This window comes from Pempheris klunzingeri, chromosome 13 (genome assembly GCF_042242105.1).
Source record: "Pempheris klunzingeri isolate RE-2024b chromosome 13, fPemKlu1.hap1, whole genome shotgun sequence".
Classification (NCBI taxonomy): domain Eukaryota; kingdom Metazoa; phylum Chordata; class Actinopteri; order Acropomatiformes; family Pempheridae; genus Pempheris; species Pempheris klunzingeri.
The window spans coordinates 22,854,637-22,998,815 of record NC_092024.1 but is presented as its reverse complement, the minus strand read 5'-3'; the positions used below and the strand labels follow the sequence as shown (position 1 = coordinate 22,998,815).

The window sequence follows — 144,179 nt, the reverse complement described above, 5'->3', positions numbered from 1 at the left end:
CGTGAAATTTATCCCTTTATGGAAATTCTTGTTTTGCTTGCAACCACTTTGAAAAGGACAGCAGAGGTCAGGATGAGCTGCAGACCAGCAACATGGAGGCTGGTGAACTATTTCTCATACCAACATGTCAAGTAAATTCTATATTTACATCTACTTGAGCAAAAACGGTGAAATTTAACTAGCTTTCATTCAAACCCTGAGAGTCCCTGACCAAACCAAACCAAACCGGCTCAGGGACCAATAAGCATGAAAGTCACATATCACATTATAACATCTGGCTTACAGTCTCCTGGTTGTAGCTTCTAATCTAAAAGATGAATCGAGTGCTATCGATCTTCTTTTCTTACTCTTGACAAGAAAGAGAATACGTTTATTTTCCAAACTGTTGAACTTTTCCTTTAAACTTCATAATGTGAGAATACATTTTGTTTTCACAGATTAAAATACTTTATTTATTTGGTTTCCTGAGATCCACATTTTGGTTTCATGTTTCCAGTAAACACAAAAATCAAGCTTCTGGTCTGCTGGCTGTATTTTTTAAGTGTATTTGACCAAACTTAAGTGTGATTCTTCCACATCTCCAGTGTAACCAGGCCACATACTTGGTGCCTTATCTTCGGCGTGAGGCTATCTGAGCAGAGAAACTAGCCTGACCACCTTAAAAATAAAGAACGTTAAAGTGCATACATGTGTGCAGGGCTGTGACTATTCTTTTCATTATCAATCAATTAATCAGTGTTTTTTTTTTTTAGCCGCACTGAACTGTTAATAATTATAACTCAGTTTGTCTCACTTCTCTATGCTGCATCTGATTATACAGTTCAGGACTCTTAAGTATTCCCTGAGGAACCCACAGAGCTACATGGTCAGAAGTATGATTCACTGGGTATAATTACATTATATATAATTATTATGATCATTTCCCAATCAAAAAGAAAAAACATTTACAACAATAACTGTAGTAGAAAAACTAAACAGAAGATGTTGATACAAAGCGAGTGCAGTGAAATCATTGTGTTTCCCAAATCAGAAGGATGGAAATGGTGATAAATAATCACATTCAGACATAATAATTGGGATTATTACTTTGGCCGTGCTGGTATCTAATTAAAAAGTGTCCTTTAATCAGCCATAATTAAAATGTCCTCTCACAGCCTTCAGCCCACAAGTCAGAAACGCAACTCAGAAGAAACGAAATGCCGCCGGATCTGAAAGCGTCACAGCAGCTTGAAAAGCAACATGCCTGAAATCAGTGACAGCCTGCGATCCCCCCGCTGTGTGAAAACAGTGTGTGTGTGTGTGTGTGTGAGAGAGAGAAACTGAGACAAAGGGCCAGAAATAAAGAGCCAAAGGTAGAAACAGATAAAGCAGAAGAGTGACGGGGAGTTCACTGTGATGTGTGGTGTTTTTCATGGGTGGGCTTCTGTGTGTGTGTGTGTGTGTGTGTAAATGGTCCTCACAACTTCAAAGGGCCGTTGGTTTTAAGTATAAAGGACATTCAGAACAATACTAAAGCATTAAAACAACTGTTTGCAGTGTGAAGGCAGAGCAGTGATGGTGTCGTGTTGAAATCAAAGCTTCTCTGTGCTTCCCTCTCGTCATCAGGACAGTCCCGTGTGCATATTAGCGCATTTGAGCGAACCTGTAGCACCGCGAAACCGAGCCGGAGCTTGCGATGTCTGTATTTGGGCGTCCCACTCAACTCCAAACTAGCTCATCTCGTTATTATTGCTGCTAAATCCATTATATTCATTTTGCTCCGACACATCAGGGCCTGTGTTCAAACCTCATATTACAAAATCAGAGTTTTCAAAAAGACCCGAGGAGGCTGTAAAGATTATTAGACTCCAGAAAACAAAACCATCTAATAAGGCATTTTCTATTCTTAGATCTGGACCAACAGCGGGCTAAACATGTAAAGCACGACCTCAGGCTGGTGCCAAAGGAAAAGACATTATGTTGTCTAAAATAAAAGCATTTATCTCCGACCATCTTAGACTTGTTCCTCTTTTCCTCATCCACTCATCCACCACTCCCTGAAAAATGAGCAGTCAATAGTTTTGCCCCGTAGTGAGCAGTGCTCAGGTATCTGTGTACGTGCTATGAATACTGGCTGTGTGGATGCATTGTGGGGATGAAGACAAAGAGCATACATCGTATTTTATACTCAAATAAAATGGTGAGGGGTCAATATTGTGCAATAGGTAGCAAAAAGAGTCAATAAGTTCCCTAACCAGAGAGGGAAAGTGAGAGTGCAAAGAATTGTGGGCCAGTTTTGAAGGCATATTGGTTTAGTTCTCAGATTTCTACCTTTATAGATCCTAATTTTGCATCCTTAAAACATAAACACTGTTTATCGCACAGCTCTGGACCTGAGTGGGGATCAAACACGTGACCCTGAAGGCCCACGGACCTCATTAACGCTCATTAACCAGCACCTCTCTCTGCTCCGTACCTTCTTTAGCATAGGCGGCATAAACTCCTCTCAGCTTGGGTCTGCAGGACTGAAGCTCTGCGTCTATTTCGTCCTGGTAGCTTTGAATTTCATCTGTTGGAAGACGAGCAGAAGAAAAACATCAGAGTGAATCCTGGATCAAAAACTTTTATTTTGCTCCTAAAATTATTGTGTAGGATTCATGCGTGTTCATAATCTATAGTTAATTACACGTTGTGCTGAAACTATATCGTGCAAAAACAAAAAATAGGGAGTAGTTCCCTCTCGTTTTGGTTTTTTAGTGCTTTAACCACATCCAACACTGAGCTGAATGATCAAGGTCAGCCAAACTGCAAACACATCGAACAGAACTGGTGCAGCCAATCTTTGTCTCCGTCATTGTTATGAGAGCATAACCACACTGAGAAGCTAATAAAGTTCATTTTGCAAAACTAAAAAGAAAACCTGCGAGTGGAGATGTAACATTCACACCTTCAACGTCACCCATCTGCTTCTTCAGCTCGATCTCCAGCTAGAGGAAGGAAGACAAAAGGAGGGAAATTAAATGAAGGAATAAAAGCCTTTCCCCCCCCCACCCCAGTCCAACAGTGACCACGGGGTGAAACGCTTACAGAGTAAGACATCTCCGAATAAAAGATCATCACACAAGGACTGTGGGTGGTTGACAGCTGCTGCCTTTTCTTTCACTAGAACATTTCCACCATAGAAAGTAAATAAAGCCAAGCAAGTAGAGTACACAGTGAGTAACACCCAGAGTCACAGCTCAGTCAGAGCTTCCATTCTGCACTGGAAAACTGAAAACCATTACTCTTCTGCTCCTCTGCCTTCATATCTTTTAGAGACTAGAACATCCCTCAGCAAGAAATATCACCTCACAGTTTTAAACACCTCCACCGTCTACACCCACACCTGTCCAGAGCACAGAGTCAGTGTGCGACTCTGCTCCTGAGTTATGGCGTTTAATAACGAGCAGGAGGAAGTCAGAGTGGAGCCGACTTGGATGTAGAATTTGGATGAATCATTTCATCCAATTAGACATTTGTGTGAAAAGTTATATCATCATAATTAGCGTATGAATTCTTAAATTATGGCCAGAAGCATTTTTTTGTGAAGCTTTAACAGCCAAAACCAAATCCACTCATCCTCGAGTCCGAGTAGACAATTCTCTGAGATGTCTCGGCCATGAGGACGGACGACTCCAACACACAATGCTTGTGGCCACAGGTGTCGGGGGCATAATAAACCCAAGTGAAGGTTGGAAGAAGAAGAATTATAATACTCAACATGAGGTCCAACTTACTCGCTTTTTCCAAAACTTTCAACACATCTAATGGACTTTCATCCGCAGATGGTGCTTGTCTCCATCAGTAATACAACTAAACCATCTGCCAAGAAACGCTTATGTTGGGCCTTGAGTTGGGACTTTTTTTTTTTAGCCATAAAGGTGCACATTAAGTCAAAGCTTTCTTCATCAAATCACAGCTCTGATGTGGATAAAAGCCAAAATCTGCATGATTTAAATGATTTAGTTTGTTTTTTGCTTAAATTTGTAAACTTCAAAACATTTTTTTACCTGAAATCTGGGAAATAAAAAGTCCCAAAGTGCAAAAACTCATGTTCTACTGGCTCATTTCATAACAAGCACTAATGCTAACTGGCTAAAGGCTTTAAGGAATAGTTTCATTTTGATTTATATATTATTATATTATTCACTTTCTAGCTGAGAGTTAGATGGGAATCTTGATACCACGCTACAGGCCTTAGTTAGCTTAGCTTAGCATTAACACTGGACACAGCTTAAACAGCTGGACTGGCTCTGTCTAAACTAACTAAATCACCCAGCAGCACCTCTAAAGCTCTCCAGTGTCCCGTTCCTTTAATCCGTCTCATGAGGGGTTAAGTGTCTTTCCGAGCAGGGGTGCCGCTGCCTCTCTGAAGTATGCGGACGGACAGGAGAGTGATCTTTGACAGTTTTATTTGAGAGATTAATACCCTTCATTAATTATTGGAAGAAGCCTCAGGCCTGGCTGTTAATGATCAAGAAAATATAAGATGAAATTTTAATATTCCCTCAGGGGGAAATTAGTAAATTCATAAGTAATGGATTTATCAAAATTGCTAAAAATGCGGAAGATAAATTGAGGATGTGGATTTTCCTGATTAGACGTGTTAGTTAATTAAACCTCAGGTGAATTTAAAGGCTCCTTGAACCGACTAGCTTATTCTTCCTGATAAATCCATACCTGACGGACTTTCTTCTTCCTCAGCCCAGCTGTGAAGCAGGGAGGGTCACACTCCTGGTCCAGATCCACCTTCATGAACTCTTCGATGGTCAGCTCACTGGTGGGCGTGTCCTCAAACTCGATCAGTCTGATGTCACAGAGACAACAAGGAACGTTGAAAGAAACATAAACTAAGATTAAAGACAAAACGGGGTCATCGGGACAGATCATTTAGGACTTTTCACTAATGCACCCAAGTTCACTTTTAGCCAAAAAAGTCCGGAGTTAGAACTTCAGTACTTTTACTGTCTGCAGCTATCGAACTCAGCTTGGTTCTCTGGCTTCATGAATCACTGCTGCCGCCACTTTTTACTAATATTAGTTGTATTATTATTCATATATTAACTACTAATGTTTCCATATTGCTAATTATTAGTCATATTCTTATTCTCTCTGTCTCTCGTCAGAAAGCTGCTCAGTTCTGTTCGAGGTTTCTTCCCGTTAAAGGGGAGTTTCTCCTGTTTAAAGGGGAGTTTCTCCTGTTTAAAGGGGAGTTTCACCTGTTCAAAGGGGAGTTCTTCCTGCCACTGTTGCCTAATATAATACCTGATGTTTGCTCATGTTAATGATGAATTCCTGAATCGCTGGATCTTAATTAAAGCGTTCGGTCTGGACCTGCTCTTTATGGAAAGAGTCTTGAGATAACGCGGTTATGAAACGGGCCGCTGTATAAATAAAGAGTGATTGACTGATTAAATGAGACGTGTCCAAGTCAAACACACCAACCAGTTCTTCCACACACCTTTTCCTCAGAGTGCTTTCACACACTTTCACAACGCTGATGATTTCTTTGATGGTGCGGCGAAAGTCGTACATCCGAGCGGCAACGAGAAGAGCTGAGAAGAGGAAAAAACAAAACATTTTACCGGCAGGTTCAAGTAACGTACAACCCTGTAACTCCTGTTTTGTCTCCACACATTATTTATCACTCAACCTGTGAGTTCACACAAACAAAACCCCACACAGAACATAGAGGGGTAGATTTTCTTTATGTTTTACACCCAAGTTTCCTTTTGCTCCGTGTTTTGGAGATAAAACATTGATACACACACACCGATAAGACACACGTTCACGCAGGCAGAGATGCAACCGAGCACTCAGACATTCTGTTTGTGTGCGTGTGCACCTTAGAGGCTGGAGGACAGAGCAGACAGGACAGGAGCACCTCAGCTCGCTGAGCCAACAGTCCGCCTCCACACAAAAACACAGCTCTAAAAAAGGAGTAACAACAACACTAATATTATGCAATGAATTGCAGCGCGAGCCTTGAAGGGGAACAGTTATATAACCGTCATTAGAGTTGCCTCGCTCAAGAGCCTGTTAAAAGATAGATGCATGCTTCTACTTCTACATGCACACTTCTAACAGCCTTTAGGACCGAAGTGGTGGCTTTTAGCTCCGCTGACGACTTTCTCAGACATTTCACTGCTGCTACCTTGAAACCACGTAACTTCAGAAGTTTCTCGTATTCCTTTTCCTAATGCAGAGTTAACTCTGGCCCTGAACTCATTAAGAGAAGTCCATGATGCAATTTCAAGATTCTTCTACCCTGAAGAACTTTTTGCAGAAACGCGCTTCTGGTTCGTCAACAGCGATATTTGCATCATATTTGGGAACAAACTTTTCCTTCTTCCATCTGAGTGTATCCTTCTCAATGATTTATGATGAGCAATTAATTATTCAAGTAATGCAGCAGAGGAAGGGAGAAAGATGAAAATTGAAGCCATAAGAGTAAACATGGAGGGGAGCAGGGAAAGCCGGTGATTCGATTTCAGGACGTCTTTGCTGGTAACACATCAAAGCCGAGTGGATTCAGGTGGACGCCGCCACAGACGAGTGCTTTGAGCTCAGCTGTTTGGCTTGAACCGGGCGGCAGAGCTCGCACAAAGACAATGAGGGAGAGGGTGGTAAATTAACACTGTGGTGAGTTTAGGCAGGTGCTGGCAGGTCTGCCCCCCCCCACACAGTCAAAGGCCTTGACACATTTGGTAACTCTAGCTGGCAGCGAAGGCTAACTGGGGCGGTTGGTGGACACACCCTCCCTCTTCACACCGTTTCAAACTGTGCACAGCAGCGTGTTAATGTGCATGTGTTACATTATTGGTCCGTATAAGGAGATTCTCATTTCACTCGCCTCCTACAGGAAGAGGTCAGAGGTCAGGCTGAGCTGTAGAGTGATGGGATCGGAGCTCCTCAGGATCCATGAAGCGTTTCTTTTTTATGTTATCTGCATATTTGCAATCACAATAAATATAATTATAGTTATCCAACTGAGGGGGCACTTGTAAATTAACACCTACTTATTTCAAAAGCGTTAAAGAGTTCTTAAAAAAGCAATTATTGTAGAAAAAAGGTTTATGTAATCCTCTCAAAAGCTGAAATGAAAGGAGCTGTTGACCTATCAGAAGTAGGTCTGTGTGATTAGTTAAAGGGCCTCAGTAAACTTCAGAATCTATACTTTCAGACATTTAAGATTTTTCCAGGATATTATTTTCCTGTTGCCCACATTTCAGTGTCCTTGAAGAGTTTCCTGTTTACAACGGAGGATGACGGGGGCAGAAAACTCATTGTCACAAGGTCACTGCAGCTTCTGCAAGGACATTTTCAGTCTTCAGAAATGGAACAACTTGCTGGAAACCAGTGAAAAGAAAGTTTGGAGGTGAATGTGTTTTGCAGTACTCCTCATGTTGATGGACATCTGTAGAACATAGGAAATCCAGTGCTAATAGCAAACAGGCAGCACAGAAGCCTCCTCATGCTGGATATTAATTAGTAACATAGCTAGATACATTATGAACTCCCTGTTTACCATCTAAATATGCCAGAGTCCAATTATACAGTGTGCCAACATGTTGGAGCACAAACTGCAACTGTCTGCAGTGTGTTCAGATTAAAACTCACTCGTGACAAACTGGGGATGAAGAACAAAGACTCTGCACTACAGGGCAGGATGAACCTTTGCACTATTCATTAACAAACATGCAGCCCAAAGTGCTGCGCGGAGCAAGATTAAGACGGGCAGACAGAAAAAACAGAAACAAACAATAAACATTAGAATTACAACAGCAGGAGGCAGGAGGCGCCACACGGGGGACGGTGGAGCACAGAAACATGGTTTAGCCCCCTTCAAAACTAAATAAATAAATAAAATAAGATCAATATTAGATTAAGTGCACGCTACATATAGAATATTCTACCTCTTTGGCAGCAGATATAGCCCTTCCTGATGGAACAGAAGCTGCTCTCGTCCTACTGCCACCAGACTCCACTGATAAAAACAGTCATTTTACCTCACAGGCCTCCGGTGCGGCGGGTCAACCCCTGCCCTGATCGGTACTGCGCTTGTGTTTTTGTCTGACTTTTGGGTTTCAAATGGTTAATTCAGATCTGAATGTTATGTCATACATTTAGATGTCTTTTTTAGGTGCAACATCTGTGCAAGAGCTCCTGTCCGCTTCTCCAAACTGGGGGCACACCGACCGCCATCCACTGCAGGTAACACACCAGCTATGGTAAGTACCTACTACAACCCCACTTCAAAATATCTGAACTACCCCTGTAAGAGATTTGAAAACTAATAACAGAATCTTCAAATCAATTCTAAAACCAATAGACCCCCACGGCAGTGACCTTAGAATAAGGTCTACATCAGCACACAGCTTTTTTTAAAAAAGGACCTTAACCCTCTCATGCATGAATTATGAGAATCTCAGTCAGGAAGTGTTTTTATTCATCTTTAGGCTTGAAATCTAGCTACTGATGCATGATGTACACTTCAGTGGACATGTGATTAATCATAATTTCCTCCCAATATAAAATCAATACTTGGAAAATGTAGCAATTGCATGACTCCTTAGATGTTACTTGATGTCTCTATATTTTTCTTACCTGCAAGGGTCTCTTTTTATAGAAGGTTTGACCAGAAAGAAATGAGCAACTTGGTGTTTCTGGGTGTCTGTCGGCCATCTTGGCTTCACTCTGAGTGTATGAGATGATGCAGTAGCTTCACTGTAGTGGCTGATGTGCAGCTACGCCATCAAAACTCATGCATATACAAGAAAACAGCTTTTGAAGAGCTGCATACTGCAGTGACCTCTATGCATGAAAGGGTTAAAAGCACTTTTAAGCACTCTGAGCTAACAGGGAGGTTTGCATGTTGGGATATTGAATATTTGCCTTGAATTTCTTTTGCAATTCACGCAGTCTCACAAAAACAACAACAGCTCGTGTCGATGTCCCCGAGCTCCCTCTCACTCTGGTTTGTAGTATTCCCCCAAGAAACCCGACGAAAGGAAGAGAAGAAAAGGAGCTAATGGCGAGTGCATTTTTATGTTCATGGCATATTTTAACGTTGTTTATTTAGGCAAACCGCTTCTCTCACACTGACAGTCATCAGTTGCCAAGTACAACATGGCAGTAAACTTGCCAGCGTTATGAAATCGCGTGAGAGTGAGAGACGTGAGAGACGTGAGAGACGCATGATCCTGTTGTACAGTAAGTCTCAAGAGTATCTAAGGTTGAATTACCTTGATGTTCAATGCCAACAGGGCAGAGAGTGTTAATCACTTTCTCTATTTTGACTGAAACCAGGAATCCTCCAACGAAAGACCTTCTGCTCAAGGCTGCTGCCGGCACCGCTCACCCGAAATAAAGAAAAATCCTCCACAGGAGAGACGGTAGATATCCACAGCCACCTGGTGTCATGGTTACCTGCTCCACAGAGTCCTGATGGCCTTCGTCCCGTGTGCATCCAGTCCCTCTTCATCCTCTGCACCAGCCTCATCGCCGTCATGGAGACCTCGTGGTTCTTCTCCCCAAATTCCAGCAGCTGGGCGAAACGGGGAATGTAAAGGCACGGGTCTGGTGGAGAAAGGAGAGTGTAGTAAATCCAAAGGAAGGTTTGCCAAGTACATCTGACCTTGTAAGTGCATGTTTATGCTACAGCGCGCATTTTCAGATTCAGCCCTTCCTTCAAGACCTGAAATATTTGTTCCATTAGGTTTCCCTGGTAAAGGGGGTTATGGTTTTACACCTGTTTGTTTGTGTGTTACTTGGCAGGATATCTCAGACTCCTTTAAATTATTTTAATGCAAATGGGTGGAGAAATGGCGGTGGTCCAGAGGAAAAGTGTCAGGTTGTTGGAACAGATCTGGATGTGGATGCATTAGAGGATTTTGAAAGATATGGCAATTTTGTCCATTTGCAGTACTGTCTCATAAACTTCTGTAGGAAGTTGTACTAAAATAAACCAAACACTGCTTTGATGTCGATCTAGATCCAGATGCAAATAAAGAAAAAGGAACATTTCCTGCTGTCAAAATACCAAATCTGAGGGATTTTGCAACCTTGCCAGAGAAATTCCTTCTGAGTGCTTCCTCATTTCATCTCACATCAAGTGAATCTGTGTCTGACGTCTGAGTGTGTTAATGGATCCGCTACATACACACCTCAAAATCCACAACTAAACAAAATGTGTAAGTGTCTATTGAGTATATGACGTGTAAGCAGCGATGGAAGAAGCACTTAAAACACAATATTAATACCAGAGTGTAAAAACATCTCAAGGTTCTGCATTCCACTCTTACTTAAGTACAAAAGTACTGGCATCAACTAGAAGTTTAAGTAAACATTATACAGAACGGCCCTCTTCTGAATCTATATTATTGGATTATAATTACTGAAGTATTTACGACTTTTATCACTTTAATCTTGCAGATATAAGCGACAAGGCTGATTTCATCTCACTACTGACTATCTTACAGTAATCTACAATAACATCATAACTCAAATATAGAGGATAAAGCAGAATACTTTGCTCTGAGATGTAGTGGAGTGGAAGTAGAGAGTAACAGAAAATGGAAATACTCAAGTAAAGAGCAAACTTATATCTAAGTACAGAATTGGAGTAAATGTACTTAGTTACATTCCACCACTGTATCCAGGGAGAACTGAAAGCATGAATGACGCAGCCTAGGTGTCAATCTGTTTTCAGGAAAAGTGCTGGATGTAATCTGAAGCGACTACAGGACGCTCCACAGTTTACGGGTGCAGGTATCCTGTAATGATCGCAGTCTCACGTGTGATTAACTGGAGAGGGTAAATCATGACAAAGAGAGCACACACACGTCCGTCATGATCCAGTTTCAGGGGCTGATATCAGACCCGTCTGGCTCTCTCAGGGTTGCACTTTATTGCAGAGAGGTTTGGTTAAATTTCGCCGGCATCCGAGCAGTAAACACACCAAAGAAGCCAGTTGTTTCACTCAGGTTTCTGACCAAAGCCCCACTTCCAGTTGATGTAGATTTTTAACTCAGCAGCACCTGTGAGCTTCCCAGTAAAACCAGTCTCCTACTGCTGGCAGCTAATTAGCTCCACTGGAGAACTTGAGGATTAACATTTGCGCCTCGACGCAGCTCCGTTTCTCATTCAGCGTCTCTCTCCCAGATTTTCACAGCCGGCGAACGGATCTGTACGGGCATCCCTCCAGTCACAAGCTCACTTCTCAAACCTTTTTGCTTCTCAAATGTCTCTGAGAAATTTGTACAGTGTAGCGTATCATAAAGTTTATGGAAAATTCTTTGGATTCGGCCGGAGAGAAGAAAACTATCAGAACCACCTGCTTTTGCCATGAAGCAGCCTGGCGGGTGGGCAGTTTGCCTTTAGACTTTAATCTAAAAAAGTGGTTTTACCTTCCTTAGAAATCTAATTTAAGAGTAAAATTAGGAATCCTCTTTCCACTGTGGCCGGGAGACAAAAAGAAGAGTTTCATGCCCCGGCTATGACAGTGGAGTCAAATCTATTTGAAGTCAGTGGCTGCGTTTAAAGAGCAGTCCAGTGGAAAGCTGGTAGAGCCAGGCGGTAATAAGATCCAGGCTGATCCCCCCCCACCACCACCACCCCTCCTCCTCTCCTCTGCACCATGTAATGATACGTCTGCAGAGCTCGCCATCGCTGCTGCAAGTTTTACTGTCTGCGAACGCTGGGCCAGGCAAGATCTCCATAGTAAAAAGAGGCTGTTTAAGGAAAAACAAAGTCCACTTCAAATCCTCTCTCACTGTTGAATATAACCAATCTGTGAGCAGGAGTCATTCTGAGAGTTTACTTTCTTCGTGTTCCCGCTTTCCCCTCGACCTGCTTCACCTCCTTCAGCTTCTATCCCCCAAAATTACTTCGACCACCCCCCAGAGATGCGCCGTGAACTCGCCCCTTTCAATCAAATGTGGGAGCAGGGGTGCATGAATAGCATTAAAGCTAAAGTTATCATTCAGTTGCAGGGAAGCAGAGCCCTTCCCTCAAAAAAAAAGGAAAAACCCCAAACTGACTTGGAGCTGCAGTGCATTCTGGGCTATGAAATCAGCCTCACCAGCTTCCTTTTCTCTGATGGACTTCTGTATGTGAGGCCGTCCAACGCTGTAGCAGGAAGTCCTCACTCATCAACCTGACTGAATACTGATCAGGTTTCACGTTATGAATGAAAGCTTTTAGGGTTTTAAATGGCGGTAAAACAGAAGAAATGTAATGATTTCTGGTGATGTTTGTGTGTTTATGTGCGCTGGTTGTTGTTTTTTCTGTAGAGATAACAGGGTTGTGTTTATCCACCCATATATTCACCAGTAAATAGTTTTTTTACTGTTCTAGTGAGGTGACAATTCAATGTTCTGGTCATTTTAGAGGATATATTTGGACTGTTGAACAGACTAAACCAATAAATCTCAGAAAAATTTAATTCTCAAGTCGCTGTGAGACATGTTTGACAAAACGTACAGCTATTATCCAGCAAAAAATGCTTTTGGATGTTATTTAATGGCATTAAAAGGGTTCAGGATTTGTAGGAACGTGAATACTAAAGCACAAGCTGACAGCTTGTTGCTCACACTCCAGGTGATCCTCACTAACTGACCAAAGTAGCCACAACAGCAGCAAACTGATCAGACCGCGGAGCCTCCGTGAGCCGCTCGGCTTTATGGCAGCTCTGTTTTGTTTTCTGCCAAAGACACATGGATTTACTCTGGAGTTTGTCTGTTGAACTAAATATTAAAGCTGTGTGCTTTCTAACATCCTTTAAACATGTCTGAAATTCTATATTTGCATTTCAGGTAGAACAATTTATTAACTTGTGCCTCTAATTGATTCTCTTTTCCTACATGATACCTATTCTGCTCCATAAAGTTAAGTGAGGATGCAGTTTTCTCCCTTTTAATTCTCATACAGAACTACCTCTAGCTGGAGCATTCTGCACTATTTACTTTTGGCACTATATTTTCTATGTAATAACTCATAATATAATAATCAGAATAGTAATATTTTGAATGAGCCGCTCAGATTTATGGCAGCTCTGTTTTGATTTCGAACAAGGAAACAATTTAATTTGCACCTCTAATTGTTTTTTCCTACATGACACCTATTCTGCTCCATAAAGTTAAGAGAGGTAGTTAATTAGGAGAATAAAAAGGGAGAAAACTGCATCCTCATTCTGCACAATTTACTTTTGGCACTATGTTTTGATGAATAATTCTCATAATATAATAATCATAATAGTAATATTTTGAATGCAGGGCTTTCAGTTTTTAATGCTACAGCTATTTTCCACCACAGCGGAAGGTCTGAGTGGTTCCTACCCCCCTGCGGGGCTGGAGGGTCATATTTATCCGACCTTGTTTTTAATTTTATTTTTATCCCATCAGCGGGCTCATCAGCGGGACGGGGGGCGGGGCGCTCGGCCCGGTGACGCACTCTGCGGAGCTGCTGAGGGAGGCGCTTCCGCACTCCCTACGTCACGGCGATGCGTGGATCTGATTGGTCCTCGGCGAGCCCTGGGCGTTCGAGGAGATCACGACGGGAAAAAAGAGGCAGAAAAAATGAAGCAGACCATAAAAACTCCCGACAAATGACTGTTTACCTCGGATGCACACGGCCACAGCGGAACATAGCAGCTGGCTTCGTGTCGATCGACAGTCGGCTCGGAGAACGAGGGAGAAATAACCGGGAGGATTAACGCAGAGGCGGGGTGGACCAGAAATAGGAAGGACTTGAATACCAGGTGCGACTCTCCGGATTACCCACTCGCTGAAAAAGGGAAAACAAGCGACGCTTCGCGGACGTTTCTCCGGCCGGAGAGGATGAGGTGACCGCCAGGAAACGGAGCGAAAGTGTCCGTGGTCCAAGTTGGGGAAACGGACTCCACCGGGCCTGGACGGATTTGTACATGTTGTCGTGTAAACTTCGCTGTCGATGCCGTTTTAGAGCGATGTTGTAGGAGCCGAACTCCATTCAGAAAAGGCTGAATTTTACGCTCGGCAACCCCCCGTACAGTTAGTTCATTTCGAGCCCGGTTCACTCGGATATTAACGCCAAGAAGATCGGTTTCTTGTGCCGATGCCAACGGCAGACTGCAGGTTGCTAAATCATGGCCGGATCATGAGGTGTTTGACTTATCTACTCCTACTTCCAGAAACACTGAAAAAGTCCAAGAGGGTCGGCAAGCTCCCGGGCAAGCTGCCGGTATGTTATGAGATCCTGACTCTGTCCCTGACGAGCAAGAAGAAGCAGCAGCAGCAGCAGCAGGAGGAGGAGAAGATGGCTGCGGAGTTGTACCCCGCCGCCAACACCAACAACACCAACCTGTCCAACGGCACTACGGTAGCGGACACCGAGAAGACCAAGGAGGTGCAGGTGAGCCAGGCCAGCAGCAGCAGCGCGGCGACCACCCCGACCACCCAGCAGAACATCAACAACAACAACGTAGATCCACCCAGCTGGCAGTGCAGCCACCCCACACTGAGAGAGAGGTAACCCCGGCACACTCTGCGCACCATCACCTGCAGCCATCTGCTAGAAAACCGCAGGAAATATTGCAAGTGCACGAGCTGAAATGACCATAAAGTGCATTAAAAGGTCGTCATGAAGTAACGACAGGACATCACAGCCACTCTAGCTCCCTGTATTTATGGGACAGTAATAAAAAAAACAGGGAGATAATAGCTCTGAGAGTGTAGTAAGGTCACTAGTTAACTGTTAGTGGGGTTTTATTTTGGAGAAAACTATGACTGCTTAGTTGCAATATCCTTAATATTTAACATCTGCATGAGAGGATCCATCTCATGTTGTCTTCTGTGCATATGCAACTATTTGGATCATAGATTAATCATTTATGGGAGTTTTTAAGCAAAAATAGCCAAGACTTACTCCTCATCTGTGAATATTTTCTAGTTTTTTTAGTCTTTTATGAGAGTAAATGAAGTATTTTTAGGTTTATGTTTGACTGGAGGAAAAAAAAACCATTTAAAATGTCGTTGAGGAAACTTGAGTGTTTTTTTTCTCACGATCTGCAGATGATTGAATCCTGAAAGATTAACCGATAATGTAAATAATTAGTTGCAGTCATGCTCCTGTTGCATCATCCCCAAACCTATGAAAATAACCAGTGTCTCTAGGCAAAAAGAGTGTGGGAGGACTTGATGTTATACAATACTTGAGGCTTACTCGTGAATCCTGCTCTGCTTTTAGGAATGCCTTGATGTTTAACAATGAGCTGATGGCTGATGTCCACTTCATTGTTGGCCCCTTGGGGTGTTCGCAGAAGGTTCCAGCACACAAGGTAAAGACATTTCACCTCTTGGAAATACTCATAAACATTTGGTTTCTTATTGTGAGAAAATAAAAGCAGAACAGAGAGATGTTCATGTTTGTGTGTTCAATCTAAATGAAGTTGGGTCTGTCTCTGCAGCAGTGCTACTGAAAAGAACTACTGCTGCTGCTTTATTGAACTTGGTGAAGAAGAGTGATTGTGGATGTGTGTGTGTGTCTCTGACGCATCTGTCTGCTCCTCCCTCCCTCTCCCTCTCTCTCCCTCCCTCCCTCCCTCCCCCTCAGTATGTGCTGGCCGTGGGAAGCTCGGTCTTCTGTGCCATGTTTTACGGCGATCTGGCGGAGGAGGAGTCTGAGATCCATATCCCAGATGTGGAACCTGCTGCTTTTCTAATTCTGCTGAAGTAAGCCACTCGCCATCCCTCACACAGCCAACCAGAAGGAGAGATGACAAGCGCAGTCAGTGTCACTTCAAAGCATATTATTACTCATCCAAAGCTAAGCAGAGGCGAATGCCAAAATGCTGGGAGCGCCAGTGAGCAGTGGCAGCAGCACAGTGCTCTGTAATTGCTGGTTTTCTCTCTCTGCTCTTTGTTCATCTAGAAACATTTTTTCCCTTTTCCTCATCCTCAGCCTGACAATTTTCTTAGAGGGGAATATATGCAGACTAGTAGTTATAAATAACCAGCCTTTGTTGCTCTTTGAGTAGCATTTGCTAAGCCAGCACCACAGACTGTGAGGCCTTTTGAGAAAGGGCTCTGACATGTTAAGTCATCATACAGTCCCTCTTTGGGAGGAAAAAAAAGATGGATTATTATTTTCCATTTTGTCATTTCGTGGGACTTTAGACTAGAAAAAAGAAAAAATGAGCACTTCCAAGAGCTCTTCAAGGACCCAAAGTCCTAACAATCCCCATACCGTGTCTCATTATGTGGCATAATACTAAAGAAATATTTCATCCGCCTCTCCAGCACTGCCAGTGAGTTACATTTCTCTAAATGTGCAGTGATTAAAAGGTTCCTTTTTTCCCCTCTCAGGTACTTGTACAGTGATGAGATCGACCTGGAGGCAGACACGGTGCTGGCCACCTTGTATGCTGCCAAGAAGTACATCGTTCCTGCACTGGCCAAGGCCTGCGTCACCTTCCTGGAAACGAGCCTGGAGGCCAAGAACGCCTGCGTGCTGCTCTCCCAGAGTCGGCTGTTCGAGGAGCCCGAGCTGACGCAGCGCTGCTGGGAGGTGATCGACGCTCAGGCCGAGCTCTCGCTGCGCTCGGAGGGCTTCTGTGAGATCGACCTGCAGACGCTGGATATCATCCTGCGGAGGGAGACGCTCAACACCAAGGAGGTGGTGGTGTTTGAGGCGGTCATGAACTGGGCCACAGCGGAGTGCAAGAGACAAGGTTTGGTGCCCACAACCCGCAACAAAAGAGAAGTCCTTGGCAAGGCGCTGTTCTTAGTGCGCATCCCCACCATGAGCCTGGAGGAGTTTGCCAACGGGGCGGCGCAATGCGATATCCTGACACTGGAGGAGACGCACAATGTGTTCCTGTGGTACACTGCAGCTAAAAAGCCCAAACTGGACTTCCCTCTGACTGCGAGGAAGGGTTTGGCGCCTCAGAGGTGCCACCGCTTCCAGTCCTCAGCCTATCGGAGCAATCAGTGGCGCTACCGCGGCCGGTGCGACAGCATCCAGTTTGCGGTGGACAAGAGGATCTTTATCGCTGGTCTGGGCCTGTACGGGTCGAGTGGCGGCAAGGCCGAGTACAGTGTCAAAATTGAACTGAAGAGACAAGGGGTGACCCTGGCGCAGAACCTCACAAAGTTTATATCGGATGGGTCGAGCAGCACGTTTCCGGTGTGGTTCGAGCATCCTGTTCAGGTGGAGCAGGACGCCTTCTACACGGTGAGCGCCGTGCTGGACGGGAACGAGCTGAGCTATTTTGGCCAGGAGGGCATGACGGAGGTGCAGTGTGGGAAGGTGACTTTTCAATTCCAGTGCTCCTCCGACAGCACAAACGGGACTGGAGTGCAGGGAGGACAGATCCCCGAGCTTGTGTTCTATGCATAAGCTGCTCTGGACTGCTGATGGAAAATTGGGTTCATCCTCGCCTCCCAGCCTTCAAAGTAATGTAGCATTGAAGACACTTGAGTAATGTCACACTAAATGGCCTGGTTAGTTCTTTGAGAGACTATTTTAAAAGCCAAGGAGCTGTTGTTTTATCTTATTTAATTTAATGTTATTTTTTTATTTAAATACTGGGTTAATGTTATTTGCTCTGACGCCTGTGTTAAAGGGCTGCGGCTGCTGTAGGAACAACATTAATACGGTGATCTGTGGTTATGTAATCAAGCTGAGCTCCACAACTGGAACAAGTAGGGACTGCTTCAAATTGTGAGATTGCAAGTCTATATACGATGTTGTTACTATAGTCTAAGCAGCAATATTACACGAGGAGCAGCGTTTATGTAACGTTATGATTCTAAATGCAAAAAAAAGTAGAAATCTTGTCAAAAACAGTTGTTTTGCACTTCAGAGGATGGCCTCAGAAACGTCGTGTCTTTTGTAAAATACAATTTAACTGTTAGCAGCTTGACGCTGTTAAAGATGACCAGATGTGTTCTGTACAAGAATGCCTATACACCTGATGATAAAACATAAAGGTTCTAATGTGATTGAAGCCGCAGATGTCACATCATTACGGAGGGAGTGGGGATTCAACGGGCTGCAGCGCCCTCTGGCTACTACGGCGTGAACCACACCTTGGTTTTATGAAAACATGATGATTAGTCAGAGCACCTCCAGTACAGTAAAGTACAAAGGCCCAAGGAGTCATGAGGGCCCCTGAGCAGGAGCCTCTTTCACAGCCTTTGATTGTAATTATTTGTCCTTGGAGAGTCATGAGGGCACATTAACATCAGTGGAGCTGCAGTATGTCTGACAGCAGAATAGCACCTCTTGAAAAGAGCTGAACCTGCGTTACAGGTTCCTATAATATTTAGTCCAGTACACCACAGTGTATATATGTAGATTAGCGTCTGTGGCATCCAGATTTGGAGATGACGACAGCTGTTTCCCAGCTCTGTCCCTTTTTGAATCTCTCTCTGAAGTTCTCCAACATTATGGGAGAGAAATATGAAATTTCTCAAGTACCCTTTAATCAAGCAAATATGGCTCTCTGGTTTCGGCTCCGCAAATGTGATTATTACCGCCTTTTAAAGCTTTAAATCACTGAACATTTTATACTTTTGGTCTGTCAGCAGGACAAGATGAGACATTTGAAAGCGTCATCTCAACTCTGGGAGTCTGTGGCAGTCGTTTTTCACTGCGCTCTGGTGTTATGCAGACAACATCTTTACTCAGTAATTAGTTGTTGCAGTCATTATTGCTCATCTCCATAGATGACATCAGCCAAATGGCTCATGACAAGACATGAGTCACAAGCTCTTAATTCAACACAGTGTTGCACAGTGAGTGATGTAGAACAAGGTGGAGGTAAGTGGAGTCTGTACCTATGGCCGGGGCGTTGATGCACAGTTCTCTGGCCAGTACGAGGAAGGTTTTTCCCAATACGTAGACGTTCACCTGTGGAGGAGATCAATGATTTTTTAGCTTTTTTAAAGAAGGTGATGACCAGCAAAGATAAAAACACTGGAGAGTAAAGTGTGTGTCTGTCAGAGGACCTAGCATTGACATGTGCATCTAATTTTCTAACTGGATTTGGGGGTTTTTCCGTGATCCTGTGTGGCCCTCAGTAAGTTTAATGACTCCAGGAGCCATTCAAAGCCACATCAGTCTGACGTTAAAACCTCACAAGATGTTTTCTTCTGAACAGGAGGGATACGACTGGCGATGACTGGTGCGTTTGTGGGCGAAAGAAACCGACTATTAGGATATGAAATGAGGCCGTTGCGTCACCGCCAGGTTAAGTGTTCTGGTTACATAATTGACCCAAAGGTTGGAGAACATTTCACTTCAATATGTGTGATTAAAAGCTGAGCTCTGGGCTATTTGAAGGGATTTTTACCCTCGTACCTCCAGAACTCACAGCTCTCTCTATTAATTTCTAATCAATATTAGTCGACCCCCCCCTCTTCCTGCACCTGTCCCATCAGATCAATTTTCTCCATCTGACCAACGCGCCAGTGTGTTTGGACACTTCTGCACTGCACTATTTCAGCCAAGACGACATTTTAAGTCAGTTATTAGTTATTTTTGGTGTTTTCTGCTTTGGCTTGTTTGAAGTGACCCGATGACGTTGCTGGATCTGAGAGGTGGGCGTGACTGAAACAGCTTTTAGCACCTACAGGGTGACCTTTCTCAGACATCTCCACTGTCGGCTTCTCTACAAACATCGGCACAAAACAGGAGAGTTCAGCAAAGGGTTATATTTTGATAACTGCCTGAGCTCTGAGGTGAAAAGGAGCCATCTGAGCAACAGAAGCAACTGAAAAATAGGTCAACCACTGCCATAAAAGATCAACTCCTCATGATTTATCAATGAAGTTACTCATCTCAAGATGTTTGCCAGCATGAAGGCAGCATTTCAGCTTCTACAACCGCTCGTATTATTAAAAATATGACAAACGAGCACCAGGTTCTGACTTGATTAGGGCGTCACAATGAGGAAAAGACCAAAATTGGATATAAAAAAAAATAGATATTTACTGGTTTGAGTCAGAACTTTTGCGATTTTAGAGCTGAAACGATTAGTTGATCAATCAAGTTGTGGATTTATTAGCAGCAACCTTGAAGATTTCCCTCTTTCAGTCATTTTTCTAGAAAAGAATGCCACATTTTCACTTCCTGCTTCTCAACTGTGAGGATGTGATAGCAAAGAAAAGATCTTTTGTGTTTTGGAGTGAGCGATGGATAAAACGAGGAACGTGAAGATGCTGCCCTGGGCTCTGGGAAGGCCTAATGCGCATTTTTCACTATTTTCTGACATTTTATAGATAAAAACGAATCCATTGGTTGCAGCGAGGGCCAATTAATATTCTATTTTGGCAATGCTCTTGTGCAGCCGCTCGTGTTAACACTGCTGTGTCTAAATTTAAAGGATAGGTTCCCCCTTTTTTCATCCACACCGTCCTTGAAGAGATGTCAGACTGCCATGACAGTCCACAGTCAGATGAAACTTAAAAATGACAAATCATGTGCAAAAGTTGTGGCCTTGTATGAAATTCTCCAAACATTCCGTACTAAACGAGTGGACATGTGAGTATCTGGGTCTCTGCAGGACTCAGCAAGTTAAATTTAAGACTTTTTAATACAACGCAGAATAAAGTTTTACGACCACATGGGCCCAAGTGTGATGGGAAACAAGTGGGGACGACACGGCCAAGAATGATCCATTATTCAATTACAGTTTTCTCACTAGCTTCCAGCAATATATAACAATAAATACTAATGGTGTCATTTATCAAATCAATGTGGGCTGAAACCAAAGAAGCAACAGAAAATGGATGGATTAACCAATGAAAAGTTATTAATGGTTCATCGTAGTCACTAAAGTATCTGACAGCAGTGACGGCGTTTCTACACGTCTGACGGACCAAACAGCCTCCTGCAGCATCTTACGTCTCACATACAGAACAACTACATAACCAACATCACTGCCTACAGCAGGCAAGAGACAATATCTCAACAAATGTCTTTTAAGGCCTTTTTTGAGGAACCTGATCCTTTAATCACTGCTGAGAGGTAAAAAACTGCTGACATTCTTCAAAATAAAGGTCTTAAACAGGTGCACACTCTTCACATCTGTGGTAAAGCTATAGCAGACACACCAACAGGAAATGAATCCAGCTGTAATGAATATTTCTAATCAGTACTGAGTCGTACACTGGGGGGGTGAAACGTGCCCATTTCAAACTCTGGACCAGGTTGTGGTGCGGTGGTTCCTAATGCAGTTAAATTAGAAACCTGGTGTGTTGGAGGAAGAGCGGCGAGCGGGGCGGGCGGTGGAGGATGAGGCGGAGTGTGTCATCGGGGTTATCACGCCGGCACCTCCCAGCACAGATGTTTCATTGTATTTTAGCCACAGCACCTCCAGAAGGCTTGGCAGTAAATTCTGGCATCCCCCGAGCCACCCCCACTCCATCTGAAAGGACCTAATGATGAATACTGTTGAATGACAAAGCCACGGGGCCGCACATCTATCATGTTCCTCTCAGATTATCTGCTTTACAGCCCAGAGTGAAGTTCTGCTGGGACCGGGGGGGTGAAAGCTGCAGCAGAAGGCAGTGAAAGCTGCAGGATCAGGTCGTGAACTCAGGGCAGATCTCTGTCATTCCTTCAGACCGACTCTCCAGACCTCCGGGGCTAGGCTGGGCTGGGCTGGGCTGGGCTGGGCTGAGCTGGGCTGGGGGGGGGGGTGTTTAGGAGCAGACAGACAGACTCTCGCTCTCAGCCGCCCCCCCCCTCCCCCCTCTGGAGTCAGGCAGGGACGCAGATGCTCCTCTGCTATTCTGGGAAGTGGATTCCAGCAAGGAATTTGTACACAAAGGCGGAAATGGTGCTGGAGGAGGAAGTGGAGGACGCGGGGCTGTGTGATTACAGCCGACACTCGGATGCTGATTATTACTCATGATCGTTAGTCTCAAGAAACTCGGGAACAAAATTAACACCTCACAGTGGGTCTCATGAATTCACGTGATGTAAAGTGACTCGGACAATTATAACCTCACTCTGCAGTTCCCCTCGCTGGTTTTAGTTTATGGCACCACATTTTCCACACAAGCCTGAAAATGACACACCCAAAGGAAGCAGCTTAAAGTTCTTGATTCATCTCTTTCCTTGTTTTAAATGTACTGCAGCACTCCTATTACTAAATAACATTTTGCTGGAGTGATATTTGGCTCTTTAAGTGGTTTCACCGATAGAATCCTGCTTTTAAATAATGTTTTTTACTTTGTCGACTCGCCTTATGTTGCCTGTTAAAAAGAGGTTAAACTGTCTCAGCGCTCTCATCAGCGTTTCCTCTAGTGGCCGCAGGCTGCTGTGAGAGGCTCCGATGATATCGACCTTCTCTGAGCCAAACAACAACAACAACGCAACTGGCTGGTGAACAACAGTGGAGCGTTTGGCTGCTGCAGGAGTTGGTGGAGACAAAATCAGAACAAAGATTCATCAGGTGACCAGAGACGTCATTAGAGATGAAAGATAACGGTGCTCTTTGGCAGCTGGACGTGAGTTCCCTATATTAAATTCATAATGTTTCTTGCTTGTTGCTCGGCTCCCCAGAGGCAAAAGACTGAAGGTTTAAACTCAAAGTTTCAACTTGGGTCTCATTTGTGCAGCTTTGTCCATCATTCCCGTCATAATAACAACATTAAGATGACAAAGTTAACTGCTGAGAATCTAATCTAACAACTAACCTGAAGTTTATTAAAGACACTTCAAATTAAGTGGTTTACATAATCTGGATTAGAGCTGCACCGATTCATAAATCAATCGCTAAACTATTTTGATAAATGGTTAGAGTGATTTTTAAGTAAATAAAATCAGATGTCAGTTTCTGAAATGAGAATATTTTCTAATTTCTGTGACAGTAAACTGAATATTTAGTGTGTTATGGACAAAACACGACATTTAAGGACGTCATGTCGGGCTTTGAGAAACAGTTTCATTCTACGGACCAAACAACTGATCAGTTAATCATGAAAATAATCTACAGATTAATGGAGAATGAAAATAATCTGGATAAAGTGTTAGTTTGTTCACAGCCTGTGTGATCACCTGACTGCTCGTGTTTCCTGACCAGATGGATTTTGTTGTTTTATCCTTTTTTTTTTAATTATTTTATTCACTTGAAGTCACACAAGACTTCTCCAAAATGGCAGCATGAAGCCTCCATCAACATGAGAGGCACAAAGAGAGCGAGTGACGCCTGAAACCATTGATTTGGAAACGCTGCCTTCATATCAGGCTTTTAAACACCAAAAGGAGTGTAAGTGAGTACAATGTTATAATAAAAGGAGATAACGGTCAAAATAAGATCCATCCAACAGCTTCAAGACACTAAAATAAAAGACTGTAAAAGCTGAAAGTGATTTCATATAATTGTTCATGTTCCATAACTGGACATAATGTGGTTATCAAAGTCACTAGTTGATTTTCGCATCAACTTTTCTGAGCTCAAGTCTTCAAATTAAATCAAATTGTCGCTTTGAACTTCTGCTTGTAGGTGAAACCGAGCGCCTGAGGAGAACACGATCCTCTCCACTGCAGCGCTAAGTGAAACTTTCCGGGTCGAAGGTCGCCTCCGAGCGCTCTACGATCAAACACACTGCAGGGTTACTCGATACTCGGCGGCCGAGTCTCAACAGGTGGACGCAGAGACGGACGGTTCGAGGAGGGGGGACTTTCAATTAAAGGATTCCTGATGGCACTCGGAGAGAGGGGGGGGGGAGCAACCAAACAGCTGCTGTCAACAAGTCTGCAAGTCTGATGCCGATGTTTGCCAGATAAAGGTCTGGTTGCCTGCTTGGTTAAATCATTTAAGTCTGGGAGCTGTAATCCCCAGATGAGATGTAGGATTGGCCGCACACATAACAACCGTTCTGTATGAAATGCTGCTAATACGCATCATCTCAAAATGGAAGTAAGTAACGTCACACCTAAATCTTCTAAATTTGCTCTGGTGAATGGAGATTGTTCAAAGAGCATCTTCTAAGTGGGTTGGAGGTTTTTCCTCACATGTAGGTCCAGGGTTCACGTCAGTTGTTTGAAATCTGAATCTGGGAGAGGAAGCAACACGTTTCCTCTTTAAAAAAATCCCTTCTTTAACCTTCCAAAAGCATCTCTGCATGTTGAAAGATATTAAATTATAAAATTAGAGGCTTAAAAACCACAACTGAGAGATCAACGCTGCAGGAACTGCCCACTCAGATTAATAAGAATGTTAACATCTGGTCATGGGAAAACGATGAAAATCAGCTTTCTAGGTGAAGTCTGCCTCACTTACAGTTCCTTTTTTATTATTATCATACCAATAAAAGACAGAAAGAGGAGATTAAACTCTAAACATCACACATTCAGGTGTTTTACCAGCTTGGAACCAGACCATAAACGAGCCCATCATAAGTTAGCCAGCACTGGTTGTGAAAATATCATGAAAAATAGGAAATAAGTACTAGTATAAGATTCTGAATACCATGCAGGGCTTTAAATAAAACACTGTATTCCTACAAAATGTGTGAATCAGCGTCTCCCCGGCCTGAGGAGAGCCGATAGACTGAAACTGTCATATGGAGCTGCGGACAGTTTGCAGGATCCTCTGCATGTCCGCTCTCCAACGCACCTGTTGCCCAAAACATCTGACGTGAAAACCATTCTGAGCATGTGATTGAATTAAAAAAAAAGCCTGGAGAGCTCATGCCATTAGCAGCAGAAAACAGCTGATATTTGCAGCCAGTATTGATCCGGCCCCGACCAATATGCTTATTCTACATGAGTGACTCTGTGGCAAAGCTCCTCATTCATCCAAACAATGCTCAGCAGACCAAGTGGCCTGGGTGTGTATCCATAAAAAAAATAAAAAAAAAGAGTGATTGGTGGAATATCTCCGCCCCACAACCCCACCATCCCAAAATCCACTCCAAACCCACTCCCAGCCTCCTCGTGCCGGGGTGCGGACGGCAGGGGGGAGGGGCAGCCGGCTCCTCCAGGACAGCTGGGTGCATAAAAATAAAAGCCCCTGACCAGCTGTGACTCTGAGAAATGTCCCACCACCTCGCGCAGCACCACCACACCCCTGACTCACCGTGAATCGGCTGCCATTAAATATGCAGACAAATGGAGGGCTTTCTAAATTTATACACGCACGGCTCAGGTTTAATTACATGGGCGAGAGGCTGAATACTCGATGAGCGCAGGAACAAGTGGTTAGGCACAGATGCATTATGGGACTGGTGGTGAGTGGTACAGTAGGACTGTGTATTTAAGTGGCTGCTCTAACAGGGCGGGCATCAACACACATTAAAGGAGCACGTAAAAAGTTGTCTTCAAAGTCTGGAGGAGTTATTTCAAGTTTAGGGAGGGTTTTTTTTCCTTTTAAGTGCTTTTACAATGTTACTTTAACAGGTTTCCTGAATGAATCAATGCAAATAAATGCTTGATTGAGAAAATTTGATAACAGATTCATCATTCAGTTCAACTTTAAAGCAAAAATGTTCTGCTTCTCCTTTTCTTACATTATACGATTTTAAATATTCAGGTGTTTTGGACTAAGGGTCAAACAAAAACAGACTTTTGAGAGCTCTTAATCAGCACATTGGATGGAAATGAAAACAATCTTTACTGTAAGACTTCAGACTTACCTGCACGAGATCACTGAGGTCCAGCAGCATGTCTGAGACAAACTGGTTAAGGCAACTAAACCAACAGAATTAGAGACCAACGAGAGACAGAAAGTTAAAATAAAACACAAATCACACATCAGACTCCACGCTGGTCAACAAAACACTAAATATACTTAATTAACTAAAGTAAATTCATCTTTGTAATAAGAGATCAATGGATGTGATGAATCAAAATGAGCAGGAAATATCGCAGTTATGTGGAGCTCTAGTTTAATGTAGCAACATGGATGAAACAAAAGTACTAACAGTGTCCTAATGAACATTTTAGGCACCGAATCCTTGAATAAAACTTCAGTCAGTAGTCAGATCATAGATTTAGTTTTTTAAAATCATTCTTTGTTTGTATTTCCCAATATAATAAAGCTAAAAGGCTAAGCTAATAAAGGGTTAAACTGATATGTGACAGCAAGACGGCTCTGCTTTAAGCAAATATAACTTTTAAAGGTTTTCTTTGATGGTTTTCTGCAATACTCAGAACCGTAATGTGTCTAATGTCTTTGCAGACAATGTTATTTGGATCTGTTGTGGCAGAAAACTTCAGGGAAAGATTTCTACATCATCTCTGGCTAACCTGTTTAATACCACTTGGAAAAGACAACAAGTTACACCTGCACAGTGGACACCTGTGATAAAATAAGTGGAACACGCTCGGCTCAGGCAGCTGTGACTGTAAATCTAATGAGACTCTAAAACCGTCACCTCTGACCAGACGACTCTTCTTAATATACTGATGGACCTGTCACCTCCCCCACTGTGACACCACACACACACACACACACACACACACGTCTGCCTCTGGACATCCCACCCTCCCAGCCGACGGCCCCCCGCTCGGACATGCCCGTCTCCTAGGCGACAGCATCTCCGTGGTGACGGGTGCACCTGTCTCCAGGCTGCCAGGGTGGATTAGTCGGGGGGCTCCGCTGAAAAGCCCTCACAATGGAATTAGCAGCAGCGCAGATGAAATGGAAAAGATAATCCCAGCACACGGCGCCTGGAGATTACAGGCGACTCCCTTAATCAGGAAAATAAACGGCAGCAGGTCCTTCAACACATCTGGGTCCACTGAGGAAAATTACACCTTGTTTGGTGCAACAGGAAAGAAGGAGGGGGATCCACAACCCCACTTATTTAAATATCCGCCTTTCCTCAGTCGTACTTTAGCTGATGAATGTTTGAGACAAAAACAAAGACCTGGGGTTGACTGTGACATGGTATGCACATCCTGTAGATCAGATTGTTATTCTAAGTGTTTGACAACATTATGGGAAGGATCCCTGCAGAGAGAGACCCCTAACATCCTTTTGGTTCAACCAGAAACAGCAGGTATGCAACTTTCTTCAAAGCCACCAGACTCCATTGATAAAAAGATTGATTTTACCTTGTAGGGTCACTGACTCCTGACTGTTCTACTGCTGCCTTGATTAGTTAGTTTGTTTGTCTTATTGTGTGGCTTTGATGTTTTAAAGGGTTCTTTTGCATCCAATACAGTATCTGTGTAACAAACAATAGCACAATCAATCTAACCAATTGGGGCAGCGGTCCACCAGCCACTCCTGTGTTCTACGAGGTAAAATCACTGTTTATGTGAATGGAGTCTGGTGGTGTTGAAGAGAGCAATATAACATCTGTTTGTGGTTAAACAAAAAGGATCTTCCAGGTCTCTCTCTGTAGGGATCCTTTCCATAATGCTGTCACACACTTAGAACAACACTCTGAGCCTGTCAGTGGCTAAAACAAGCACTTTTAGTGGACGCACTGTGATCCACGGAGTCAAATGATGCCCAAAAATCTGCTGGACCAAACAGAAAGCAGGTGCACTTCTTCCAGAGGAAACTGATCTAAACTTTTCCCCCCAGACAGAAAATAGTGTAAGAATTAAAGAGGTAATTCTAGTTTCTCACAGACTGGAAGAATGGAGAATGTTATTCATTATTAATACTAATAACTCTTTTCTTTGCCTTTAATGCTTCTGTGCTCCCAAACATCAGCAATGAACTGAGGAGTACAATAGTTTCAAAGCTGATAGAAATTACAGGACTGCACTGAGAAATGGCATTTTTGTTTTGGTTTGATTGTTTTAAGTGGCCCTTCGGTGCACTTTTCTATCCCCAGAGAGGAGAAGTTCCCTCTCTGAATAAAACAGGGCAAAAAGGAAGCAAAAGGAAGTACGAAGAAGATGGAAGTTAGATCGGAAAGACGAAAAGGGAATACAGGGAAATCCCTTTAAATTAAACTCCAGATTAGACGGATGTTTCCTTTTCACTCTGTTCTCCTTCTGCCTTCGTCTTTGTCCTTATTCTCCCCTGCGACAACATTACAGGCTCACCCAGCTGTGGAAAAGGAAGTGAGCAGAGCTATTTTTACCCCGGCCTCACTCCTCCGAACATGCACAAACAGACAGGCCTGTGACAAGCACACACACACACACACACACACACACACACACACACACAAGCCGGGTAAACAATGCAGCAGGACGGCATTACACCCTCCTGGCTCCTATTTCATTAGGTAAACCTATCCCGGCCGTCCAGTGCTGCCGTTACGTAACACAATCATCCTCTGAGGCGAAGTGAGTCAGGAGTAAAACAACAATGGCACAAAAACCAAAAAAAAAAAAAAAAGAGCCGCCCTGCTTATGAAAAAACCATGAACCTAAAAGTCCCATTATCCCGACACATCACTCCGGACTTCAATAAGCCGCCGTTTGCAGATTATGAAACATTAAGAAAGGCAGCGACAGGCCGCCCGGCCTCGGCTGGTTCACATCAAAAGTAGGCTGCAGACTTTGATGTGCCGTCCTCCATCAGCTTAAGATGCACGCTGGCAAATTTAAACATGCAACTTTGTCTCGGCTAACACCAAACTTCTGCTCACTTAGGAGGTGTGCGATCAAATAAAAGGTTTCCTCATGCACGCTGGAAGCACAGCTGTTCCCTGGTGGAAGGGCTTTTGATCAGGCTTCATTTCAGAGGTGACTTTCCCCCATTTTGTAAACAGTTAATTAGAGTGACTCACACACACACACACACACACACACACAGTCCACTGGGGGAGATGACTAACCTGGTTGTTGTACTCTTAGTTAGAGTGTGGGCTGATTTTTCCTCTATAGGCAGGATTATGACATATAGAGCTGATATAATTAGTCGATTAATCAATAAGTCGATCAAGGGAAAACACTGATATAAACCAAGGAACTGCTTTAATCACACAGAGTGAAAATATTCTGAAAAAGATATTTTTTTCTGCATTCAGTCGACGTCTGACGCTTTTCTTTGTCTCTCACGATCGTAAAACCAAACAATATTCAGTTCAAAGAGAATTCCAATATGTCAACAATCTTGAGTTTAATTTTTCAGTTCTGATATTTTATAGATCAAATGAAAATAAATCAGCGGATACAGTTTGAATTCCTAATTAAAATAAGTGTTAGTTGCAGCCATCGTGTCTAAATGTCATATTGTTATTTTCAAAATGAGCTAATCTAGTCAGACACATCCGTGGGTTTTCTGTATATGAGAGGATGGAGCAGGTTCCAGTGAGGACAATTCTGTGTTTGTCACATTAAATGTACTGACATTAGTCAAAGGAATATAAAACTATTGGGTTTTTCTTAAAATCATCATTTCCTTTTTGACATGTTTCAGATAGGAGGGCTGGGACTACAGTTCCCATCAAGCTTTGGGTGATAAACAGCTGTACTGTTGCCATGGAATCAATAAATTAGCTTTCGGCCCTACTGTTTGAAGCCTATATTTGTTTATGTTGGTGAGACGCCGATCGGAAAATATTCAGCTGGTAGAAGAGACATCAGGCTTAAAGGGCCGTGAAGGTTTCCTGTGCAGGTTAATGTGAAATCCATGCTAACAGGGAATTAAACTACAAGGATACGCGGCGTTCCCTCGGTGCGGCAAACCATGTAAAGACAGGCGGCGACGACGTGGGTCGCCTTGCGGCCGCGGGTCAGGTGCTTCGTCAGCGCCATCTTGTAGAAGTTGAAGGCCGTGTCCAGACAGTGTTTGTTCATCTGCAGCTGGTGACCCAGAGTGTTGATGTGCTGTTTGGCTGGAAAAGGAAACACACACACACACAGAAACATCGACCGTCTTAATTAAAACATGACCATGTGTTCAGAAACCCATCTGCTGTCAAGCTTTAACGCAGAAAAGAGGAAAAACAAGGAGTGCAAACAGTTTGTTTCAAGCAGAAAGCTCATGAAGGGTCCAGGAGGTTAACCCTTCGGAGTCTAGGGCCGCCACACGGCGTCAAAGTCACATGTCGCACGTTTGAAAACGTAAAGCTGTGACACAAGCATGCAGGTGCTCCATTCAAAGACTGTTGGAAAGCGGACACTTCAAACTTTTTACAGGTGTTTGAATTTTGTCGATCGGCCTGTTAACACTAAAGTTATGAAGAGCCGAAGTCGCACACTACAGCTCTTCTACGAGTTAGAAGATGCTGAATCTGGGGAAGAACGTTCTGATTCTGAGGAAGACTCCTTTCAGAGGATGAAGAGGATGCTGCGCGTGAAGACGAACGAGAGGAGGTGTCCGTGCAGACCCCCGCTCCTCCAAAGATCCAACTAGTTCCTGCTCGGATTTTGTGTTTCTTTTGCACTTTTACATCCAGTGTGTCCATCTATTATGTCAGAATAAATAAATACTTGTAGAATCACATAGGTGAGGTTGTGCTGAAAAGAAAGACACAAAGAAAGGCAAGAAAAAGGTAAGCTGGGAAACACAAAGGTAGAATGAAAAGTAGTAAAAAACGCTGATTTACCCCAGACTGAAGGGTTAAAGGTCGTCTCTCTGGAGGTTTGAATGCTTTCAGAAACTTTTAACATTTCTTGTGCACAAGTGGTGACATTAGACGACAAAACTGAAACAGAGTTGAGTCTATAAAACCATCACAAACCATCCAAGCGAGGAACAAACTACTTTAATTCTACGCTTTACAAAAGTCGTGTTTATATCAGAGGAAACACACAACATCAACAACAATCAAACACACGAACGTCCTCTAAACTCTAAAACTCGACGGTCCTAAAAGGTTTGGAGCGTCTTCATAAAAGCTCCTGATCCAGATCTGAGGAGGGTCTGCGTTCAATCAGTGGTGTCTGATCTGAGAGCCTGTGGGTGTCAGAGAAGCATCTCTGACTGTTCCAACATATGTGAGCATGAAGTGAATATTGTAAACATAAGGGGAGCTTTCAGAAGAGGACAGACATCTGGTTTAAGTCTGGAGAAACTGTTGTTATAGCATTTAAACTGTAGCTATACGCAGTAGTAATCTCTCAAGAGAGTTCACGACATCACAGTTTTCTCTTCCTAAAGAAGGCTTGTTTTCTGTTCGGAGGCCTTTTTAAGCATCCTGCTGGACCCTGGACCTGTTGATGACGAACACCGAGCCGTGATTGGTTCAGGGTTCACCTGTAGCCTCAGGTGTCTCTACGCCAAGTCAGAACAGGAAGTTAAAGTCACCTAAATCAGACAGAGACCTCTGAGAAAGACATCAGACACACACACATCAGTACCATCTGCACATACGTCAGAACACACGCCTGCAGACAAGCACGAGGGATCCATTACACACCTGTACAAATGTACACACACACACACCTGCATCACTGTCATAACACACAACTCATGTGTGCTCACACACACACACACACACACACACACACACACACACGAAGCAGCAGGTGGACACGAAACAAAAGAGTTTGTAATTACTGCCATTGAGCTGCAGGTGTGTGTGTGTGTGTGTGTGTGTGTGTGTGTGTGTGTGTGTGTGTGTGTGTAGTTTATGAGCTCATCACACTGTCCTCATACAAGCGAATGCCAGAAGCTCTGAGCTCATCGCACCCGTCTGTCTCTCTGTCCGTCTGTCTCTCTGTCCGTCTGTCTCTCTGTCCATCTCTCTGTCCATCTCTCAGTCTGTCTGTCTCTCTCTCTCTGTCCGTCTCTCCGTCCGTCTGTCTGTCTGTCTCTCTGTCCGTCTTTGTCCGTCTCTCCGTGTCTGTCTCTCTGTGTCTGTCTCTCTGTCTCTCTGTGTCTGTCTCTCTGTCTCTCTGTGTCTGTCTCTCTGTCTCTCCATGTCTGTCTCTCCGTCTCTCTGTGTCTGTCTGTCTGTCTCTCTGTGTCTGTCTCTCTGTGTCTGTCTCTCTGTCTCTCTGTGTCTGTCTCTCTGTCTCTCTCTGTCTCTGTCTCTCTGTCTCTCTGTCTCTCTGTGTCTCTCTCTCCGTCTGTCTGTCTCTCTCTCCCCGTCTGTCTCTCCATCTGTCTCTCCGTCTGTCTGTCTGTCTGTCTCTCTGTCTGTCTCTCTCTCTGTTGTGATCCACACGGATCCTTTAGATCCGACACCAGCTTTGGCCTCTTCCCTACGTCGTGCTGCAGCACCACAGTTTGCCTCAGGATGAATAAAGCTCAATCGTTTCTTAGGAGAAAACTCTGAACCTGTAGAAAACAGCAGGTTCTGTGATTATCACCACATTCAGGCTCCAACTCACGGGTTCGTGGCGGAAAAGCAGCAAATTGGAGCGATGGGGCAGAGTTCAGGCGAGACGACAGGCGAGAAGCCAAAGTTTGTTCAGAGGAGGTTAGAAGAGTTACTGCTGAAGCATCAGATCTCCACTGCAGACTTTCACTCGTTCACTCTTATGTGGCTCGTCGACATGATTCATCCACTCACACGCCAAGTCTGCCCCTTTATAGTTACAGTTACAGCAGACCACTTTCCAGATGGTTCTGCTCAACAAACCAGGATCAGAATCACGTTTATTGCCAAGTAAGTTTTCACATTAGAAGGAATTTGCTTTTGGTGCGCTGGTGATTAATCAGGAAACATTAATATAAAACAGATATGATAACAAATGTAGAGTATATCTGCTAAAAATGAGGTGCCTGTACGATCAATAGCTGTCTGATTGGTTTACTTTCATATTATTAATCTCAGGATGCTGCTGAACGAAGAGATGATAGCGTAGCGTGTCCACATGCTAACATTTGCTAATTAGAATAAAGGTTTACATGTATTTGGTCATAAACTGAATAAAATACTTGGGGATAATGAATAATAATCCCAATATATTTCATTCTTGAGCTGTTATGTTATCTTAAGGTTTACTGACTTGGTTTTCGCTCAGTATTGATCAGCAAACCAATAAAAACTCCTAAAAGCTCTGAAAAGGGTTTGACATCAACATCGAGGTGGGATTATTTCATCAGAATCAAGACGGAGCTGTTTCTTCCTTCATAATTCAGATATTTTCTGAGATGTTCTGCAGAATAAAACTCTCACTGCATCGTACTTTGTCACTTGTTGTTCCTTTGCCTCATTAGATTTGAGACCATTAAAACGATCTGTTGTTTTGGTCATTGCGTTCTGGCTTCTCGCCACCTACTGTGAAGATAAAAAACTTAATTGCTACCCTAATTTCCACCAAGTTTGAGCCGCGGATGATAAGTAGGGCAGACACTCAGCTGTAATTAGGGCCCTTCTTCACAGCTTTAAGGAGAGAAAAACTTAGTTTCATGTCCTTTACATGACTCTTCATGTCACTCCCCTTAAAAAGGAGCCTCTAAATAAATGAATAACGTCTCATAACATCCACATGAGCAAAAAGTGGGACACCCTGAAGCGGAGCGGCTTTTACACCTCGGCAGGATCTGATGAAACTATCTGGGGAGCCGTTTATACGGCGCCTACATAACACCTGGATCAGAAGACAGGTAAATTATGGTCTGGTTGGACATGAGCCTGTTATCGACACGCAGCCCAATTTAACCCAAAAACAGCAGGTCGTTTATTTTGTTTATCAGAGAAGAGTTCAGTTTTATCTCGACCTTGGACAGAGAAGATGGATAGAAAGCAGCAGCATCGACTTGTGCAGGCTGGAAGATCAAGAGAAATCTTGTAAGTGGACCTTGAGTTCAGATTCTTTCTATTTTTGAGGACTTTGTTCCCAAATCAGAAACCTGACAATAATAAACTGCAGAATCCTCTGACTTAAAGCAATAGTTCAATAAAAACACCTCCCAGTGGACACTGCATCAAAAACAACCAGCAGAACTGTGAAAGCAGATTGGTCCAGACAAAACAAGACCATTTTTCACAATTTGACATTTAATAGACTGACGATTAACCAGAACTGTGAGCTGAAGGAGAAGAAGCTGCTGATAATTTACACAATAAAGTCATTTTATTTATGGTCAAAATTAAAATAACTACAGTCACAGATGATATCTTGCCTCATATCCTGGTTATCTATATATTCACACACCTTCCAGCTCTGTGTCCAGATTTATGGGAATCAGTTTTTACTGCAGCTCCAGTTTGTGATTCACGCTGTTCAGACAAAGTGTGTTTTCACACATAAATTTTGCCTGGAGCTGCTTTTAAAGCTACATTTATATTCCAGTCATCACGCCTACACTGCAGCACACTGTGGACCCACACACACGAGGCACCAGTGAGACGTTATGGCCCAACACACACACACACACAGAGGAGGAGGCAGGTTTGTGCACCCAGATATGAATCAGTCGGCGGTGAGACGGAGGAGGCGCAGACGGCCGCTGGGGAAAGTTTCTGGAGGACAGAAAGAAAGAAAGAAGAGGTGTTCCTCTCTCAGAGACGCCTGCAGACTCACAGGCGGCCATAAATCTCCCCACAGACCACACGTACACACATCTTTAACCAACACACACTCCAGCACACACTTAAAGGAATAGTTAGAAAGTAAAAAAGTCGGTTAAATGATTTAACCAGCAGCCCGTTAGCTTAGCTTAGCACAAAGACTGGAAACAGGGGGAAACTGTTAGCCTCGGTTTGTTTATCTTTTGGTCAATATGTCTCCGGCACTTAACAAAAAATAAAATGTACACAGATTGATAGAACAGGTTTATAGGCCTTGTTCACAGCAGACATTCTGACTCATCATAGCAGGAAAACAGCAGGTTAAACGTCTGAATGTACATGTTGTTATATATTATTAGTAGTAGTATTATCATTATTATTACTTTTGTGTTTGAAGTTTATTCTTATTCTTTTGGAGCTGTGTGTAACAAAAAGCAATTTCCCCCTGGGGATTATTAAAGGAATTCTGATTCCTGCTTCCTGTCTTTATGCTAAGCTAAGCTAACTGCTTCCTCCTCTTCATCTCATTCTCAACTCGAAGGTGTATTTTCCCTCAAACTCTTCGTTTAAGCAGCGTGTGACATCGCTGTGAACTTTATTCATACACACAGAGAACCAAACAGCGAGGCAGAAATATCTTAAATCCTCCACACAGAGAATTACAAAACTTTGCTCCTCATGCAGGCAGTATTCCCCGCTCCTCACACACACACACACACACACACACACACACACACACAGTGAGTAAGATAATCCCCTATCCCCACACACACACACCCACACACTCAGGCATTACTCAGTGTCTGCTGCGGTCTGACAGCTCTGTGACTCTGCAGCGCCGTCGCTCAAACATCATCGGCGGAGCAGACAGACGGTTGTCACCACGGTAACCAGTAGCTCCTCGTTGTACCCGCACGCTGACGGGTGCGTGTAACCGCGGGAGGTCCGGCGGACACCCACAAGGACCGTCAGGGGCCCTCCGGGGGCCCCAGAGGAGATGAGGAATGGGTCGATTTAGAGGCTGACAGATACGTCGACAGGGTGGATGTTATCAGCCGTCAGCGGCTTATCACAGGCACAGAAATCAGAAACTAACGACGGGGGGATTTGTTCACTAAAACCTCTCTGGAGTCGTAAAGTACAGCTGCCAAAATCCACCGAGAGACTCTGAAGTGATAAAAACACACCACCACCTCCTCCTCTGCTGGGTTTTAAATTTTAAAAACAAAAAAAGATCATTTCATTGACGTTTTATCTTGGAGCTGAAAATAAATGTAATAACCTCCTAAAACAACTAGAAACACGGCTCCTCTTCTTAGTTAAGACACGTGTATTGTCTTTAATTAGGCAAAAGGGAGTTTAGATCAGGTAGCACATTAGAAAAACTTTAAAAGATAAGAATTAAATTTAAAAACTAGTTCTGGACCAACAGTATGAAGCACAATAACCCAAAGAATGGGTGATGGGAACGCAGCCACAGAAAAGAAATAAGTGTTTCTGACAGGCTTTAGGTGAAAGAATAAATAAATGAGCTGTTTGGCTTTAACATCAAAGTTCACACAATAAAAAAAAAATAAAAAAAAGACTGCTGCTGTTCATAAAAGGTTAAAAAGGAGCATTTACTGTCTGAACAAACAGGATAAAGAGATTCAAGGTAAATCTGTTCTGAAAATTAGAGTTAAAAACACCAACCAGCTGCAACAAACATACACCAAAGGCTGAAAAAGTTCTGCTCATGAACATCATATCATCAAGGCTCCATCTTTATCTCCTCTTCTGCTTTAAATGTTCACTCAAAAAGGGGATTTTTTTACCTCATCTGTGTTTAAGAAAAGCATCTGTGAGCAAAAACTGCACATTAAACGCGTGCGAATCATCCAGATGCTTCAACTTCTGTCTTATGACAAACAAACGTCCACATTTCCTGACGTCCACTCATGCAAACAGAGAGAAATCAGAGTTCCAGGCAGCGAGAGGAGGAACAAACAGAGAGTGTGAAGCCGGCGCAGGTTTTACTGAAGGTCTGCGGCGCCCCCTGCTGGTCACTCACCTCTCTGCAGCGTCTGAATCCTGGACTCCCTCCCCACACCTGAAAGGTGTCCGTCCCCGAAGGAGGGGTTGATGCCTCCAGCTGAGGAATAAAAACCAGACAGACTCTTATCAGGAGGGGGAGAAACACAAATAGAAAACTTTATATAACACAAAATAACTTTTCCTGAGTGGGACATAAAGGTATAAACATCTTTTATAGACACCATGTAATATTTTTTCTTCCTGATGAGCCTTTAAAAACTGCCCCCCACCGTCTATTGTTGATTTTAAGACAGAAACCAAGTTCTCTCTTCATTCAGAACTAATTCTGAATTGAAAATGTGAATTAACTTGAACGTCAAACAACAAATAAAACAGTTTAATTAATTATCAAAACAGTTGCTTGGTTATTTTACGGCAATTTTCAGGTAAACGTCTGACAGCTCCAGGTCATTAGTTCTTATCTTATGTTACAGTAAACTGAGTGTTTGTTGGACAAAAACCTTCTGGGAAAAAGATGAGAAACAGTGAATGGATGAAATAATCTGCAGGTTAATTAGAAACAGCTCTATAATGACAGGGTTGGAATATAAAAGCACAGTGAAATATGAGTATATTTACTTTTAAAAAAGGTCCATTTCATGCAACTTTCTGCTTCTGCATTTCTAGAATCACTTCGTTCATGACAGATTTAGCAACTTTACAAGTTAAGAGTTTTGCACAAATCGTACAAAGTTTATAAAATCTGGTGTTTTGTTATAAAATGAACTCCCCAACAGTTTATAGAAGAACAGCTGAAGCGTGTAGCTGATTGATCAATGAGTCAATAAACAGAAAATTAATCAACACAAATGGTGTTCAAATGGTTCCAGTTTCACAAATAAGGATTTTCCTGTTTTTCCTTTTTATTAAGACAGAAAACCAAAAGAAAAACTTTTTTTTTTTTTACAATCAATCAATCAATCAATTAGTCAACAGCCAACTAACGAACTGTTTGAGCAACATGTGATTAAGTGATGCTTTTTTTGTTGTCTTTATAACTCAAACAAACCTGAACAGGTGTGTGAACAAGGTGTGTGTGTGTGTGTGTGTGTGTGTGTAATCAGACAGCGCCCTCCAGTGGACACACACAGGAATTACAAGTGTAACACAGTAAATCTGGTGCAGATTCAAGAGAGCAAAGTTTCCTGCAGACTGAAGGTCAAAGTTACACACAGATAAGCAGCTGTGGACACACACACACAATAACACACACACACACACAATAACACACACACACACACAGCAGCGTTATGTCTCTGAACACCAAGCTCAGTGTCCTGATGGTTTTTGTTTCCTTAAATAACTTAAAAACCACACGAGCGTTTCTTTCTTTAAACACAGCAGCAGGAGCTCCTGTCTGTCTTCAGGTCATCAAAAAAAAAGGTGGATTTCTAATTTAAGAGTTAGAACAGCGACACTAAACTGAACCAATAGTCTAATTTAACAGTTTAGTTTATGCGACACTGAAGCAGACGAGAAGTTACAAAGCAGAATTTATCATTTACAAGCATCTTCTGTGTTCTTACGCTGCTTCGATTCAAATATCAGAATCATTACATTCATCACAGTTAGACGACATCTGTGTTCGTGTGTAGTTTAATTTTTACCGTCCTCATCTACGCTCACGATGTCAGGAGACTATAAATGTTCACTTTTACGACGTAAAACAAAGAAGAGAAGTTTTAAAAGTTGTTATGGTTGAAAGTCCCACAGCCAACTAGTAAGTGGACCTTGAGTTGAGACTTTTGTGAGTTTAGGGGCCTCAAGTTTCTAGCACATGGCTTTATATAAAAAAAAAAAAAGGCATAATACGCAACATTTCTGTATCAACGTGTCTAAAAACACTCGACCTACTTTATGTTCTTTACATTTTACCTGATTATTATTTTACAACGTTCAAACCACGAGAATTTTATTTTATTCATGCAAAGGCGTCAATTGGTCGTCTGTCAGTGGAGTCGTGTGTCCTTCGGGGTTAGGACATAATATTTATTTATTTCTTATTCTGAAAAAAAGACTAATGGAAATAAATATTCTACTAATATTCCTTTTGTTTCAGGCAGCATCTCTTCCCCCCGTGCAGCCGCACGAACTGCATATACACTACTCACTAAAAGTCAATTCAACTTTCAGGTGAAATTTATGGAAAATGTAAAAAGTGAATGCTACAGTGATATTATATCATGAAAGTAGGACATTTAAGTAGAAGCATGCACTGGTGATTTTATTCATCTTAAACAATGTATTTAAAGAAAATCTACCAACAGTGGTAGGTATACCACAACAAAACATGTTCAGTGTCTCAATAAATTGGGACGTGGCCAAAGGACGTCCACTCCTCTCCTTTCTGTGACTCTTCCAGTCTCTGTATCACTGTTCCAACCTCCTGATGACACTCTGTGACCCTCTAAGCTCAGTGAACACCTCCGTCTGAGGACTTCCTGTTTGAAGCCTCCAGTGTTGAGGTGCTGCTGATCAACTGTTAGGTGTCGTCTTGGTCTCATGATGTCAGAATGTGAACAGCAGGATGAGGAGGACTGTTTAAATACCAATTCTAACTGAAGCAGGAAATGTATTGGTGGATTCATGGATCAAACCTGTTGTGAATGTTGCTGTTAAGCTTCTTGTTAGAGAACAGCAGCTGGTGCAGAAAGTACTGAGACACTGAACAGTTGGACATGTGCATTCAAAGGTTTAGAGAAGGTCACATTAAGTTCACCTGGAAAGGTTAGAATGTATTTTAGGTTCATCCTGAAATGTCACCTGAAAGCCGAACATCCCTAACTTTTAGTGAGGAGTGCATACTGTTTGACTATATTAATAATAATAATAATAATAGTAATAGTGGAAAATAAGTCAGATAGATGCTCCCATGATCCCGCGCTACTTCACCACATCAACAAACTACATCTTTTGTTGTTGTTTTGATTGGAGCGGCAGAAATGACTCACAGTGTGTTTAAACTATAAGTTACTGTGCATCAGTGGCCGTTTAAATAAACTATTTAATCATTTTCAAATCAAATAAAAACACATGAATTCAGTCCTAACAGCGGCAGCGTCTCACTGAATCCCAAAAGAAACTAATTCCAGTCAAATCCGTCAACCAGACGATCAATAAATCATTAAAGCAGGTCACGTTTCAGCACATGAATTTATCTCTCCTGCTCTTGGACTTTGTCCCTGCAGGCCACCGTACACAAGAGCATCACGATCCTTTCCTGACATGTAAGACAAACATTTACAATAGAGTGAATAAAGTCTCTGACACCTTCTCTGTCCTTTCATCTTTCTCACCTTCTGCCGAGACGAACTGTCCGACCGCCAGCGACCCGCCGCCCCCCGACTCCACGAACTCCACCTCGGACACGATGATGTTGTCCTCCAGCACCGAGCCGCAGCCCATGCAGACGGCGTCGCCGCGAGCCGGGTCCACATCGATGTCCGAGCTGCCGCAGTTCCTACACGCCTTGGAGCTCATGGTGCCGCCCGGCGAGCCGCAAAGCCTGATGGGAAGCGACGACAGGAGGGTTATTTTCAGCATTTCACACAATTCTGGGGAAACTTGAAGCTTTAACTGTATTTCTGTTCTTATTTTATCACAGCAGAAGGTTCCAGGTTCGAATCCGCTCGAGAAAAGGTGCAGTACGTAGGGTTTAGTGCGTCTCCTCGACCGTCCGTTTCCAAGAGAGGATTCACGCTTCCTTCCTTTTACTTGTGCTAAATAATAAAGTCTGATTTGTCTGAAACTTCTTTGTATTCGTCCTCCAACTGGTGCGTTAGTGCCACTGCTGGAGAGTCATACACATCCATAACCCTGTTTGATCACTCACCTGTGGCTGCAGAGAGCTCTCAGCACTCACATCTTACTTCTGTACTTCTAAACTTGCACTACAGTTTTTAGCCAGCTTGCATGTTTTAATCTGCACATTACACTTGGTCCTGTTTATAGGTCTGTATTTATTTACCTGCATACATTTTTATTTGGCTTATGTTTGTATCCATGGTGGTGGTCGCTCCTATACGACTGTAACACCAGAATAAAGTATTTATGTCTATCTATTATATATTAATCAGCAGATTAATACAAAATGAACATATTTATCTGCGGTCCAATATAAAACAGTACATCTCCAATACTAAATCCTGCTTTTAGAAGAGTGCATGAGGAATAATAGCCCAATGATAGAACACAGGAGACCACAGCAGTCACTGAGGACACATTTCCCATTTAAACTCCTTTACTTTTAATACTTTAAGCACATTTTCCTCACTAAACCTGCACACTGTTCCATGAGGAACAGGTGACTGCATGACTTCTACCTGCAGCAGAGTGTTTCCCCTCACTGGTTTCAGGTCTCTGGCTGCAGCAGTGATTGTGCAGAGCTGCTCTGCTCCCATTAGCCGGTTAGCAACGTGGCACTGCACAGCACAGCACAGCACGGCACGGCACGGCACGGCACGGCAGCTAGCTCAGCGTTTTCTCCCTTTGCAGCCCAAAATGGAGACTTCCTTTAGTTGCCAAAGCCAAGGCTCGCCTCGTGTGTCTCCTGGTGTCAGTTGAATGTGTGTGTGTGTGTGTGTGTGTGTGTGTGTGTGTGTGTGGGCTGGAGGCAGAGAGCAGAGCTAGCTGTTGCTGTTGCTGCTGCTGCTAGCACACACACACTTCAACACACACACACTCATCACAAGAGGAGTGTTTATCCAGCGAGGCGGCCGCACACGTGTTCACACTCACACACACATGCTGTCAGAGTGTGTGTGTGTGTGTGTGTGTGTGTGTGTGTGTGTGTGTGTGTGTGTGTGTGTGTGTGTGTGTGTGTGTGTGTGTGTGTGTGTACCTTCAGACCGGTGGAGTCGCTCAGTAGCCGCCGGGACGCGTGTCAGCCTCTTTTTTTTTTTTTTTTTTTTTACTGATTTCCTCCAATAACTGCGGGTTTAAAGTGTCTCCCAGTGGCCGTGGGGCTCGCAGGATGGTCGCTGGGCTCCGGGGACAGCAGGCAGAGACGTGTCCGCCCGCAGAGGTCCGATTTCTGCTGTAATATCGCTGCAATCCTCAACACAACACACCCGACATGTGCGTCTGATGCTGGGAGACACGGACGAGACCAACTCGGCCCGGAGGGGTGGCGCGCTGTCAGCACGTCTTTTATTTTAAATAAAACGGATCGAATTTAGCCTTTTTAAAAAATAATTTAATCCTGAATTATCTTGCATATGTCATGCTTAAAGGTTTTAAGATTTATATCAGCTCTGCTTGAAAAATGCTAGCATAAAGAAAGTGTGTAATCCCCCACTTATGTAATGGCACTTCTTAGGTCGCTGCCTTTAAATGGACAGGTAAGTTTAATGGATACTATCATTAATCTATATTAAAAAAACACAATAAAATATAATCAAATTCATTTTAATAAACCATAATAAGTCTTTTTCTTCATTTTCTCATATTTTCTTTCATTTGTTCCACTTTGAAATAGCCTATAAACACACATATGTAGATATATATAATATAAACTACAGCAGTCAGCAGCTATGAAGGAATTAGAATAAGCTCCACCACCAGCTTTAATAATCAATAATCCAATGATAGAATATATCTTTGTGACATTAGCCATTCTGCATAATGAGTAGTTTTACATTTGGTGCTTTAAGCTCATTTTGGTGCAAATCTTCTTACTTAAAAAAGGACTTTTACTTGTAACCCAGTATTTTTACACTGTGGTATTAGAGTGTTTACTGAAGGAAAACATCAGACTACCTCTCCCACCTCTGTGTCCAGCAACCTGATAAGACAGAGGAAGACATTTAAATACTTCTTTCATTTATTTAAACACAATCTCACAACCCAGAGCCTCTTTTGGTGCATTTTTACAGCACATTTTTAGTTTTTTTTTTTCTTTAATCCCCTTTGTGCCAACATCCCATCATTATATCTACAACGTTCCTTAATCACTGTCCTGTTCCTTGTCTTTAAGTTTTAGAGATCAATAAAATGCCTCGGTGGCCTCTGATTGAGTGATGACAACAATAAAACTCTGCTAAAGAAGAAAAGATTGTTTTTAATCAGATTCTCTTCAGTCAGTTCACTGAAATGACACATAAAGAATTAAAGTTGACAAAATCAGGGAACATCTTTAATCAGATAAGATAAAATATATATAGAAATAGAAACAATATCTGAAACACGAGGCTGCAGATGTAAATATGTGATGTGCAGGTAAAACACCTGCCCACTAGAGGGCAGCACTGGCTCTTTGCACTGACACATCCTGCACTTTTCTTTAGAAATAAATCAAAAGCTCCTTAAATAGTTTGGTTTCCAACAAATAAACACAGATAAAACTGAAATAACTGTTTCAGATCTCAGACTCAGACTTAAATCATCAAATCAGCCTCTTACCACCATTTATGTTCCCACAGTCAGAACCAAACCAGGTGAAGCAGCTTTTAGTTTCTATGCTCCTCACCTGTGGAAGAAGCTTCCTGAACACCTGAGCTCTGCTAAAACTGTCAGAACATTTAAATCAGGCCTTAAAACATCGGTGTTTACTGCAGCTTTACAATATTAGAGCGACAGAACTTCCTGTAATTTGTAGCTGTTTATCTACATGCTTTTATTGTCTTTTAATGCACCTTCTCTTTGGCTTTAACTGTTTCTTTTCTTGTGCTTACATGCAATTTAATGTTTCTGTGTCTTGTTTTTATTGTGTTTTACGTCCCTGTGAAGCTCTTTGAGCTGCCTTGTGTCTGAAAGGTGCGACACAAATGAATGAGCCTTTCCTTAATGTGTCCCGACCCACCAGAGGAGCCCTTTTCCTTTAGCACTCCTAATGGTTGTGGCTCCTGACAGTCAGAGACACATAAAGCTCTGAGGGTTGAGCCAAACATGACCAGCTTCATGCAAACCACCTCACTTTGGATGCAAAGACACAGAGGTCTGTGTGCAGAACCTGCAAAACTCCCAGTGATGGAATATTTGACTGAATGAGCCTTCGCACAGAAAATACTACGACGCAGACAAGTAAGAGAGTTTGGTTTTAATAAGACATAATAACTTTAAAGCATCTTTGTCTGTACTAAACACAACTCATATGCAAATCAGCATTGTCTTCATTTAAAAACGAAGACAGCAGTGATGCAGGACGAGTGTTGGCAGCAGAGGTCTGAACAGAGGTACTACGAAGCAAGTAATGTGGTCCGGCTTTGTTTGTGTGAGCTCAGATAACGAGCATCACAAAGATGGTCATCAACCGTCTGTTTGAACTCAGGCTTTCTGCTTCAGACTCCAGGCCCCATAAACAGGGCGTCTGACGGGTCATTTTACTTTTCCTCTGGCCAAATTTTATTAATAAATTTAATGCAGCATATCTAAACATACTGACACAGTCCGATCATGAAGGAGACGTGAAAGTCACATTAGGTTTTGGCCAAATCAAAGTGAAAAGCTAATCACTAATCATTAGGTCCTGCAGCTATCCAGGAACAAACATGAAAACCTGACCCGCAGAGGTCTGGAGCTGTGGTGTAAGAACATTTATCACTGTGTGCAATATTACAGATTTTTTGCTAGCGCGATGCTGCATGACTTTGTTCGGTGACTCTCTGATTTACGCTGTGTGATGTCCTCCCTCTGCTGGTGATCGCTCAGGGATCATCATCAGGGAAAAGAAGAAATCAGTTGCAGAAAGCGCCGCTTTGGACGGGTAGGACTGGCAGGGAGACTCGTCTTGTCCTTGAAAGAAACACAGGACACTGTTCAAACTGCACACAGCAGGTACGTGGGGGTGTTCAATATGGAGGCATATGTCATTTTATATCAAGATAATATACATTTAATGAAACACAGAGAGAAACCTTTCATTATCATCTCTAAATAGATAATATCAGTCCCATATAACAGCTCCAGACAATGACATCATTCATCATCATCAACAGAGATCTGAACCAGTCAGTGATTAGTAAGAACATCCCAGTTCTCTTATCTGGAAGTTACTCTCTCCTCACTTTTGCCTTCTTGTCTCCTTCATGATGTAACTTATCTAATCTTACAGCTTTGTATCATGAGGTTGTTCATCCCCACTGCTGTCAGACTGTTTAACAACACTTCCTGCACTTCATCACCACTCATTTCTGTTTTCTTACTACTGTGCGACACTCACAACATCCTGTGCAACACACGTGTATATGTGTCATATATCTTTATATTCCTATATTTTGTTATATCCCTTGTTTCTGCACTAATTCTGCTGCTCAGTCTTGAGGTCAATTCACTAAACATATTATACATTTTGCAGCTGAGTGCAATTTGCCCTTGTTTTTCGTCTGATTGCAGCAAAGAATGAACGATGAGTTTGTGTTAATAACACAGGAGGCCTGACGGATGAAGGTTGAGGGGAAAAACCATTCCTGGGATTTAATGTCCCAGTCTGCATGTAAACTGGTCTGGAAACACATTTGGTAGATAATACTTTGACTTTCTTATTCTGATCATTATCACTGTCATCAATCTGATGCGTGTGAGTGAGTGTGTAAATGTTAAAGAGTACAGCTGCATTTCAATGCTGATAAAGACTTACAGAGGGGAGTGCTATTCTCCGTCGAAATCAAGACTGAAACTCTTTGAGTGCGTTCTGGAACGGACTCTGGTGGTAGACAAGAGAGGCATTAGATCCTGCTGCAGCAAGAGATAATTAAGATAATTAACCATTTTAATGCTTTATTAAAAAGGCATCCTGAGAGAAACAGGAACTTTGAACCAGGACCACTGCAGTAAGAACAGAGTAGCTTCATCACAAATGATTACACACATCTGACAGTTCTGTCCACTCATGTCAGACCCTGCCTCGTCTTGGCTGTTCACCAACTTCTGAGTGGATTAACTGGTCCACCTTAACAGATCTTCTTCACAGGACATGTTTTGGCAGGTCACAGCAGGAGAAAAGGACTCTCTAGTGAAGAGTGTGACAGAGTGTGTGCGAGGCAGAGAAACAGTTTCAACTCACAGACGGTCTGGAAGGTGGATCGAATCGTTATCGTCCTCTGAACTGCAGCAAGTGAGGAGCACAGTTCTGACACTGCTTCATCAGCATGAAGGTTCTCATTAAAAGCTCAAACAAAAAGCTTTGCTTCCTGGACGAGAGCTGAGCCAAAGAGAGCTCTGAGCTCACTGAATAAACATGTTATGATTCACATGTGGTAACACTGATTTGTTTCACACAGTACAGGAATAAAGTAAAATGAACTTAGCTACTCCACTGGTTTTTTGTTCCTGCTTCTGAAGTGATGACAAGCAGCTGAAGAGTTCTCACAGAGTGACTGAGGTTTGGATGCATCACAGAAAGTCTGTGTCTGTCCGAGCACTAAATCCCTGTTTCAAAGACCCGACCTGTGTCTGTGTCATCATCGTGACGAGACCTACAATCTCCTTTTGCACCTATGATCCATCCTATTTACTGAACAATGTTTCCATGGCATAAGAACCTAAAAGGATGGTAATGATTGTTCCAGGTATTAGTCAGACCCTCAGGTGTTACCAGGGAGTTCTAGTTTGTGAAAAATGGACACCACGTCGGACATTATCCCTTACAGGGCTGCAGAAAAAGTCCAAACACACATCAGAGCTCAAACTGCTCCTTCTGCACACCGGTGCTTCTTTTCACACCTCTGAACTCATCAGTTCTCCACAAAGTCAAAGTCAAACCCCAAAAAATAAAGTTTTCTGTTCAGTGTTTCAGAGGAGAGCAGGATCATGGTCTTCAACACAGGACCACAAAGAAGTTACATCAGAAAGTACTCAAAGTACTCAGAAAGTACTCAGAAAGTTTGTGCTTTTACACAAACTGCGAATTTTTGGATGTTTTCGAAATCTGGATTCAACTGTACTTTGAGTACAGTTTTAAAATCCTGCAGTCAAACTCTACTTTTTAGACACTCAATGCAAATCAGCATTGTCTTCATTTAAAAACGAAGACAGCAGTGATGCAGGACGAGTGTTGGCAGCAGAGGTCTGAACAGAGGTACTACGAAGCAAGTAATGTGGTCCGGCTTTGTTTGTGTGAGCTCAGATAACGAGCATCACAAAGATGGTCATCAACCGTCTGTTTGAACTCAGGCTTTCTGCTTCAGACTCCAGGCCCCATAAACAGGGCGTCTGACGGGTCATTTTACTTTTCCTCTGGCCAAATTTTATTAATAAATTTAATGCAGCATATCTAAACATACTGACACAGTCCGATCATGAAGGAGACGTGAAAGTCACTTTAGTTTATGGCCAAATCAAAGTGAAAAGCTAATCACTAATTGATAATGATCAGCTGTGATTGCTCTCTCCTCACTTTTGCCTTCTTGTCTCCTTCATGATGTAACTTATCTAATCTTACAGCTTTGTATCATGAGGTTGTTCATCCCCACTGCTGTCAGACTGTTTAACAACACTTCCTGCACTTCATCACCACTCATTTCTGTTTTCTTACTACTGTGCGACACTCACAACATCCTGTGCAACACACGTGTATATGTGTCATATATCTTTATATTCCTATATTTTGTTATATCCCTTGTTTCTGCACTAATTCTGCTGCTCAGTCTTGAGGTCAATTCACTAAACATATTATACATTTTGCAGCTGAGTGCAATTTGCCCTTGTTTTTCGTCTGATTGCAGCAAAGAATGAACGATGAGTTTGTGTTAATAACACAGGAGGCCTGACGGATGAAGGTTGAGGGGAAAAACCATTCCTGGGATTTAATGTCCCAGTCTGCATGTAAACTGGTCTGTAAACACATTTGGTAGATAATACTTTGACTTTCTTATTCTGATCATTATCACTGTCATCAATCTGATGCGTGTGAGTGAGTGTGTAAATGTTAAAGAGTACAGCTGCATTTCAATGCTGATAAAGACTCACGGAGGGGAGTGCAGTTCTCTGTTGAAATCAGGACCGATAGTCTTTGAGTGCGTTCGGGAACGGACTCTGGTGGTAGACAAGAGAGGCATTAGATCCTGCTGCAGCAAGAGATAATTAAGATAATTAACCATTTTAATGCTTTATTAAAAAGGCATCCTGAGAGAAACAGGAACTTTGAACCAGGACCACTGCAGTAAGAACAGAGTAGCTTCATCACAAATGATTACACACATCTGACAGTTCTGTCCACTCATGTCAGACCCTGCCTCGTCTTGGCTGTTCACCAACTTCTGAGTGGATTAACTGGTCCACCTTAACAGATCTTCTTCACAGGACATGTTTTGGCAGGTCACAGCAGGAGAAAAGGACTCTCTAGTGAAGAGTGTGACAGAGTGTGTGCGAGGCAGAGAAACAGTTTCTCTGAGCTCACTGAATAAACATGTTATGATTCACATGTAGTAACACTGATTTGTTTCACACAGTACAGGAATAAAGTAAAATGAAATTAGCTACTCCACTGGTTTTTTGTTCCTGCTTCTGAAGTGATGACAAGCAGCTGAAGAGTTCTCACAGAGTGACTGAGGTTTGGATGCATCACAGAAAGTCTGTGTCTGTCCGAGCACTAAATCCCTGTTTCAAAGACCCGACCTGTGTCTGTGTCGTCATCGTGACGAGACCTACAATCTCCTTTTGCACCTATGATCCATCCTATTTACTGAACAATGTTTCCATGGCATAAGAACCTAAAAGGATGGTAATGATTGTTCCAGGTATTAGTCGGACCCTCAGCCGTTACCAGGGAGTTCTAGTTTGTGAAAACAGAGGATTTTGGTTGCAAATCTCGAGCTATAAGCAGGATGACACCCTTCCAGGTGCCCATAATGGACATTATCCCTTACATGAGTATGTGAAAGCATGAGGTGATAAGGTTCACGGATCTGACTCACGGATCCGAATCCTGGTTTAAATTATCACCATCAGCAGCCGCAGAGTCCAGCTCCTCTGGGGAAGACATGTTGCCCGGCCTGCAGCAGGGAGAGAGAACAGTCAGAAAATAAATACTCATAAAGGACACTAAAGGACATCAAAGGTGGTACCAAATGTCCTCTTTGTTTGGAAGAAACTACAAATGAGGAGAACAAACTCTGACAAACTCAGTCCAGTCACAGGAACACACTGATGATCACTTTGATTGATTGATTCCTTGATCAGTTTCAGGGCTGCAGAAAAAGTCCAAACACACATCAGAGCTCAAACTGCTCCTTCTACACACCGGTGCTTCTTTTCATACCTCTGAACTCATCAGTTCTCCACAAAGTCAAAGTCAAACCCCAAAAAATAAAGTTTTCTGTTCAGTGTTTCAGAGGAGAGCAGGATCATGGTCTTCAACACAGGACCACAAAGAAGTTACATCAGAAAGTACTCAAAGTACTCAGAAAGTACTCAGAAAGTTTGTGCTTTTACACAAACTGCGAATTTTTGGATGTTTTCGAAATCTGGATTCAACTGTACTTTGAGTACAGTTTTAAACTCCTGCAGTCAAACTCTACTTTTTAGACACTCAATGCAAATCAGCATTGTCTTCATTTAAAAACGAAGACAGCAGTGATGCAGGACGAGTGTTGGCAGCAGAGGTCTGAACAGAGGTACTACGAAGCAAGTAATGTGGTCCGGCTTTGTTTGTGTGAGCTCAGATAACGAGCATCACAAAGATGGTCATCAACCGTCTGTTTGAACTCAGGCTTTCTGCTTCAGACTCCAGGCCCCATAAACAGGGCGTCTGACGGGTCATTTTACTTTTCCTCTGGCCAAATTTTATTAATAAATTTAATGCAGCATATCTAAACATACTGACACAGTCCGATCATGAAGGAGACGTGAAAGTCACTTTAGGTTTTGGCCAAATCAAAGTGAAAAGCTAATCACTAATTGATAATGATTAGCTGTGATTGCTCTCTCCTCACTTTTGCCTTCTTGTCTCCTTCATGATGTAACTTATCTAATCTTACAGCTTTGTATCATGAGGTTGTTCATCCCCACTGCTGTCAGACTGTTTAACAACACTTCCTGCACTTCATCACCACTCATTTCTGTTTTCTTACTACTGTGCGACACTCACAACATCCTGTGCAACACACGTGTATATGTGTCATATATCTTTATATTCCTATACTTTGTTATATCCCTTGTTTCTGCACTAATTCTGCTGCTCAGTCTTGAGGTCAATTCACTAAACATATTATACATTTTGCAGCTGAGTGCAATTTGCCCTTGTTTTTCGTCTGATTGCAGCAAAGAATGAACGAAGAGTTTGTGTTAATAACACAGGAGGCCTGACGGATGAAGGTTGAGGGGAAAAACGACTCTGAGCGAAAAGACGTTCCTCAAAACTTCAGGCAAGGAATTCAAACTGGACAGAGAGAAACCATTCCTGGGATTTAATGTCCCAGTCTGCATGTAAACTGGTCTGGAAACACATTTGGTAGATAATACTTTGACTTTCTTATTCTGATCATTATCACTGTCATCAATCTGATGCGTGTGAGTGAGTGTGTAAATGTTAAAGAGTACAGCTGCATTTCAATGCTGATAAAGACTTACAGAGGGGAGTGCAGTTCTCTGTTGAAATCAGGACCGATAGTCTTTGAGCGGTTTTTGGAACGGACTCTGGTGGTAGACAAGAGAGGCATTAGATCCTGCTGCAGCAAGAGATAATTAAGATAATTAACCATTTTAATGCTTTATTAAAAAGGCATCCTGAGAGAAACAGGAACTTTGAACCAGGACCACTGCAGTAAGAACAGAGTAGCTTCATCACAAATGATTACACACATCTGACAGTTCTGTCCACTCATGTCAGACCCTGCCTCGTCTTGGCTGTTCACCAACTTCTGAGTGGATTAACTGGTCCACCTTAACAGATCTTCTTCACAGGACACAGCAGGAGAAAAGGACTCTCTAGTGAAGAGTGTGACAGAGTGTGCGAGGCAGAGAAACAGTTTCAACTCACAGACGGTCTGGAAGGTGGATCGAATCGTTATCGTCCTCTGAACTGCAGCAAGTGAGGAGCACAGTTCTGACACTGCTTCATCAGCATGAAGGTTCTCATTAAAAGCTCAAACAAAAAGCTTTGCTTCCTGGACGAGAGCTGAGCCAAAGAGAGCTCTGAGCTCACTGAATAAACATGTTATGATTCACATGTAGTAACATTGATTTGTTTCACACAGTACAGGAATAAAGTGAAATGAACTTAGCTACTCCACTGGTTTTTTGTTTCTGCTTGTGAAGTGATGACAAGCAGCTGAAGAGTTCTCACAGAGTGACTGAGGTTTGGATGCATCACAGAAAGTCTGTGTCTGTCCGAGCACTAAATCCCTGTTTCAAAGACCCGACCTGTGTCTGTGTCGTCGTCGTCGTGACGAGACCTACAATCTCCTTTTGCACCTATGATCCATCCTATTTACTGAACAATGTTTCCATGGCATAAGAACCTAAAAGGATGGTAATGATTGTTCCAGGTATTAGTCAGACCCTCAGGTGTTACCAGGGAGTTCTAGTTTGTGAAAACAGAGGATTTTGGTTGCAAAACTCGAGCTATAAGCAGGATGACACCCTTCCAGGTGCCCATAATGGACATTATCCCTTACATGAGTATGTGAAAGCATGAGGTGATAAGGTTCACGGATCTGACTCACTGATACGAATCCTGGTTTAAATTATCACCATCAGCAGCCGCAGAGTCCAGCTCCTCTGGGGAAGACATGTTGCCCGGCCTGCAGCAGGGAGAGAGAACAGTCAGAAAATAAATACTCATAAAGGACACTAAAGGACATCAAAGGTGGTACCAAATGTCCTCTTTGTTTGGAAGAAACTACGAATGAGGAGAACAAACTCTGACAAACTCAGTCCAGTCACAGGAACACACTGATGATCACTTTGATTGATTGATTCCTTGATCAGTTTCAGGGCTGCAGAAAAAGTCCAGACACACATCAGAGCTCAAACTGCTCCTTCTGCACACCGGTGCTTCTTTTCACACCTCTGAACTCATCAGTTCTCCACAAAGTCAAAGTCAAACCCCAAAAAATAAAGTTTTCTGTTCAGTGTTTCAGAGGACTCCCCCTTGAGCTGCCACCTTATCGTGGTGGGGGAGTTTGAGTGCTCGTATGATCCTTAGGAGCTATGTTGTCTGGGGCTTTATGCCCCTGGTAGGGTCTCCCAAGGCAAACAGGTCCTAGGTGACGGGCCAGACTAAGAGCAGTTCAAAAACCCCTATGAAGAGAAGACAACGAAGGACCGTGACGTCGCCCGGTATGGCGCAGCCGGGGCCCCCCCCTGGAGCCAGGCCCGGGGCTGGGGCTCGCATGCGAGCGCCTGGTGGCCGGGCCTTTGCCCACGGGACCCGGCCGGGCCCAGCCCGAATAGATGACGTGGGTCCGACCTCCTGTGGGCCCACCACCCGCAGAGGGAGCCGTAGGGGTCGGGTGCTATGTGGCACGGGTGGCGGTCGAGGCGGAGTGCCCCGACGACCTGGGCCTCGGAGACAGCCTCTAGCTGTAGGGACATGGAATGTCACCTCGCTGGGGGGGAAGGAGCCGGAGCTTGTGCGGGAGGTTGAGAGGTACCGGCTAGATATAGTCGGGCTCACCTCCACTCACAGCTTGGGCTCTGGAACCCAGCTCCTCGAGAGGGGCTGGACTCTCCATTTCTCTGGTGTTGCCCGCGGTGTGCGGCGGCGGGCTGGTGTGGGCTTGCTTATAGCCCCACAGCTCAGCCGCCATGTGTTGGAGTTTACCCCGGTGAACGAGAGGGTCGCGTCCCTGCGCCTTCGGGACGGGGACAGGTCTCTCACTGTGGTCTCGGCCTATGGGCCGAACAGCAGTGCAGAGTACCCGGCCTTCTTGGAGTCCCTGGGAGGGGTGCTGGATGGTGCGCCGACTGGGGACTCCATTGTTCTACTGGGGGACTTCAACGCCCACGTGGGCAGCGACAGTGAGACCTGGAGAGGCGTGATTGGGAGGAACGGCCTCCCCGATCTGAACCCGAGTGGTGTTCTGTTGTTGGACTTCTGTGCTAGTCACAGACTGTCCATAACGAACACCATGTTCGAGCACAAGGGCGTCCATCGGTGCACGTGGCACCAGGACGTCCTAGGCCGGAGGTCGATGATCGACTTCGTTGTCGTGTCATCTGACCTCCGTCCGTGTGTTCTGGACACTCGGGTGAAGAGAGGGGCTGAGCTGTCAACTGATCACCACCTGGTGGTGAGTTGGATCCGCTGGCAGGGGAGGAAGCCGGAGAGACTCGGCAGGCCCAAGCGTATCGTGAGGGTCTGTTGGGAACGTCTGGCGGAACCCGCTGTCGCTGCGGTTTTCAACTCCCACCTCCGGGAGAGCTTCTCACAGATCCCGGGGGAGGTTGGAGATATTGAGTCCGAGTGGACCATGTTCTCCACCTCCATTGTCGGCGCGGCCGCTCGGAGCTGTGGCCGTAAGGTCTCTGGTGCCTGTCGTGGCGGCAATCCCCGAACCCGGTGGTGGACACTGGAAGTAAGGGATGCCGTCAAGCTGAAGAAGGAGTCCTACCGGGCCTTATTGGCTCGTGGGACTCCTGAGGCAGCTGACAGGTACCGGCAGGCCAAGCGTGCTGCAGCCCGGGCGGTTGTGGAGGCAAAAACTCGGGCCTGGGAGGAGTTCGGGGAGGCCATGGAGGAGGACTACCGGTCGGCCTCGAGGAAATTCTGGCAAACCGTCCGGCGCCTCAGGAGGGGGAAGCAGTACCCCACCAACACTGTTTACAGTGAGGGTGGGGAGCTGTTGACCTCGACTGGGGATGTCGTCGGGCGGTGGAAGGAATACTTCGAGGATCTCCTCAATCCCACCGCCAGGTCTTCCATTGAGGAGGCAGAGGCTGGGGATTCAGAAGTGGACTCGTTCATCACCCAAGCCGAAGTCGCCGAGGTGGTCAGAAAGCTCCTCGGTGGCAAGGCACCAGGGGTGGACGAGATCCGCCCTGAATACCTCAAGTCTCTGGATGTACAGGGACTGTCTTGGTTGACACGTCTCTGTAACATCGCCTGGCGGTCGGGGACAGTGCCTCTGGAGTGGCAGACCGGGGTGGTGGTCCCTCTTTTTAAGAAGGGGGACCGGAGGATGTGTTCCAACTATAGGGGGATCACACTCCTCAGCCTCCCCGGGAAAGTTTATTCCAGGGTACTGGAGAGGAGGATACGGCCGATAGTCGAACCTCGGATTCAGGAGGAACAATGCGGGTTCCGTCCTGGTCGCGGAACACTGGACCAGCTCCACACTCTCCATCGGGTGCTCGAGGGTTCATGGGAGTTTGCCCAACCTGTCCACATGTGCTTTGTGGACTTGGAGAAGGCATTCGACCGTGTCCCTCGTGGCATCTTGTGGGGGGTGCTTCGGGAGTATGGGGTCCGGGGCCCTTTGCTAAGGGCTGTCCGGTCCCTGTACGACCGGAGTAGGAGTCTGGTTCGCATTGCCGGCAGTAAGTCAGACCTGTTCCCGGTGCATGTTGGACTCCGGCAGGGCTGCCCTTTGTCACCGGTTCTGTTCATTATTTTTATGGACAGAATTTCTAGGCGCAGCCAGGGGCCGGAGGGGGTCCGGTTTGGGGACCGCATGATAGCATCTCTGCTTTTTGCGGATGATGTTGTCATGTTGGCTTCGTCAGGCCGGGACCTCCAGTGTGCACTGGGGCGGTTTGCAGCCGAGTGCGAAACGGCTGGGATGAGAATCAGCACCTCCAAGTCCGAGGCCATGGTTCTCGACCGGAAAAAGGTGGTTTGCCATCTCCGGGTCGGTGGAGAGTCCTTGCCTCAAGTGGAGGAGTTCAAGTATCTCGGGGTCTTGTTCACGAGTGGGGGAAGGATGGAGCGTGAGATCGACAGGCGGATCGGTGCAGCGTCTGCAGTAATGCGGTCGCTGTATCGGTCCGTCGTGGTGAAGAGGGAGCTGAGCCAAAAGGCAAAGCTCTCGATTTACCGGTCGATCTACGTTCCTACCCTCACCTATGGTCATGAACTTTGGGTCATGACCGAAAGAACAAGATCTCGGATACAAGCGGCCGAAATGAGTTTCCTCCGCAGGGTGGCCGGACTCACCCTTAGAGATAGGGTGAGGAGTTCGACCATCCGGGAGGGGCTCGGAGTAGAGCCACTGGAGCAGTGGCTCTACTCCGAGCCCCTCCACATCGAGAGGAGCCAGCTGAGGTGGCTCGGGCATCTGTTTCGGATGCCTCCTGGACGCCTCCCTGGGGAGGTTTTCCGGGCATGTCCCACCGGAAGGAGGCCCCGGGGAAGACCCAGGACACGCTGGAGGGACTATGTCTCTCGGCTGGCCTGGGAACGCCTCGGGGTCCCACCGGATGAGCTGGAGGAGGTGTCTGGGGCCCGGGAAGTTTGGGCATCTCTGCTAAAACTGCTGCCCCCGCGACCCGACCCCGGATAAGCGGTTGAAAATGGATGGATGGATGGATGGATGGTTTCAGAGGAGAGCAGGATCATGGTCTTCAACACAGGACCACAAAGAAGTTACATCAGAAAGTACTCAAAGTACTCAGAAAGTACTCAGAAAGTTTGTGCTTTTACACAAACTGCGAATTTTTGGATGTTTTCGAAATCTGGACTCGACTGTACTTTGAGTACAGTTTTAAAATCCTGCAGTCAAACTCTACTTTTTAGACACTCAATGCAAATCAGCATTGTCTTCATTTAAAAACGAAGACAGCAGTGATGCAGGACGAGTGTTGGCAGCAGAGGTCTGAACAGAGGTACTACGAAGCAAGTAATGTGGTCCGGCTTTGTTTGTGTGAGCTCAGATAACGAGCATCACAAAGATGGTCATCAACCGTCTGTTTGAACTCAGGCTTTCTGCTTCAGACTCCAGGCCCCATAAACAGGGCGTCTGACGGGTCATTTTACTTTTCCTCTGGCCAAATTTTATTAATAAATTTAATGCAGCATATCTAAACATACTGACACAGTCCGATCATGAAGGAGACGTGAAAGTCACTTTAGTTTATGGCCAAATCAAAGTGAAAAGCTAATCACTAATTGATAATGATCAGCTGTGATTGCTCTCTCCTCACTTTTGCCTTCTTGTCTCCTTCATGATGTAACTTATCTAATCTTACAGCTTTGTATCATGAGGTTGTTCATCCCCACTGCTGTCAGACTGTTTAACAACACTTCCTGCACTTCATCACCACTCATTTCTGTTTTCTTACTACTGTGCGACACTCACAACATCCTGTGCAACACACGTGTATATGTGTCATATATCTTTATATTCCTATATTTTGTTATATCCCTTGTTTCTGCACTAATTCTGCTGCTCAGTCTTGAGGTCAATTCACTAAACATATTATACATTTTGCAGCTGAGTGCAATTTGCCCTTGTTTTTCGCCTGATTGCAGCAAAGAATGAACGATGACTTTGTGTTAATAACACAGGAGGCCTGACGGATGAAGGTTGAGGGGAAAAACGACTCTGAGTAAATGTTAAAGAGTACAGCTGCATTTCAATGCTGATAAAGACTTACGGAGGGGAGCGCAGTTCTCTGTTGAAATCAGGACCGATAGTCTTTGAGCGGTTTTTGGAACTGACTCTGGTGGTAGACAAGAGAGGCATTAGATCCTGCTGCAGCAAGAGATAATTAAGATAATTAACCATTTTAATGCTTTATTAAAAAGGCATCCTGAGAGAAACAGGAACTTTGAACCAGGACCACTGCAGTAAGAACAGAGTAGCTTCATCACAAATGATTACACACATCTGACAGTTCTGTCCACTCATGTCAGACCCTGCCTCGTCTTGGCTGTTCACCAACTTCTGAGTGGATTAACTGGTCCACCTTAACAGATCTTCTTCACAGGACATGTTTTGGCAGGTCACAGCAGGAGAAAAGGACTCTCTAGTGAAGAGTGTGACAGAGTGTGTGCGAGGCAGAGAAACAGTTTCACTGAGCTCACTGAATAAACATGTTATGATTCACATGTGGTAACAGTGATTTGTTTCACACAGTACAGGAATAAAGTAAAATGAACTTAGCTACTCCACTGGTTTTTTGTTTCTGCTTCTGAAGTGATGACAAGCAGCTGAAGAGTTCTCACAGTGTGAACCGACCTGTGTCTGTGTCGTCGTCGTGACGAGACCTACAATCTCCTTTTGCATCTATGATCCATCCTATTTACTGAACAATGTTTCCATGGCATAAGAACCTAAAAGGATGGTAATGATTGTTCCAGGTATTAGTCAGACCCTCAGGTGTTACCAGGGAGTTCTAGTTTGTGAAAACAGAGGATTTTGGTTGCAAAACTCATTGAAATATAAATTAATGGTTTTCATTTATTTCTTTGGTAAATGGCGGAGCTATGACCAGGATGACACCCTTCCAGGTGCCCACAATGGACATTATCCCTTATGAGTATGTGAAAGCATGAGGTGATAAGGTTCACGGATCTGACTCACTGATACGAATTAGCAGCCGCAGCGTCCAGCTTCTGTCGGGAAGGCATGGTCCGAGAGCAGAATAGTGGCCTTCAACACAGGACCACAAAGAAGTTACATCAGAAAGCATTCAAAGTACTCAGAAAGAACTCAAAGTACTCAGAAAGAACTCAAAGTACTCAGAAAGAACTCAAAGTACTCAGAAAGAACTCAAAGTACTCAGAAAGAACTCAAAGTACTCAGAAAGAACTCAAAGTACTCAGAAAGAACTCAAAGTACTCAGAAAGAACTCAAATTGAAGCAGAAAGTTTGTGCTTTTACACAAACTGCGAATTTTTGGATGTTTTCGAAATCTGGACTCAACTAAACTTCAAGTACAGTTTTAAAATGCTGCAGTCTTTTTAATCCGCTGAAGTTTTAAACCCTCTTTACTGTCGTTGCTATTTTCCAGTGTGAGTGAAATAAGAGCAGAAACCGACGATTAAAGTGTAGAAGAGCGCAGTTTGTTACCTTCAGACGTCTTTCGGTGGCAGAAAACAAACTGCGACACAGTCTGGAGCAGTGATACTGAAACCAAATTCCTGCAGAACAAGTTCAACATCCCCACACTGCATTCCCTGGAGCAAACCACAGACCAATGAAGAAAACAAGGCACACATATGAGACAGATGCATGAAGACAGAGAACCAGCTGATTTTACAGCTTTTATATTCAACCACAGCAACTAAAGGATCCAGCTGAGAGTTCACATGTGAACAAATAAACCATGATAACAAAACATGTTGAAGGACAGAGGATGTGTTCATGTCTGTTTTTAGTCTCCAGGGACATTTATCTCCAAACATTTTAAAAGAAACCCCCCCACACACTTGATGTTTTTTATTATATATATATTTAAAAGGCTGAGTTTCCTCTGTTCAGATCCACATGCTGCAGTGGCAGATTACTTACAAGATGTTAACGAGGATCTTGAGAGGATCTGAGGACACCTGCTGGTGCAACTGCAGCTGTACTTTAATTAAAATTCTGTTAATTCAAACTTGTTGTCAAAGAAATCAACCTTTCTTGCTGTGCAGGGTGTCTAGATGTTTAAAGGAATAATGCTCCTAAACTGTACATTTGAATGTGTGAAGAAAGACACCAGAAAATGTAGAAACACTTGATTTTATTCTCAACAGAATAATCCAACAGAGGGCGTAGTAAATGACGCAGGGGGGTAAAAAGGGCCATAAAGTGCAGGTACAAACACTGACGCAGAGAGTCATGGCGAGGGGCCGTTACACGTAGTGCAAACTTAAAAACCAGAAACTCTCCTTGGGGCTCACACGGCGAGAGAGAGGCTGCACAGAGGCGAAGAAGAGACCAGCCGTGCAGCCTCCTCATCCATCTTCATCACAAACAGCTTTCTGACGGCAGAACAGAGTCACTGGGAAAACTTTAACATACATCAACACCTCTAAGACAACAGCAAGACCTCTTTTATTTTAATGTGTTTGTACACAAAACCTCTTCCTGTTCCTCCATCTCTGCTCCGAAAGCCTGGAAAACTAAGAAGGGACGACGTGCGATTTTAATTCTTCGGTGAGCAGCTTACAAAAATAAACTTTGTGTAACAGAGAGGAGAGGTGGAGGCGGTGAAAAGGCAGATAATGTGCTCCATTAAACCACTAAGTTCTTTCTTCAGGGTTAGAAAAACAGGGAAGACACAAGGTGACACCAAAATATATATATATATCCTGAAGCCTGTGATACTTTCTAAAGACAGCACATAGTGTTAGCAGCTGAAACGCAGCTGTGCATTTAGAATTTGTGTGTTTACTCAAGAAAAGTCCTTTACCAGCTTTTTCTGGAGCTTTCATCCACATCTCCCTGCAGAGGGGAACTGAGCAGCGTCCAGAAAAAGAATCCGAATCTTAAATTCACAAATCTAATTCATGCTTTTAAAGCTAAAGCGTCTTTTCAAGAGTGTAAATGTGTTGAAACGCCAAACAGTGGCCCACATCTTCCCTACGGCTGAGAAACAGGAAGCTTGAACAGAAATGGTGGATTTGTGGACACTGTAACATCATCAGGGAGTAAATCTTTAAAAAAAAAAAGTGTGTGTGTGTGTGTGGCACTACGCTGACATGGCATCACAAACTAACATCAGGATCAGGACGTCCAGTTTGTGCCTCTCGTGTGTCACTATTAAATTCACCTCAGAGAGTCTGTGGTTGTTTTTGTGGGAAACACAAACCCAGAAGGTTGTTAAACTTCCTCAAGGACTCATTTCACCTTCTGAATATTTTCTAGATGCACCTCGATGTTTTAATCATCACATAAAGATGGCGACGTGAATCAACACCAGAATGGCGGACCCCGCCACTAACAGTGGAAGCTACTATATTAGAGAGGTAATTAAATATACAAAATCTGGGAATAAGTTCATATTAATTTTAAATATCTCTGATGTCAATAACTTAAAATACTTAATAAAGGGGCTTTGAGTTGGTCAGCATCATACCATGAGTTTGGAGTACAATCTACTGGACTTCATCTTTGTTTTGCTGTTATTAATGAGAGTTTATTATGTAAGAGCTGTGCGAGTCGAACGTAAAGACAAGAGGCACAAACTGGGGAGTTTCAAGCTTTTAGAAATCTTTCAAACACAGTAAATAAATGTCTGTTATTTGGCCGGCAAGAAGAAGGAGAAGGAGTAGAATGAGAAGAAGAGGAAGAAGAAGAAGAAGAAGGAGAAGAAGAGGAAGAGGAAGAAGAAGAATGAAGCCAGCAGTGACTCTCCGTTTCTCTGGGGACTGAATAAAGTGTAACACCTGCTTGATAGAAGTCAGACTGTGCTGAAAAGGTTTTGTTACACAATTAATTACCTCCAACTCAACCACAACCGAACGGCATTTGATGGAAGGAGGTGATTTCACAAGTAGCTTTGGACATTGATGACAATAAAACTTTAAAAAAAGAAAAATAGTAAGGAGAAATTACTGTTTACAAAAACTATAGTCATACTTCAGCTTTGAAAATGATGTAAGTACGTACACGCCTTGTGTTAAAGTAGGAATAGGTAACAAAATAGCTTATACAAAACTTCAATACGTGAAACTACATTTAAAGCATTTATTATGTCTGTGTGTTTAGGCTTCACTTGAGTCAGTGAATAGTCTGCGGCCTCCTCAGACGCAGAGGCCCAAAGATTTAGATCCGTAAATATTTGTAGCAGAGCAGAGTCGCTGAAGCAGGAAACACCCGACAAGTTTGTTTAAATGGTGGATAAAACTGTGATGTTCTTTGCATTTCAGAAAATCAGAGTTTCTTCATCGTGCTTCTGCTTCAGTCCTACATTTCCCAGAATGCCTTTCACTCCAGCTGAAAACACAGCTGGTTTACTTCCTGCTCTTTGTGCCTCTTCTATGACGACGTTTCTGCTGCCAGTTGATTATTAAGTACGATAAGATGATTATTTTTTGGATTACAGGTTGTCTAAATATACAGAATATAGAGAAGAATACAACTGGGAAGTTTGGTGTATATAAGTGCTGCTCAAGTGGAGATTTGTGGCTCAAAAAGCAGTAAAATAAACACCTAAATGTGTATTTGGGACATTTTCTTTCCACTAGTCTGATAGAAGACGTGTTATGGAAGTCAAATGAAGTCAAAATCTTAAAATTGACCAGCGCATGAAAACATTATGTGTTTGTCTGTAGTGTCTCGCCTCAAAAATACAGAAAGAATCTCTCGCTCTTCATTTTTAGTGACATGCAGACTGCTTCTGCTACAAAACTCCGCCGACCAAACTAAATAGACCCTGAAATGCAAAGCACATCACACAGAGTTGCTTTTCCATCTGCGTTAAAGGGTTTGAAGGTGGATCTGTTCTTTAGCCTGCACGAGATGACGCTTTATCTGGAAGATCTGGGTTCAAACTGGTTCGAGCACCCAGCCTGCCGAAGGTCCTTTGAGACATTCAGTCCCTACTTGGTGCGCCTCTTTGAAGGGAGGGTCAGCAAAATGAAAAAAAAACCTCTCTATAGGGATCCATTAAGTGTCCGGAGGAAATAAAATCCTCACTGACACAAAGAAGCAGCATATAAAATCATTGTGTTGCCATGAAACAACTGAGCATCTGCCTAAAGTTTTACTGCATCTCTGAATTCATGAAAAATGACTTATGAAAAAGGTAAAATGTCGACATTTCATGGACGTTATAAAGTCATAAAGTTCAACCTCTGTGTGAGAAATCAGACGGTAAGTATCACAGAAAGAAAGTCCAATTCTCAAAACTGAAAAAGTAGAGAACATTAATGCAGCACACCCTGATTTATGAACTAACGACAATTAAAGAACTCTGAGATGTACAAAGCAAAAAAAAAAAGACGCAGAAGAAGAAGAATCATCCTAACTTGTGGTAAACATGATGTACAAAGTACTGGTTATAGAGGTAATACAGTGTTTTTATATAAACGTTTCTTGAAGAAATTACCGTGATAAGAAATGGTATCAAGAACCAATGAGGATTCAGACGGAGGAGCAGAATCAGAACTGGCGTTAATAAAAAACCAAACGATACCAAACCCCCGCAGGACGGGGTACAAAACACTTGGGTGTGTGCTGCCTGGAGGGTCGGCGCGGCGGCTGCCTGCTCGTCACTGGTCCCGAGATTCATACAGCAGTTTGGCCGCCTGTGGGGAACACAGACATAATTAAAAGGAGCGGCCGCACTGTCACCGCTCTTTATTGTCAGTACTTTTATCCGTCTGTTAAGTTACGCTGATTGTTTGTGATGTTTTTCAAAAACAGAAATCCACGAAAATGAAAAAATCTAAATTTCTCATAGTTGTTCTGTCCAAAACTCAAAGATTAGATGTACAATATTTGGCAATGAAAAAGAAAATCCTCACTTCTGAGAAGGTGGACAATTAATTTATTGATCAATTAATCTATTGCCTACTAATCATTGTCACCTGAGCTGACTGAATGTGTAGAAAACAACAAACCAGACACACACACATGATTAATATCTAATGAAGATGCTCCTTTGTGACAGCCCCACATGAGGACTTGTGTGATGAGTGTTTTTACTCAAACTCAACACTTTAACAAACTGTAACTCACAGATGATAAATAATAAGAAAGTCTGAGGATTCAGAAATGATGGTGTGAATGATGGAGAAAGATTTAAGGTTTGTGGTACTGATCAACTTCAGTCCTTTGTACAAAAAGTGGAGACAGAACTAAAGGAAATCTGACCTTCAGTTGGTCGGTGCCACAGAGAATCTTAAATATTTCTTCATCACTCCACACAGCGCCACAACGTCTCGTTTCTGAACCCTCAAACTTTCTGATTATTTCCAGGATATTTCCACCGAGGTCTTTGGACCCGTTTGGCGTCCTGGTTTTTGTACCTTGTGCATTGCAGCCAACCACAGCGAGGCCACCTTCTTGTCGTCTGCTGCCTCCATGCGGAGCTGCTGGACGTCCTGGGAGCCCATTGGTTTGTAGTGGAGCAGCATGCCGCTGGCCCGCGACGTCCCTCCTGCACACACACACACACACACACACACACCTTCAGTATGTCTTACTAAAAGAACAACTGACAGACTAACTATCAGGCAGCAAGAACAAGATTTAATCTTCAGCTCAGACTGGGTGACATTTTAAAGAAAGTTATCCTGACTTTTTACACTCGCTTACTTTTCTCCATGAGATTTAAAAAGTGCCGTACAAATAAAGGCTGTAAAGTTTTCTGTCTGTCTCTTCTGGCTCATTAAAAGCAGCAGCAGGTTATTTAAATAAATTACAAACATGAGTTAAATGAGTGACTAAAACAGAAACATGGAGATATAATTTAACAAGGAACTCTTCTCCCATGAATTCACATTCTTGCTCCTGAATCTATTTCGTCTGCACACGGTCGCTCAGCTTCGACAAGATCAATCAAACAAACCATTCAAAATGATTAAATCATGCGTAAAACATGTGCATGCAACAACGGAGAGATGTCAGAGGAATAAATATCAAATACAAATGAATTGAAATAGAGAATCAATGACGGTGACATTGTCTCTCAGAATGAAATGAAGAACCAGGAGTAATGAGACGACTGGCCGGTGAAACATTTCATTGCTTTGAGACAGAAGGACGGAAACACGAGGCCCAAAAAGCACCAACGTTATATTTTGGTTTGCAGTGAAGAATGAATCATCCTTAAGACGGTGCTTTAAGCCTGTTTTAAACATCTGGGTTGACTTTTATTCTCATTGGCACCACTATGTTGAGTTTCCTCGGTTTTCTTCGTGTAGGATCGTGTCGTAGTTGGAGCTAATAAACATCTGAACAACAGTTACTTTTATTGAAACTACAGCAGCAGAGTGACACACAAACATGAAACCTTGTGTATCTTTCAGTCTGAATGAACTTAGAAAGCAGAGAAACAAGATGCTTCAGAACCTGAGAATCATCATACTTCTAAATCTTTCTAAAGCTTATTCTGCACACTTATAATGGTATCACTGTGTTCATATGTTGTCAATGTAGTCTGGTGTGTGTGCAGAGAGCGATAGAACGGCTGTTTGTGGTTAAACCAAAAGGATCTTCCAGGTCTCTCTCTGTAGGGATCCTTTCCATGATGCTGTCACACACTTAGAATAACAATCTGAGCCTGTCAGTGGATCAAACAAGCTCTTTTAGTGGACCTACTGTGTTATACCAGACTCCATTAACAAAAACAGTCATTTTACCTCTCAGAACAAGGGGGTTCCTTGTTTACCGTTGACTTGATCAGGTAGTTTGTTTGTGTTATTTTGTGAGTTTTACAGGCTTAGTTCAGATCCAACACAATATTTGTGTAATGAATAAGACAAACAAACTATCTGATCAAGGCAGCAGTACAGCAACAAGTCCTGTGTTCTGTGAGCTAAAAATCACTGTTTTTGTGAATGTAGTCTGGTGTGTGTTTGCAGAGAGCGATAGAACGGCTGTTTGTGGTTAAACCAAAAGGATCTTCCAGGTCTCTCTCTGTAGGGATCCTTTCCATAATGCTGTCACACACTTAGAATAACACTCTGAGCCTGTCAGTGGATCAAACAAACACTTTTAGTGGATGTTGTTTAATGATTTGAGTTGCACCAAAGGATTATATTACATTATATGTACCTACCAGTCAACCCAGGTTTAAAAACACTAAAGTTATCTTTTAGGATGATTCTCAGTGAGGCACAACAGTGTCACTGCTCTCGTTTTCATGCAGCTTCATGCACACAAGACAAAAACCCAAAGAAACATGATCTGAGGAAAACAAACAGGGGAAGGACGACAGTGAGCGAGCCGACGCCACCAGGGTGAACCACAGCTAACCTTCAGATATACAGTGACTGTCCAGCAGACTGGTGTAAGTGTGAATGTCATTCTCTGAGCCCAGAAGAGGAGGAAGAAGAAGAGGAGGAGGAGGAGGAGGAGGAGCCGGGACACCAGAGGAGAAAGAGTTTGTTAGCGACATTAGACAAAAGACAAACAGGTTAGTGAGTGCATCTCAGGAATTTCCAGTATCTTCATTTATACAACAGAAAAAAAAGCAAAACATTTATTTTCTGAACAAAACAGTTAAATTCTGATTTCAACATGTGATTTTTTGGGGGGTTTGTAAAACCTCTTTAGTTTAATTCCTACACAAAGTCTCACCTCCTGGACTCGTCCCGTCTGTCAGAATCTGCATGCTGGAGATTCGAGACAACTCCACCTCGAAGTGACTTTCACCGTCCAGGAACAGATACCTGAAGTTTGGATTTAAAAAAAGAGTCATATGGAAATCAGACCCGTTTGACTCATGGCGACACTGTGGATCTTATTGATTGGAACTGGACAACAGGACATTTTTATACTTGAAGGTGAAGAACCTAATACCAGGACACCTTGCTATCTTTGGTCCTGGTCATATCCACTAAAGCACCCAAACATCTCAATTATTAGAATAGTTAAAAGGAAAAGCAGGAACCATGAAAGAGTTCCATTTCATTTTCTGTTAATTAAATTTTGTTAAAAACTACAACATTTCCCTCTGAAATGTGGCAGACATCTAAAACCCTGAGCACATTAAGCTGAAACCATCAAATAAATAATAAAAGACTGAATAAAAGTTTACCTGTGGTTGTTGGAGAGGCGACACGTCATAGTTTCAGACTTCTCCGTCGTTCCCAGAGTGACGACGAAGGTGCCGCCTAGAAACACAAGAGCACACGTGATGAAAACAGAAAAGGCTGTTGAGCGTCTGTAACCCTGAAGTCAGAAGTAAAAACCTGCTTTAATCCTTCGCAAAGAAACGCAGCCACATTTTCCAACTAAAAAAAGGCACAAAATATCAGTGATTCTGAACAAATGTTTCACAGAAAAGGCCGACTGGACCCTAAAATTTAAAACAGCAAAGGAAATTATTCTGGTGACTGAAAGCAACACGAGATGAAGAAAAAAACCTCAACTTTGATTACTGACTAACTGTTTAAGTCATTTCTCAAGAATAAAAAGCTAACTCATTGTCACTTTCTGACTTTTCTCTGTTTTACATTATTGTAAACTGAACTGGACTTTTTTTATTGGGAGAAAAATGTTTCAACCACATTAAACATTTGACCAGTTTGGCTTCTTTTATTTAATAAAACAGGGATTCTTACAGTTCTTATCTTAACCTGTGATCAGGTTTGATATTTTAGCTTTGTGTGTATTACTTCTAAGCACATCTACTTCTTCTTACTGTAGCTGTTTGGGTTCAGACTAAAGGTGGATCAGGCCTTTGAATGATCATATAAAACTTCTGTTGATTAAAAACGGTTTGATGAGACGTTGGAGGTCAAAAGGAGGAAATTATTCAAACCAAGAGGCCACAAATTATTGTTTCCACACCTCCCTGGTGACACAACACACACTCATATTTAAATGTCCAGAGAGATTAACTACATCACATCTTCATCTGTTGTGAGTTTTAGTGTGTGTTGTTTTCTGCTGAGCTGCTGATAAACTCCATCATCCATGAAGTATGAGCCACCCCCCCCCGTCACACTGCAGGTTTTACATCTCAGGCGCTCGGCCGCTCGCCCCCCTGCGGCTCCGGGCCGCTGATGGATTTTTCATTAACAGCCTGACTGCTGCTGTATTTATAGCTGCACGCTGACACACACTCTACAACAACAACACAGCAGATTACCAGGACACCAAGAGGGCACTCCGCTAGATTATTTCAGAGATTATAGTGACTATAGTGAGTATAGAGTGACGGGGGGGCAGCGTCATGAAGCAAACAGCAGGTTGGCTGTAAAACGGTGTCTAGATGTTAAAGTTTAGGCTTTTAAAGACTTCTGAAGTGTCTATTTGCATCCAGGTACAAACAGTCAGACAGCCACTATTACACCTGGTCCAGTCACGCAGCATAAAGAACGGTGGAGTGGTGGCTGAATGGGATAAGTGCAGGACTTTCACTGAGGAGAAAAGGGTTTGAATCCTGCTTGAAATCAACAGTAAATTACATTAATGTATTTGTAAATTTAAATATTTCAGTTTTCTTTTATCACTTTCAGTTTTCGATCGCAGTTCGGTTTAGGAAAAGATCCTGGTTTGTCAGTAAGTCAAATACAAATATAAAAGGCAGAGTACATTAAACACAAAATATGCACCTGGGTGTAAACAGCAACATTGGCTTTTTACATCCAGGTGCAAATACAATATGCCTTAATTACATTTAAGGCCAATTTTGCATCACATGTGAAAACACAGGTGAACTCCTCTGAGTAAAGACATTGCCAGTTCAAAATGATAAGTCTTTTAAGCTATCAATCACTACAACTGTCTTACAGCCAGAGTCTGAAATGAGGCGATAAAGGGAGAATGTCAGTGTCTCTTCTGAGTCATTTAGAGTCCTGTATTACTGTTGGTCTGTGATTCCTGATAGCTGCAATGTTTTATCAATAATTCGCACACAGAGATTGTAGCCTCGGCCTGAAGCGTTTGCCTCAAAGGAAAGAGATTTGGACAAAAGGAAGAATCCAAGGTAAAAACTGGGGAGACAACAGCCACATAAACATGCACATCACACTGAGACCCTCTGAGCTACTTCAAAAAAAAATAACTGCTCACCTCCCAGAAGCACTTTGAGCTGCTTGTCGTAGAACTCCATCTCTCTCTGCGAGACCAGGCCACACTCGGCACACTGCCGCACCGGATCGACGAAACACATGCGGGGCAGCACCACCTTCTTACTGCAGCACTTATCGCAGAAACAGCGGCCGCACCTCCGGCAGTGATGCTGCAGGACAAACGAGCTACGGTCACATTTACTGCCGGTTTGGTTAGTTTTAATGTTTAAAGTCTCATATTACACATTAAATCATGAAGACGTGCATGACTGAATAAATCTGTATAATTAAAAGTGTGTAGATGTTACAATGACAGAAGCACCTTTGCTGTCTTGTGGTTATGAATTTGTTCAATAAATGCATTATTTAGTGCTTATTTCTGCATTAACACACCTATGAAGGTTGACTATATAAATTTACTTCTATAATCTAATAGATAATAACGTACAAGAATAAAAAATCTGGCCATATGCACTCAGTTTCTACAGGAGTCTGTCAGTGGAAACTGCAGCATGTGTTAAATTTGGGCCAAAGAGTGATTTTTTAGTCCACAATTTCTAAAAATCTGACACCTATGAACTAAAAAGCAGATGTACGGAGGTCATCTGGTGTGACAGGGCACTCGAAAAGCTTCAGTGCTGCATGTTTTAAAGGGACAGGGAATTAAACACCATCAGCTGTTGGTCCAAAATAATGTAAATCATAAGAAACACAACTCATGCCTGCATTTAGTGTATTAAATGTAGAGAAAAAACACTACAACTGTTGTTAAAACCCGAAGACAAGTGAGTAATGCTGAGGGCATGAATTCGACGCTCAGTGTGAGTCACTTCTCAGCCATCTAAACTCCTCATTTTTGTTTACTAAAGTCCAGTGAGCTGAGCTGGTTTTTACTAGAAGCACAAAGTATATTCTAGCAAACTGGGACACGAATGAGCAGAGCCACCGTGTTATTATGTCAGTAGTCAGTGGAAAAGAAAAGTCACCACAGAGGCCTCAGTGTGTCTTCATGCCAAAATAAACAAGTACGGGAATAAATCAAATAAAAGACTTGAGTTCTCCAGTTTCTATGTGCATGTGTGTCACTCCTCTGTCGCTTTTTTTTGTTTTTCTCAGATTCAGACAAAGCTGTGATTTGTTGTCGCGCTCGTGTCACAGGACAAAACGGACCTTTCTTCTGATGAAGTCGAACTTGGTGTCACACTGCATACATCTCGGACACTGGAGACACGGAAAAAGAGGAAAAACAGGATGTTACACAACATGCTGAGCTGGGCGGTTTCAAGTTCAACGGCAGCTGGAAACAGAAAAGAAAAAATACTTTTGAAGGTTTTCTTTCAGTTAGCAACGAAACAAAAGTGTATTTTACAGGAAGCATGTTGGTGTTCCTGTTTGTGTTCATGCAAATTGGAAACATTTGCCTAAAGATGTTCAGTTTACAATCAGGCAACTAAAAAAAACAGCAAGTATTCACAAATGTTTTGCTGACAAAATGATTTAAACATTTTAAATATGTTTTTGCTGTGTTGAAGGACAAATGTCACATCCCCGCTCGTTGTGTACAACGTTCCTGCATTTGTACTTACTCTTATTTAAATTGTACATACTTTTTTTTTTATATCTCCACCTGTTTATGTCGCTGTCCACTTATTATTCATTGAACGCTACACTCTAATAGCCAGTTTTACTGCTGTAACGCTGTAAATGTCCCCACGGTGGGACTAATAAAGGGACATCTTATCTTACAGACTGAAGTGACCTGAAACTTCTCACTTTTGGATGAGAAACATAAGGGATGTGCAGAGCCTTGCAGCCTTTTCAGACAAATGCAGGACTTTTACGTGCAAAAGGGTGTTTTTCTATTTTGATATTACTAATTCTGCCTCAGTAAGCTTGCACACTTCTTCTAACACACTTTACAGCCCATCATAACCTCAAACACTGTTTACAGACTGATCAGAAACCAGCAGATGATTAACTTTGCTGGCTGTTGATCACTGTCAGTCTGGTCAAAGTGCCTCTGTGAGCGGCACTTCAGCAAACAGTTGCTGTTTGTCTTGCTGTAGTTTTACTGCACTGACACAAACACACAGAGAGCTAGTAACTAGCATAGCTACTAGCTTAAAATTCCAGGCTAAGTATGTACGTAGCTGTCGGCTAACACACAAAACAGACGGACGTTTTGTTACTTTAACCACCTCTGGTGGAGTCAAACATCGTAACTGCATCCTGACTGCTGGTTAAACCTGTTAACTAGCTGGTTAGCTGGCGGGTTAAGGCGTTAGCTAGCTGCCAGACTGGCCGTCCCAGCCTGCAACGCCCAGTCCGGCGGCCAACTGCCATGTCCGGAGCCGCGTCAAGCTAGCCACAGCTAGCACAATGCTACAGGAAGTTAGCAACTGCTCCCTCAAAAATAAAAGCATTCTGTCATGACACGATCACTAGCGTTATTGTACATTTATCCTATATTTCATGATGTTCGTATTATTATTACTATCATCATTATTATACATATTAATATGGCCTATTAATATGACTAGAACGTCATTTAACCTCAGTTCATGCAAATGTATTTTTATAAATTAACTACATAGCAGAACATAAGTAATTAAAATTGAAGCAACATGACAGTATCTTACAAATTAATGCATCGATAGTTAGATTTAAGTTGCGTTTGAGTTTTCACTTAAATAATATGGTCATATTCAACGTCTTGAAGCGATGTTATCCTTTAAAGTTTTTAAGATTAGTGCTCAGAAGACAGATACTGTTTATTCAATGTAAACTCTTCATTATAATGGGAAACTGAGCGTTTTATTTTGAAACTCCCACCCGGAAACGCCCTGTCTACCGTCCTAGCTAGCAGTTAGCTTCCCGCTAGTGGCCGCGGCTCTGGTGGCTTCTCGCCGTCAAACACATCCCCCACCACGGCTCACCTCTTTATCCGGGACCCACTGCGGCTCGTCCAAGGCGAAGGGGCTGTTGAAGGCGCCGTTTTCCGCCACCATGCGCAGGCCGCTGGGGCTCCGGACGAGTTTCTTCCCATCAGGCACAGCGGACATTTTCCCTCCGGCGGCAGTTTGTGATCTCTGTCCAGCTGAGACTCCTGTCGGGACACGCCCCCCCACCCGCAGTGATTGACAGCCGGTTCAGCGAATCAGAGCGCAGAGATCAGATCACATGACGCGTTGTTTTGATTTTCACTCACTACTGAAGGAGGGACAAAGCAAACGTTAATTTATGCTAATTTATACATGTACGGTTGTTTTTAAATTGTTTTTATATATATATGGCGTATTTTTTATGAATATATATTTCTATGTATAGCATATAATTTATACAGCTGCTCCAGTAAATCACTTCATTTATTGGAATAGCTTTTATGGTGATTATCTGTTCATTATAACAACAAAAACTTGTCTGCAGAGTGGTGGAAGTATTCAAATTCTTTACTTATGCAAAAGTACTAATACCAGACTGAAAGTACTACACTTCTAGTAAAAGTCCTGCATTCCAAAGCTCACTTTAGTAAAAATATTATCAACAAAATGTTCTTATTGAGCACTAAAATGTTCCTTATCATTGTTTTCCCATCATATGTCTGTGACAACATGTGTGATGTTTAAGGTTTTTGCTCATTTTAACTACTTAATATCGTGTTGGGTAGTTTATTCTACCACAATGCATCATAATCTATAAGATCGTCATGTTTGTGTCGTCGCTGTCCTGTGAGATCCACGATTATACGAAAAGTTTCATGAGAAAAACAGCCTGTTTTCAATGATTCCCAGGTGATCTCAGAGGGTTTGAAAGAGTTTACTTGGCTTAAAAAAGAGGAGAATTTTCTCAGGCCATAAAGGAACTCTTCTATCCTTTGGTTTATCACAAACATTCATGATTAAAAATCACAAAATGTGGTTTTCACTGGATAAAAAGGGGATAAAAAGTATAATAAAGAACTAAAGTTATCAGACAAATGCAGTGGAGTAAAAGTACACAAGTAAAGTACGTTATTTGATAAATGCATTTTGCTCCACATTAAATTAAATATTAAAACTCAGAGTACAAAAGTCATACAAATTTGACTGTTTTATTCAAATAAAGTTAAGCTGTACAATAGCTTGGACAAACGTCACTGAAGAAGGAGGCGCGGCGGAGCTTCAGTTTGCAGACAAGACGAAAAAGCCAGCATGTCTGAGAGAGCAGCAGTTACAGAGGACAAGTAGTATCGTGAATGCCAGTCTCATCCAGGAGCGTCTTCTGTTTATCATACAAGAACACAAGAACACACACACGTGGGACGGTTCTGTGTCATGTTCCACATGGAGGCCTGCAGCAGCGCCGCATAACGTCCTTCTAATAATCTCCTCTTAAAAACACAAACAAAAAAACAGGGTACGTTCAACTTTACATTCAATCTTGTATTTAATCACTGTGTTTGTAAAAATTTTGATTTAGGAGACCCGACGTGCTGTGGAGCATCCAATATGTTGCCATGGTAACTAGGCTGATTAAACGCACAGTGGTGGAGGAAATATTCAGATCCTGAAGTAAAAGTACGAATATACCACACTGTAAAAGTAGCCTGTAGTAAGGTAAAGTCGGGAAAATGTATTTAAAGTATTAAAAGTAAAAGGAAAAACATCCACTGTGACTGTTATACTTAATTATTATTACTCATTGATGATTATTTTGCGACTAAAATTCAGAAAATAAACTACAGCAATGCAAAACGATACAATACTTCCCTTGATGGTGTCGAAGAAGAGATGTAGAAAGTTGCATAAAATGGATTAAGTACCCAAAAAATTGCAAAATTTAAGTACAATATTGGATGAGATGAACTAAATTACCTTCCACGACTGGAAATATTTAACACAGTGTAATTCAGTGACATGTTTACTGTAGATAAACTGAATTAGCTCGTCTAAAAGGGGAAAAGTTGTATAAACGTTGCTGGAACTTGCACTGATGGAGGCCACATGCTACTTTTTCATACCCGTTAATTCAAAGAAATGGATATTAAACCATTTTAATAGAACATATTTTATCTGAGCAGCCACATCGACACAAAAACAACAACAACACGGTCAAAAGTCAGGGAGGAGAAACACTTAAACATAAAAAAAACCTGATGGACTAAAGGACAAACTTTGAGAGCTTCGCTGCTTTAAGAAGAAAAAAAAAATCCATTAATTTACATTCACGTCATCATAAAAACCACTGAAAAATATTAACTTATGCATCGAAATCTGATTTTAAGTTTTCCTTCCTGCATGATGAGCACCAACTTTGTCCTCTGCAACAGAGCAACAGTTTGAGCAACAGGAACAGTAAGTACCTGCAGTATACACACAGGAGAGTATATACACAGTAGAGTATACACACAGTAGAGTATACACAGTAGAGTATACACACAGTAGAGTATATACACAGTAGAGTATACACACAGTAGAGTATATACACAGTAGAGTATACACACAGTACAGTATATACACAGTAGAGTATACACACAGCAGAGTATATACACAGTAGAGTATACACACAGTACAGTATATACACAGTAGAGTATACACACAGCAGAGTATATACACAGTACAGTATATACACAGGAGAGTATATACACAGTACAGTATATACACAGTAGAGTATACACACAGTAAAGTATATACACAGTAGAGTATATACACAGTACAGTATATACACAGTACAGTATATACACAGTACAGTATACACACAGTAGAGTATATACACAGTACAGTATATACACAGTACAGTATACACACAGTAGAGTATATACACAGTACAGTATATACACAGTACAGTATATACACAGTAAAGTATATACACAATACAGTATATACACAGTACAGTATACACACAGTAGAGTATATACACAGTACAGTATATACACAGTACAGTATATACACAGTAAAGTATATACACAATACAGTATATACACAGTACAGTATATACACAGCAGAGTATATACACAGTACAGTATATACACAATACAGTATATACACAGTAGAGTATATACACAGTACAGTATATACACAATACAGTATATACACAGTAGAGTATATACACAGTACAGTATATACACAGTACAGTATATACACAGTACAGTATATACACAGTACAGTATATACACAATACAGTATATACACAGTACAGTATATATACACAGTACAGTATATACACAGTAAAGTATATACACACTGATACACTCCAAGAAATATTAAAGACTTTGATCCCAAACAGCAAATTGAACCAAATAAGTGTAAATATCTGAAGGACTTTCTGTCTAACGTTGCCCAAAATGTCGCCCAGTTCATGAAAACCACCAGACATTTTAAAGTTATGTGCCTCGTTACTTTGTGGAGCGTCCAACATTAAGACGACAAAGATTAAAAGAACAAAACAAAACAAAACAAGCACAAAGCAGGTTGACGAGCAGACTGATCAACAGCCAACAAAAAGCTTCAACACACTCGACAGTGTCACTAAAATCATCACTTTAAAGGAAAAATATAAGAAGTTCATTCCAAAATGAGACAATTTTTTTAAAAAATCAGCACGACTTTGACTAAATTATTGCTGCAGCAGATGGAAAATCTATCAAATCTATTTACATTTCAGGGCTTTTCTCTTTTTTAACAGTAATTTGGGAACCAGGTTCTTTTAAAAGAAGACAAAAGGGGATATAAAGAATAATAAAAAGCTTCATGTATCTTCTTCGGTTCAGACATTCATTCGTTTCCGTGAATTTTACAAAAACAAAGTCAGGAGTGTGGGATGTAAAGAGGAGGGTGAAGTCAAACTAAAATATTATTGCACACCCCTGCAAAGACACGCAACACAGTCACAATAATCAATATGAATCCCTCACTGCAGAGTTTGGAGATAAATTCAGCCTGTAGATGCTTCTGGAAACGCTGAGACTCTTTGAGGATGGACGGATATCGAACCTCAACACATCTGGTGAAGACAGAAACGTGTCTGCAGAGACCCAGAAGCTGTTATTTACCGTATTTCCTCAAATACAGACGAGCAGAAGGCATCAGGTCTTTATTTGAGTCTTTGGGAAAAGGCCTTTATTTGTTTAATTAATACATTTATTCATATTTGAGTATGAAACCTGCTTGTTTCCTGATCGGGTCCCATTTTCCACTTTGTTTGGGACATTAACACTCAGACACCAAACAGCTATAAAGTGTTGAAAATAGATAAATAAATGTTTATATTGTTAAGTGTCTTAGATTTAAGTGATGAAGAGGTAACATTTATTTAACAGGAGTTTATCCACTCTTGTTTTCCCCCCCCCGGCTTTTATTTGAGGAAATACGGTATTTGTTGTTTCTCAATCAATTAGTCGATTTTTACTTTTCTTTGACTCTTATGATATCAAATCTAATATGTTTGGGGTTTCTCTCTATTGGTTTGACAGAAAAAGCTGCTTCCAGATGTCACCTGATTAAATTATAATCAGTGTTTTTAGACAGAACGATTGTTCAAGCAATAAAATGCTATTTTAATGTTAAAGCAACAAATCTGGTGTCGAGCAATCGATCAGTTTAGAGGAAGTTAAACTGTAATCGTTTCATTATCGATTAATTAAGCAGCTCACTCAGTCATTTAGACTTAAACATGTATATTTACTGATTTATTTGTCTTCCATTATAGCAAACTCAATATTTTTCAGATATAACAAATGTTTTAGTTTAAATAAAATTAAACTTGGATTTAGGGAAATAATCATTTCTGACATTTTACAGACCAAATGATTAATTAAGTTGGCTGCAGCCGTATTCCTGTTTTATAAATCAATCAATGATAAATCAAATATCTTGTGCGACTTAAGACATGTGTTGTTTAAAATACGTTTATATTTAATATTTCAGAATCTATCAGAAAAAGCTTTACTGGTACCAAAATGCAAATATTTCCAAATGATTTCAGCCCAAAATCTTTTTCATTTTTCAACAGTCTTGATCCTAAATGTTGGTTTATGGGGCTGTGAATTAAAAGTTTTGTTGCAGTTCAAGCTTGTCACCAGAATAAGCTGATAAATACACATTACTTAGTTCCCTTTGAAAGATAAAAAAACAAACATGTATGCATAGTGAACTTAATTTAATATTTTAGAAACTTAAATCTTGGAACCACAATCGTGTCGTGATGATTTTCTATCAATCCTTCATTATTTATACCTTTTTTATGTTTGGAGTCTGATTTGTTTTCTGGGGTTTGATCCAGTTGCTGTAATGTGGGCATTTTAAATTCTGTATTATCACAAAATTACTTCCAGTTTTAAAGAGCAGTTTAGATTTTAAAGTGGGTATGCTGTGAATATACTTGTTTAACTGTATCTAACTAGTTATTTCTACCTATTTCATACACTATAACTATCTTTAAATAACTTTTTTGGTTGTATTTGTTTAACTTTACTCACACGGTAAAGTGTTGTCTTGAAAGTTGAATAAACTCTAAATAAAAAAAACAAACATGCTGTAACATTTCTCCGGCGCTGATGTGTAAAAGTGTGGAGTGGCGTTTAACTTTGCAGTCAGTGTGTGAAACTACAGCCTCGATCCTGAGAACGTGTCGGTCGGCCTTCATGTGCCAGTAAATGTCACCGCCCTGCCGAAACGTTTAGGAAGACGGCGCCGCTGTTTCTCGTGGCTTTTTACAGAAGGATATAAAGAGAAACTCTTCGGAGCAGCACATGGACCGAAACAAATAAAACATCATTTACAAAACCCCAAACTGTAAACATAGAACTTCATAAATCAAAGGCAGAAAAATAAAATAAAATCAACACAGGACGGAAGAAGTTTCCAACGCTTTTGTCTCAAAGGGTTAAATTAATGAAAGCAGAAAATATGGGTACGTAAAATTTTTGTTCAAATCTGCTTTTTGAATTTAGTTTTCATGTTTTTATTTTTGTATTCTAACAAACGGGTCATATATCGTCAAACATCTGTTGGACTTTCTTCACAAACATGAACCCAGTTCAGAACTTCCATTGGAAATCTGCCCAGTAAACGCAGAGCTAAGCTAATGTAGAGCTAAGCTAATGCAGAGCTAAGCTAATGTAGAGCTAAGCTAATGTAAAGCTAAGCTAACGTCCGGGTCGGCCTACAAGAAGACGTCATTGCTGGACAAGTTCTCTGCAGAGGAGGAGGTTTTAGTTACTAAAACATTTTCTAAGAGGCAGGACGGCTCTGATCGCTCGAGTCAAACCTCAGTGGGCGAACGACAAACAGTTTCTGCAAGTTCATTTTAGAAAAAGCTGAACAGTGAAGACATTTTTTTGACAAAATTAAAAGGGCCTGGAGGGAATTTCTTTCTGTTTTTGCAGAAAAACATTCATGATACGAAGGTCTGCAATCATTTGATGTAAATTAGATAGCTTTGAAAATTTGGATTTTACTTGATGATCAATGGGATCAGCTGATCATTTAATCTTTATCATCATGGTGGAAGACACAACCTCCCAACAAAAAGACTTCAGTGACCAAATCCATCACAGAGCGCCTTCAACTGTGAAAATAATGTCTGAATTTGAAATGATTACATCTAAATGTAGCGCAAATTTTAAATCGGAAAAAGTAAAAAGTGAATTGGTGGCAAGTTTCCATCCACTGTTACGTGATTATTCTCCAGTCAGGCCATTAAATACCTGCAGAAGAAGAAAAGAACGAGACGTTGTAAATAAAAGAGAGCTAATCAAACTACAAAACGTGGAAATGGGACATTTAAGTTTGCCACGCATGTTAAAGTCACAAGCTTCAGGTACGACATCATGTTGAAAACGCACCAAAAAACAAACAAATAGATGGAAACACACCTGTGGCAGCCATCTTGAAAAAGAAAGGGAATATTGTGTAATCTAATCAGTCAAATATAAAAACGCACCATCGTAAAAGTTATCTATAAAATCTTATACACAAATTGAATTTCCAGCAATGAGTCGCTCCTTCATTTAGATTTTTACATTATGACACGCGACACAGATCATCAATAAAAACATTTTAACTGGAGCGATGGGTGAATTATTCCGCCTCTGCATGAGAAATGTCTGTGAAACTAAAGCCCCCCCCTCTGCCTCTGCCTTCAATCGAGCGATAGCGGAGCATTAAGATATTAAAAAGCACTAATCTGAGAGGGCCATCACTTGCAACAGCACACACTCACGTACAGTACACGCACTTAAAAATAAAAAAAAGAAGAAGATATACACACTCAAACAGGATCATACAGTAGGTCACTGTACGCTCACATGCCTCTGGATCCTCGATATGTTTTAAAAAAGGAAAAAATAAAAACACCACAAACCTTCAAAAGTGCAAAGAGACATTAAAAACCTGTACAGTGAGCGCTGAGTAACATGTGGGAGGTGTTTACAGTGAGGAGGATCTCTGGACGTCCCGCCAGGGTCGCAAACAAACAACAACAACAACAACAACAAAAAGAAGAAGAAGAAGAAGCCTTCAACGCGCCAAGTCGGTGTGGCTGGCACTCAGGTCGCGAGATTTCCTCAGACGATTATTTCGTTCCTGGAGAAAATGCAGTGAGAGGAAATGAAAGATGAATAAAATTAGTAACTGAGAGGTGACAGATTCCTTCCAGTATCTGTTTGAGCAGCGTCTGTCTGAAGCTACAAGCGTTAGCATGCCCGCTAACGTTCACTCTGCCCTGCTTTTTACTGACTTTGGGTGCTTTTTAGAAAATATTATATTAAAATATATATATAAAATATATATATTATAGAATAAGATTATTCAGTCCCACAAATACTCAATTTATAAAATATATGTACAGAGAAAAGCAGCGCCTGAGAATATTTATCATTTTAGCTTGATAAATGACAGTTAGCTCTGGTTTCTGACGCTAACAGTTTACGCTAACTTCACCAGCTCTGTTTATTGGATTTGGGGAAGGTTTTTAATTAGTAATATACCAATTATTTAGTTTAGTTTTGTACAGCGAAGATTAAATAACTCAAATATATTCAATTTACAATCATATGTAACAGAGAAAAGCAGCTGATCCTTGGCGCTATCAGAGTTTAAGCTAACGCTAGCAGGTATGTCCTGCTAACGTTAGCTTCCCAAACCACTGATTTGGGAAAGTTTTTATTTATTTTTTTTTGGTTACCGTCATGATTATTTAGCCCCAAGATATTAAATGTACAATCACATAACAAAGAAAAGCAGCAGGAGAACATTTAACGTCTTATTTTGGAAGCTGGTTCTTAATGCTAGCACAGTTTACGCTAACTCTACGCTAGCTCTGTCCTATGTTTGTAACAGAGAAGTTGTGAAAGACTGTGACTTTATAAACATTTAAAAACATTCTCCGTGTTAATACTTTGTGTTGATTAGTTAAAATAACGATGGTGTGACGTTAGTGTGTGTGAGTCGTGCTCATGTTGTTTTAAACCTGCGATTTGGCCACAAAACTAAAAATAGTTTGAGGATAAACAGTTTATGAATACATGAGAGAAGGATAGAGGAAAAGACCGGGTCCAAAAGTATCTGCAAGAAGTGCTTTGTAGTTGTTTGTTTTAACCCTGTTGTGCAAATAAAACACTGTAAAAAGACTGTATTACACTGCAGCTATTGATTATAGTCATTATGGATCAATTACATCTACAGGTCTGATGTGTTTTATCAGCATATTTTTACAGGTTGTACATTAATTAATAGATAAAATAACCTAGTAAGGGCAACAAATAACGATTGACTCTGAGATTGGTCCTTTTTTTAATAACTGATCAATTATTTTGTCTCCAAAATATAAAGAAACACTGAAAACTGCCGACAATTTCTTATAAATTGTTTGTTTTGTCCGACCGACAAATCCGAAAGCCCAAAAATTGGAAATTTACAATCATACATAACATCAAAAAACAGCCGGACAACAGAATACTTGGCATCTTTGCTTATAAAGTAAGTAATTGATTGCAAACATGTAACATATATTACATATAAATAAACCTAGTTAGGGCAACAAATAATGATTATTTGGCTAATTTGGATTAATCTTTTTTTTTGTGATTGAGTGATTATTTACTATACAAAATGTGAGGAAGACAATTCCCACAATTCCTAAACTTTAAAATAAGTTTCTTTCTCTTAATAATCAATCTAATCAACACATGGACGACAATAAGCTTCAACTTTCTCTTTAATTAACTGATTTTAATTCCTAATAGTCCTGACTGGTGGACATAACAGTGATACTGTAAGTCTACATATTTTAGAGGGTATTAGTCCTTTATCAGAAGCACCCAGGGAGTGTCTCTGGATGTTGGACGCCCCCCCCCACCACCACCACCCCACCGGCAGGGTTAAAGACAAACCGAGACACTTTTGGACCCCCGACTCTCGGCCTCCTTACTTGGTAGTGGTCACTGGCAGCCTTGTCCGCCACGTTAAGAACCCCCAGAGAGCTGGCTCGCTTCATGCTGCACCCAGAGCGGTGACATGCAGGGGGGGAGGCGGCGGGGGTCAGAGGTCAGGGGTCAGGGGGAGTGGGGGGTGGGGGTGGAGAGTCAGGTGTGAGGATTTTAGCTCAGTGGAAATGATGGTAAATGTGTGTGTGATGGTTAAAGACATCCAGGATATTTTTACACACAGGTTAGTTCCACAAAAACACTTTTTCTCACTTAGAGGGTGAAGTTTGACATTTTGGTACCACTTTCTAATACGACACCTCTATAATGTTGATACGGAAACTTCCTGTGTCTTTTTTAGCTGTTTGGTTCATTATTTAAAAACAACTTCGATGGATTATTTGACTTCTGCGCTTCTGGAACGAACTCTTAAACTTTTAAGAGACATTTGTGAGAGCTGTGACCTTAATCATCAAAGACTTCATTACATTTGTCACTGCACTTGTTTTTATTTTAGCTTTTATCAACCAGAACCTACAATTTAATCTATAATTCACAGTACTTTGGTATTTGAGGCCTGTAACGTGTTTGTGAAACATTAAAATCATATTAGAAAGTGGCACCAACACTTTTATTATTAAGTAATCTGCTACACTCTTAAGTTTATTGATCGGCTGTAAGTGGTGTAAACTGATAGAACAGGTCAGTGATGTTCATGCAAACACCAACATTCACGTGGGAACAAAAACTTCAGAGTTCAGTGAGGCGGCGCTGCAGAAAATGTCCATCCTTTAACAAAATAACACAATAAAAATGTCTGATTTTAACAAGATATCTCACATCAAACAGTTACTCGTGACTTAAAGCGACCAGAGGCGTCCTGCTGATGTTTTACTGCTTGTTATCTAATCAGGGAAAAATACAAAATAAGTCAATATTACCATTTAACGACTTTTCTCTCTAAATATTAACACTTTTTCCTCCCAAGATATTAAAATTTTTTCCACAAAATATTCCGTCTTTATTCTAAAAAATAATTTTTAAAATAATTTTTTAAAATAAATAAATAAATCTATTGTCTTGTAATATGATTTTCTTGAAATATTACTTTTCCTCTAAATATATATATATTTTTAAATATAACTTTTCTCGACATATTATGCCTTCTTTTTCAAAATATCTTTTTCCCTAAGATTATATCTTTATTCTGAATATATTGTGACTTTTCCTCAAAATATTAAATAGTTTCTTTACATATTAAAACTTTTTTCTCAAATTATTGTTTTTTTCTCACAAATATTGCAGCTTTCTTCTCATCATGTTGCCTTTCAACTCTCATCTGAAAAACATTGCACTGTTATTCTCAACATATATTATTTATATTATTTTTCTCAAAATATTACAAGTTACAACAAATAAGATCTGAACTGGATCTGAACTAAAGCTTTTTAAACACCAACAAACTAACCGATAAAGGCAGCGACACACCAGCAGCTCCCTGAGTTCTGTGATCTAAAACGGCTGTTTTTATCAATGGAGTCTGGTGTGTTTGATATAACACTGTCTGTGGTTACAGGTCTCTCTCTGCAGGGATCCTTTCCATAATGCTGTCAGACACTTAGAATAACAATCTGAGACTGTCAGTGCTTTTATAGGACCTACTTTGCCCCAAAAGATCACGTATTCAGCCGCTGCAGCCAGGTGAGGCGATCTACTGGACCGGCTACAAAACCTTTAGTACCTGGTGCTCATTTAGACACTAAAATACATAAAAATTAGGTTTAAAAATACCAGAGTTATCCTTTAAGAAAGGCACTATTTGTTTTGTCTGACCAACAAAACCAAAAACCCCAAAACAAGAAATTTACAATCATATAAAACTCTAAAAAACAGCCGGACCTACTGGACAGATTACCTGCTGGTCATTTAGACGCCAAAATACATTTACAAAATGACGGAGTTATCCTTTAAGAAAGGCACTGTACTGAACGGCTTGTTAAAATGGACATTTCTGCAGTGACTTCACCTAAATGAGAGCCAATCGGTGGTGATGATGATGATGATGATGATGGCAGTCACATCGTCACCATCTCACTGAGCCACAGTGAAGAGCAGCACAGAGGAAAATGGAAACCAGTGAGCACACAGATAAGGCATGCAAGGAGACATTCAAATGAAAAGAAAAAGATTTATTCATAAATAAAAACTCAACACGGCATTAAATCCTAAACAAAAACAGCCATGCAGACAAGTTGGTTTTTCAGAGTAAAATCCACAAAGAAAATGAAAACAATAAAACCCAAAATGTGAGTGAAACTGAACTATTTTTCAAAACAAGTTGAAATAAATAGTCCAAAAGCCACAAAATGCAATAAATAGGTGTAACTATTAGTGGTTAAAACAACAAAACAAAAAGGATCCACAGGCATAAAAAGCATAAAGGCATTTCAAAAGCACACATTAGTAGTTTGTGTCTCATTACGGGTGTTTTTTCACAGCGTGTGAGTGAAGTCAGGAGTCGCTGTGTTATTTTCCCCGTTTCATCAGTGCGGCTCTGAACACGTACTGCTGCTCTACACTCACAGTTAACTTTGGTTTTTATGTCTTCGTCAGTTTCTGGTCTGCAGGTCGTTACGGTGAAGGATTAAGACCATGGTGAGGGAAAATATATTTATATAATGTGTATAATATAGCAAAAGAAACCTGGTAATTTAGAGTATAGGTGGAATATTTTAGGATATTTATAATATTTTGATAATAAATTCCTGCAGTTTTTGTCTTTGAATTCTGCCTCTTTCCCTAAAAATGTGATGACTTTTCAAGAAATATTTTTTTTAAAATAACAAAAATTCTATAAAATATAACCTTTTTCTCAAGAAATAACTTTTGTTATAATTTTCTTTTATTTTTTTTAATCCTTTTTATAACTATTATGTCTTTTTTCCTTCACAATATTACATCTTTATTCCTATTATAACTTCTCCTTACAATATTAAAACATTTCGACACCTTTTCCCTTTAAACTATTTTGACTTTTTTCCAGGACTTTCCTTCACAATATTACATCTTTTATTTCTTGAAAAAAAATAAATCTTTTTTCCCCAAACAGTGGCCCGAATCCTCACCGACAACCAAACTAAACCCTGAAGAAGAAGAGCCGGACGCTGTACGGAGGCAGTGGGAGCGCAGAGAGGAAAACCGATGCAATGGGGAAAAAGGACAAAGGCGAATGTGTCAGGAAAAGCTCCCTCCATCATTTCATGTGCAAACAGCTTTAGAGTTACACCACTTCACCACCAGCAAAGTAGAGCGAATCCCTTCTTTTATTTTTGGTTAGTGCGCCGGCTCGATCCTCCAGGCCTCCAGTGCATAAAGTCAGTCGGGGGTCTGTCGGGATAGTTACCCGGGGTTTTTGGGCTCGCTGTCCCGGGACGAGCCGCCGCCCTTCAGCTTGCGGACCAGTTTCTCGCTGCTGCGGCGGATCGACGCTCGCAGTTTACTGAAGGAGCCGCTCCTCTTCAGGGAGCCGGAGCCGTCCTGATGGGAGACGTCACAGGGTTACGCTCATACATACACACACACACACACACACACACACACACACACCAACAACACAACATCGGACCAGTGTGGCGTTTACAGCATGATGATGCAGATAACAAAAACTGCTAACAGTCTGTAAAACCTGCAATGTATCCTGACTTCACTGTGTTTTAATTGGCCTAAATGGTTTAAAATAATGTTTCCAGAGGCAAAAACAACAACAGAGGGATTTTGGAGCCACAGCTTATGTTTAATTTGAATGTGTAGTAAAAAAAAAATCAGGTTACACTGACAGATTTAGTCAAAGTTTATGGTTAGAAGTCTTCAAACACTGGTCAAATGCTAACAAATGTAAGTTCACAATCTTTCGTGCAGACGTTCGTGTGTGTGTGTGCACAAGATGCAGTAATGCAGAAAAGCCAGTTACGTTTCTAACTCAGTGCTTTGAGCAGCTTTAAAAAGTGTCTCAAAATAACTGGAACGATGTCTGCATAAAGAACCCATCATCATAAAACACACGCAGGCTAATCGGAGCACGAAGCAGAGAAATATCATTTATTTATAACCTTATTGATCAGCATATTCTAATCTGTGCATGTTAGAGGTGTTGTATTTAGAGAGTAGTGTTTCAGGCAGTGCACCTACATTTCATTGGGTAAATATAAATCTGCAAAGTTTATAAAACGACAAAGGAGTCTTGAATCTTTAAATGTGCTCAGTTTATGTTCCGTCGTCACAAGAAGCAAAATGTGCTTTTGACTCTCAACCAGTTCGTCTGGTTTAACTGACGTAGTTAAGAAAGTTAAAGTTAACTAACAGGCTGAAACCACAACATCATCATCACTGCTTGAATCAAAGACATCTTAACTGCAGAACAAATGATACTCGATCTATAAACAAATATCAGTTTCTTATTTTGACCTAAACAAACGTTTTCGATAAAAGTCGCTCAACTCTTCATTTGTTGAAAAGAAACTTGCTCTCTGGTGGGTTTCACGTCATTTTTCTAACTGACCAGGAGACATTTACACCAAGTGGTGATGAGCTACTGGCAGTTTTAGGTTGACTGTAAAAGATGAAACAGATCTTCTTACAGGTGTAATTTAAAATGTGGTCAGTTACTGAGGTAAAGAACAAACTTTCAGTCTAAATGAAACCAATTTCCTCATCAGTAATCAATTCAGACCATCTAGAAGTCTAGAAGACCTGTGTGAGCGTCTAGGGGATAATTTCTACTATCTGATAAAATGTGTAAAAAATATGTGTATCGACTGTTTCAATAAAAACTCTAAAGAAAATTCTTTAAGCTTGTAAGGGTGAAGGTCTTTAAAGGGATAGTTCAGACTATTTGAAGCAGGGTTGCATGAGATATTTATAGTTATAGATAGTTATATTTTCACCACTTTACCTTTTCTAAGATGTACTGAGGCTGTTCTCTCGTTCTCTTTTCAGTCCACCAGACTCCATTGAAAAAAAACAGTAATTTGTATTTCAGAACATTTGGGTTTGCTGTGCTGCCCCCGCCTCTTTGAATGAACTAACACATTAGGTCTGATCCAAAATGGCCATTTAAAAAACTCAAAAGTTACACAATGTCACAAGCGAACTAAATGGTCGAGGCAGCGTTGGACCAGCAACTCCTGTATTCTGCAAAGTAAAATTACTGTTTTTGTCAATGGAGTCTGGTGTCTCTGAGGACAAAAATTCCAAGAATTGCATACACTTAAACTGATTTTCCTTTAGGTGGCTGAAATATGTTTTTCCGCTGCCGTCGTCCACAGCAGTGCATCGTTTACCGTCTGTGTAAATACACTGAATATGAATCAGCTCCTCATACAACCCCCTCCATCGCTTTAAAGTTAGTTAAATGTATTTTCAACAACCTGCTTTGACCGAGAGCGCTGCTGCTGCTGAGAGGTATTAAGGTTTAAAGCTCACTCAGTTATGAAGGCACACACAGAGAAGAGAGGGAACACACACACACACACACACACAAAGAGGCGACAGGCACAGGTTCAGGTGAGCAAAGAGTTTAGGTTTTATTAGAAGTTAAGAAAGACAAACTGTAAGATGCACAAACAGGACAGGACACAGAAGAAGATTATTAGCAGGAGCCGAGAACAGAGACGAGGAGACTATTTTAAATTCCCAAATATCCAACAGATGCAACATCGCTTGTTTACAGCAAACCCTCCGCACCCCCCCACCACCAATACTATCCTGACATCTATATACAGAGATATACAGAAGGTAAACAGGCCGAATGCACGATGTTTAGACATTTATATCAATTTTTATATCACAGTATCTCTACTCTGTTACAGACCTTGATTTAAACGCATCGTGCACGAGTCCTGGCACCTTTTAACGTGTGTTCTCGTTGACATCACAACATGGTTTTAGTCCGACATCATTGCGTACAGATGACACACACACACACACACACAGCGACAAACTAATCGTCTAATAGGAGCAGAAACCTACAGAGCCACAGTCGATGGCCGCTCTCGATCATGCTGACGAGTTCTACGCTGATGTTATTTACAGCGCGTTGGATCACTATGAGCATCGAGTCACCACGAATGAGTTTAGATGTGAACGCCGAGTTAAACTGAGTGAGAAGAGACGACAAAAGCTTCTGACCTCCGCAGGAAAAAAAAAAAAAAAAAAAACAGGCAGGAGGAAAACGCTCAAAACTTAAACTCTCACCATTTCATACCTGGACACACACACACCTGGAATATACCTGACAAAGGGTGCATTTTAAATGTGTGACATGTAATCAGTGTTATATTCCTCGTCCTTAAAAGTCCAATAAAGTAGTTGGACTTGAGGCTTAATTGATCTTTTATCCTAAATCTACTATTTTTTGGACAAGATCCCACTAATTTCTTTAAATGTTGTAAAATTAATATATTTCCACTTTTTCGACTTCTTCTACTAGTTTTTAATGTTGCTTTAATTCTAACCATCCTTAAAAATGTTTATAATGTGTTTGTCGGGTCCTTAAATGCACCTCACAAGCATACAATGATTCCTTACTGTAGCCTTCCTGTTATGATATTATAAACTTTATTTTAATCCATGATATATAATGATATTTTCATTATATTCTTTTTTTTTGATTCATTACTTTATTGTTTTAGTCTAAAAATGCCAAAATACAGTTGAAACTTGCCGTTATAATCCTCAGATATTCAGTTTATCATCATACAGGATGAAGAAAAGCATCCAAATCCACACATTTGGGTGAAAATACTAAAAAAAAAAAACTGGAAATCTTATTTGAAGCTGAAGTGATTCCCTTACTGTATTTTCATTGAGAATAACTTCTTAACATCAGATTTCAAAAGGACTAATGGACATAAAGGACCCACAGAGCCTGATACTATAACCCTGTTTCTTTTTTTATTTCCTGTTTACAATATGTCCAGTATTTCACCGTATCCATGACGACCATGAAATAAATTTTTTTTTAAAAACTCACATTTGAGGGATTTTTAGGTTTTTGCTTGAAAACTCATAGATTCATTGATTATCTTTTGATCATTTAATCGTTTCAGTTCTTCATGCAACGCATCAACTTTTATTTTTTTGCCTTTCGGTGCGTCCAATGACCTTTTTTCTGCCTTTGTACACAGACAAACTCCAAGACAGCTTTAAAGTAAAGCAGCAGGTTTTGTTCTTGTCTGAATTGTAATGATTCGGTGGGATTTTGATTGATTTGCTCAGATTCCAGGTCGAAATGAAGAGAGTTATGCTTTGAGGGAGCAAGTAGGGAGCAGAGATTTGGTTTATTATCAGTCTTCACACACAATTCTCCCAGCAGCCTGTTAAATGAGACTACAGCCTATATGAAAGTAGAGTTTAGAGACACTGGACGGAGAGAGAGAGGAAGCAGAGAAGCAGAGTGTTAAAAGGACAGCAGAGAGAACATGAAAGAAGCACAAGTTTAATGTTGCTATGAAGAAAACATCCTCCCCCACCCACAGCAGATACACACAGTCGAGCCTCAGTGAGAAGTTTGGATTTTTAGACACACAAGCCGTCTCCTCATCCTCATCCCCTCCCCCCTCGCCAACCCGCTGGCTGTTCCCAAACGCAGCAGCGGAGACTTTGGCTCGAGCCGGCCCGTGAAGAATCCCACCAGAACCCAGAGGCGGTGGAGAAAGAGAGGGGGAGTCAGAGCTGGAGAAAACTGCAAAGCTGAAGGGGTTGAGGCGAGGTGAGGTGAGGCGAGGCGTCCGTCATGCAGAAGACAAGTTTTTAGAACCATTACAAGGCATCTGGAGTTATGCCTGCCGGTCGGACGCAGCAGGAGGAGAAAGAAGGAAAGACAAGCAGTGAGAGAGAGAGAGAGGAGAGAGAGACAGTGAGATGAGACATGGATGGAAGAAGGGAAGAAACAGCGGAGGAAGAAAAGAGGGAGGAGAACAATAAATTAAAGAGACTGACAAGGTAAAGTTATCGAGGAGGCCTCCCAGATCAGACACAGTACATCTCTACCAGCTTGTGCAGCAGCTACAGAGGATCTGACCAAATAACTGCATCATCTGCATCTTGTCAGTAACTAAATGTAGAAAGCAGCAGCTACGCACATTGTTTTGGTTACATAAGTCAGATAAATGAGGTGACAAGACTTGGTAGCCTGGCGTTATTCTGACCCAGACGGTTAACACTGCCAACAACCTACAGTAAAAGCACAAACACAATAAGCCCCGACAGTCTTCAACACCAGCAATTAGACCCATCCCATGTACTGAGTAGCAAGGCACAGAGAGAGAGACGCCTTTATCCAGTGTTAAAGTGCTTTTTTAAAAATAACAGGACAGCAGATTTTTAGCTACTAGACAGATGTTCAGTCCCCAATTTATTAGACACACCTACAGCAGCTAAACTTAACCCAGTCTAAATCCTGCCTCCATAACGAGTGTGATGTTCTCATCCACAAATATAAAGTGAGAGTTGATAAAATCTTCACTTACAACTACGTTTGTGGACCAAAACAAAAGAATGACGCTGAAAAACACGACTAAGCTACACTAATATGTTTGCTCTATGTCTGTTTCAATCTACTGAAGTCTCTCATGAAATAAATATAACCAGACTTTAGCTTCTCCAAAGCCATCGGCCATTTTCCACAGTCCGGTCCAGATGGCCTGAGGTCTCGCCCACTGACTCCTTAAGAGCTCCAAAACCCAGAAAACTGAAAAACAATCTGAATCTGAGGAACTGAGAGAGAAACAGGATGGAGGACGAGTTAATTTTAGCTGTCCAGACATAATTCACACCCCCTGCTCTCTGCTGCAGGTGCGACATTAGAAAGAATCTAATAAAAAAGGTGAAAACTGGCTGAGTGCACCTTAAAATATTAAGACGCAGCTTCACTTTAAATCCCTCCGTGTACAAACACGTAAACACTCTTTTTTTCTGGACATCAGATGTGATTTATGCACCTGATTCATTCTGTCACTGTGCTGTAATACACACAGTTTGACACTAAGTGGAGCTTTTGCACAGTTTAACATGATGGAGAGATACTGTGTCTATATCTGGAACATTATTAGCACACTTACATCAAGTAGAACAACGTTAAACTGAGTTAGATTACCACCACATACAACACAGAGGGGATGCAGGCAGGGGACGCATGAGAGCAGCCAGACTCCGTGCACTTCTAGTGGGTCACTTGTGTTTTTTGGCTACATAAGAAGGGCTGCGACTAATTGTTGTTTTCATTATTGAGCGATTACTTTGACTTTATCGTGTCAGAAAACAAAACGATGCCCATCTCAATCTCCCAAAACTGAAATCCACTTGTTAAGAATGCTTGTTTTGTGTGACCAACAGTGCAAAACACAAAGATATTCAATGTTTTATCACAGAGAAATTAAGAAAACCAGCATTAACTCCACATTTGAGAGGCTGGGAATATTTTTGCAGTTTTATTATAAAACAAATTGTAGAAAAAAATGTTGATTTAATAATAATTTTAGCTGGAAACTAAGGTTCATTCGATTATAATAATAATAATAAACTTAAAGAACAAGCTAAATGGCATTTACTGTGTTTTAAACCTTTTTTTTGGTTTTATGTGTTTACTTTTAGCTTGACTTTTAGTTTTCAGGTTACCTGCTAATAAAGAACCTCTCTGGCTGCTAACATGCCGACAAAAAGCAAGTAAAGGAAAGATCAGAACAACCAGACGTGACATTCTCAGGCAGCAGCTCGACACACAGGAGGAGAGACACATTCACACGGGGACATTCAGCACAGTGGACACAACATCAACAAAGTGTCCAGAGGACACAGAAGGAGTACAGTACAGAGCCCACGTCGAGTCAAACGAACAGACTGATGAGTCACGGTGTTTCTCAGAGGACTTAATGATTCATAGCAAGTGAGAAGAAAACTGTTTTCACACCCGCCTGTGGAGAGAGCTGAAGTGGAAGTGAGGATTTCTTTGACAGGTTGGAAGGCAAAAATTATAGTTTGACAACTGCAGGGAAGCAGCAGAGGGTAAAAATACCTTAAAAAACATGCTTTTACCCATCTGATGCATCCCATATACCTCAATAAAAGTCTGCAGATACTTCTACAGCATTTTCTACACTGTAACTCTACTGTATATAGTCATGTTTATTATGTGTCGTATGTTCGTCTAGATTATTTTCACATTATTCTTGATCACATCATATTTATTATATACTGGTTGGGGTTACATACTGTATATTTAATGTTGTAAATGTTTGTTTTCTGTACATTTAAACATCTTTGTATCTCTGATCGTCTTCCTGTTCTGTTGTAATACTAAATTTCCCTGAGCTTATCTTAAATCAAATTAAAAATTCACCTTGGTTTGGTATTCCTGTTGACTTTAAGGTGCCATTTGAGCCACACATTTATTTATCATTGGATGAAAGAAGATTCATTGAATTTTACTTCCAGTTAAAGCTCTTTCCAGACACACGGGCTGCCTCTGACATACAAATATAAGAAGACCCAGAGAGCAGCTGGTGATGTGAGGCTGTATGCTACCAACAGGACTCAGTGAGCATCGACACTGGTGTGTCTCTCACCAAACCTCCCAGAGACTCAACCAGAGGCACCGGAGGAGATGCTGATTGGTTGTTCAGGGTGCTATGACTACTGTTGCTATGTGAGCAGGCAGCAGCCTTTTAGAAAATCCGATGGTGAGCAGCCTACGGAGACTCTAACATCTACACGTTCTGCCACTGCAGTCACTAGAGGCCGAGAGAGCGCTGCAGATGAGCCAGCCGAGCTGTGAGATGTGGCTACGCAGCAGAGGGAGTGAGGAATCAGAGGGTTTTACTGCGGAGAAAGCTGCTTTTTTAAGACTCAGAGTTAGTCGGGGAAGCTCTACGGAGAGAGAGTTTAGTGGAAAAGAGTGTTTATTGAGACCAAAGCACTACAGTATGTCAGTGTAAAACACTACGAGTGAAGCACAGGCGCCTTCTGGCAGAGATTTAAGATCCGGCCAAGTGAGCGTCTCAGCAGAGAAGCTTATGACTTGGTCTTATTAATCAGAGTCAGTGTAACGGCGACGTACAAGCTGTATAATACAGCTGCAGAGGCAGAGTAACTGACAGTCAGTCAGCATCATTATGAGTGTACAGAACAAAAATGGTCTTCTTACAGGTCTGACAGAATTTACAGCGATTCACTGAGTAAAGTAACAAACTCATCAGTATCTTTCTTGACCAAAGCCACTGGAAATGTTCACAGTTTAATCGTGAAATGGAATAAAGGAGGACTTCATCTTAAGGAGCTTTATTAAAATCAGTGGTAATATAGCGGCAGAGATTTCTAACAGAGATTTACTTTACAGAGAGCTTTTGATCTTCACTACAATAACGTGGATCATGTGGACTCAGAAATAGCCGTGTTCTTGGATGGAGTTTTGATATAATCTGTTCACATGTGATTTAAGCTCCTGTAACTTCAGCTAAGAAGGATAATCTGGTCCATTATGCCGCCTCTTCTATACAAATTAAACGCTAGTAAACTCGAGTATCAGGTTTCACCTTCTTTAATCAATCAAGCTGCATATCTTGAAAATAGCCAGTTTAAATGGCGTCAACCTCTCCAAAACAAAGTGAATGAATAATATCTGATCAGATCACTTTTCTACGTGGCTTCTGTCCAGAAACATACAGGCTGTTTGTGATAAAAACATGTCTGAACGTGGTCTGAGGACTCTCAGCGTGTTGAGGGCTGTGTACTGTACTTACCCCGTTCCACTCCACGCTCATACTCACTTCCTCGCCACCGTCCGGCCCGCTCTCGTATTTCACCGTGTCAGAGGTCAGACTCTCGCGGCTTCGCTGCTTCTCGCGGGCCTCCGGCTCGCTCAGGACCTCCGCCACGCGCTGCTTATGCACATTGTCCAGACCCTGATAAACACACACACACACACACACACACACACACACGGTAGCAATAAATACCAATTCACCTAATCCAATTACAGCACAAGCCGAGTACCTCTGCCACCTGCAGCTTGAGCACACTATCACACACATGGACACCGTACAGCTGACAGGAACGTGGACAGATTCATCCAATCCAATTAATATTAAAGCTATAGACTTCTACCACCTGCTGCACTGGACCCAGGCGCTGGCACACACTCACACCTTCCATCAGGACTAAAAGGAACCAGTCCAGCACAAGTCAAGTGAACTCTGAACTCATAAGACAATACTGCTCTTATTTTTACTCTTGGTTCAGGCTCAAAACAAAGGGGGAGTGGGATTTTTCCATTTTAGCTCCCACCTCTCTCACCTCCAGATCAGCCGGCGGCTCCAGTTTTTAAATAATCTTTAAAAACTCACTTGCACAGGCTGGTGTTTTCATGGCAGAACTCCTACTAGAGTTTATCTCTCTTTCTGTTTTATATATTGTGTTTTTATTGTTGTTTCTGCTGCTTGCAAACAGCTACCGAGGATGTTAATTCCTCAATGCCACCACCTTAGTCCTGGTATCATATTAAGCTTTTTTTTTTTTTTTAGAGACAAAAACCAATAAGAGAACTTAATACCAGCAAATATGCTTTCTGACCTCTTCAGCTTACATGTAGCTTCAGTAAAACATCTAAAAATTCAAACCTGTTTTAGTCGCAAGAAGTAAACACGTATTTCAGTTGAAGGGAATTTAGGTTTTTATGTGTAAAAAAAAAAAAATCTTATTTGAAAGCAGATTCAGTTAAAGCTGGACCACTGCTACACCACAGACTGATTCCTATGACCCAGCCGGACCAATAAATTATTCAAGAAGGGAAAAACACAGACCAACAGGACAACAAATGCTCGTTATTTTATCTTTACCAACATGCTCCTCCTCTTACATCATTAAATTACTGAAAATTTAAAAGGCAATCTAATCTTGGTGCTGTATTAAACGCCAAAATCTGTTTGTAACATCAGACCTCTTCCTCTTACAAAGTGCATAAATAAAAATAATAAAAGCTACTTATATTTCTACCCCATGAAAAATTGGATAATGTTCTGCTACTTAATGTGTGTATATGTAGTATAAAATTAAAAGGCATCTTTAAAGCTATTTATTTCTAATTTAATGAATCGCCAAAACATAATGGATGCACAGCTGTAACACACAGCGGCTCCACAGGAATCCAGTTTAATTTGAGTATCAAGTGTTACTGGCAGATAATTGACATTAAATCCAGGGAGGGAATCGTAATTCAGGATAAAAGCTGCAGGGCTCCACCACTGCTTCTCACTTCTTGTCTCCACAGGAGACCACATTAAGTAAGAGGCATTTTAAAAGCTGCTTCTCAGGATCTGGGGCATATCACCTCATCCCTAATTCTACAGCAGACTGAAGATTTTCTGCATCTTAATCTGCTGTAAGTGCTGAGCTGATGCTGCGGTGGTAACCAGCGACAGTCGTTTTGACATTTTAATGCCGACAGTGACGTCTCAACCTCAGCCAGGAATCCTGTGTTATTAGTCACATCGCCCAGGGGCCACACCTGCTTTCTGGAACGCATGGCGGCTTCCTCCAGAGTCTCGGCGGCCTCGAACTTGCCCTGCCGCCTGTAGAGGGCGCCCAGGTTCTTCAGGGTGGTGGTCACTGTGGGGCTGCAACAACAAGGAGGAGGAATGTTTCATCGCAGAGAACTATTGTGGTGAAGGACAAATATTTTCACTTCTTTAGAAGAAGAACGTCATTTTATACCTCAAACCTCTTTAGAAGTACTAGCAGAATAAGAGACCTGTTCTTTTGTCCCCTCAATAAACTAAAATATGTCTCGCTTGAATGGAAATGAACCATAAAACAGGAGTAAAGCTTCTATAGCAGGATTTCATCCAATGGTAAAACCACACAAAGATGATTAACAAGAAAGGAACCAGAAAAGATTTTCTACTGAATGTGTAATTGTTCTACCAGATTACTGGATGAGTCGACTTCTTCAGGCATCTAAAATTCTATCTAATCTAAAATCTAAAATAAAGAAGAGGGGGATTTTTTTCAACAGAGCTGATAAGCAGACATTCCTAACACTGGTCTAGAAGTTGAAGGATGAGATTCAGACCAGGATTTGGGAAACCCTAACCACTTAAACTTAAACGTGCACATATTTTTAATCTTAAGTTTCTTCACCCAAATCATGAATTCATCACAAAAAACTGACCTGTCGACTTTACAGGCTTTGTACCAGCCTCCATATTCTCCGAACGGTGAACCGTCCTTCTGCTTCCCCTTCAAGACAAAACCCGTGTTCATTAGTTCACAACAAGACTGCTTCAGGAAATCCACACCAACTTTTTTTTTTTTTTTTTTTTTTACACGAAGCAGCTGAAATGTGAAGCCATTTTCAAAACTAGTGGCTTTTTTTTTTTTTTTTTTAATACCATCAAAGATAACATGAAGGGGTATTTAGCGGTAGGATTATAGTCGGGTCAGGATTCCTTCCCTGAACGACTAAACCTTTTAAACCATGACGAAAATGAGCTCGTAGTGGGGAAAGTTGGGCACTCGCGCCATCAGCTTTAGATGGTTATTACTTAATCTGCTAATCCAACTCTTTGTCAAGTCAATCCTTCCTATTCCACTTTAAATAAGGTCATAAAACTGTCACAGTAGTTTAATGCTGCCATCAGTGCTACTTAGTATTTTTTATATCTGTGCGTTGGCCGTTATTGGATGTAAAGTTCAAATCTGGTTAACTGGTCAATGTGTTAAATTTTTCTACTGATACAGGAGATTTTAATTATAAAACTGAATCTAACAAACTGGGTTTATGAAGTGCATCAAACAAATTACTAACATTAAACACACAGAGAATCATCAGGTTAAGCTCACCTTGCTTTGTTCCTCCCGCTCCTCAGCGTGCATCCATATTGGTTTGTTCTCAGCTGCAGAGAAACGGGGAGACGTGAATCAGTTCTGACAAACATTCGCTCAGATAAACAGCCGGAGGGGCTTTTCTGAAGAAGTATGGTTTTTATTTTTCAGCTGAAAGGTCATTTTTGTTTACAGTTACCAAAATGATATGAATATTGACCTTTACACTAGAGGAAGAGAACGGCAGGAGCCGTCTAAGATGCACGAATTTGTTTTAAGTCGCTCTGGATGAGGGGATACTGGCTGAAATGTCCAAAATCTAAACTTGTTTGTGTGTTTGTGTTCATTATCCGGTCACATACCATCAACAGAGCCGAACTCCCTCTCGTGAGCGCGGGTCAGGATTTCTTTATACAGAGTTTCAGCCTGTTTGAACTTGCCCTGTTTCAGGTAACAGGATGCCTGCGGAACACAGAGAGCCAAACGTTGAGAGTCATGCATGAAACCAAAACTAAAAAGTCTTGAACCATGTCAGAGGTTGTCCAACCGATTACACTCTGATAAGATATATTTTTTATAAATATAAAAGTATCGTATGCTTCTTTTCCACAAACACCACGAAGCACGAACTGACGTTGATCGAAGTGAAACTAATTAAAATTACTGTTTCATTCAAATACAAAGTTTTATCTAATTAATAATTCACTCTCAAAACCTGTTCAGACCTGCATTTCAAATGACAAAACTTAATGGAAAAAAGATTTGATCCAACAGAACTGCTGTGATAAGAGGGTTCCCTTTGGAGGGAAGAACGAAATCTGCATTATTTAGTTGCGTTGAGCTCAACTTTGGTGAACTCTGACAAGCCGTGTTGACAGCACCGACCTTTAAAAACAGAGAGCTGGAGAGTTCAAAACACAGGAAGATATCTCTGCTTATTAGCTGTGCTGCAGCCTTTTATAAACTTCAAGAGAATGGTTTGCAAACTAATAAGTTAATAGTACAAATATGCCTTTGAATAAACTGAGACCTTATTGTCCTGTTAGCAACACTGTTAGCTATCGAGCTAAAATCTGCGCTTTTCCCCCCTTTTGTAGCCGTTTTTTGAATTATGGGGATAAATAGCACAGCACAGATAAAACCGCATGAAGCTCAGAGAGTGACTGACTGTCTGTTAGCCGTTAGCTCGCCAGCTACAGTAGTGTGCCAACTATGAGTCGACTCTACGTCACCAATCTTCTAGAGACGCATATTTCACATGGATGAATTTTGCAGTTACATGTTCTTTCATCAGTAAGTCCAACAGACCAATGGGATGAGAACAGTGTGACTGGCTAGTTTAGCAGAGGGTAAACACAGTTTGAAGCCTGAACTTCCAATCCTGGTTCCATTTTAACTTCTTCATTGTAACCATTATATCAAAATACCCCAAAGCGGCTGCTCTCCATTAATAACACACTGCTCCCACCCCGCCTCCACCCCTCTCACCAGGTTGTTCTTGGTCTTGGCCACGTTGGGGTCGTCGGGGCCCAGTTTGGTCTGGTAAATCTCCAGCGCTCTCATGTAGTAGTACTCCACCTCCTCGTACTTGCCCTGGTTCTGACACAGCAGGGCCAGGTTGTTCAGCTGCTTGGCCACATCTGGGTGGTCCTTCCCCAGCACCTGGGACGGAAGCAAGAGGAGAGGGGGGGGTTAAAAAAAAAAAAAAAAACATTCACCAAACTAAATGAGTTTCAGACGACAACCTGCGTCTCCAAAATGTGCCATTTGGTCGACAGCTCTGCCTCCAGCCTGGAACCAGGTGGTGGTGGACCAAACTGTCATTTGGCTGTTTCTCAGTATGCCACAAAAACAAAACTCAATGTCTTGTGCGTAAAATTGAACTAAATGTCTAGAAAACTTAGTTCGTAACTGGTCAGTAATTCCTTTATAATTCAATCTTTGAATTTCCCTCAGCATCAACGTTGAGCTTTGGATGTGTAACCCAGTTTTAACCCTCCTGTCTAGTTTTGTAATTTTGGATTTCCTGGAGGAGAAAGCTGTCTGCCAATAAGTTGGCAATAGGAAATCAACATAAACCAACATCTGAGTGTTCCAGGAACCGAGAACCATTTGTTAGATCTCTTGCCAGGTTGAGCTGACCCTTGCACCTCTTTCTACAGTTTATATATTTCTGAGAATTGGAATCTCTAACATTACACATAAAAAAATCCATTTCCTATTTTAGACTCATCAAAATCGAGTCAGGAATTGGTGTTAATGCTCCGATCTAACCTACACAGGCATCTTCAAAAAGATTTTGACCTGTGCCAGACTGGTGGACTATTGACCTGCTTGATTAAATAAAAGCTGAGCGCTGTGAACAAACTGATCAGAGCAGCAACAAACAGCATTTATAACAGAAAACGATCTCCTCCTCTAAGTGCAGAGCCAAGAGAGGGCGAACCCCCATGAAAAAATCTTTAAAAAAAGGGAACACGTTTGCATTAATGTGGATATGAGAGCTGTGTAAGCGTTCCCTGTGCGCTGCAGAGGCTTGAAGCCACTGGAGTTGAAGTGTGACAGAGATGCAGAGGGATCACTGGAGACTAGGTTTCCATATAGACCTGGAAAACTGCAGAGAGGGTTCATGTGAGTCTGACTGACCGGCACAGAGGCGGATATAAGGGGGGGGGGGACAGAGAGAATGCAAAAAGAGAGTAGACAGGAAACGAAGAGGAGATAAGCCGAGACTTTGGAAAGAGGAGCATCAGGAAGGAAAAGGAGACTCAAAGAGGATGAAGGAGAGGAGAATATAAAGAAGTAAAGGAGGTAAAGTTAGAGACAGCTAGTACTTTCTGCTGCTCATAGAGAAACCACTTCATTAAAAACACTGGGGAGCAGCAGAGGATGTGAACAGTAGGAGGACTGAGAAAAATGAGAAAAGAAAAAGCACTGGGTGAGAAGTTAAACAGTATCAGAGATGAAAACGCAAACCAAGTAGCTTCGGGTGATTTGGGGCTTCAGATTCCTGCAGTATGAGCCTGTAGGAGGTCTGAGATCAAACCCTTCCTGAGCTTTACGGATTCATCTCCTCCTCCCTGTTGGAGGCTGACAGACTCTCTGTGTCTGATCTACAGGATGGTGCAGAGCTCTCCGAGCGGTGTCACCTACAGTATTCACTCAGTCCTGGACTCCCACATCTCCTCCTCCTCCTCCTACTCTGCTGCAGCAGCAGCGGCAGAAAACATCTGACATCTTTCCTGTTAGCATCATTAGCTGGAAAAGGATTGCCATAAGGCACACACACCAGCATGGTTTGGGTCGTTGAGGAATCGATTGTGTTTATTGACGGATGCCAGAAACATCCTCCTCATCTTAAGCTGAGCAGAGGAGCCTCTTCTTTAAGGGCACTGAGTGAGAAAGTCAGGAATTTGTTTCTGTGCTTGCTCTTCTGAGACAGACGCACACACTTAACAAAAGGCGTCAGAGCAAAGCGACAGCTAGCAGCAAGTCGGACTTCAGTTTCTCACTTAAGGACATTTGAGCAGAAAAGACAACTTGCTGGCTGTTGTCGCAGTTATAAGACAGTCGGCTTCTCTGCTTCAAATTCTGCTGCACTGCTCAAAAAGATCATATTAGATATTTATACTCCTGCAAATTTCTTCAGAGATTTGAGGTAACACAGAGAGCGCAGAAGTCTGTGCATCATCCTCAAACATTTTAAGGCACTCCACTTTAAGTACACAGCTGGTAATGTTGTATACTTCTGCTAATGTCAGCTAATCAAATGAAAACACAGAGCTCAGTACTTTCCAACTTCCCCAGCCCGTCTGTGGCTCCCAGATCCCTTTAGTCCATTAGTTCCACCTGAAGATATAAATCTTAAGTGGCAATTTTCAGTTAAATAAAAGTCTGTCTAAATCAAAGTCACTTTCTATTGGCAAATGAGTTAACACAATGGTGACTGAGCCTAAGGCCCACTGATGACTGCTGAGCATCACCCAGCAGTGGTTGGTTTGCCAGAGAAGGGAGGCGGTTTGGTTATTCTCCTTTTTTGTGCTCCTGTTTCGTATTTTGTTTGTTTTAAACGTGTTTCTTGTGTGTGTTTACTGCTGTAGCCTACAGACAGCAGCTAGTCAAACTATTATTTCCACATCCAAGGTGAACCTCTCGTCGTCCATGGTGTTAAAAATTCGGTTAAAGTCTGGCTTGGTGGCACCGACTATAAAATGATATTGTGTGGTGTAGTGATGGTGGAAGGCTTCTGGGAAGCAACGCAGACGCAACCTTTAAAGTGCGGTTCAAAAACACACCAGCCATCATTGCTTATCACCATAGGCGCTGCCAAAGAGAACGAAGCAAAGATCTTTGACGTTGCTACTTCAAGTCAATAAGTCGATAATATAATTTTGAAACGCCTCAGTGAATCCTTAAACTATTTTCAGCGGTGGATTAATCCACATTTGGTGTTCTGGCCAGAATTTGAGGCAGCGGGGACTGAGGACATGGGAATGAGTAAAACTAAAATATATAAATATATCACTAGTTTCAATACAGATACTTGTTTAATTACAAAACTATAAGGTCAGTTCTTGTAATGTCACCTAGATCAGCATCAGACCTTCTCTACACAGTATTTTGTCTTTGTACAGTATGATTCTGTTATTTCTATTTAGCATTAAAATGTTCCTCTCAGATAAACTACCTGCATAGTCAGCAGCCACCATTGTCCCTGATGCCCAACAAACTCCCTTAGAGCTGAGCTTCTATAAAAAGGAAAAACTGCAGGAACAGCTCTGCAGCAGCCACCTTGCACCGCCCCGCTGGTGCGGGGAAAACTCAGAGGCAAATCTTGCAGCTAAAGCGAGAGCATTATCATCAGAGTTTAAGCATCATGAGAAAAAAAAATGAGCTTAACCTAAGCTGACGTCTCATTGTCAGAGGGTGCAGGAGGGTTTGCGAGAGCTGAGGACACACAAAGAATAAGAAGCGACTTCTGCACTTTCAGGATTGCTGAGCAGCACCTTTGTGAGCATCAAACTAGAGGTCACACGAAATAATGACGTTCCCTCTGGGTACACAGGCTGCCCCATGATACACATCTTTGAACAACACAAAGAGAATGAGTGGGGGAAAGAGTGGGATTGAGTCAAAGGAGAACAATGTGAACAACTCATGTGACATTTCAGTACTGAGAACATTCAGACACACAGTAGACACAAGGCGCTGCACTCAGTAGAGTGCTGGCAGCTCTCTGCCAGGCGACATAACCATAACCTGACCTAAACCTAACCCAACTGTGGTGGAGGGCACCGCTACAAGAAACATTATCTGACAGGTGAACTTCGACATAACAGCTGTTAACACCTTATGGTCAAGATGGCGTCGAAGATGAAAGAAACAGTTAGAGTAAGAGGAACTTTTAGTGGATCATAACATATCCAGTATTGAATTAATCTGCAAAATGAGACCAAACTTTTCTATAAATGCCAGTTTTTGAGACAGGATAGAGGCCAAAATGTGGCTCAACATACAAAAGCTTGTTTTTAGCCTACTTGATTACTGGAAATGCTTTCTGCTCTGTGATTTTTAACTAAAGCACTCGTGGCCCCTACTGGCCGGTGAGCAGTAGTGAGGAGTCAGCAGGCAACAACCATATAAAAACAGTCAATTATAGTAAAACTACAAAGAAAATATGAATTGCTCTTCCTTTAAAATCTACCTGAATGGTATTTGAATTAGAGCAGATTAGAGAGATTTGATTGATTTTGAATCTGGTGTCTTTATCCTAACTTTTACAAAACCAAAAACACAAGTGAAAAAGTCTAAGGAATGAATTAAACAGCGTGCTTCGACAACATTGACAATCTCTGACTACAGATGAGATGAGAAGCAGAAGTGTTTGTCCTTTATTTTGCTGCCTTCAACACCAGTGACTCATGGGAACCATGTTGAGTGAAATCTGCAGTGTCCTAAGTAGGACACAGAGTTTGTCTGAAAGTAAAAGCAAACTTTTGTTTGAAAGTCAAAATTTTAGAAGAAAAAGGCCTGCTGTGGAGTATAAGAAGTAGAAACAGTCATTTAATGCAGAATTGTGCTTTCCTATTATTTGATCAAAGGTTCAAAGCCACCAGACTCCATTGACAAAAACAGTAATTTTACCTCACAGAACACGGTTGTTGTACAGCTGCCTCAATCTGTTTTATTAATGATTGATTGTGTTATAATGCGACTTTGGTGTTTTATAGAGTTAGTTTGAATCCAAGCTAACATGTTGAAACACCAATGCCTCAGCAAATACACCAGCAACTCCCGTATTCTATGAGGTAAAACAACCATTTTTGTCAATGGAGTCTGGTGGCTCTGAAACGAGTGATGTAACGGCTGTTTCTGGTTAAACAAAAAGAATCTTACTGGTCTTTCTCTGTCGGGATCCTCGCTATAATGTTGTCAGACGCTTCATATACAATCTGAGCCTGTCAGAGGCAACAACAAGCCCTTTTTTGAGGATGCAGTTTGACGGGTGCAGTTGCCCCCAAAGGATTACATCAAAGCCACTGTGGCCCGTTTAGCAGCTGCCAGGTGAGATGATCTACTGGACCAGTTCCAAAACTTTCTGTGCGTACCAGTCACTTCATTCAAAGTTACCCTTTAACCAGTACTCAATCTGTTTTGTCATGGTGTTTGATGACCCTTGACCTACCTTTTCTCTGATCTCCAGCGCTCTCTTGCACAGAGGCTCTGCTTCCTTGTACTTTCCCCTCTTTCCATACAGGACAGCCAGGTTGTTGAGGGTGGCGGCGACCTGTCAGGGACACAAACACATTTATCATTTCAAAATACTTCTCAAGCCTGGCAGATGAGCCTAAATCATCTTCACCCATGTGCATAGCGTGTGCAACCGCAAGACTTCCGCCACACCAGCATAAGTGCCATTGATCTGGTGTAATTAATGAGGAGGAAGGAAGACGACGTGCGGACACAGGAAGTGATTGTGGTGGGCTGTAATTTGATGCCAATCAAGTGTATGACGAATCTCCAACACGTGCACTCAGGAGGGGCGGTAGACGCCCGGAGGTCACCTCTGATCTGTGATTCAGACAGGCTCTGGAGGCCATGTGGACAGAGTGGGAGGAAAGGAGGAAGGGGTGAGGCGAGTGGAGGAGGGGGAGCTCATTCAGAGAGACGACAGGCAGGGTGGAACAGTGGAAGGGAGAGAGAGAGAGACACAGAGGAGGGGAATAAAACTAAGAACATGGAGGATTGGGCAAAAGAGGAAAAACTAGAACTCACACTTTCCCCAGAACTTTATTCCTTAATTAATTCTTTTTGTGTGGATCCTCAGTTTTGCTTCACAATCTATTCTAAAAGATAAAGATTATTCTTCACAAGATCAAAATCTTGTGTTTCATATCCATCACATACTGACGCAGACTGGATGATTGATCTTTGGCCTGAGGTAACAGAAATACTTCAGTGTTTTTTGGCAGCATAAATTCAATCTCTTATTACAATCACTGTTTTCATATTTCAACAGGCACTTAGTGGGTGCATCAGTGGATCAAATCCTCAAAACACAGGCTGACGATAGTCAAACAAGCCCAGTCCTGGTTCCTGGGCCTCAGTCATCTGGCAGCATCACAGTTCTACCACCCATTATGCAATCAATATATTTAAAAGGGACACTTTTGGTCATAAGTAGGAACATAAAGCCTGAGTCATAACATGGCTGGTGTATCTGTACCATTACCTCCACATTAAAATGGATGACTAAACAAAACGTGGAGCTTAATTTCTTGAATGCAGCTGAAAATGTCCTCATCACTGTACTCCACATGGCTGAGAGACAACAAACTACTCAAACCTCAAAAGTGTTTGTTCTGTCTGAACTGGTTTAGAAGTCTGAGCGCCACCCGGTCCAGATCAGACAGGCTGTTCCTCCCAGTCATTCTCCTGCAGGTTTCTCCCTCAGCAGATCAATGGAGATCCCTCAGCAGCAAACTCTCCAGGATCCCCAAAGAGACTTGACAGCCAGATACTTCAAAGTGGTCCTCCATGTGTAGGCAGAGACCACAATCAGAGGCTTCTCGTCTCTGACCCTCTTGGTCTCAGGGGAGAGCTCAGACACAACGGCGCTCAGCTGGGGTTTCTTAACTACTTCCAGATTACAGCTTGACCAGGATTTGTCCGGGACCACTTCACTTTTTCACACTAGCTTAAGCTCCTTCCCCACCAGAGAGGTGGTAGTGCACTAGGGCTGCCCCACAACAGTCCACCAAATGTTAAAATCGATGAGGAGAATCTTACTGGGAATCCACATAGGACGCACGATGTAAGTGAGACTTAAGCGGCATGTGAAGAACTCCACAGTGTTTGTATGCAGCCTTTTGATTCGCTGATTTTATCTCCCCGTCCACACAGCCAGTGTGACAAATCTGCCTGTGAAGTTAGCAGGACATACAGCCCACAGACAGACTGGGAGCTTTAATGAATTAATGTGGACAGGAAGTTAAAAGCACATGAACAGCTGGATGTGAATTGATTCATTTAATGAAATTGACATGTACCTGTTCGGTAAGAAGCGCTTGGAAAAATGTTTTCTATGTGAATTGCCCCTTTAGTTGACCAAGTTTTTATTGGTTGTTTTGTTGCAGGATAACAGAAAAAAAAAAAACTCAATTTAATTCTCCAGCTGTTTCCTTGTCAAAACCTAAATGACTTGACAGTGTGTGAAATGCTGGAGGGCATTTAATTTGAATCGACAGACACTGGAAGTGGCGACACCTCAGTCAGTCACTGACATTAACATTTGCACAGCTTATTGGTTAATAATGCTACTGGTTATTAAATATGTATTTACAGATAGTTAAATGTCAGGAATCCAAAGTGTGGGATCTTTTTGAGAGGCCTCATTATACTGTGTTGAAGTAAATGTTCAGTCTACTGCTGGTTGTTGGGACACAGAATTAGTTTGAGAGTGTCGCTGCCGCTCACTTTGTGTGTGTGTGTGCTTGTAAAATTTATATCTTAAAGGCTCATTATAAGTTCCTGTGTTTTGTGTTTCAAGCTCATAAGGGACTTTTGAAATAAATCAAGAAAACGTTCAAACAGTCAGTCTCCTTGCTATTTCTCTATGATGTAGAACAATGTTAACAATGTCATTTATAACATTTTGTCTCAGCCCTGGAACTCAAACTATTATCTAATGCCCCAAAAAATACATCTAAACAATAAATTAAGATCATAAACATGCAATAAATAATCATCTAATGGCTTGAACCAACAACTACTAACTGACTAGGAAAGTCTTTGGTGGAGGGCAGCCCTTCAGCGCACATTCCCAAGAGCCAGTTTTCACCACACCGAGGCCCAACCTTCACCTGCCGCACCGGCAAACCTCCAGACCACCCAATCAGCTACGATGTACGTGTGTTGGTAAATAGAAGACAGAAATCCAGCAAGTTCAAACCTGAATTCAAGATACGTTTCTCAGTGAATACTTCACTGCTCAACTTTGGAACCTGATCTACATACAGAACATTCAAATAACACTGAAGAGAAAGGAGAGTTAAAAAAAAGAAAGATTTAGAGATTAAGAAGATCTGAAAGAGAAGGAAGAGACCAGGAGGAGCTGGATTTAAAATGAGAAACATGGTGAGAGAATCAGTGAATCAGTGTGAGATGACTGGATTATTTTTGCTGCTGTAACTATGATTCTGTGATGAGAAATCACTGAAAAAAAGGAAAATCACTTCCACGTGGAGAGGAAGGATTTGGGGCCTGGTGGTAGGATGACCAGTGGGAGGGCTAACCTCAGTTTCACAAAGTGGAGAGTGTCGGGGGTCCAGACAGTGGAGACCGAGGCCTGCTGAGGTTAACACAGTTAGTCGGCCTGCTGCATGTTTACAGTCACACGGACAAACAGAGAGGTTACCGAGTCCGAGAACAGGCCTGGATCAATTATCTACGACATCTACTCTGTTCAGTGATCGCTCTGGACTGCAGACACAATCTTAGACAAATACATAATTTAAAATGTATAAAGGTAGGTACAAAGAGCCTTAGGATATCATGTACTACTGCCTTCCACTGGAAAACCATTTAAACTTTATATCAGCAGTTCAGAAGTTGAACTTAAACTATACTCTAAAATGAATAAAAGACTTTAATGTTTAGGAGTATATCACATCGAGGAGCACCACTTAGCAACTCTGAAATTCGCTGGTCACTTAAAGGGCTCTTAAATAATGATAAATGCTTGAAAACTGTAATTCAAACACTACTTTGGCTTCACCAATGTAATGGCTGTCTGTATTGTTCTATGTGTTACCCGGAGGGCGATAGGGTGGCATATTTTTAAATGTATTTTATTGATCCCTGAGGGGGAGCTGGGACACAGAAATAGGTGTCGAGCACAAGAGTAAAGGGTAACAACAGTGTGAGAAAATAAAAAAATAACACGATGGTGGATGGCTCAGCCTGCCAAAGGCAGTCTAACGGGATAAAGAACTCTTTTTTTTCTTTTTCCATTAACTGTGCTTACTCAGGTGTTTATTACACTACAGGCAGGAAGCCATTGTTAGAGCTCCTTGTGTAAAGGAGCAGTTCCACATTTAAGGAATGCTGTTATTGGCTTTGTTGCCGAGAGTGACATGAGAGGATCAAACTGTAAATATGAAGCTACAACCAGTAGCTGGTTAACTTAGGTTAGCTTAGCATAAAAACTGGGAACAGAGGGGAAACGGCCAAAATGAGCCTCACAACTTGTAAATGAAATAAAAAGAAATAATAATAAGGCAGGCTGACTTTACCACTTTAAGATATAGAGCTAGGCTAGCTGTTTCTTGTCTTTGCGCTAAGCTAACTGACTAATTGCTGTAGCTTCATGTGGTAACACACCTCTCATCTAACGCAAGCAAGGCAGTAAACAGGAGTCTTTACCGAAATGTTAAAAATGTTGATGCCCAGATGAACCAAGCAGCTGAAATGTAACACAAACAAATTTATGTTTTATGTCTTTATACATGTTTTTGGCACCTGGCTGCAAGGACAATGTACTTTTGGAAGCTATTACGTTGGACTGTGAGATAAAACTGATGATAACAATGTCACAGAAGAAATGTTGTCCGGTCAAAACAGTCCAGTGCCAATAAAAGCAGCACACTGAGTAACTTTGGTGTAAAGCAGGGAAAGATTAACTCACAGCTGGATGGTCCCTGCCGAGAGTCTTCTCCCTGATGGCCAGAGCATCATTCAGCAGGTTGGCCGCCTCCTTGTATTTGTTCTGATCCCTGACAGACAGAAGCAACCGGAGTCAGACACAAACACATAAACACGCACAGACGGAATAACAGGCAAGCCCGAAAAGAAAAGACACATAAACTGTGCCAACAATCTTCCACTAACGGCACATTATTTTCAGGTGACATGGTTGAAATAGCTTTGCAGCCGTTCCCACAGTCGATGCAACAGTCCGCTGACAACAAGTCGACCGAGTCTCTCCTTCCTTCAGGGTGACCAAACAAAAAGCAGCACCCACTATTCAACGGACAAGATTTGTGGAAGTGAAAACATATGAGGTCCACCCCTGTAAAACACTTGTCCAGCTCTTTCGTGTCGTTCTTTTCTTCTTTTCCTCTTCAGCTGGGAAATTGATGTTTCCTCAGTTCTGTTACTGTTACTGTAAATCTTTGCTTGTGTCTGCCGTGTTTGCCACGTCTGACGTACAGAAAGGCATCCAACTAGCACTTGGGGGGGGTCCCACAGGGGCCTATCACACAAACCCTTTGTGGGTTGTTACCAAAGGTTTCAGGAGACATGCAGCCGTGTTGTGAAGGTCACAGAAAAAGACAACAAGCCATACCCATGACCACATCTTTCCCTCTAGAAAACAAAAACAGTTTTTACAGGATCTGCAGGTATTAAAATTGCGCTATGAAGGCAACAAGGTTAAAAACATCCCTTTCATTGATAACAACCAAACACTGATATTAACAAATACTATCCCAGCCTCATTCTGAAGCCCTGGGGAGAGCTTGTAAAAGAGGATTTACAAGCTAGTAGACTTTTGTTTTCATGGTGCTGCCAGTGTGATGTAAGACACAGAAAGCTTTACAGCTGACTGAATATTAGTCTCAACACTGACTGCAGCTGTAAACGTTCAAAATCATCATCAAAAGGACGTTGACACCAAAAAATTCTCTTATTTATACCATATTTCATGTCAGACTGTGAAATGCAGTGGCTCTTCTAGACCAAACCCCATTTAATAGTTCTGATTTAGTTTACCATTAGTCGTTTACACAACTGCCTTTATATGTTTTCCCTCATACTTTATAGATTTCTATCAACAGTAATATTAGTCCTGGATCACTGGATGCTTGGGAGCCTTTATTTTGGGACTCACTACTATAAATAAAAGATTTGATAGACCAACCTGTAAACAAGGGCGAGGATGTTGAGCATGGTGGCCACATCTGGGTGGTCGTGTCCAGAGGTCTTCTCCAGATCTTCCAGGGCCTGCTTGCAGAGGGGCACAGCCACCTCGTACCTGCCCTGGGAGGCGTACTGGATCACCAGGTTGTGGAGGGTCCTCAGACGGGCCGGGATCTCGTAGCCTCCCTGCTGGGCCGCCGCCGCCGCTGCACTGCCATGAGTCGGCTGGACTGGAGACACACGGAGGAAAGAGAAAGAAAGGATTAGACACGAGGAGATACTTTTCTTTGCTTTCCACCTTTTGATTAGAATTACATTGTATTTGGGAAATAATAAGAAATTTACTGTATATTTGACCCTTTTAAACTAATTATCTCTTTAACAATGCCAGCAGTTCTTGCTTTGGTTCCATTTATGTACAATGGTGTTGCTGATTATTTTCTAAAATAATCGATTCAGCAATCATTTGTTCTAGAAAACAACTTCAAGATGCTTATTTTGTGTCCAACTATCACTCCAAACTCAATCATATTTAATTTACCATCACATAAAACAAATGTAAGATTCAAATCTTATTGAGAGGTTGGAAATAAGTCATGTTTGGCATTTTGTGCTTTAAAAAAATTATTCAAAAAAAGTTATTGATCAATTTTCTGTTGAACGACTAACCAATTAATTGGTTCAGCTCTACTCCAAATAGCGTTTTGATATGGATTTTATTTTATATGGTTTCTCCACTCATGTGTACCTTCGTTATGGACTTCATTTATTAGTTTTTCTATGAAATGCTGTTGAAAAAGGAAACAGTACTTGATACTTCTACATCTGACAAATGTAGGGTTAAAGACGTGCACATGTTTTAAAAATGGGACCCACAAATGGGTCAAAGCTGAAACCACAACAGCCCAACACTAACATATGACCTACAAACAAGATTATTCACACATAAACAATGTCCTCATTCTGCTACGATGCACAGCCAATGTGTGTCTGGCTTCTGTGTGTTACAGTATGTTTAACGGGGTCAGGAGGACGACACCGGCCTCTCATGACATCCAGTCTGTCTGTCGCTCTCTGTGTAAGAATGTATGAATGTGTGTGTGTGTGTGTGAGCGAGAGGTCAGGAAACCACCTGATGGGGGTTCTTATTTAAGGCAGGCAGCTCTATATTTACTCTGAAGGAGAGCCAGTGGGGTTTGGAGAGGGAACCTCCCACTGCAGTAAGAACACCGACCACAGTGTCGTGTCCAGACACCAAGTGATACCAGGAACCGAACGCACCACAGACACAGCCCGTCACCACCTACGCAGCCCCACGGCAGGGTAACATGTTCACAGCACAACAAAAATAGCTGACATGTGTCAAATCCAGCAGCATCTTCGCAACAACACAACATGTGACACTCAGTATAGAAAGCATTCTTATCCACATATTAAAGATCTAAAAAAAACATATTTCTATTGATTATTTTGCCTCATTTGGACAATAAAATGTTAGGAAATGGTGAAAAATGTAAATAAAGTTCGATGTGACTGAATACCAGCACATCCTCACAATGAGAACAAGCTAATATTTATACTCAATAGTAATTTTTGGTAGATCAATGAACTGAAGAATTGTTTCTGCTCTACATGTAAGATCTTTGTAATATAAACTGTCGGAGATCAGGTTAGGGTTTAAAGTTTCTAAATATTTTCATTTACAGCTCAATTTGCTTATATTGATGGACATTTGTGTGTATTATTTATGTATTTATTTAAATGCTTTCTATCATCTATTGATACACAATGTTATCCTGGTTTTGAAAAGTAACATATTTTTTTACTTGTATGGCAAGATGTGATGTTGAGACAAGAGTAGTAAAAAAAAAAGGGCTTATTTTCTCATTAGAATAAGTTCATCATCTTTTATCTTATTCATTTAAACACCTTTATATCTATATAAACATTTAAACACATTTCTTTAGTAATCTCCTTCGTATGACAATTTTATAATAATTAACTCAATTAATGAGGTGTGTGTGTATATATATATATTCAGTTTTGGTTTATTTTACAAAGGAAGATGGGATGCACCATTTATGTACTAGGGACTAAAAGTTTTCTTCTAAAAATCTATTGCGGTACAGCATTACATTTGTGGAATAACCCTTTAATAAACTACTGCAGGTTCAACTGAGACTGCAGCCAATGTTTCAGATTCTTTAACAGGCTCATTCAGTAACTCACAGAGTTTGCGTAATGACTGAAATGTAAATATTTGTACAGAAACATCAGTGTATGAAAGCCCGAGGCCAGTTTAAAGAAAAAGCAGAGCTGTCATCACCATTTTCTGCCTCCTTCCACCATTATCTCCTTCCTGCTGACAGCAATTTACCAAAAACCCCAAAAGCTTTTCAAGCAGTCTGAATAAGCTTGAGGAGGAAAGACGTCTAATCTACTCCAGCGTTACACACACACACACAGAAATGCAAACACACACACCCACATAAAGAGTGGCAGGCAGCTCCGTTTCGCGCTGAGAGAGGATTAATGCCAGTGGAAGCGGCGTGCGCTGAAGCGTTCCTTATCCATTCACCCGAAGCTCCTAAACGCTTCCCCTCTCCCGCTTTCTGCATACAGTGCTTTTCCTACCCTACCTCGATCTCTGCATTCATTCAGAAACACACAGATACCACCCATCTGTTTCTTATTTTTAGTCCTCCGAGGTTTGTATACACCACCCACAAATGTAGCCGCTGATTGTATTTACTGTCAGCACTGATGTAGGTGTGAGCAGGGACGTGTGGGTGTGTGCAGGCCCGTTTAAAAAGGGTGCGGGTGCATAATTGCTGAATTACAACATGATTTTTTTTGGCCTCAAAGTGCTGGAATTCCCTCTCAATTTCACACTCGTCTCTCCATCTTGACAATACTTGTAATCTAACAACCAGAGAGTGCTGAAGAATTGCCAGACGGCCATGTTAACAGCCCTATCCTTTGGTATAAAACCTCACTGGGTGCAATAAAGATAAAAATCTCTTCTCTGCTTTCAGTCGTTTGATATATACTTTTACACCAACATTACCATCTCAACAACTCAGAGGAGGTAACTCGTGTTATTCTATTTGTTTGATCATCATGCAGTATTGACCTCTAAAGTAAGATTTATGCAGCAGAAAGTCAATCTTGTGCTCCCCAGAGTTATTCCCCAACCCATTACCTCTCTCACAGCAGTACTCTATTAAAGTCCGTCTCTCCCGTCTAGTCATAATTCATATTCAGCAGCGGTGCTAACACAGCAAAGGCTCTACCAACAACGCTGCGAGGGAGAATGCAGAAAACGGCATCTCCATCTAAAACATGGGGAAATGAAGTCTTTTAATTTGACACAGTTGCTTCCTCTGCACTGACGAGTCTGGAGTCTGGATCTAAAATATTTTACACCTATGATGAGTCAAACAAATGTCAGTGCACACCTTAAAATGTGCTGCAACTATGTAGCTGATGTTATTCTTTCTTTATCTCTCTGGCTCTTCAAAAAGGACACAGCTTGTTATATTTTCTATTTCTATATTTTGCCAGAAGACAATAATTAGTCTGTCTCTCAGTACTTTCTGAATTCCCCTCCCTGTCACTGGCTCTCAGCTTCAAGCCCTCCGGTTCTTACAGAAACAGCTCACAAATTTTAACTTTATTTCTAAAAAAAACTACAGTTTTTAGTAAATGTTACTCAAACAGGAGGAAATAGAGCATTTGTTGGGAGCTATTTTCAGTATCAAATGAATCCACATTTGGTGCTCTGGCAGGGGGGCAGCAGGATACTGTTGAGATCATTTTAAAAATCTAATGTGATATATTTGCAAAAACTAGATAAAAAAATTGTAAAAGTTTTAACATTTATTGCTTTCATTAAATGTGCCCTGTTAGATACATTTCCCTGGTGACCAAACCTCCAGCTGGTTGGTTAAATTAAACAGTTTAACATAGAGGAAACAAAGAGGACTGGAGTGCAATGAGCTGCAGTTTGGCTCCACCAGTGATCTGCAGGGTGTGAACCAGTCTGCTGTCCATTTTGTCAGCAATTAAAACTGGCTGACTGACTGGACCAAGGAGCCAAATGGGACTCACCTTGGTGCAAAAAAAAGTTTGCCAAGTTTGGCAATAAACCATTTTTTTGTGGGGACCAGAAGTTTGTACGTCACAGTTTGTCAGCTGTCCCAAAGAAACTCAAAGTTAAAATCTTATTTATAGTTCTATTCAGATTTTATGGTCAAAATAGTGCTGTAGCTCTTCTCATCTGAACTGCAGTCATAATCCCCATTAAACAGGACTTTTATGTTTGATTTCAGCCAATCAGAATTACTTTGCCATGGTGTTACAGAGCCAAATGTGTGTGTATATTTTAAGCATTTCATTCATACTCAAAAGCCAAACAAAAAACACCACTGTGGTCTTTTGCTAAACATTATTTCACCTGATTACAGCCACACAAAAAGAGCACCACATAGAAACCCTGGAACTATATAACACCAATCTGGTTGGGAGGTTTTCTCCCCATTTGGCCTCCCTCCAGGCTAAACTAGGTCCTGACTAATGTGCCTGTACAGCCAACACAGCTTTACTGTCTGGACTACTGAGCTGTTCAAAGACAACCCCATCAAACACTGAGGGAAGGGGTGGACATGAAGAGTGGGAGCACAGAAAGATTCGGGTGTGTATGTGTGAGAGAGCGACAGAGCGAAGCAGCGTTTAAGCAGAGAGAGGTGAAGAAACACAGATTTATGAGGCTTCAGAAAAGGTACGGCAGGAGAAACTCTCTACCATGTATCATGTGATATATTCTGACTCTGAGGGCATCCACTGACCAGACTTTGACGTATTACATGGCTGTCGGTGGTGCAAAGATTGAAGTTTTGCTGCCAGAGGAGGAATCAATTTCACAGCAATGACATTTTCAAAATTACTCAAAAAAAAAAAAATCTCATTTTCGAACATAACATCAGAGTCACAGCCTTCCTCTGGCAAATACCTCAAATAAAAATTGGCAGTCAAATAATTGCCGTGAGGGTGACAAACAGAAAGTCCAGTCCCAAATGCAGACCAAGGGAAAAAACGTTAGACTCCTGGTGCCATGGTTAACAACATAATAATGCTATTTTCAACATCTTCTTGTCATGAATTACTCATCTTAAGCGTTATTGTGCAATTTCAGTGACTGCAGGTGCGTCTGTGTTGATATCCAACCTGTTCTCATCCCAGGGTGTCAAATACAGCCTCTCTGTCCCGTCCTTCAGCGTCTCATACTGATGGATAAGTGGAGCTTCTGCAGCAACATTAGACGCTCAGAGCAGCTGCAGCGGCTGTCTGTTCATTCCTAGTGCTTCTCCGATCATCAAATACTAACGCATGTAAGAGACGCACCGCTCCCTGACACAGACCTTCGTCATCATTAAACTAATAATAAACACGTGGTTAACTTTCTGACAGTTGAGTTTGGTTAGGTTAAGGAAGAGGTGATAGTTCAGGTTAAAATGAGAATGTAAGCAATGTAAGTAAAGCGTCACTTTCAGTTTCACGTAGGACACCATCTCCAGTCTCCTGGGAGAAAGGCCAGGGTTTGAGAAATAAACATCTGCCTCTCATAGAAGCCCGTTTCAAAATAAAGGCACGGTACTCTCTGCAGTGGCAGTAAATAAAAGCCCCGGCCGATATTTGAGGAAATACAGCATTAAAATCGTGGAAGCTGAAGTTAACTCTTGATGATGTTTGCTTTAATTTTACTCCTATTATCTTTGCATCCGCGGGCGCATAAACTTTTAGGGACTTAATCTGGGTCACAGACCTGCTTCATGTCTGTGGCAACATGACAAGAGCATCCCCATTATCAAGTCTACATCCCGAGGCCAGAAACTACATTTCATATTTGGGTTCGGGACTGAAAATGGTTGAGAAATCCCTCAGAGGACAGAGGGAGGAAGAGGATGGCGGAACACTTACTGCCTGGGGCTTGGTCGTCCTGGTCGTCTGGGAAAAGATCGTCCAGAGTCTCTTTACTGGAGTCGGAGTCCTTCTCCTCCTGAGGGGGGGACAGAGGACAATGAATGGACTGACTCAATGCATTTTTTAAATTCATAAAAGAGCATTTCCAACTTCTTGTTGATGTGCTGATGCAGTACTTCTGTAGCCTGAGTCAGGGCTGGCACATTTCAGAGTGTCAAAATACTCAAGATCATCTATACTGATACCTTTTAATCGACTTTGCTGCTGATATGGAGTTTGGGGAAGAGACTTATAAGCCAAAAGGAGAAGTAATCAGTGGAAAAGCAGGAAATAAGACTATTTGAAAGGAATGGAAGCTAGATAATGAAAAAAAATGCTAACCAACGTCTGATGAAGTTTGGTTGGGGACAGGACAAATTAAACCCAAAGGACAGCCTGAGACCTTTTTTTCCTTTTTGTCTGGATTATGGAAACTCAAGGAAAATTTAAAAAAATTTCATTAAGGAACGTTTTTGCCATTCAATGACGTAAAATCTAAAATATGTGTACAATAATTGTCTAGAAGTCTAAACATTTAACCAATAACTGTGCAGAGGTACCTTCTAGTTTGCAAATGTGACCCAAGAGTGAGCAGATTAAACTCAAAACAAAAAAATATGCCTTTTCTTTCTTTAAATCAGTTACTCTCTCATCTCATCTCTCATCAGAAGTGTCGGCTACTTGTTGAAACAAACATGCTTCAAATACAGATACAAGGTCAAAGCTGCAGGCAGACAGTAAAGGCTGTGTCTGCCCTTGCTACAGTACTACAGACTACATGTGATGAATCCTGGGGATTTCTGTCTGTTGGCACCCGTTAGCGATAAGTTGTCATATTCTCGATCTCTTGTCTTCTGTCTTCGGGCTGATTGGTATTCTATTTTCTATTTTATTTCTGGGTAAAACAAAGAACAAATGCAGGTGTTGGATGATAAAGATATTAAACCAAAATGAAATTAAGTAAATGTTTTAATCCTCTGCCTGCTGTCTGCACCGGTCCAATTTGGGGGATAACAGACAAACTTAAGCTACTAATAAAATGTCCTGAGACAAAGTTATTCATAAAATCTACCTTATTTTATTTTACTTATTGCTTTGTGTGTCCGCTTCTGCGCCACCTGCCAATATCCGTTACATTAACTGTGAAGATGTGCTTCTCAATGTCATAACAATAAGCAAGAAATGCTGCCTAACACAATTATTTGTAACCAGAACCAATTGTTCATATGTGTGGGTGCCAAACATGAAGTGGGTCTTCAAAACTGGGCCCTTGCGGGACTCCGCACTTTGTTTTGGAGCCCTAATCAGTCCTAAGCGGTCTGGTCGAACATATTAAACATTAGGTAACAGGCTCTGAAGGAGACTCAGGACTCACAGATGGGGACATGTCCTCGTCGTACTTCTTCAGCTGGTTCATGAACTCCAGGTGCTTCTTCTCCTCCTCCAGCTGGGCCACGCTCTGCTCGCTCTTCTGGAGTTTCTGCTGCGTCCCCGCCAGCTCGTCCCTCAGCCACTGGTTCTCCTGGCAGAGCCTGCGTACCTGAGCCCGTAGCTTCTGCTTCTCCGACTCCACCGAGCTCAGGTGGCTCGACAGCGCCATCATCACCTGGACACAGAGGAGCGGGTTTTCTTACCACATGAGCGTTGTGTCGTAGTTCAATAATAACAGTATAGTTTGGATGCTGGAGTCAGTCTTTGGGTGATAAAGACGATTTATACCAAAGCCTTTCAATTCCTGTGATATTTATCAGTATCCTAAGATGTGTGGGCGTCATGATAGCAGAATATATGATGCATTAATGACACCAGACTTTAATACAGGGAACAAATAACTCCACCATCTGAATACAAAGAGATTCAGTGACAGCACTGTGTGTGAAGTGACGTCCTAAAGCTGCCAGCGTTAGGAGCACACTCCCATCCACAACTAAGCATGTGTACAGTGATGTTACTGTGAGGCACTTTGGGTAAAAGCATCCGTGTAACAACATGTGGTGCAAAGTGAAAGGCTGGGAGGGGTGAGATCAGACAAAGAGTCGGAGGCACAGAGGCATCAGGGGTGCAGGAGAATTATGCAGAAAAATATGACTCACTCTGTGCAAGCTACCCAAAAGGTGGATAGCAGATATAAGAATCTGCATGGTGCAGTGCAGTCTATTGTATATTTAATATGTATAGCCTGCTGGGAGATGGAGATTAGAGACAAAAGCATCGACAGTGACTCATCAGTGACTCACAGGCCGATGTTTGCTAACTGAACAATGACACAAACTTTCAAACTTTACCCCCAAACTTTAAAATCTGCATTGTAAAAATGTTTTGTTTCCAAGCTGTGAAAGCTTTTTGTTTCTGTTCCCTTTTGTCAGGAGCATTTGGCAAATCTTTGCTGCTACAGGGAAGGACATTTGTCTTTGGAAACACTGATTTTTGGAACAATGCATGCACTGAAATTATGATATTAAAAAAAGAGGCCGACAACAAAAGGAAACATAATGTCTGAACTTTAACCTCTTGGCATTGGAAGTGGTGTGTATGCTTTGTTCTTGTGGTCTGTTACCAAATGTCTCCTCTTTCTCATGATGCACTTCTATTTAAACAAGAATAAGAATCCAGACCCATAACCTCTCTCTCGTGCGGCCTGCCTGAAACCAAATGTTTTCCACTGAACATCTGACATCAGTGAGGCTCGTCATGGCTGTTTGTCGCCTGCTGTCCTTTTAGCTCCTCGGGAGCTGTGCTGCTGACAGGACAGCTTGTTTTGAGGACACTGACATAAAGTCAAAGTCAGCGTGGACTTGACGAATTAAGGCTTCAGGCTGATGCGCCGTGTCTCCACAAAAACTAACACAAAAACGATAATGTTATTTTAGTGGTGCTTGCTTGTTATTTCAGTGGTATTTATTGTGGTGTCATCAAAAGTGAATGCTGACAATGCTCCCCCCCGTTGCATCAGAACATTTCCATTAGAGGTTGGCTAATACAATAACGATAGTTTGCAGTAGGAAAAAAGCAGACAGTTGATTAAGCTTGTGCATTCTTGTCTGGTTTTAGGGGATTAAGTGTAGTATCAGTGCATTAATGATACAGTAATTTACAGAGCATCTCTAAGCCTTTTGTAAAACCACAATTATGACTGAAGAATTTCACCATATTGTTGTATTGGGGTAATTCAAATGTACAGTATTCAAATACAGGAAATGCTATTCACATAGATCCATTTTGCATTAGTTTATTTATTTAGGTTTATTTATTCATCATTGCCCATAAAGCAAGAAAACGTCTGCTTCCTTATCTGTCTTGTAGGTCATTTATCCTCATTTGACCAACGTTTTCTCCCCGAAACACTCTAAAACCTCTATGACAGTGTTATAATGGAACAAGTGTACGAGTACGTGCCACAAGCTAAGAGAAAAGTCCCTTTTCGCTCATAATTGTGTTAGTGTGTACTGTATATGTTCCAACTTAGCTGTACAAAGTATCTGTTGTCTTGTGACAAGTTTTTCGTGTTAAAATGTAAATCTAGTTCAGTCTGTGTTGTGTTCAAACAAATGAAGCAGTCAGTGTGCAGTCTAAAGACACTCAAATTTTGACTTTGGTGTTGATATACAATATTCTTGAAATCTAAAAAGGTGCCATTTTAAATTTTCTAGTAAAAAAACAAGCAAAATCAGCAGCGTTAAATGTTTTTTCATCATCTCATTATAGAACTGTTTGTCAAAATCCACTCAGACTGGATCTGTTGGATATTCAGTACAGACCAACCTGTACATCAGAGAAAAAGCCTGACTGACAGGCTCTGGGAAGCTGTCGACACATACCTGTGCCTCGCTCAGCCCGAGCTCCAGCATCTCCAGGGACTTGCGGATCATGTGGGACTTCTCCTCCATCAGGACGCTCTCCTCGTCCTGCTTCAGGCAGCGCAGCGTGCCCAGCAGGCCCTCCAGGATGGAGTGGTGCTCCTGCTTCAGGGCCTCCAGCCCCTGGATCACCTGCTTGGTCCGGCATATGATCTCATCCTGGGACAGCTTCTCCCCAGGGTCCTCCTCCTCCTTCACGCACACCATGGTGGACATGTCCTCACGCATCCTGCAGATAAAGCAGGGGCAACAGGAAAGCTATTGTCAGTACGTTTAAAGTTCATTTACAGTGGCGAAAGCTGTTTTAAACAGTATATCCCAGAAGATCAGACACTAAATTAGTCCAACATGGATGTCGTCATAAAACTTACCAAAAAATCTGGCCAATCTCTAAAACATTTGAACTCAAAGTAGCTTGTTGTCATCTAAAGACCTTGTGGAAACTTATTTGGTAATAAATCTGATTCTGACCAGACCACCAACAAAAGGGAAAGTGACTTCACACAGCAACAGATTGGGCTTCACCAGAGACGTGTGATATATTGATTAGAGTAAAGAAATCATTAAAGGGCAAATACGTAAACTTCAGATGTTCCACTCAAAAGTCCTCCTTCCTCCTGACCTTTCCTGGTCTCCTCTAACCAGCCTTTTACAGGCCTGCCAGTGATTCATCTTCCCTTTACGATCAATACTCTGCTCAGGAGGAGAAACAACATTGGTTCAACTAAAAGGTTAGGCCGTGTGTTTGCGAGAGTAGGTGGTTCAAGTTGAGAAAAGTACTAAGAGATATTCAAGCTTTCCTCTTCAACGATACTCAAGGTGCCTTTGACTGAACACCTGCTCAGTACAGCGGGGAAAATCCTGGATAAACAAGAGGTTAAACGTAACGCAGCATTTATAAAATGCTCTTTGAAGTGCTGTAAATAAAAAAATTAAAACGGAGGCGCCATCACTTAAGATGCTCTTAGAAAAAAAGAGGGATTTTGGTGCAGATGTGATGACAGCTATAAACCAAACCACACACCTTAAACCTGCTGCCTGCTGACAGTTCAAATCCAGATCTGAGGCTTGTGGGCTGCGTGTCGTTCACAGATAACGACAGATATGAGGTGAGGATTGTTAGAGAGGCAAACTCTGAGGAACGAGTAGAAAACTTAAATTACATGACGAGTGCCTGCCACCGGTCTTCACATTTGTTTTATTCCCCGTTAACCGCAATATTACACCATTGCATCTTTAATGTGAATTTAGGTCAGCATTTTTTAGCTTTACTTGTATCCACCTAGTTTTAATCCAACAAAGTTCCAAAGTACCGCACAGCGAAGTACCCCCACCCTTTTCATGATTACAATATCTCCCATAATGATCAGCTTCTTAGTGCTGCCATAATGCGGTCATAGTACATATAATCAGATCCTGAATCAGCCTTGGTGATTAAGGAGATAGACTAATAGGTGCAGTAGGTAAAATAGATGCTGTCGTTACACACATATCAGCCTAACGCTGCAGGTTTATATCGGTTCTTCTGACATTGACCCTAAACACACTCTTGGTGCTCTTTTCCCTTCGCTCTATTCTGGCTTTCTTTGCTTTGTATTCATTACTCCCACAAACTTAAGAGGATTATGACTGAGCGCTTCGGCAGCAGTTGTAGCAAGCTGCCTAATAAATCTCTGCGAGCACGCCACACTGAAACTGCAAACACTCTCTCAGCTGAATAATTAGAGACAGTGACTGACGTTTTGTTTTACTGCATGGCTCCGTCAAAGACGCAGAAATGAAACCACTCTCGGGTGTGACTGAACGAACAATGTTGTAATGACACAATGAGTTGAACCGGCTTGCCCACCTCGGTGTTAAAGCTGCTGTGGTACCAGGTGAAGACAGCAGACTCGTTCTCAAAATGCCTCAAATTTCACATTTCAAGAAAAAGAAAAACAAATCAAGACAACGGCTGAAAACGGCCGTGATCAGGCGAGGCAGGCGGAGGAAGGGCTGCAGCTCTGATCGCTCCATGTGACTCAGCAACCAGCCTGTAGCCTATCAGCTGACAGCGGGGCAGGAAACTGACGCTGCGTGCTGGAGGAGATGGAAAACAGCAGCTCCAGGTGAGCAGAGCTGTGAAGCACTGAGGGATTTTCAGTGAAAGAACTTGGAGAAATATACAATATTGATTTCAAAACTGTACTGGTGAGCAAAAAAATATATTTTCAGATGGATTTCTGTTGGCAAGCAAAAGGCTGATAAAGAAAAACTGACGTTATTTATCCTGGTCTTGATTTTCATGTTTGAACTTGTTTCTTAAATTCAACATTTCGTTCTAATTACGCTTGAATAATATAATTATTTCTCTATAAACACCTACAAATAAAATAATTTATCTGCCAATTGTTTTCTTAATTACCTGATTAACTGTTTGGTCGATGAAATATAAGAAAAAAGTCAAATATGCACATCACAATCCCCTAAAGCCAACGGCGACGTCTTCAAATTACTTCGTTCAGCCTGACCAACAGTCCAACACCCAAAATATTCTGTTTATTATCAAGTAAGACGAAGAAAATCATCAAATCTGCACAATTAAGAGGCTGAAACGGAGTAACGTTTCGCACTTCAGCTTTAAGAATGAATTAAACGATTCATTGATGAGGTCATTCCTTGATAATTTGATTTACTGACTAATGATTTCACCTCTAACTATTTTGTTTATATTGTTATAGCTTACAGTTTATCTACATGAGAACATCTACAGAACACCTGACATCATCTGCTTGTAAACAATAGCTCTACCTGTCTGACTGGAAACATGTAGCTTTAATGATGTTGCAGAGAACAGACGGGCTGCTTCAGCACTAACGACTTATTGCTGTTGCCAGTAATCTATCAGTTAATTAGGGAAAATTAACATCATGTCAGTTAATGACAGTGTTTCCTTCACATCCATGCAGCTACCAGTCCCTCGCTGCTGTAAATGAGCAGAAAAACTGATTAGCAGACTATTAATGTTCAGCTCAGCAACAGATTTCCTTCAAGATAAAAGTTGTTCTGGATCAAACGGATCCTTAAAAAGGGCAAACATTCAAACATTCACTGCTGAGCAAGGTCAATTTTAACACACTGGAAACGTCCCAAACTGCAAAGAACAAGTGAGAAAACAACTATCACTGCAGGCTGTGTAATACAGAAGTGAAAGTGACAGCACGAGTCTTTCTTCCTGTTCTGATCCAACAAGCTTTTATTTCTGGCATCATATGAGTCTCTGAGCACAAAGCACCACAGGGAGAGGCAGAGAAAACTATTTCAGATGTTAACTTTGAAATGTAAATAGCTGGCTTGCAGCTGAGCCCTTGGGGACACTGCAGCTCCTCATGTAAGCAGGTTATGGTAGTGATACGAGGCAATGGGGGTGGGGGGGACAGTAAGTCCTTGCTCTGGGCTCCATGCATGAGGATACAGCCGGCAGCAGCTCGAAGAACAATCTTATTCAGCGATGAGTGGGCCGATAGTCATTAGACGATGATAGCTGTGATTCACGACCACATTTAAAGCGAGAGAGAAAGTCTGACAGACACTCTGAGCCTCCGCAAGTTGAATTTACTTGATAATTTCCACAAAAATCATTTAAACCACACTAAGAGATGTGCGTTTGTTCGTTCGGCTGCTCTCCACCTGTGATTGAAATGAGTTTTATCTGCTGTCAGGTATGAATAGCGTGAAGAACTGAGTAGTGTAGCTAACAACACCAGCTATGTCTGCTACAGCTAAAACAAATAAAGAGAAACATTAGTATTCATTTCGAGTCGTGTCTCTGGCCTCCCGACAAATGTAAGTCCAGGAATCGCTCTCCTTGCAGCTCTGTCTTTGTTTTTTAGTGTAAAATATTCCACTTTCTTCACCAGCTACTCTCTTAACTTTGCCCGTCTACTGTTTGGTTTATCGGGGATTTTGTTTTTCTGAAAACAAACGCCTGCTGCCGCTAAAAACGACCCTGCTGAGAGCAGTCAGAGGAGCCAAAACTTAAAATCTGCAGTCCAGAAAAACAAAAACATCACTGAGCTTGAAGAGGCTATGAACAGCTATAATAAAATTGCATTCTTTCTAGTGGCTAGCAGGGGGAGATTCTGCTAGCTAGTAAAAATGAATAGAGGTCAATGTGAAAATGAGCCCACGTCAGTACATCATGGTCCCATTTAGAGTGAAATAGACGATAAAGCAGGGACTATTTCTTGACTAACCAATCAGAGGCGGCCTTCGTGGAACAAATGTCACTTCTGGCTCCAAAAAACCAAGATGGCGACGCCCTTAAAGCCAAACTCGAGGCTTCAGAACCGATACGTCACGGTGGCTACGTCCACTTTTCATAGACAGTCTATGGTATATAAGAGGTGTCGATCAGCAACGATCGATCGCGGCCTCTAACCCTGATCACCGCGCACACTCTGGCTCCAGATAGACTTCACCAGATAGCAGCGCCTCTATCCAGGATAGTTGGCTTCATTTTTGTATAGGGAGATGAAGTGGAGACGCTTCAACGGTCTTTATCCACAGTCAATGCTGGAGACCCCCTGGAAGCCCCTAAAAGATCTCTGAGGGTCCTGGACCCTGGGCAGAGACCTGCTGAGTTATAGTACTGTAAGTGATCCACTGCTTTGATAATAAACTCTGATTATAGCTGCTTTAAAATAATCAAGGTTGTTTAAATGTATCTTGTGCTCTTGCATTTCAACATGTTTTGATTTCTGCCAAACTTCAGTCTTACTCTACTATCGAGCTGTGATTTATGCATCATGTGACAACAACATCTATAAGAGACCAAGAAAAAGGGTTAACAAACCAGGCAGTCATGAGACATGACACTGCATGACTGAAATACAGGAAATGACTCGTGTGACTGGTATCAATAAGGGACTGACTTGGTTTTCTGTGTAACCTGCAGGCAGCAGAATAATAAAGTCTGAGTTTCTTACTCTAAATGAAGCCAACATGGGAACATAACTGCCTGATTTTCTGTGAATCAATTCGCTTTAAAACTTTCAGTTAAACTACGCGTCACGTCCTAAAACGACTCGCAGGCTCACTTCTGATAAGGCCTCACATGACGAGTGCACCAATGATCCTTTTTATTTCCATGAGTGAGCCTTTGGCGAGAGATTAGAGTTATCACTGGAATCACTGAAGTAGTTTTAAGATGCTCTGATCTACAGAGACAGTAGTGGCACCGCTCATTGCTGCAGCCCCCTGAAGGCTGAAAGATACGGAGAGAACACACTGGAGTGGATTTATTTCTTAAACAGACACTGACTTTGATATTTAACCTTCTTCAGACTCAGGTTTTAGATTTTAGGCTCGTCTTACCTAAAGTGTGGTTGAAAAAGAACTGAGTTTGTGACCGCATGAGCTTCCCCATGGGGTCACGATGTCCGGCTATTTATTTAGCGTGCATTCAGAAAATCTGCTTAAAATATACCAATTTTCACAATCTGGGACAACATTAGCAGCTTTCAGGTGAATGACAAGAACTTAGATCTTTAATATTGCCTGTTTCACTTCGCCAGGTTATTTTGCAGAAGCTCTGTAACGTCTACTCAGGTTTTAAAGTGACAAGATTGTAACTGGCAACAGCATAAGTTGAAGGACAAAACACGTCAGGAAGAAGAAAATTCACTCCATCGCCATCTTCTAGTCCAGCGAGTGCTTCAGCAGTTATCAGGGAGTGTGTGGAAAGATTTCTTAAAAAAAAAAAAAAAAAGGAAATTGTGCTTTCAATGGGAAAAACATCCACAAATTGAGTCAGCAGGGACACAACACTGCTTGTTGTGCTTGAGAGAGCTGAAATAGTTCATCGGACAAATGGTAGGAATTGTTTGTTGAAAGGTATTAAACTCGTGGTGAAATAACAGCCGTGGTGAAATGGTGGAAATGTGCAGCTTCTGCCACAACAAGTGGCTGCAGGCCTTGAGCATTTAACCATTAGTTTTTATGAAAACGTGCTTTACATCCACCCAAACTTCTGTCCAGACCACAGGTTAGTGTTACGGTGAATAATGATCCGAAAAGTGTTTGAGCAGGTCATTATGACCTTTGACCATCATGTCATCATTACATCCTATTACACATTTGTGTGAAAAGTTGCCCTAATTGGTGAATGAGTTCTTAAATTATGTCCAGAAACATCATTGTTCATCCTTGAGTCCAAATGGATGTTTGTGCTAAATCTCAACAGATTTCCTCCGTGGCGTTCTGGAGATATCGTCTTCGTAGGGATGGGATGGAAAAGCCAAAAACATGGTGCCTCCAGCCGCAGCTTTCTCCAGCGTGGGGGCAAAAAAACAGCCATTTTGTGAGGCCCCGGTGGTTCACCTGGTAGAAAGCTCTTCATACAGCTGAGCCCTTTTACTGCATTTCATGCCCTCTTCCCGCTGCTTTCCTCTTCTGACTGTCCCGTCTAATCATGTTAAAAAAAGTACTCTTCAAAAACATGATGGGTGGCGTTGGTGAAGGGGCGCACAAGTTCATCTGACAGGGATCAACGGGGGGGACGATACATCTGACAGAGAAGGTTGTGAACCATGTTTTGGTCTAAACTTGTCTTATTCAGGCTGTCTGGTGTGAGTATATATAGCTATACTACAGCTGTTTATTATTAAGTATTGACAGTTTCCATTTATAACAGATAGACCTCACTAAAGCTACTGCAGTCAAACCAAGCGGCCCTTCAATAAATCCTCCCTTTGTGGAGGTTATAATGTTCAGTTTTTCTTTCAACTGGTTACAGAGGAGTTGATTTATTGTTCTATAAAATATAAAAATACCCATGAAGAGGTCTTCAAATACCTTTTTAATCTGCCAAACTGTCCCTAAGCCAAAGCAATTCAATTTACAAATGGTATAAAAACACAAAATATGATCCCACATGAGAAGCTGAAACCAGCAGATTTGCCAGGTTTGGCTTTTTTTTGGCTGATAAACGACTTCAAATCAATCACAAGCACAAACTACAGCCTCTCTAAAGTGATTTCAACAAAAACTCAACATTACAACCTTCATAAACGGAGGATTCCTTACGGGGCTGTTTCAGTATTAGCGAGGTGTACGTAATAAATTGATGTGTAGTTTAAATGAATCAAAGCTGAAGGCAGAGGCTGGAGAAACAGGGGACGGCAATATCTTTGCTTTGTATGTTGCGCATTTGACCATTGGTGTCTAATTAATCTTATTTTAATATAATTCCAACCAATAAATCAGCCGACATGGCGGCTGAGATCAGTTTATTGCAGATATATCACTGCGTGCATATATATCAGTCAATAAGTGAGAAGGATTTATAATAACGACACCAGACAAGTGTTTTCTGTATTAGGGGTTTCAGCCTCAAAAATTCCAGTATTGGTTGGGCTGTCATTCAAATATTCACGGACAATTACCTCTTTGTTGAAGTACTTTGTGTACCAGTGAACAAAAGTAAAACAGGAGCGTACTACACCTCCGGTAAGCGTCGGGTTTCAGCTGGATTTATGCTTTAGCTGCAGCACTACAACAAAATCTGCAGTGACAACACATAATAATTACCGTTTCCCTCCAGCTTTAAGTAAAAAATAAAAAAATAAAAAAACCTCTGGGATGTCTGAGCCAACAACAAGCCGCCCCCCAGGAGAGCAGAGGGGTGTGAGCCTGGAGGAGGAGCCCTGCAGGTTGTCATGAGCCTCCACTCCCTTTGGTGGGGGTGGATTAAACATTAAAAAGGCTGCAGGGCAAACACCACTCTCAGGAATACTTGGTGTATGTGTGTGTGTGTGTGTGTGTGTGTGTGTGTGTGTGTGTGTGTGTGTGTGTGCTCCTGAGATTTCTCTGGCATGCAATCACAGACACCTCTCAGTCTTTTCCCAGCTGTGAGTCCCACACTGAGATGCACTGTCCCTCCATCTGAAGCTGTCTCCTCAGCACAGCCACCAGCCACCCCCCCCCCCCAAAAAAAATCCTCCTCTGAATATCAATGAAAGGACACCATCAACACAGCTAACCATCACATGACAAACTCAACATCCACACTTCAGGCTGCAGAGCATCTCTCCTCCCACCGGCTTGTTTTTTTTTTGCGGTCGTGTCTGACTTTCCTGCTGTATTTGTCCGGAGCCACCTAAAAATGGATTAACCTGAAGAACCAGTTAGCCAGTCACTTCCCTGTCACCCAGAGTTAGCACAGCTAGCTAACTCTGCGCTAGCTAACTCCCATTGACAGCTAATGTGCCCCCGGCGTCTAATTCCCGCAAATTAACCTTAAACACCGACCACAAATGAAAGGTGGTGACTCACAAAACACACGAACCGCAAATTAAATAACGCTAAAAACTCAAATCAGTCTGATTTTAAAGGATGACACGTGAAAAAAAGTCGTTAAAATGTCTGAAGGTGGTTAATTAGCTAATGAGACCACTCCAAGAAATACACGGAGCCATTCTTACCGTTCTCTAGGACATCCGTTGCCAATGTAGCCGGACTGTAGCGCTCGTTTCCCGCAGCTCTTTACCTCTTAAATCACGCCTTTCTCAGGTGGAGGTGTCGGTCCTTTGTCCCCACGACGTTAGCCGTTATGTGTAGAAATATTTTAAGTTATAAAACCAGGATTTCCACAAGTGTCTCCGGCTGGGTTTATGTTTTGGGCTTCACTGCATCAAACCGCCGTTAATGATGCTACATAGCTAGCCTCCAATCTGTCAAAACACAGGCTTTAGTCGGAGCCGGGCAGGAGGCGCCGGTTCTCCCTCGGATCCATGGCCGGAGCGGGTCCCTCTAACTAACCTCACAGCGGCTCCATGGGGCGGAATAAAAACTTGTGCGGTCGCCCCCGGGAAGATGACAGCTCGCTGGTCCGCTGGCCGGATGACTGGCTTCACTTGAGCGGTGCGTGAAAATGGCGTTACCCGGCTCCCCCTCCTCTGTGCCCGGGTAATGATGTCATCCCTGCCCGGATTAAAGGAGAAGCTGCGGAGCGGGCTGAGCGGGCAGATCCATTAAAACACCTCAGGTGGACTTCAATTTGCTTTTGCCTTATTTTCACAACATCTATGCACACACTGCACATGTCTTTGTGCTTGCATGTGTGTGTCTCTGCAGCGTTTTGATGCAAAACCAGTAATTAAATGGTGCAATAATGCTTTATTTATTCATACTTCAGCTCCCTGACTCTTTTTTTATGGCTTTTATTATTCATTACATGTCCATTTTATCTATCTATCTATCTATCTATCTATCTATCTGAATTAATTAAAACTTGGTGGTGCATCCTGTATCTGCAGGACTATTTTGTGGGTTATTGGACCATAAGACCTATTGTTACTCTCTGGCTTTTACTTGTGTTTAACCTGTTTTATCTTCATCTATCTATCTATATATGTCAAATGAATTAATTACTATAAAATGCTAAAATTAGTACGAAAGAGATGCATCCTGTATTATTGGTGCTACTTGATGCTCCACTGCAGCTCAGAGAGAAATATTTAAGCATTTATCTGAGAGCTTTAGGTCCTTTTCATATTAAGATTTTACATGTAATACATATAAGGAGCTTATAAAACATGGTGTGCTTTGCTATTACACTAACCAGCAGTGCATAAAGAAACTACAATTGCCTCTAAACTGATCACTTATGACTGTAAGTAATATTATCCAATAGTATAATGTATTATTAATCATATAAGTAACTCTGAAAGGTTTCTGTATAAAGAGTACAGTTACTTTTAATACTTTAAGTACATTTCGCTAAAACTTCTTCTGTACTTTTATTCAAGTAATATTTTGCAGGACTTTTGTTTAACATACCTTTAAAATACAGAGAGGTATTTCTTATTTTTTACACTACAATGAGTTGTATTTTATGAGCTGACCTGATGTTTTGTGTGTAACAAGATAAATGTGACGTACTGGAGTAAAAAGAACAGAAAATGGAAATACTCAAGTTGAGTACAAGTATCTCAAAAACACGATTATATACAGTACTTGAGTGAATGTATTTATTATTTTCCAGACGATATTTCAGTATTATTTGGTGTCTTTTCACTGCTGCACACCAGGAGGAATCTGACACTAAATCTAAGTAAATGCAGAGAAGTTGATAGAAATAAGTCGTCCAATAATAAATTAAATGTAATAATAAATCTGTGTGAACATTTGTGGGTGTTATGGTCAAGTGCAGCTCTTTTTAGATCCTTTTATTCGCGTATGTTCCTCCTGAGCTGATGGGAAGCTCTTTTTGCTTTTTAATGTAACTATAATAAATACGTAGAGGCTGAATAAATCAAATCTACATCTCATCTTTCAGTCTGTCTCTGAGCGAGCAGTGAAAATATATTTAATACCTGAGGGAGATTTATTGGAATCAACCAAACATCAGAAATAGAAGAAAGAGACGAATCAGCAGGAGGAACAAAAGAAAAAAACACACTAAAAACAAAGACGGGAGGGAGGGAGGATATTTTATTTCTTATCCAGTGGTTCTGTTGGAGCGTCGTTTGTCTTGCTGCTGAGTCTGTTAGCGACGGTCCTCCACAGGTCGTTCAGGGCGATCCGGGCCATGAGGAAGGTGATGGTGAAGTTACGTCGGTACCATTCACTGGACATTTAAAAAGAAAAAGGAGAGAATTAAAGTGTGTTCAGTCCAGTCTGACTGATTATACTGCAGCAACACGGGACAACGGATACAATAAGATCAATATCTTTCTCATGTCTGTGACGCTACAGTCAGCTTAGCTAAACTTATAATGAACTTATTATAAATCATTCTTATTTAATCATAAAAACTCAAGTATAAAATGACAAATTGCAGTTTGAACTTATATTGGGTGATGCTGTTTTATCCAAATACAAAGTGTTGTGTAGTATTTAATCTACTCATCACACCCAGACAGAATGAGAGGATGCCACAGCAGCTGCTAACCTTAAACATGTACAAGAGACAGAATAAATGCAGGCAAACTGTGCAGCACAATGAAATAAAGGTTTGTTGTTGAAGGGGATTTTCTACAAAGGACTGAAAATGAGCTGAGCTAAGAAAGCAATAAAAACCTGGGGGAGAAGATCTTTGATTTATTCTTTAGACTTTAGACAATAACAGAACACAGTTAGAAGTAGTAGTGAGTTAGAAGTTAAGAGTTTAAATCCCACTCACAGAAAGAAATAAGCCTAAAAGCATTTGCAGAGGTGATGTGTGTGGGCAGAGGATTCACTAACCTTAAAACAAGTCAGCCGCTTTGCAGCGCTAATTCACAGAAAGCTCTTCAAAGCCTGAGATGTTTGTCATTCTCTATACACAAAAGGTACGATATAAAAATATAAAACAGCTCCGGTCGAAGGCCAGAGCCCCCGTGGAGGCAGGCGTACCCACCCAACGGCACCATGGGAGACACCCAGCTGCAACAATAACAACTCACTTGTTATAATTTGCATGTCGTACTCTGTTTCTGTCCAGGAAGCTTTTGTAAAAAACAGCCATTTCTTCACTGCTCAGGGCTCGTCGTCGTCCTGCGGGGGGGAGAGAGGACACAGCAGACCACGTTATAACCAGCTGTTACAGAAGAAGTCACTGTTTCAAGTCATTTATTATTAATTCAATCTTCTTCTTTTCACACTGTGAACAGTTTTACTCACCTTGCTCATCATGCAGGGTCAAGCTTTTTGAGTTCAGTTGGGACATGATGAAAGCATCTTTTTCCTGCAGAGAGCACAAGAATATGTTGGGTTTTTATATTTGTGTCTTCAGGTTTTATAGTGAACACAAACAAAAAGCCAACAGGCGACAAAATGACTCTAATACAATAATAAAATCAATCAGAGTCAAATAACTTAATCAACATGTAATATTTCTGTTCTTCTTCCTTTTCTTTCCCTCAGTTTTCTCAGGACGTGGGTACGAAGACTGTTTAGCACTGGAATCATCCAGAAAGCCCATTTTTACGTAACTTTAAAGTTTAGCTGCTTTAAGCAAGTGAATCAGACCCGTGTTGAATTAATGGAGTGAAATTATCTCTCAGGTTACAGAAAATCAACATCATGGCAACAACAAAAGCCAAAGAACCCTGATTATGAAAAGTACTGCTTGTCACAACCCAAAAAAAAAAAAGATTATTAACAAATTCCCATGAAATAAAGATGTCTTTGAAGTATCCTCTCTTTGAAATACTTTCAAACTGAAGAGGTTTTGAACACTGTAGTGACTTTTAATGAAACTTAAACTTAACTAAGCCACTGGGGGGGTGAACAGGTGAACTTGTTCTGTGTGTTCAGTGAATAAAATAAAATAAACCAATGTCAACTGTGTGTATCAGGACAAAACACGACATACAAATAAAAACTGAAAAGACCAACTGAACTCCTTCATAACATCTTGTATTCTTATATGTTCCTGAATCATCAAACTTTATCTCATTATTTCCAGGTTTGCATGAAACTATTTTCGGTGAGGTCTCAGACATTCGGACCCCTCAGCACATTTTATATATTGTGTTATAATATTGGACGTTTTATTGTGCGACGCCGCTCTCTGCTGGTGGAAGTAAGAACGTACAGGAGAGCTCAGCGAGCAGAGGAGACAAACATCCACTGACGTCCACGATTCACGATGATGACGGCGATGATGGTGACACGAACCCTCAGAGGGTCGCTCTGCCTCCGCTGGGAGCTCAGAGCTCAGAGGTCAGAGGTCAGCGGTCAGCGGTTCTGGACCCAGCGGGGACAAAGAGGCACGTCAGCACACTGGAGGTTTGCTGGTTCAAAAGCTTCACTCCTGCTCTTCTGGCTAACAAGAGGTTTCTCTGTAACTGTGTCATCTGTGTATTGATAATCAATTGATCGTTTAAACTATTTTTCTCATTGGAGGATTTGTTGCTCTTCTGTTTTTATTAACATTATGTGTTATACATGTTTAGGGTTAGTGGGTTGATTCTAAAAATGTCTAAATCTGAACAAAAACATTTCAATTCTTTTCTATTTAATGTATTTAAATGTCATTTTATAATTTCTTTGAGCAAAACGCTTCTAATTTTTTATGTAAAGATCTTTTAATTGTCTTGTTGATGAATTAAATTGCTTTGCCTAACATTTGCCTCAGAATTATTAAAACTAGAGCTGCTCTTTAGGAGGGGAAACTCTTTAAAAGCAGATTTTATTTGGCAGGCTTGGGAGGAAAGGTAGAACATTAGGACCGAGGACCAAAGGTGTAAAATATCCTGCAACTTTGCCCGACATAAGAAATAAAAGAAATCAGTTCTCTTCTGTTTATGCTAGAATACATTTAAATGGTCTGAGGGATTTTTCTTCAGCGCTGCTCACTGTGACGGGAATTATTCTGGAAAATAAACATTTAAACCGTCTTCAAACCAGAAATAACCAACAACTAAAGCTGTAAAACACAGCAGGTATCTTCCTTTACTACAGATTATTATTATTTGATCATCTTTGTCTTGTCTGTTATCTTGTTCTCTCTGTATTCACTCATCTGTCTTTTATAGTGGGGGGGAGAAAAGCTGAATTCGAACCTTGCTGAAGGTGACGTTCTGCTTGGACCAGAAGTCGTGGTTCCAGTCCTCGGTCTCCTGCCTCAGGTGTCGCAGGCGTTTCTCCAGCTCACTTTCGTTCTCGGGGATGCGGTAGATGATCGGCCGCAGGTTGGAGAGAGGGTTCGGGGGCCCGATCCAGTCGTGCGTGGAGCTGGCGGCTGGTCTGAACGGAGATCTCTGCGAGAGAGAAATAAGTAAGAGAACAGTAAAAGAATTAAGTTAACTGATAAACTCTACTTTATCTGCTGTTTGGGGATCGAAACTTAAAGGACTACTCCACCAATTTAACACTATAATCCGACAACAGTTTAATAAAAAACAGGATAAAATTAACACAGCAGAACCAGAGATATTGTCTCATATTGTTATTGTATATATCTTTTTTTATTTACTCCACAGACTCTTCTTCCTTGTCCAAACACGGCTCCTACATCACCCTCAGTGTGACTCGACAGATTCAGGTGTGTTAAGACAGAAACGGCTAACGTAGCCTGGAGTTACAAGCGGAGACGTGCTGCAGGCTGCAGAGGTCTGGTCAGCTCACTTCAGTCCAACTCTACACCCCCCCACGTTTTTTTACTTCCTGTTTACAAACTTGTAGCCGTCAGCCCCAACAACAAATGCTGACTCACGTGACATCACATGAGGCAATTCAATCAGACTTCACAAAGCTCCGTCTGAGCTACAAAAGGTAAATAACATATTATTATTATTACCATTTGATGTATTCACTTATAGTTTTGAACCATTTGATATTTTGTCCTCTTCAGGCCTCCATATAAGGAAGTAGAGCTGCTTTCTTTTGGATTCCTACATTTATTTAACCATGCAAACCTTCCTTAAATACTAACACGTCCATCCTCCGGTTGATTCCTTCACTCCTTCACCATTCACACAGTCAGGTTTAGCGTTAAGGCTGCAGGACGGGGAGCCTCTCTGCAGGTGTCGTTTGCACACACAGATGCTCGCTGATGTCACGTGGTTTAAATGACCTACAGGAACTTCCTTATCATCTCTGACCAGACCGCCCGATGACACGCGCCACAAGGCACAGAGCAACAGAGCAACACTCCCTGACTCAGAGACCAGGAAACAGGTAGACAGCACAGATGTTACCAGTGGTGGACTGTGTACTTTTGTGCATTTTCATTTTATGCTACTTTATTTTCTTCACTACATTTGAAATTAGGAAATTATTTGAACTTTTGGTACTTTAAGTATATTTTGCTGCAACATTTCTGCACTATGTCAGTAGAGTATTTCTAACCTGTTGCTACTTTTATTGGAGTAAAGCTTCATCCACCCCTGGTCAAAGAGGCTTCACAGTAGGTGCACACTATACACACAGACACAACGAAGGCTTCAGAAATACATTATAGGACTTTTACTTGTAATGGAGTATATTTGAAGCCTTTATTGATCCCAGAGGGGAAATTCGGTTGTGGCAGCAGCACAACGACAAAAATAAGTAAATACAGAAAACTAAATAAATAAATAGACTTAAATGAAAATACAAAGAATACGAGAGCAATTTACGACCAGATTACAGCGTAAAGCGACCATGATGTGGTTAATAGCAACAGATAGGATACACAATAATAAAAAATATGATTAAGTAACGATACTTTCTGGTGCATTAATATGGAAATGTCACAGATAAATAATATAGTATATAAGGTAATAAGACAGTATAACATTATGATATACTAACATAATATTGTATAGGATAGATTAAATAGTATATGATGACATTTATCAATATTAGTAATATATTATGACATTATGACAGTTTATAGTATTGAATAAATATCATATACTGGTAGTGTGGTATGCTATGGGTACACTAGTAGAAGTACTGTATAAAACTGTGTGGTTTAGTATAATATACAGCAAAATATACAAATCAATCCAACAGACAATAAAGGGGTAGAGATGTAGAGTTAATTAAACTAGAATATGGAAAACAGCCCAACATGTGTACTTCCATTAACCATCAGATCTAAAAGCTTTACCTCAATCTAAACCTGAGACTGTCCTCACTTCACCTGCTCTGAGGGACAGAAGGTTTGAAGGGTTGTGGTTTTCTGCACGAACCTTTACTGTTTTGTCCTTCTGGCTCTTCTGCTCGGAGCTGCACAGCCGGCTGCTGGTCGCTGCTGGGTTCAGGTGAGGGTGGGGGGTCCGCGGGCTGAAGGCCCCCCAGGTCCGACAGGCGGCTGCAGCTCTGGACGACATTTTTAATGGACCGACGACTAAAAACTAAAACCAGGAGCTCATTTTAAGCAAAACACCGCAGCTCATGTCGGTGTCCTTCTGTCTGCACGACCAGCCGTCCACGTCCGGTCACGTGAGTGCTACGATGACAGAGTGGGCTCCAAAATGTCACCGGCGCAGCCAGGCGGGCGGGGTTTCCACTAAGAAGACTTGTATTCAGATATTCTACTCACTAAGTACATTTATTCAAGTGCTGCACTTAAGCACATATTAAAATACTTATGCTTAACTCAAGTATTTCCATTTTAAGCTACTTTATACTTCTATTAAACTGCAATTAATAATAATACTTCACTCCAATACATTTACTTGGCAGCTAAGTATTTATACACAATAGTATTTCTACTTTGACTTATGTGCATTCAAAATCTGTTTGAGTAAAAATATAAAAGTATTGGTAAATAAACTTAGATTACCATAAAGTAAAAGATTGCTTTTGTACTTTTCAATAAATTTGAGGACAATCAAGCCTTATGAAGGTTAATCATTATTTTAGCTGCACCTCAACCAACTACAACCAGTAAAATCCTGCTTTTACATAAGGAATAATGACATAATAAAGCCGATAATAGGACACCACTATTTTTATTAATACTTTAAATACATTTTCCTAAATATATTTGCATACTTGTACCAAAGTAACGATTTCAATGCAGGAGTTGTAACGTAGTATTTTTACTGTGTGGTATCAGAACTTTTATTTAAATAATAATGATAATAATAATACAATTTATATAACCCTTTGCTTAATGTTAAAAAGTGCTTTACAAAACAGAGTAAAACCAGATTAGACTGTTAAATAACAATAATAGTAATAATAATAATTTATATAGCCCTTTTCTTAATGTTTCAAAAATGTAAAACCAGATTAGATAGTTAAATAATAATAATAATAATAATAATAATAATAATCTGAATGCATCTTTAACCTCCGTTACTCCATTAATTAATTTGTAGGTTATAAAGTACAATATTTCCTTCTGAATTCCGGTTGAGTAAAAGTATAAAATAGCACAAAGTATCAGGCATGAGTACCTGATATTACTGCATTTCCTTTTCTGGTTCCCCGCCCTTGCAGCTGCGCAGAAAACGGCACGGCGTAAAAAAAAAGGAGCGCACCCAATGCTGGACGACCAAAAACTTACGCTCCGTTAAAAGTAGTCAAGTCGATCACCGGCGAAATAGCAATTTGACGTGTTTTTTCCACGCTGATGTGGATTAATCAGACGTTAACTAGACACCGAGTGATACCTTCTATCCATCATGGGAAGACAACACCGATTAAAAGCTTTTATTTTCTCCCAAACGAGCAAAGACAAACTCCGGAATAGTTCATACGCGTGAGCGTGAAAGTAACTAGTAGAAGGTAGCTAGGTGGGCTAATGTTTAGCTTTAATCAGAGGAGGTGCGCACTTTTCCGCAACATTTCAGATGGCTGTACGGTGGCTATGCAGGTAAGAGTGGAGCTACGGACGTGGTGAAGTGTTATAAACGTGTTAAAAACGGGAAAAGCCGAAGTTGTGCGGCCCAAGGTGGGGCAGAGTCAGGTGATCCGCGGGAGCTAGCTTACGGACAATGAGCCAAAGCTAACGCTCCATTTTAGGAGCCGAAAGGTGCGTTTAAAACAGGCAGCGAGCTTCCGTGTTGGAGGTGTTTGTGAAGGAAGTTGTTGTGAAGCGAGAGTCAGTGGAGTAAAGCCGCTGTCAGATGGTCTGTGGGAGGGGAGGGGCGACACCAAGCCGACACCAGCCGACCGCAGTCAGTCAGTCAGTCAGGCATCAGGCGGTCGGTCGGTCGGTGCTGAAGCTGACCGGAGCATCACCGGCGTCTCTCTCTTCTCTCAGTATATATATTTATTTTCTTTTAGGGGGGGTGTGATCCTCTTTTTGGACGCCGCTTTTGCTGCAGCGTTTGGCTGATGGACACAGACATCCGCAAAAATGTGCGCGAATGTGTTCGGAGTTTTGAAAAGGTGAGAAATGGAGATGGGAGGGAGGGAGGGAGGGAGGGAGGATACAGCTGACAGCTGCTGCCGGGGGTGCTGTGGGGTCCGGAGGTGTGTAGGTGTGGTGTTTTCCTGGTTCTGCTTCAGCTGTGGGTGATCTGCATGCGCTCCCAGAGCCACGACCAGGCGGCCAAATAGGATTTTCTGTGGTGACATAATGCGCAAAGCCGTGCAGGACCGGTGCGTGCAGCCTGGAGCTGGGGAGCTGGGGAAGGTGCATCATGGGGAAGGGTGTTTTTTTGTTTTTTTTTTTAGCAGAGAGGGGTGCTCGTTTCGTTGCATGTCACCTCCAGCCCAGGAAAAGCCTCCAAGCTGTGTGACTCATGTCATATTCCTGCTAACTAACCTTTTCTGTTATCTGGAGCTTCACCCGCCCCCCCCTCCAAAAAAAAAAAATCTGTCTTGGATCAAAATTAAGGGATGAGGTGTTTTGCCAAGATGGAGTGGATTTTGCTGAGATTATCCCAATAAATACTCAGATTTGTAAGCTCTGGCACGCCACTATTCTGGAAATGCCCAGCCCCTCGCTCCCTCTTACATAAAAGTAGTTGAGGGAATGCTGCTGCACGGTCCTGTCTGGTCTTGGAAGTGCTATCGAGGCTGTGGATAACAAAACATCATATTCTGTGCCACGGTTCTCTCGTGCAACAATCACATCATGCTCCCGACCACCGCGACTGATGATGACAGCCCGTCTTCATGATGCAGCCTCTCCCCTGAGCCAGGCTCTGTTGCAAAAACTAAAATCTGTTCCTTATCTTAATCCTGTGCTTCGCCCTGTAGATGTGGAAAGTTCCCTCTGAAGCATGCCGGGTGTATGTGGATTTTCTTTCCTCCTGTGTGTGTGTGTTTAAAACTCAAAGAGGAATTTATTTTAAATGCTCGAGGTTGTGATCTTGGATGATTTCCTATTCAGGTCTGAGAGGTCGGCGTTCAGTACTTGTTGTCTCTGCTGTGTTACTGCTGCAGTAACGTTTCATTCACAGGCAGGAAAGTTAGTCACTCAAATTAAAATCAATCCTCCCAAGGTTTCCCATGATATCTTCCTACAGTGTAGTATTTGGTGTAATGTCTCCGTTTAAGAGTGTCAGCGTGGATCTGCTATGGCCGTGAGTCAGAACACCTCCCATCAGCTACAGTGTGAAGTACATGCTGAGTAAATACTAAGTCTCACCTCTCAGGCTCCCTCCAACAGCGCTCTTAAATTACAGAATATATATGCAGAAAGGCAAATCATGGAAGTGGAACCAAAATCTAATCAGAACCTCAGACGTAAAATGGTGCTGCAGCTAAAATCTAATGTGTGAACAGGTTGTGCAGTAGTAGTAGTAGTAGTAGTAGATGGATATACATAATGAACGTTTTTCCTTTTTCACTTTTGATTTCCAAAATTACCTCTGGACACAACTGGACTGACAAATCCTGTCGGAGGTGCAGTGAACACATCTTTCCTATCAATGAAAGCTTTAAGCACCGTGACAGATAATCTATCGTCCAGTTTGTTTAATACTGATGTGACGAGGGCTTCAACAGAACGGCTCGTAGAGAGGTACGTAAATATAAAGTATTTATAGCCGTCGGTGTGGTATAGTGTAAATATGGCAGCAGCACAGAGCCGGAAAGTGTTTTCAGCCAACAGCAGCACCAGATAGTTCATTTTACCTGCAAAATGTTGCTAAAAGAGAAGCAAAATTACTACAAATGGAGGCAACACAACTACAATAAGACGTTAAACTACAAAAAGATGCAAAATAATAGCAATGAGACGCAAAATGACATTACAGAGACACAGAGCAACTATAAAGACACACAAAACGACCAGACGAGGCAGAGCAGCCTTCAGTTTAATGACATGATGAGAAAAAGGGGCCACGGCTGCAGATTATTGCCACTGTGAAGTAACATAAGTGAATCTGTCTGTAAAATGTCTATCACGAGCTTGTTAGAGTCCAAGTAGCCGTCTGAAGACGTCTTAAGACATTTATTACAGTGATGAGAGAAGCTGGAATCAGCAAAGATTTGGCTCCTGAGGTATTAATCATCATAATTGATCAGACTGCTAAGTGAAATATTGCTGATGGCACATTTCTAACACGGCTGCAGACACCTGTGACACACTTTGACCGAATCCTCCTCCTGCACGAGAGAGAGAGAGACGTGTTTCATGTTTTGGGTGTTGGTCAGATGCGTTTACGTGCTCCTCGATATTTAAAGCTGCGTGATGGCAGGCAGGGTCTATTTTTTTTTTTGGTCTTCTTTTTTAATGTGGATGAGAGCGCTATCACCGTGTGGGCGTCGCTCTTGTCGAGACCAAATGTAGGTTAACCTCATTCGTTTTCTTGCATGACTTTAACGACAGAATTTGTTACGTGGGGACTCCTCATTATCATTTTTTTGATTTGGAGAAAGAAATAAGAGCAGACACACAGAAGGAGGTCAAGGTCAAAGACTCAAATAAGACTAATAAACTCAAAAAGCACCAGTCAGTCATTTTGAGAGCAGGTAGAGGGACATATTTATGTCTGTGGGGTCATACTGAAATATTGTACTCATTTACACCAAGTCCTGGTTTAACTTTAGAGGTTTGTGGCTCTAAAAGTCTGTTGCACCTGTAACCAAACTTTTTTAAAATCCTGCAAAGGCGACATCTGGTTAAACACAGTGTTAATTACAGTGAACCCCCCCAAACTTTATTTTTTTGGCTGTTACTCCTTTGACGTTGTTGATTCTAGCTGCTAAGAACAACTGATCTGCTGGGCTGATATATTCGTCGATAAGCCGATTACAGATTACAGATGCATCGGTGTGTCGGCTGATAAGCTACAAAACTTTACTTTTTCGGGGATAATCAAGAGAAGGCGTCACCCTCAGTTTGTCCTCCAGAGAGAGCTGATAAATTTATCTTTAAGGGACCCTGGTCTTTGCTAAAAGGTGCTGGAAGCATGAAAAAAGGAGGTTTCCACACTCTTAGATCAGTGCAGGGCATCGCTTTATGCTCTGCTCTTATGGTCATCAGAGCATACATGAAACACACCAGCGTGGAAAAGACTCCACCTCTTGGGAGATGTAGTTTCTGAGTAATAAATGGAGCACTGAGGCGTACAGATGGAGGCCATGATCGCCATGAAACGCCAAGAAAGGAGGAGGAAGACAGTGAAAACAGGAGAAAAGATAAATATATTCCTATCGTACAATCAGGAAGCACTCATAGCGGCTCCAGACGTTTTCCTGACGTGGTAATTGGGGCTTTGAGAAGGATCAGACGTGAGGCGTCATTAATCAGAGCTCCCCAGATTTATTAAAAGAAAGGATGGATATCAAGGGATCCCAGTTAAAACAATGTTAATGTGTATTAAATGTTTTAATGTGAAAGATGTGTTTTAGCTGCAGGGTAAAAGTATTCTTTTATACTTTTTCATATGTATGCATGTTGGATATTTATCCTCATCATTATTAAATTAAAACATGCTTTCACTGGGCAGTAAATAGTGGGACTAAATATTGAATACTGATATCAGTCTCATGGCTCAGACGTTCAGTTTGACTGAAAGGCTTCTGGGAATTGGGAGCAAACGTCCTTTTACAAGCCGAACCCGCAGCACGTCGCTCGTTGCACGTTCAGCTCCAGATAGCGAAGGCTCGTAACATTTCAGGCGACCAGCAGGGAGTGAAAGAAAGTGACAGTACAGTAGTAGAGCGTCAGGATTGCTCAACCGTAAGATGGATTATTTTCATGTTTAAAGACTCTCCCGCCCCCGGGCTGGATTTCTGACATGTTTCACCGTGACAGAATCGCCTGCAAAGTGGAGATACGACACATTTATCCGCGGCTGATTTTTATTCTAGCATTAGTGGGCGTCCGTCTCCAGCGCAACACAACAGCCATTGTGGTTGTATCAAAGGGTCAGATGTTGTAAGTGAAACGTCTCTCTGGAGATGCAGAGAAAGATTTACAAAAAAATCTCACTTCCGTCTCCACAACACGCCCACGCAGACATGCCACATTATGTAAATATTAGTGTATTAATGTGAGAACAAGAGGTCTAATAGCGTTTACATCCGTGTTGCTGTGAGTTCCTCTGGCGTTGGTGGAGATGTAAATGTTTGGCTGAAGTTGCAGAGTTTGTGTGTATGCCAGCTGCTCTGGCAGAGATCCAGACACTAGTTGGAGGTCCTATTCAACCAGTGTTGGTTGTGATTAAATGAAAAGAAACTTTTGAAGTAATCCACCGATTGTGGCAGAGAACAATGTCCGCTCTGCCGAGGCTCCGTTTCTGCCTGCTCTGAATTGTCACTCATTGTTCTGACTTTGCCTTCATGCCGTCTTTCTTTCCAGCCTGTTTGGGAAGCCCTTTGATGGTGGGAAGAGGATGGACCATGGCGGCCCGCAACAGCAGCAGCAACATCCAATGGAGCAGCAGCAGCACCAGCAGCAGCCGTATTATTCGCAGCATCCCGCCATGATGCGGCTGTACGAGGTCCAGAAGGAGGTGGCGTCTCTGGGGCCTCAGGTCTGCACGTTCAGCGGCCTGCAAAACGACCGCGACTACAAGCGTCTGGAGCGCGAGCTGACGCGGCTGCTGCTGGAGGTGGACCAGGTGGACACGGAGGGCAAGCCGGAGCTGCAGGGGGCGCGAAAGAGGGCGGCGCAGGAGGTGGAGGGCCTCCTGCGCTACCTGGAGGAGAACGCCACTCATCCGTCCCGTTTGGCCATCGAGGAGCTGAGCAACGAGGCGCGGCGGCTGGTGGACGAGTGCGTGGTGGCGCCTCAACGCTCAGGCGGGGTGGCTGAAATAAGCGACGAGCTGGTGGATGCTCTGCAGGAGATCGTGCTGAAGCTCACCCAGGTCAAGACGGAGGCGAGGGTGCCGCTCCGCAAGGCACGCTACCGGGCGCTGACACGCATGTGCGCTGTTCAGGATGTGATCGAAGGGCGCACGCAACAGCAGACCCTCTCCCTGCCGCTGTCGGGGGACACCCACGAGGCCGTGCACTGCATCAACCAGGTGATGGTGAAGGTGAGCGTGGCTCGCAGTCAGCTGGTGGCCCTGCTGATGGGTCTGAGCGGGAGGGACAGCTGCGCCCATCTGTCACGAATCCTGACGGAGATGCAGGTGGAGCTGGACGCTCTGGATGTTTCCGGGAACGCAGCGATCAGAAATTACAGGAAGCAGGTCGTGGAGGAGATAAACGGGCTGCTGAAACATCTGGACCTGGAGGGGGAGGGAGACGACACGCGCAGGTAGGCGTCACTCAGGGGGGTGTAGGGCTATTATTGATGAATCTGCTGGTTGTTTTCTCCATTAGTCAGGACACTCTGGTCTTTACCGAATGCTGCGTTCACACGACAAGCAACAAAGTCATGTAATAGAAGCTGGCAACAAACCAACACCTGAACACCGGGCTACAAATAAAGTTAGACTGACCTCAGCCTTTGCTAATGACGCTTCAACCTATCGTGTGTTCTTGTTTCACCTTCTCCGCTCCCCTTCCCTCCCCACATAAGTGTGATATGATGCTACGCTAGCTAACGTTAGCCTCTGTGTATTGCAGTGCATGCTGGGATGCACTGGGAAAGTTAACTCGGGCTTGAGCAACACTTTCTTCTTTGCTTCGGGGTAGCTGGCCGTACTTGTTGAACACTTCAAAACCAAACACATTTAATTCTCTGTGAACAGGAGAGGAGGAGGACGGTCCAGCTGTAGTGCAGAAGTTTATGTTGAATCAGAGGATCTTCAACTTTCCCGCCAGGAAGTGGCACCATAACACTTTCTAAACTTCAGGGTGCACGTGAGCTGACGTTAGTGGTTTGGGCGTCGAGCTGGAGGAGGGAAACGGGGGATTGTTGTCGTCGTCGTCGTTGTTGTTGTTGTTGAATTCAATCATCCTCTGGTATCAGGAGTGAATTACACTCACATCAGCAGAGAAGCACTGATGGCAGTAATACGCCCACCGAGTGCTTCATTATGTAGAGCAGCAGACTGGAGGGCTGATTCAGGTACCACTGCATCGCTGCACCCCCCTCGTTTCTCTCTGTGCTGCCTAGTTTTGGCCTTCAATTAGAGCAAAAAAGGTTGTTTGATCAAGTGTGTTTGATACGCTGTGAGCTGAAAATAAACACCTCAATGGAATAGAAAACGTGTTTATCCTTTGTCAGAGAAGATGGCATCTCGGCATTGTAATGTTTCAAGGCTTGTGCGGCGGCGAGAAATCCTTGAAAATGCCTGAATTTAAAAAGGTGGTGTTTTCAAGGTTTGAGAATTTGAATAAAGTGCACGCAACTGCCTGAGATTATAATATAATATAATATAACAATACACAAAGCACTATCTGACTGAATAGTTCCCCTTTTAGAGAGAAAATAAGATATGTCAGAAAGAGTCTTGTTGATTTGATTATATGTAATCTAGCACAGCAGCAAGGTGCTGGAAAATGCACCTTGAAAACGTTTTGGAAGGTGCTTGAATTTGACTTTGGAGATATACCTACCTAAAATAACACATTTAAGGGTGACTCTGGAGCACACATTTGATTTTTAATGACATTACTTACATGCTTTTATTTTGGTGGGCCACTTGCCTTCCTGTATTAATTTGATGGCTCAGCTGGCATGTTCAAATACCATGTTTGTTCATCCAGGTAGTATTTTAACACTGATTATCAAGTATTTTAACAAAAGTGGACTGTGATGTAGGCAGTGAACTGATTTTACACGTCATCGTCTGTTTAGAGCTTCTGGCATATCGAATGTGGACAAAAAAACTTGTACAAAAACTTTTGTGGCTCTAGCTGTTTGAAAATGCATTGTGGGTAATGTAGGCTCCAAATCTTGGAGCACAATGTCATACGATAAGTTAAACAAACAAAACAGGTTGTTTGAAGTAAATGAGATCAAATAGTTTTTCGTGTCTCAGTTTCATTGTTTGAGGTATAATTTTTTTGTCATGTATTGATGTTATAAAGTATTATTCATATTAAAGCTGCAGTAAGCACTGTCATTTCATTATAATTATGGTTGAAATAGCTCATTTTGACCGTTACATGTCAACGTTTAAGTGACGGCAACAGGCAAACCACGAAAAACAAAAAAGAAAAAGCTAAACACAAAGGGGTTTTCAGGTTCAAGGATATTAAATTGAATATTGTCAGTGGTCAGGATGAGTTATTCAACTAAAATTATAAAGAACTAATGTTGCCTACTACATCTTCAATGTCTTGATAATAAAATCCTTGCGCAGCTTACAGCTAGTGACGATGCCTACTTCAGGTTTTATCATCACTAAAGCTGCAGTTTGTGGTTGAGGTTTTCACAGCTGTCCGTTTCTTCAGGTACGACCTGGCGCAGAACAACTCCATCCGTGAGATCGAGGCGGTGCGAGCTCACGTCTCCCACCTGCGAGAGGGCGTCCTGCGGCACTGCGTGATGGGAGATCTGAGCTTCAGGCCCAAAGCCGAGCTGCAGAGCCTCCTCACGCACCTGGACCAGGTGGACACGGCCAAGAACCCGTGCATCAGAGAGGCCCGCCGCCGCGCCGTGGTGGAGGTCCAAGCCATCATAACCTTCCTGGACCTCCGCGAGGCCCTGGCCCGCCGCCAGCCGGGCCCCAGCGAGCACCCGTCGCACCGGTCCGTGTGGCTCGTCCTGGGGAGCCTCTCCGACCTCCAGGCTCAGGTGCTGGGCTTCGATGGCAAGCGGGCCGACAAGAGCTACATGATGCTGGAGGAGCTGCTGACCAAACAGCTGCTGGTGCTGGACGCCGTGGACCCGCAGGGCGACGAGACCACCAAGATGGCGCGGAAGCAGGCGGTGAAGTTTGCCCAGAACATTCTCAACTACCTGGACATGAAGACGGACGAGTGGGAGTATTGATTCATTACAAAAACACGGCTCACAGCTTGGTAGCCATGTTGCAAGGAGGGGACGTCGCTGCAGGAACGACAGGAGCTGATAATGTGTGTAAATTTAAAAAAAAAACTGGTACGTTATCATTCCACGGGCTGTAAATATTGACTCAAATCCCCAGAATGCACTGCAGCAGCGCTTTTATTTCGTCTCTTTGTGGTAGTTGTGGCCGACCGTGCTGAGAAGTCAACGACACAGAACTCCTTTTGTGAAACACACTTTGAACATTTTTTTTTTTTTTTGTGCTTTTTGAATATTTTCTTTTTAACTCTTCTGTGTGTGTGTTTGTGTGTGCGAGTTGTCCGTTACCGTTGTATTTGGCGTGTGTGTGTGTGGTTGTTGAAGTCTGCCGCCAAAGCACTAAACAATGCCTGTTCCAGTGGTCGTGTCCTCCAGACTGCACTTGATATCGATGACTTACCCGAGTGTGATGGATTGCTCAGTGGTGGCTTCCCCCGTCTGGCCTGATTAATCGGAGCGTCAGCTGATAATGGAGACAGCCAGTGCATGCGTGACTTACAGTGACCTAATTAGGGAGAGCTCGGTCCAGATTGTGATACCTGTTGGCGCTGTGCTGATTTTGGGGCAGTAAAATGTCAAAAAGTATCAAAAAATGTCAAATTACAGGAGTGATTTTGTTTTATTTTGCTGCAGATTGAACTGAAATTAAAAGCAACCTGATTCTATTCGGCAGATCGCGTTAAGAAATGTGAAATTGAACCTGCAGTGGAATGTGTTTCCAATGTTTTTACACAATCGAGTGATTATTATTATTATTATTTTTTTTTTTTTAGAAGCAGCATCAGAAGCTGAAATGTTAGAAGCAGAGCTGAGGCGTTTCCATAAACATCAAGCTGGCAGTGAAATCAGGCAATCTGTGTTTAAACAGAAATGTAATTAGAGAGAGAACAGTGGGAGTTGGCATTATTGACGTAAGGTCACTCTCCACTCCTGTGTGACCCTGTTTATCCCCTCAGCATTTGGTCCATGTCTCTGGTAGAGTTCCAATTCGACTGCGACAGCCTCCCTTAAACCCCGCAGATCGCAGCTGTCGTGGGCGACCGGTCAGATGAGGAGAGAATAAAAAGGCGAGCCTCGTTCACGGGCTTCGATAAAGTTAGCGGGTCGAGATGCTATCTTGTGAGGCAGCCTGCCAGTCGTGAACAGGATGTTTGACAGAGAGCAGGATGTTTTTTTTAAAAAGACAAAAAAGATAAAAGTACCCCTCCCCTCGCTGCTTGTGTAGCCGTTAGTCTGTAATACGCTTCAGATGTTTGCTGTGACTTTGTATGATCGTGCTAGGCTATAAATGGACCAGTTTGAATTCAGAGATAGAGGATACGAGGCGAAATCTTGCTGTTGCTGCTGCTTTAGGTTTTTTTTGTTTCTACCCACTGCTTTCTGTGACTGTGAGAGGTCCCCAGGGAGAGGAAGAGGAAGAGGAGGAGGAGGAGGAGGAGGAGGAAGAGGAAGGGAGGCCACTGGATTGACACATCAAGGCTGAAGCTCACAGGGCCAACAGTCGGGTCCTGTGGGGTAGAGAGCATTGATGATGATCGCAGTCGACAGAGCCTTCTAGAAACTTCTCGAAGCTGCTGCTGCTGCTGCTGCTAGAGACGGTGGGAGGGAGGGAGGGAGGGAGGGAGGGAGGGAGAGGACTGGAGGAGAAGTCCAAATCTCTGTGCCTTTATTTTCACCTTTCCCTTTGAACCGGTTTGTGTGAAAGCAGCCTTTGTAGTGCAGCGATGGAATAAGGAGCAAGGCGCTGCTCATTTTGATATGTATCAACACTTAAGCACTGAATGTGTTTACGGAGAGCACCTTGGCCATTATCGCCACTAGAAATTTGCACTACTTGTCAGAAATAGAGGCTTTTTTCCTGCTCAGATCCGTATTTATTCCCCCGATAATGACTAATGGTGGCGGTGTTGTGGTCAGTAACTTGCGGTCGCACAGACGCTCCTTGCAGCAGGAAATA

General features: G+C 42.1%; 6 protein-coding genes across 11 annotated transcripts in view; 2 read left to right on the top strand and 4 right to left on the bottom strand.

The window, feature by feature from the left end:
* Positions 1 to 39,884, bottom strand: part of brf1a (BRF1 general transcription factor IIIB subunit a) — a 102,094-nt gene extending 62,210 nt beyond the window's left edge. Inside the window, exons 1-10 of the mRNA XM_070842585.1 lie at positions 39,701 to 39,884; positions 36,382 to 36,462; positions 29,586 to 29,759; positions 25,647 to 25,678; positions 18,837 to 18,909; positions 9,448 to 9,597; positions 5,480 to 5,573; positions 4,699 to 4,825; positions 2,927 to 2,966; positions 2,456 to 2,548 (exon numbers count right to left, since the gene is read on the bottom strand). Of these exons, the coding sequence (XP_070698686.1) occupies positions 2,456 to 2,548; positions 2,927 to 2,966; positions 4,699 to 4,825; positions 5,480 to 5,573; positions 9,448 to 9,597; positions 18,837 to 18,909; positions 25,647 to 25,678; positions 29,586 to 29,759; positions 36,382 to 36,462; positions 39,701 to 39,884 (1,048 nt within the window). The remainder of the gene's footprint in view (positions 1 to 2,455; positions 2,549 to 2,926; positions 2,967 to 4,698; positions 4,826 to 5,479; positions 5,574 to 9,447; positions 9,598 to 18,836; positions 18,910 to 25,646; positions 25,679 to 29,585; positions 29,760 to 36,381; positions 36,463 to 39,700) is intronic.
* On the top strand, positions 13,568 to 17,999 carry LOC139212312 (BTB/POZ domain-containing protein 6-B). The gene is made up of 4 exons (XM_070842832.1): positions 13,568 to 14,525; positions 15,244 to 15,334; positions 15,610 to 15,728; positions 16,362 to 17,999. The coding sequence occupies exons 1-4, from the start codon at positions 14,113 to 14,115 to the stop codon at positions 17,392 to 17,394; spliced, it is 1,656 nt and encodes a 551-aa protein (XP_070698933.1). The 5' UTR covers positions 13,568 to 14,112; the 3' UTR covers positions 17,395 to 17,999.
* A 21,257-nt stretch (positions 39,885 to 61,141) lies between the features above and the next one.
* Positions 61,142 to 69,979, bottom strand: zfyve21 (zinc finger, FYVE domain containing 21). 2 transcript variants are annotated; one of them, XM_070842593.1, is made up of 8 exons: positions 69,834 to 69,979; positions 68,068 to 68,118; positions 66,899 to 67,067; positions 64,917 to 64,992; positions 64,457 to 64,548; positions 64,133 to 64,186; positions 62,182 to 62,312; positions 61,142 to 61,458 (listed from the first exon to the last, which is right to left on the bottom strand). In XM_070842593.1, exons 1-8 carry the CDS (start codon positions 69,957 to 69,959, stop codon positions 61,423 to 61,425), a joined length of 735 nt encoding a protein of 244 aa, XP_070698694.1. In that variant the 5' UTR covers positions 69,960 to 69,979; the 3' UTR covers positions 61,142 to 61,422. The 2 variants fall into 2 exon arrangements, with proteins under 2 accessions (XP_070698694.1, XP_070698695.1); XM_070842594.1 differs by lacking the exon at positions 64,133 to 64,186.
* Positions 69,980 to 77,415: 7,436 nt separating this feature from the next.
* klc1a (kinesin light chain 1a) lies at positions 77,416 to 125,056 on the bottom strand. Of its 5 annotated transcripts, none has more exons than XM_070842207.1 (15): positions 124,932 to 125,056; positions 116,431 to 116,698; positions 113,988 to 114,218; positions 112,571 to 112,649; positions 106,593 to 106,821; positions 105,360 to 105,447; positions 100,860 to 100,961; positions 95,663 to 95,836; positions 94,537 to 94,636; positions 94,193 to 94,245; positions 93,522 to 93,589; positions 92,859 to 92,967; positions 91,096 to 91,257; positions 82,704 to 82,837; positions 77,416 to 77,459 (listed from the first exon to the last, which is right to left on the bottom strand). In XM_070842207.1, the coding sequence occupies exons 2-15, from the start codon at positions 116,695 to 116,697 to the stop codon at positions 77,441 to 77,443; spliced, it is 1,815 nt and encodes a 604-aa protein (XP_070698308.1). In that variant the 5' UTR covers position 116,698; positions 124,932 to 125,056; the 3' UTR covers positions 77,416 to 77,440. The 5 variants fall into 5 exon arrangements, with proteins under 5 accessions (XP_070698308.1, XP_070698310.1, XP_070698309.1 ...); XM_070842209.1 differs by having other exon boundaries at positions 91,123 to 91,257; XM_070842208.1 differs by lacking the exon at positions 77,416 to 77,459 and having other exon boundaries at positions 81,475 to 82,837.
* A 1,868-nt stretch (positions 125,057 to 126,924) lies between these two features.
* On the bottom strand, positions 126,925 to 132,355 carry coa8 (cytochrome c oxidase assembly factor 8). Its single transcript, XM_070842646.1, has 5 exons — positions 132,114 to 132,355; positions 129,999 to 130,196; positions 128,113 to 128,176; positions 127,896 to 127,986; positions 126,925 to 127,078 (listed from the first exon to the last, which is right to left on the bottom strand). Exons 1-5 carry the CDS (start codon positions 132,252 to 132,254, stop codon positions 126,943 to 126,945), a joined length of 630 nt encoding a protein of 209 aa, XP_070698747.1. The 5' UTR covers positions 132,255 to 132,355; the 3' UTR covers positions 126,925 to 126,942.
* Positions 132,356 to 133,609: 1,254 nt separating this feature from the next.
* bag5 (BCL2 associated athanogene 5) lies at positions 133,610 to 142,359 on the top strand. The gene is made up of 3 exons (XM_070842782.1): positions 133,610 to 133,747; positions 138,635 to 139,540; positions 141,628 to 142,359. Exons 1-3 carry the CDS (start codon positions 133,725 to 133,727, stop codon positions 142,166 to 142,168), a joined length of 1,470 nt encoding a protein of 489 aa, XP_070698883.1. The 5' UTR covers positions 133,610 to 133,724; the 3' UTR covers positions 142,169 to 142,359.
* Positions 142,360 to 144,179: the final 1,820 nt, after the last annotated feature.

Coding starts and splice junctions, on each gene's coding strand:
- coa8 (XM_070842646.1), bottom strand. CDS start 132,254: ATGTCGTCCAGAGCTGCAGCCGCCTGTCGGACCTGGGGGGCCTTCAGC. Junction 130,197..132,113: donor AGAAGGACAAAACAGTAAAG/GTTCGTGCAGAA, acceptor TCTCTCTCGCAG/AGATCTCCGTTCAGACCAGC. Junction 127,079..127,895: donor CGACATGCAAATTATAACAA/GTGAGTTGTTAT, acceptor TTAAATGTCCAG/TGAATGGTACCGACGTAACT.
- LOC139212312 (XM_070842832.1), top strand. CDS start 14,113: ATGCCAACGGCAGACTGCAGGTTGCTAAATCATGGCCGGATCATGAGG. Junction 15,335..15,609: donor AGAAGGTTCCAGCACACAAG/GTAAAGACATTT, acceptor CCTCCCCCTCAG/TATGTGCTGGCCGTGGGAAG. Junction 15,729..16,361: donor GCTTTTCTAATTCTGCTGAA/GTAAGCCACTCG, acceptor TTCCCCTCTCAG/GTACTTGTACAGTGATGAGA.
- zfyve21 (XM_070842593.1), bottom strand. CDS start 69,959: ATGTCCGCTGTGCCTGATGGGAAGAAACTCGTCCGGAGCCCCAGCGGC. Junction 64,993..66,898: donor GCTCAAAGTGCTTCTGGGAG/GTGAGCAGTTAT, acceptor TTGTGTTTCTAG/GCGGCACCTTCGTCGTCACT. Junction 62,313..64,132: donor CAGTCACTGTATATCTGAAG/GTTAGCTGTGGT, acceptor GTGTGTGTGCAG/GAGGGACGTCGCGGGCCAGC.
- klc1a (XM_070842207.1), bottom strand. CDS start 116,697: ATGCGTGAGGACATGTCCACCATGGTGTGCGTGAAGGAGGAGGAGGAC. Junction 106,822..112,570: donor GGACGACCAAGCCCCAGGCA/GTAAGTGTTCCG, acceptor GTGTGTCTCCAG/TCCAGCCGACTCATGGCAGT. Junction 94,637..95,662: donor CCAAGACCAAGAACAACCTG/GTGAGAGGGGTG, acceptor TGTGTTCCGCAG/GCATCCTGTTACCTGAAACA.
- bag5 (XM_070842782.1), top strand. CDS start 133,725: ATGGCTGTACGGTGGCTATGCAG. Junction 133,748..138,634: donor GCTGTACGGTGGCTATGCAG/GTAAGAGTGGAG, acceptor CTTTCTTTCCAG/CCTGTTTGGGAAGCCCTTTG. Junction 139,541..141,627: donor GAGGGAGACGACACGCGCAG/GTAGGCGTCACT, acceptor CCGTTTCTTCAG/GTACGACCTGGCGCAGAACA.